At 44.5% G+C, this 137,186-nt stretch overlaps 4 protein-coding genes across 4 annotated transcripts; 3 read left to right on the top strand and 1 right to left on the bottom strand.

Moving 5' to 3' along the window:
* Positions 1–16,150: 16,150 nt before the first annotated feature.
* Positions 16,151–16,426, top strand: SERTM2 (serine rich and transmembrane domain containing 2). The gene has a single exon (XM_062502817.1). The coding sequence runs from the start codon at positions 16,151–16,153 to the stop codon at positions 16,424–16,426; it is 276 nt and encodes a 91-aa protein (XP_062358801.1).
* Positions 16,427–33,875: 17,449 nt separating this feature from the next.
* LOC134050012 (UDP-N-acetylglucosamine transferase subunit ALG13 homolog) lies at positions 33,876–36,302 on the top strand. The gene is made up of 4 exons (XM_062502810.1): positions 33,876–34,008; positions 34,422–34,593; positions 34,781–34,919; positions 36,171–36,302. Exons 1-4 carry the CDS (start codon positions 33,928–33,930, stop codon positions 36,280–36,282), a joined length of 504 nt encoding a protein of 167 aa, XP_062358794.1. The 5' UTR covers positions 33,876–33,927; the 3' UTR covers positions 36,283–36,302.
* Positions 36,303–37,980: 1,678 nt separating this feature from the next.
* On the top strand, positions 37,981–58,268 carry LOC134050011 (putative bifunctional UDP-N-acetylglucosamine transferase and deubiquitinase ALG13). Its single transcript, XM_062502809.1, has 22 exons — positions 37,981–38,121; positions 38,441–38,524; positions 39,270–39,320; positions 39,797–39,843; positions 40,734–40,806; positions 42,093–42,174; positions 42,517–42,697; positions 43,390–43,465; positions 44,177–44,285; positions 45,478–45,542; positions 46,425–46,525; positions 47,124–47,251; positions 47,955–48,189; positions 48,634–48,802; positions 50,755–50,884; positions 51,129–51,164; positions 51,300–51,355; positions 52,367–52,538; positions 53,705–53,827; positions 56,846–56,886; positions 57,717–57,900; positions 58,003–58,268. The coding sequence occupies exons 1-22, from the start codon at positions 37,981–37,983 to the stop codon at positions 58,266–58,268; spliced, it is 2,550 nt and encodes an 849-aa protein (XP_062358793.1).
* A 12,934-nt stretch (positions 58,269–71,202) lies between these two features.
* On the bottom strand, positions 71,203–133,294 carry TRPC5 (transient receptor potential cation channel subfamily C member 5). Its single transcript, XM_062502630.1, has 10 exons — positions 132,917–133,294; positions 117,194–117,715; positions 103,082–103,418; positions 99,793–99,932; positions 95,533–95,855; positions 90,653–90,848; positions 74,539–74,745; positions 74,344–74,385; positions 72,583–72,672; positions 71,203–71,937 (listed from the first exon to the last, which is right to left on the bottom strand). The coding sequence occupies exons 1-10, from the start codon at positions 133,292–133,294 to the stop codon at positions 71,203–71,205; spliced, it is 2,970 nt and encodes a 989-aa protein (XP_062358614.1).
* Positions 133,295–137,186: the final 3,892 nt, after the last annotated feature.

Here is a 137,186-nt window from a genome sequence, read left to right as displayed (position 1 = left end):
CAGGGGATATGAATGATCTGTCTGCTGAGGGATGAGATTACAGCATCATCCAGCTAATTAATGGACAGGAGGTCCCATCCATTGAACTACTGCCTGAGCTGGTGCTTTTAATGAGACTCGGAGCTGCTGTGCTGCAGGGCTGCTTTCCAACCCAGGACAGAGATTAGCAGTAGTTTTATGCTAATTTATGTTGGCTGGAAAGCTGGTGATTTTAGGAGACATTTAGATTTCAGGGAGGAATTACTTATTAATATTCATCTCATCTCCTATAAATACATTTCTAATCCACTGCAGGATTTAGAAGGCTGTGGATGGCAGCTGTGTCACTGCACACATTGGATTTGTTGCAGAGCAGGGGTCGTGTTGGGTCAGGGGGTGTTGGAGCATGGCTGTGACAGGGTGGGCACAGCTCACAGCTGTGGGAGGTGGTAGGTGGCATTTCTGTGTTTCTGTCACAGTGGCAGGAGCTGGACAAGTCCCAGGATGAGCACACACAGTCTCTTGGGCTTTTCCTAATTCTGGCTTCTCAAAGTAACTTCAAGTTACAGAGGAGGAAGAGCTCAGCTTTATCTTATGATTCTTCAGGGGCCCTCTGGGCTTCTCCTTTGCATAATAGCTGTTCTCTGTCTTGCATTTCCCAAACATATTTGTACATCCCTTTGCCCCAAGGGAATGAAGAGCTCGAACCCAAATTACACTTGCTAATATGAAGCAATCACTCATCACATTTTCAACTTTGTTACTCCCCAACTAAACTCCTCTCTCCAGCCACAATCCAGCTGGATATGGACATCCCAGAAAGTGGCACCATTTTCTAGACTCTCTCCACACATATCTCCATGCACTGACCTTTCTCTATGCTTCCATTTGCTTTCTCATCAATAAGAACTGGCTCCAGGATAACTTTTTCTGCTGACACCAGCCCATATTGGCTTCAGCCACAGCAGGAGAAAAGTATTCATTGGTTTGACTACCTTATTGTAAAATCTCAGGTGCAGCAAAGTCTCCAGAGGGTACAATGGGATCCATAAGCAAAATCACAACATACAAGACCTAAAGCCCTAAATCCACATTTCTAGAGCACTGAAACGAAGAACACAATGTGAGTGGAGCACTACCATTCCAAACAACCACCAGGAAGCTGCTCAGAAACTGGGAGAGGTTGCATCACACCAGCTGGCAAAAGAGCTTTTGGTTCCTTTGTGTTCGCCACATCAGCTGGAAAAACAAACAAACAAAAAAAAAAAATAAAAAACACAAATCATGGAGTGGATAAAACCAAGAATAACCATCCCTAAAGTGACAGTCATCACCAGCTGCAAGGAGGAGAGGTGCCACTACACCTTTGATAGAAAGCAGCCTGGTCCGTGCCTCAGCCAGGGAGCCCTGGAGGGGATTCAGAGATGCTGAACAAAGGTGATGAAGTAGCCGTGAGCGCATCCCTCAGGAGGGAAGCAGGCAGCAACTCCTCCTGGTGTAAGCATTCCCTGAAGTGAGGAGCATTGGATTTGTGTCTGGAATAAGGAGCCCCTGGCAGAAGCAGCAAGTGGCAGCCATCTGGAGTGTGAGGTGGCCCCGTGCCAGCGTGGCTCGGGTGCCAGGGAGGGCTCGGAGCAGGGGTGACTTCGAGCAGGGAGCACATGCACAGCACGGAGAGAAGGGAGGGCAAGGGAAGGAAAAAACTGAGGGAGAACTGCTTTTAAAGAGTTGATGTTTCACTAAGAGCAAGCACAGTTAGAAACTGTAAGAAATATTGATGATTTCCAGTCTGTTTTGTTTGCATGAAGACAGGGAAAGGAGAGTTAACCCAAGAGGGGGGAAAAAGAGGAAGAAAAAAAGCCACAGAGGAAAGTTCTTAACTTCACTGCACTGAATCAGGAAATCCCCCAGCAGTGAAAATACCAGATGTGAATAACAAAATGACAGCAGGGACATCACAACACACAGTTCTCTGCCATGCTTGCAGAAACAAAGATTATCTCCCTTGCTAAGGGAGTCCAGGATTAGTAAAGCTCAGCGCAGACTTCCATAGGACTGCTGGCAGCTTTGGAAGAAGTCAAACACTCTTCCCTTGCTTTATTCTGATATTACAGCACAAAAAGCACTCAAGTGATACCAGGCCTTTTACACAGTCCAAAGCATTTTGTTTTTCCTTTTCAGGTTAAAAATCCAGTACAGTGGTGGTATTCAACCAAAGGTTGGACTCCATGATTGTGAACATCTTTTCCAACTTCAGTGATTCTTAAACAAAGGCCAGGTCTGACCATTCAGAGTACTTTAAACAAAGGCATGACTTCCATGTTATTTTCCTAGTGCTTGCTGATACTTGTAAGGTGTGGTAGAGAATTTGTAACACTTCAAAAGTATGTAAACTTTGTAGTACCCTGCTGTACAAGGTGTTTATTTCTCTCTTCAGCCATTGTGGGCTCCTGAAGTCTAAGCCCATTTTGTTGCAAGGGGTTACAGACAAAATCTGTATAGAGAAGGCAGGAAAGCTGGCTTTCCCTTCTGTTGGTGTGAGGATTTCAATCAGCCTGTGGTACTCTCCTCTTCAAAAGGCAAGGCTTCTGATGGACGCTTCCCTCCTTGCTCCTTCCTGATTCCCTCAGGCTCCCTAAAGAAAATTGTTCCTCTGTTGAAGCCACACGTGAGGGTCACGCCTGCAGAGAGAGCTAATGCAGCACTGCTCTGCTGCAGAGCTGGGGTCCCTGGCTCTGGAAGCACGGGACAACAAAGCCTTCCCTGTCAATGATAGGCAAGCTGAGTTTTTAGGTCAAACACGACAGAGAGTTTTTGGCTTTTCCCCCAAATTAAAATGAGCTCGTTTGGGCTGATTCTAGGGGGAAATGTATCACCAGATGATCAGGAGGCCAGCAGCTAACACTGATTTAGCCAGCCACAAACTAGAAGCTAGATCAGATCAGGGTTCATCTGGTTTTGTTGGTCGGGGACAAAGCCTGACATCTGCTCCTGAAGCTGCTGTAAAACCTGAGCAGTACGGCTGGGGCATCAGCTCATCCTTGGGCTGTTTGCCAGCCCCTGGTGGGTGCTGGTTGCCTGTGCTGTAAAGTTTTGGCAGTGCTGATGCTGCAGCAGGATGCTTTTCTGTCAGCTACAGCTTTTGGGGTGTTGATTTTCAGTTGTTCCTTCCTTCTGGCGTGCCAGTGAACCTGCACTGTGCAGTCCCTATCCCAGCCTATTCCCTGCTTGGCTCTTGTTCTCCACCCCTCTCTCACTGCCATCCTCAGCCACTTCTGCCACTGCTTGCATCTCCTGGGTTTTAACTTGTTGTCCATTACTTATCAGACATATTAATTACAGAGAGGATTGCTTTTATCTCTGCAGTCCCAGAGAGGTTTGGGGATTTGTGGTTGGAGAATGCAGTTTGATACCACCTGTCCTGGGGGAAGGATGTAGAGCCAATGACCATTACAGCCCTCTGATTTCTAATGGCAAAAATGTTCCAGCTTCATCCACAGACAGCAATTACAGAAAGGAAAAAGTGTCTGCTGGCACTTACACAACAGATCTTCCAGGCCAAACCTGGATGCTGCTCTTCTTCAAAAAGGTATTTGTAAAAAAGTCTTTGTTCTCCAGACCAAACCTGGATGCTGCTCTTCTTCCCCAAATAGGCATTTATCAAAACTTCATCCAGTTCTCTCAGAAACACACACTAAGGAAAAGGAAGTGTAGCTGAGAGATGGGAGAAAAAGAGTGACAAATCAGAAATTAATTTCTCCCTCTCCTTTACATCAAGGTCACCAGGACCTCTCCAGTGAGAAGCACCTTTTTGATTTCCCTGAGCTGGGAAGAGTCATGCTTTGCTGGTATCAGCCATCTAATTAGGAAAGGGGTTGTGTGAGTGAGCAGGAAGCTCAGGAGCAGATCTTTTGTGAGCAGAGATAATTTTGTTTGTGCAAAGAGAAATGCGGAGCTTAGGCTGAATTATCAAATGAATTATACCAACAGATCATTTGCCTTTGCAGTGATTTAATTATCAAAGATTTTGCAAATGAAGAGAGGGGGGAAACCAGATGAGGGACAGAGCATTTCCTGAGGGAAATGTCAGCTTGCCAGCTGCATCCCTCACCTGGCTACATCAGGCCAAGGTTATTAAAGGAAGGTGACATGGTGCAATCATTTGTGATGGAATTCTTCTGTACATCTGCACTCCTTTCAGCTGTAGCTCCTTCCAGCAGACAAGCGTGTTCCCTGTGCAAGGCACTCACCCCCTTTCTCAGATGAATTATCCCAAGCACCTCAGACACATCACCATTTCTTGTCAGGCTCATAAGACAAATCTTACCTCAGCTGGTAATGAACCCGATGTGCTGTGACAGCCACAAGCAGGGCAACAAAGAGAATCCTCACTTGTCAGCAGATCTGAGCAAGACCTCAATCTCCCACCACCAGAAAGAGCAGGATGTGTCTCTGAAAGTGACAGCCATGATTTCCTCACACAGGAACGTGTGACTGCAGAGCCTGATGTGCCAGGTTCTATTAACACAGGATTCCTTTGAAAAGAGCTATTCTTTTGTGGACCTTGTCTTACCATCGTGTTTGATATTGAGCTTCCCTGGGACAAAGAGCAGGAAAGAATTCCAGATTGTCTTATTTTCTTTTGAAAAGTGTTCTCTCGCCAACAGGAAATATTTGATGGGAGAAGGTAGCTTCTGTACCACAGGTCATGCACTGCAAAGTGTCTGTGTATTTTACACAACGTGAAGGTACCTTGTGGAATTATAGGCACTGAAAATGAAATGTCTCAAAATGTGAAAGGGCAAGAGGCGTTTTTTGAGTAGAAAAAGGAGTGGTACAAATCTTCCTTCTTGAAAGGAGATCAGCTGGTTCAGGAAGATTCAAATTCCCTTCAGAGGACTTACATTTAAATCAGCAGAGTTGATTACACTGCAGGGTGTTGTAAAGTTGTTCTTCTTTGACTGGACTTTACTAATCTCCAGTGGAATTTAAGCTGCAGTCTCACAGTTATCTGTATGATTAATTCAGCTGTTTGCATTAAACCAGGCAGGGCACTGCTGCAGTCTGGTGGGGTCCATACATAGAAATTTCTACAGAGTGGTGTGAAAATCTCACAGCTGATGGTTCTGAGTCTACTCCAAGCTCATGGCCGTGGAGATTTCCTCATTCTAAAGCAGTGGCCCTCAGAGGTCTATTCTCTTACATTCTCATCCCATTTTAATGCATATAGTTATTGCCAGGATAATCTTTGCAGGACTGACCTCTGCTTAGAGCCCCAGAACATCACACACAGGCTTCTCTTACAGCTTAAGACACCAGCAGTTCAGCACCTTATTCCTGCACTTGCTATTCTTTCTTTTTTATTATTTTGAGCCTGTCATCAGAGCAAAGCTGAAGCAGAAATAGGTGTTGATAGTAAATTGTATGTAGAAGCAGATAATGTGCCTTGTCCTCCCTGTAGCACAGGACTGAAATCCTCGGAAATGGGAACAGGGATTTTGCTGGCATGAATGGGTAAGACAGAAAGCTCCTCTTCCTTCCAGAAGTGGAAATAGAGTATTTGAAAACTTTGCAGAGAACAGCACTAGCACTGAATAGACACTGAACAAACCTCCTATTTCCTAAAGCCATTGCCAGAGAAGGGTTGAATGCCTTTACAACTCCAGTGGGAGTCACGTATGGAGAGAGGACCTGGCCCAGGATGTTTAAATGTCCCTCAGTCTGGGTACAGGGAACTGCTGTTCAAGTACCAGCAGGGACAAAGCACATCTCCAGCAGCAGCCTGGCATCTACCCTGTCTCTTCCCAGTGTCCTCCCTGCACCAGGGACAGCTCAGCTGGCCACTGCTGCCCTGCAGGGAGGACAAGAAAATGCTCTGTCCTCTAAAGAGCATCACCTGATTCCAGCACAAGGTCCGTGTGGTGGAATGGTCAGAGTTTGGAGCTGATGCCCAGCTGCTGGAGAAATATGGGGTTTTAGAAACTGGGACTTGCTGCAGAGTCAGTCTGGAGCATGGATAAAACCTGCTTCCAGTGAGGACTCAGTGAGAGCAAGGCACAGTAAAAGGACCAAGTGGCCATGCAGAACCATGTGGTGAATCTTTCTGGGTAGAGACCTTTGTCTAAATTGAAAACATGTCTTCATCTATGAAAAGTGAGGCAATAAAGCAACAGTTGTTGCTAACAGGCTAAAAATAAAAAGAGTGATCAGTCTTCTGTTCAAAAGGAAGGGTTGTTCAATAAGCTTTTTGTACAATGTTTTCACAGAACAGTTTCTTCCCAGACAACTTGATCCTGGAGACAGAAGGGAAATGTGTTTTGTGGCACATAGGCTGGAAGGGGGACAAAAAATGGCTATTAATAACAGGGCGCATCAGTTAAGCAGGATCACGCAGGGATGTTTTTTTCCTTTTCTTCACCAAAAATGAACAATAATTAAATGGAACTGCCCAGTGAGCTTGTTCTGCTACTGACCCAGAGGCTGGGGAAGAGAGAACTTGTGACTGCTATTAGACAAACAAAGGCATCAAATGGAAACATCCCCTGGCTTTACTATAAATGTATAGGAATTGCTGCCACAGCTCAGACTGAGAGGCTGGCTGGGCTGACATCCTGTCTCCACTCTCACATGAAAACAGTGCAAGGAAAAAATTGCTGTATAAAGATGCCCCATGTGAGACAAAATGGGAACTCAGACCCTGTGCAGTTGTTATTCACATCTTCATCCTGCCTGCTCTCCTCTTCAGCACCCCCCAAGCACCAACTTGGGGCTGTCCAGGAATCAGAAAGGATTTCAGAATTGATTTACATGACTTAACTCACTGCCATTCCCTCAGTGCAGTAGAATAAAGTGGGATAACATTGTACAGGGCAACACATGGGCTCTGTGGCAGTAAATGGCAGATATTGAGGGACAAATGCTTTGGGGTAGAAGCCAGAGCAGTGTTTATGGAGCCATGGCAGGAGAGAGATCCCTGATGTTGAGAAGAGATTAAATAGAAACACCTGACTAGCTTTTGTATCACCTGTAAGATTATTTTTTAAGCTTAAACTACAATAACTCTTTTAGTACAACTGGCAGCAGCTCAGGATTCTTGTACAGAGGAGATGCATCCAAACAGAGGAATTCCTCAAAACTGCAGTGGAAATGGGTGGCAGAGCAGAGATGGCAGCGTTTGCATCCATCACTGTTTTTCACTCTTCTGCTGTGAAGATTTCAACCATATTTCCTCCAGACAGGTTTAGAAAGAGTTCATCCAGTCCTGCATGGAAATGCTGATATCTGAAATGTTAAAGTATGTGGGTGGGCAGAGCTCTCTCAGCTGCATATTCTGTAAATGAGAACTGAGAAAAGAGATTTCCTTCCCTAAGACTGGAATTAAAACAAACAAAACAGGGAAACAAAAATCGGTGTAATGGGGTCATCACGAAATTGTTTTCCTTTCAGTATAAACAGTCATGATTATTATTTAATGATGGTAATTGAAGAACTGGTGGTCCACCCCCCCCCAGTATAGGCAGAAGCCCATCTGTTAACTGTGAATCATGCAAATAACGTGGCATCAGAGGCTCCAGAGAAGGGTTTAACTGTTTTGCAGCTCACATTCTCCGTGTTCTACCCACCCTGCATTCAGCTCCATGACCTGGCTGGGAGGATTTGGTCACAGTTCAGGAATCATCCACTCATATTTTAAAGATTTGCCTCGTGGGTCCCTTGGCAGTAGTGAGTTGGTCAATACCTGAGTCTACAAGCACTGGGCTCAGACCAAAAGGCCATCCTGCTTAACAGGGAACTCCACAGGGACTTAGGGTTGGATCTAACCCTAACTTAGAGATGAGTCTGCTCAGGAATTACTGATCAACATTGTGGTCACAAGTGCTGCCTGGTAAGCTCAGGTGGTGCCTTTGTTTTAACATGTGTGAGCTTATCTGAGACCTTTCTCACATCAGCTGTGCTGTAAAAAGCACCTTTCAGGGAATCCTACCTGAGCATTAACCCTACAAGATGCTCCTGCAGGCAGAAATCTGGGAGAAGCCCACGGGAGCCCCAGGGCTCTTGGCACACAGCTCTGGGTGGGCTAGGAGGGGTTTTGTGGTGACAACCTGTCCAGTGTCTCAAGAGTGACCATGGACTGATGCCAAGAACACTGAGGGAAATGCTGCCCAGAGCCAGAGCACAGTGCTGGCAGGGGGCAAGTGAGCTGGGAGTACAAAATACATCTCCAGGCTCCATCCGGAATGCCCAGAGGAAAGCAGATCGTTCAAAACACGCAAAATTCACACATTTACACACCTCAGGTGTTGGCTTGATACTGAGGCCCGTGCCAAGTATCCCCTAGGGCATTTGCCATTCAGATGGGAAGAAGAAAATTGCATGAGTGACTCAACAAATGCTGCATTGTCCTCATGGATTATGTGTCCATCATGCAGGACCACAATCTCATTTCCTGGAGACCAGCCTAAGTCTACAGCAACGCCCAGGTGTTGTGTTTTCTGTGCAGCCATCAGTCCTGACACCGTGCCCTGCTGAGCTCTGGGACAAGCTGGGCTGGGAGGCTGAAAAACCAGAGCCCATGTCAGAGACTGAAGGACAGTGGCTCACTGTTGTCTCTCAGGTTGTATCTTAGCAACTGGCCAGCCCAAAACCAAAGGATCAGCACATCTCAAAGTTTCTCCAGACCTGCAGGAAGCTCCTGGAACTTGTGCTGAACTCCCTTAAAAATAGGCATGGCTGCAAGAGCTATCCTACTTCAGGAGAAATGGTAATATTCACAGAATTCACAGAATGACCAGGTTGGAAGAGACCTTCAAGATCATCGAGTCCAACCCCTGTCCTGACTAGACCATGGCACTGAGTGCCACATCCAGTCTACGGGCTGGAGAACACAAGATCTGTTTAAAGTTCAATCCCTGCTTAATTTTTCAATTAATTTTTGCCAAGACACATATGATCCATGTGGGAGTTTGATGGAGGGTGGCTGACACGAACTTGTGGTTTGGATCCTGGTGGAATCTGCTTCCCAAACAGCCCCTGCTCCAAAGGGTGTTCACAGGAGCCTGTTCACTGCCAGCTGCCCTACCTGAGCCAGCCCTCACTGACTCTTCTCAAGCACTGCCCTTCTGTAAGTGCTGATGCCATTTCTGGAGAGAGGCAATGCCTTCCCCACAAGCTCACTCACAAAAATGAAGCTCAGGGCTGTTCCAGACAGAATCCTGTGCAGAACAATGTAGTCCTTTACTGACAACTGTAAATCAAATTAGAAATGTTCCTAAAAATTAGCAGCAGCATCAGACAACACTGAATTTCTTCAGTCATCTGTGGGAGACTAAGTTTCCATAAATAAACTGAAGCATTGCCACGATGAAGTTCCAAACAAAGCCAAATTGTCAAAACAGCCCCAGAGCCTTTCAGAGCAACAAAAGTCTTTCAGTCCAAACTCATGAGCATTTTCAGACACAGCGTGCTGGACAAAAGGAGGTTGTGTGGGAATGCACAGAGGGAGAAGTGCTGGGTGCACAGGGGACACATGACCACTGCATTTGCGTAGCACTTTGGGGGGGAGGGACCAATAACTTTTTCCTTTTTCATGAAAAAGAAATGAGACACAGAGAAGTCAGTGCATTTGGTTGGTGCCTAAGAAAGGCACAAGCCTGAGGAATCTGTCTTTGCTTTCAAGGTTGCCACCCCTTGGACTGTGGTGTTTGTCCCTCAAAGCTGGTGGCAGCTGGACCCATTTCACACAAGCCTGAATATTTGTCATATTTTAAATTCCATCCATTACAGACCCCTGATTCAAAATCTACCAAAATGTGTCTTTTTTTTAAAGTGTTCCACAAGCCTGTTTGTAGTACAGATCAAAACATATTAAACAGATTTACAACAGATCCCAGTCTGCCAAGACAAACATCTTCCCCTTGCTTCAGCACCTCTCCATTCATTGCAGCTGCACTGCAAGGAATTTTTAAAGACCCAAAATATGCTTTTACTGTGTTCATAGGATTCATGAGTGAGGGTAGCACAAGAATCCCTGTAGAAACACACAGATTACACTCACTAACAATCATTCAGAGATCTTGTTTGCTTCTTAAATCCAAATTTTATTCTAAGATGGGTGGGGATCATTATGAGAAAGATGTGTAAAATGGCCTGATTAAAAGCTTGAGACACAGACCAAATAGTGCAAAAGAAAGACTCCAACCAGCTCCCTGGGGTTTTGCCCCCAAATTCCCAAAGGCTATTTAAAAACACACATTCACTGGGGTTATATCTCTGAGTACCTCCAAGGGAATTTGTACACCTTCATTTTATGTAACACAAATTTCTTACTGATTGTCCCCAAAATTTACATATTTCTCAACAATTTGGGAATTCAGCAATCATTCAGTCAAGCATTCATCAGCCTCAGCTGGTATAAATTGTGGCAGTATTTAAAATTCATCTGTCATTATTATACCCTGCTACAAAGCAAACAAGAAATCCAAGTGCATCCACCCAGCAAGCAGCAGCTTGGTCCTACAAAAGGGAGAGATAATTTACTGCAAAATCAACAAAGGGGAAAGAAGCTGAGCAGAGAAGTTGGATGGCACGGACAGGGAGGGATCTTTTCCTTTCAGCACTGCTCATTAGCATTATCTAGCAAACAAAGATGCAAGGTTTCAACATATCTGTCTCTTCTGGGTCTCATAAATTCAACCAGCAACATAATTCCTGCTTAAACAGAGCTCTCACTTGTTTCTTCTTAAATAAAGGATGTGTACCAAGGGTCTGGAGGTGCTGTCAGGTGGTTTGTTGGTAAAGCAGGAATTGTAGCAATTCCAGGGGAAAAATACATAGTCTTCCTTCTGCTTCATCACTGTACTTTCATACCTATGTGCCTAGCAGGGAATGGTGGCATAGACTGCAGTATTGGGGACAGCACTTGATTTTGTAACATAAGAAATATGAAATAAAATCAGCAGTCAAAGCCACTTTTTATATTTTGGTTTACAGAGAGTTCATCCCTGCACAGAAGCATGGAGGAATTGGGGTTTCTTTTAAGGGACTATGTTTTATTTATCTGAAGAGTGCTGCATTGTAATAATACAGTGTGCTTGTGAACTCCAGAGACCGAAGAGCCTTTAGAGAGATGGATTTATAATGCATCCCAGGAGGATGAAAGAGCTGTGCAGCTCTGGCTTTCATTACCCTTTGGGCCCTCTGCTCAGGCTGTGGCCATGGGGAACCAGAGAGGGAAAGCTATTCTAGGAACCGGTTTGGAGACTAAATATCTCTATTTTGTCACACAGAAAGCTGCAGAGAGAGAGAATTAACTTATCTTTCCCAAACCCCTGTGTGGGACCTGCTTTTCAGAGGGGAAGCTTCCAGTGCCCCAAACACAGGCCATGAAAGACAATCTGGAAACTTCCAGAAGCCCAGAGGTCACAGTGGGGCTGTGGGTCAGGTTCATCCCACAAAGGTTCCTCCAGCCCTTGCTGGGGCACAGGGGCACAGGCAGATGAAATCCAGCTGCACACAGCTGCACAAGCTCAGTGCTCAGAGCTGCAAGCTGCAGCTCCTCCACCTCGTGTGCTGGTCACCTCCTCTGCTGGTGGCACCTCGGGGACAGCCGCAATGCATCCCAAAGTGACATCAGTCACAGAACATCCCCACTCTGTCAGCCTGGGAGGGTGAAGAAATGCAGGTCAAAAGGTGTGGCAGTCAGAGGGATCCACTGGTTTGGGTTCTCGCCCAAACCTGGCTCCTTCTGCCTCATTTCTGTGGCATATTTGTAAATTTGTGCTTCACACATTCCTAAATTGGCGAAAATTATTTTTGCCCACAACACTGCGGACTTGGGGTTATCTTATTCTTGCAGTTTTAAATGACTCGGGGGAGGCAGGAGCTATAAACTCAACACAGCCCTTCCCAAACCACCAAACACCAGGCACAGGGACAAAAATTCACCAGAAGCTCCACCACCAAAGAGCAATGCTTGGGGACTGTCTTGAGGGGCTCAGCTGAAAGGTGACATTGTCCGTGCCCCAGAGAGGAACCCACCTGGGAGTTACCCTCCCCAGGAGGCAAAACAACACCTTTGCACCCATCTTTGCAGAAAATGAGATAAACTGCTTAGCTGCCCTCCAGGCTCATCTCAGTCCTCAACCAGCAGGCAGCACAGCCTTGCAAGCACGAAAGAGTTAAGCCGAGCCTCGCACAAAGTTTGCAGTGAGCTGAGCTCAGAGCCTGCCTCCCTTCCCTCCGAGCTCGGCTCATCCCCTGCTGTCGCCTCGCTGCCGAGGGAGGCTCTGCCTGCCTCCATCCAAGGGAGCAGCTCAGCCACAGAAGGCTCCTGCCCCCTTGCCAATGGAGCGGGCGGTGATGCTGCTCCGGTGACATCCCAGCACCGGCACGAGGAGCCATCCCTGCCAGGCAGATCGAGAGCACAGGAGGAAAAGCGCACTTGGCTCAAAGGGCTCTGTCCTGACTCCGGCGGTAAGAGACAATCGTTCCTGCGCAGGTCCCAGCACCTGGAGGAGATGCTCCAGGGAATTCACCAGCAAGCTCGTGGTTTGAAGCAGGGGCTGGTGCCCCATCCCAACACTGCTGCCTGCTCTGAAAGGTAACTGTGCTTTATTCTCTCCTCTCCCTGTGCACCGCATCAGCCAGCACTCTCACACGTTCAGCATGAGAACGAAACATCCTCTCTGCCCCCAGAAGAGGAGACACCATCACCCCCCGCCCCTCTTCTTCCCCTCACACCCTCCCTGGATCTGAGGCAGAAAATGCCAGCCATGGATGGAATTGGTAATTTTGACGTTTTCTTTGTGCTGATATTTTTCTGTAAACGTGACCTAGACAGAACACTCCTGGTGCTGTGTGCTCAGCCTCAAACCATCCTGTACTTGCCAGCCAGTTGGGTGCACTTGAAGAAGCTACACAAGTCATTGTAATATTTTGTCCCACTTACCTGAGTGTTTAAGAACCAGAGTGGGAGGAGAAGCACAGGGGAATTCAGGAAAGTTGCCTGCGCTTTCAGAGATGCTGTGCTGGCAAGTGGTGCTCGCACTGAACATGGGAGTAGAAGGAAGCAGGTGGGCAAGACAAAAACATTTACTGCAGCTGCAGGATCTGTTTGTACATCAGTTTGTACTGCTGCCTGTGTGCACTGGTTGGGAGAAAATCTTTCCTTCTGCTCCCCTGTGACCTCCAAATGTGCAGAGTAGAGCAATGCAGGCTTCAGAAACACCCCCCAGACCTATAGCTCCCCACACCCTGATAGCTGCAGTGGGAGGCTGGTAATGTCAGTGCCCATGAAGTTTTGGATGATGAATTTTCTGGCTCAGTGACACACTCTGGAAAAAAAATCCTTCTCCTGTTGTATGTGAAGGCTTCTATTTTCATTACAGAATTTTATTAAATGAAATGTGTTGGGTTTGGGTTTGTTTTTTTTTTTAATCCCCGATTAAAAAAAGACACAAACTGATAAACAAACCCCAAGCGTCTGCTTGGAATCAATCTGCACCCACTGAGCACCAGTGATCACTCAGAATTGGAGCATTGTTGAGCCAGAGAATGACTAAATCTTGGAATGTTCCTGTGTCCATGAGGCTCCTCATGGTAACCATGCCTCCTGTAATCCCAGTCATACACAGTTATACTCTGACCTGCTTTACACACAGAATTATTTTGCACCACCTATTTTCACATCATGTTGGTCTCTACAGTCATTCAGCTTCTATTCCTTAAAGGGGAGTGTACAAAATTTAAATCTACTGGTATCCAAAGGTGTGCTCAATGGGGTAATTGGTAGATTGAAAAACAAAAATCTTTGGGGTTGCCTGGAGCTATTGAATTATTTCTGGCTCATTTCTGGAGAAGATGCAGTTAATGTTGCAGCTTTCAATAGTCTTAATAGTCCATTGCTCCTGACAAATCTATAGTTGAGCCTAACGAAACCCCAAACAGTGCCAGCTCCCCACTGCTAATACTTCTTACTATTAATCTGCTCCCTCTATCAATAAATGCCCAGCTGAGCTTTACTAATTCAACATATTGCTTCGTAGTTAATTATTGAACTTCAGACTAACATCCTTAGCATTCTGCAGTCTAATTTTATGAAGGATATAAATCCATTAGGCTCTGCTCGTTAAGGAGAGAAACCAGCTCTGCCTTTTTCTCTCAGTACCAGAGCAGACGGGACGGGCAAAGATACTGCTCTGCACTTCAACTCACACAAGTGTCAGATCCCAGACTGGTTGCACTTCATTATCAGCAGAGAAATCATATTGTAAGAACAGAATTTAATACAGTTACCCTCACACCCTCCATTTCCCACCTGCTGTGTAACATGAGAATATTCTTCACGGGGGAAGAATTTCCATTTATAGATTCCAAGTGTGAAAATCACAGTTATTGCTCTGTAATTGAGAGCAAAAGAGCTTGGCTGCCCTGTCCATACCTCTGCATCAGCACCAAAACCCTCTGCCAGAATAAATCGTTCCAGAGGGGCTGGGTCAGCCCCTGGAAAAACACTGAGCTTGCCCCCAGCCTCCTACACAGAGCACAGCTCAGAGTCCTCTGCCCACACAGGGACTGCAGAATTCAAATCCCCAGGTCACTTTTTCAATCAGCAATTTGGGCCAATTTATTACTGAGCAGGACCTGTTCCAGTATTCCCTGCACTGGATAGCTGTTATCTCAAATGCTTTGGTACTGAAGAAGGAGCTGAGAGGCAAAATGTATCGAGGCCCCCATGTCCCTTCTCCAAAAAATTCAGCAAATCAGATGTTTCCTCATCGCATGAGCCAAAGCAGCTTGTAGTGAAAGTTTGAGTCCCTTAAAAGTCAGAATGTTTTGCAGCAATATGTTATTTAGGTGACATGTCACGTGTCAGACCTTTTATCATACTGACCTAATGTTTCATTTATTCTGATTATCACCTGATTATCTATTATTCTGATATATCATGGTAATATAGCATATTACCATGTTAATATTACTCTGCATCTCGTGTAGGTTTGTAGACAGTGGACATTATAAATCATTGCATCAATTTGTTCAGTGCTTTCATTTTTGTTTTAGCTAAAACCAAAATCCTGGTCCATTTACAGTGAAATTGCAGCATTTTTATTTTCTGTTTCCAGCTGGAACTGCTAAAATGTTAAGATTCCCCCAATTTCTAGTAAGTTCTGCTGCCAGGAGGTGAGGGAAGTGTCACACCCTGCAGCAGATTTGCTCCAGGGGGACAGGTAGGGCTCTGGACAGCTGCCAGGTGCATCCAGCCTCAGAAAAAGAGGGTGCTGATACACAATAAATGAGTGACATGGTGAAAAACACTGATTGGATTCACATCTCCCCTTCCTCTCTGACATCTGATTCCACAGCCTGTGGGGCCCTCTTGTACCTTTAAGTAATGTATTATCAGAGAGGACATTAACAATTAGGTTTGCACGGTGTTTTTCTAAAGTTAAATACTCAGGGCTTCTCCTCATCTCAAGGTGTCTCACAGGAGCATGACAGGGGTTTTCTCATCTATTTGCTCTAAAGATACCCCATCCAGGCTAGGCTGTTTTGGTACCTGGTGTCATTTCTCTCTCTCTCTCACTTTTTTCCCTTTAGAAAACTGACTTTATGACCGTTCCTAATGAAAAGTTCAGAGCTCCATACTCCTTAAGCCCTGAATTAGGAGAGAAGAGATCCCCCAGACATTTGGCAAAGCAGAAAGCAACCTTCCCCAGCTCACCCAAGGATAAACCACCTGCTGTGGGAGAGAGAAGCTGGCAGAAAGCTGATTGCTCAGTCTGTCTGGAAAAAACACCACTCACAAAGACCAAACCTTCGCAAACCTTCGCAGCTCAGCTTGAGAGAACGACCAAAGCTTTACCCAAAGGAGGTGACCTACCAAAAGGAAGCCCCAAGTATTTTTAGGATGAAATAAAAGCCAGAAGGAAGTGCAAAGCACAAGTGTGATGCTCGTTGTCATTATGACAGCAACGTGCAAAGTGGTTTGCAAAGGCTCGTCCCTCGCTCAACTGTGTGAGCAGCAGCCTTGACACCGAGAGGATGGAGCATCTCACGCTGAAGCCATCACGCCATCTGTGCTAAGTTTCCTCTCCTGACCTCCTCTGTGAGTCTGGTGAGACAGGAGATCTGAAGGTAAATAGGGAAAATGGACCACAGCTGACAGAGAGCAATGACTGAGATTTATTTCAAGTTCCGCGGAAACCTGACTGGCCGCGTCCACCTTCCAACTCTGGCTACTGAAGTAGACACAGCAGCAGACAAATATTCCAGCCTCTATGTGTACGTGGGACTGTTCCTAACCCTCCTGGCCCTCCTCCTGATCCTGCTTTTCTCCATGCTGCTGCGCCTGAAGCACGCTGTGTCCCCCATCACCTCCCCAGAGAGCACCGAGAACGCGCAGCAGTTCACAGACGTGGAAATGCACAGCAGGATCCCCACCACTTAGGGATCCCACAGCAAAGAGTGCTTGGGAAAGGTGTTTTGTTCAGCAAAAGGTGGTGGAAAGAAGCTCTGGCTGCCTGTTGAGCCCCACAGCCCTCAGCAGCATCTGGAGAGTGTCACAGGCTGTTGGCACCGCAGGCAGCACGTGCGCAGCAGCCTCCATAAAATCGACATTGCAGAAACCTGCTGCTGTCAGGGAAGGCTCACAGCCCTCTGAAAACCTTGCAGAAAATGGGAAAAGCCACGTTAATGACAGCCAAAAACCCAGAGGAACACAGCGGAGTGTGTCCTGGAGTTTTGCTGACCTCTCTGTCTGAATCAACAGAGTTTAAGTGGTGAAAGTGGGAAGAACCCACACGGGGCCCACACAGAAATTGTCAGCAGCTCGAAAATTCTCAGGCATTTCTTCCATTCAAGAAGGAAAACATTAAGTTGTTCTCTTTTTTTCACTTGAACAGCAATTAAACAATGGTGTTTCACAAATACAGAAATGTTTCATCACCTTCTTGAACTGCATCTTCCTTGCATTAGAACCCATTTAGTGAATAGTTGCACACCAGACATCAAAAAGAGACAGAGCTTTAAAGAGGAAAGAGAATAAAGCCAAAATTTAAGCAACGTTTAAAATAAAAAGAAGCAACAGGAAATGAGATTAAAAAAACCTTAAAAGACACTCTACCTCTTCCTTAGTCCTCCTTACATTAACTGAGCTGAACACAAACCTTTTATGCCTTTTAGGCTCCCCATTTTCACTCAGTAATTAAAATGCAATGTAAGTTTTGAGAGCCCAATTGACATTGCTCTCCCAACAGACTCAAGTTCATAATAACATGTTCTCTCATATCCATATTGGGTTTTCTTCCTTCAAAGACAGATGAGTTCTTCCAAAGTTTTTTGCATTTGTTTTCCTCCAAAGAAAGCTGAGGAAATGCCTGGGCCTGGCACTGTAATAAGGAATGGGAACAGCTTTGGACACAGATTAATAAGGAAGATGCAGATGGAAAATAAACTCACTGAGCACTGAAAGATACGACTGGATTCAAATATCCTGATGGAATCTCATGGGGGAAAGAAATGTTGATTTGAATTTATGGAACAACAATCTGGCCCAGTCCTGTGAGTGATGTACAGAGGTGGGCTTTGCTTCTGTGGATGGAAAAGATGGAACCAAATATGGCAAATCATTCCTGAGAGAGCCACTGCCTCTCACAGAAAAACCTTCAGTGAATTGTTTCAGCCTCATCTCTAAAGGGCAGGTATTTTACAGCTTATCCATTTTATTACAGTCTAGTTCAGCAATAAAATCCCCTGGATGTTTTCCACATGTACATACACTCTTCTTTGCCAATTCTCCTCTCTCCAAGGGCTTGGAAAATGTAAAGTCCTCACAGAAACCCAGTGCAAAATTAGAGAAGACACTGTCAGATGAACCTGTGATAGCAGCATGAATTTTTTCTTCAAATGCTCTGTGTACAGCAGGTTTTTTGCTTACCTGTAAAGGCCTGGGCAAGCTGTTTGGACTGGGAATATCTGGGCTTTTACAAATGGTGGGCAGGGGGGATGCAGAATGACAATAACACCCCCACTGGATACACTGGATCCATGGGCAGGACTAGTGCTACTTCTCACTGATGTATTGAGTACAAAACCATTTAAAAATTGCTTCCTTATACTGAATAATTCCTTTTTACTTCATTAACCCCGACATCTGTGAATCACAGAATCCCAGAATGGTTTGGGTTAGAAAGGATGTTAAAGATCATCTTGTTCTACCCCCTTCCATGGGCAAGGACTCCTTCCACTATCCCAGGTTGCTCCAAGCCCCTTCCGACCTGGCTTGGGACAGTGAATCAGAACAGTGATTGTGTGAGGGAATACAGCAAAAAAAAACCACTCTCAGCAGTGTCTCTTCATGCCATGCTTGGCTGTGTTTCCCTGGAAAAATGGCAGGATGCAGGTTATCCTCTGTGGGGACAACACCAGGTGGCTTCACACCGCCTCTGAAGATTGACTCCTGGACTCTCAGTACTGCACAACAGCCAAAATTTTGTGTGATGATCAGGATATTAATCCAACTAAGACAGATGGCTACTGAGTTAGTCAATGACATTTTAAATTAACAAAAATCTACATGGCTCAAATTGGTTTGGTATGTGTCATTCATTGAGCCATCATGAGGCAGCCTAGCCCAGGCTCAACATCTGACTTACCCTGGAAAATTTCTCCATTCAAAAGCTACGACTTGCCTAGACCAGAAATGTTCTAACACACTAAATCAGCAACTAAACCATGTTAGCTTCCCAGCACAACTATCTGCAGAAAAGCCTTGTACCCAAGAGTCTGCAGGACAGACTCAGCTTTTATTGACAGACTTTTATTGACATAAAATATCAGACCTACTGATGGAAAATGACAGTATCAAATTCTGAGTGCTCTGACCTCAGCCAAAATGGCCCCTGAGGTACAGGTCAGGACCAAGTTTCTTTCCATCACACTAAGGAATGTTAGTTCAGAAGAATCTCACAACACTTCAAAACTTATTCAGCAACTATCCTTTAAATAAATGAGTAATCTCTTTATATATCAGATGGTATCTTTAGGCAGACTGAATATTTTTATATAGTACTCTTATGGAAGGCAGCCCTATCTTCTCACACAAAAATGACAAGTTTTCCTTTCTAAAGCTCCATTTCACATCAAGTCTGTGTCCCACTTGACACATCTACCCTCCAGTGGCACTCAGGGTGCCCCATTTGTCTGTGCAACACCAGTATATTTTAAAACCTTTCCCCTTGAGAAATAAAAGAATGTCTTTCCCCTCTTTTCATTATCATTTGCAGTGTCCCAGACCTGAGGGATTTGTCTGGGAAAAGATGCTGGGATGTGTTTGGTGAGTGGCCTCCAGTGGAGTTTGGTATTCTTTGGCTTTAAGAAGTAGTTACTGGAACTTTTGCACAGTTTTGCTGCATCCTGGAGCACAGCAGGTCTCACAGCCAAACCCTTCCCCTCCTGCAGGCTGTTCCCTTCCCACTTGTCCATCTGCTATAGAAAATGGGGGTTTTTACAAAAATAAAGAGGCACAGTGCTACCAATGGTGAGTCACTGACTGCTCTGTACATTCCCACCCATGGATCTGAAGGATCAGCTCACAAAAAGGCTCAGGTGGTGCCACTGTTCCAAACCAACTGCTGGCCACAGGGAGTGTCCTGGCAAAAAAAAAAAAAAAAATACCTCTACCAGTCTGTGCGAGTGTTACTTGAAGCAGCACAGTTTACCCCATCCTTACTCCCTTCAGACACTGGAAACAAATTGAGTATGGAGTAAATTCCTCACCTCCTCCATGCCCTGCCTGCAGGGGAAGGCAGCCTCCTGTTCTGAAGGAGCAGAAAATGCCCGAGCATCACCACCCCTGGTGGGGTTGTGAGGCCAGAGAGAGCCTCTTCTCACCAAAAAAACCACCAATGCTCCCAAATCTCCCAGGACTCTTAGTCTGGGAACTGTCAGGAGTATGCTGGGACTCCCCAAACCATAGAGGATTAGTCCTTGAGTAATCTCATCCACGTGATTTCCATCCACAAGCATGAACTTTCTGTAGTAACATCGAGCAAAAAGGGTTGATATGTAGAATATGTTCCTTCTCCATGTCAGAATAAACATAAATATTTTCAAATCCTCTCAGAGCTGCAGAGAAAACTTGATTTTGCAAACAGCATAAGTCAGCAGAGGATCAACCCTGATCCTTGATTCTTCCCATAGGATCTTTTTTGATTTTACTTGACAAATAAAAAAAAAATGTCCCAAACCCAAAAATTATGCGAAGTCATCTATCTATTTAACTGACAGCATTAATGAAAACTTAGATGTGTGGCTTGTCCTCACTAGGAACTTATATATCCTTCCATATCCTTAACCTGCAGACACTGCTGAGGTGACTGCTCGTGAGGGAAGTGCAGACAGCTCCAGCTTTAGGGCAGGCTGGAGAGCAGGAGACATGCAGACAATTCCTCTGCTGGCAGGTAATGCCACAAGTCACCTGCTGTGCTACAGCTTAGGCAGCAAGTGAGGTGAAATTGTGGAATGGTTGTACCTCTTTTCAAAGAAGATACATCTTTGTGTTGTGTCTACACTTCAGCTTAATCCAGGTATGGATAGGAAGTCTGTTCACAGTTTATTCATGTGTCCTGCAAAAAATGGGCAGTTGCACAATGACATTCATGACTAAAAGTTCAGATGCAGATATATCTGGAAAGGGGAAACCCCGAACAGTATTGTGTTGGTACATGAGCTACAGACTCAAATGTTGACATTTTGGTAGAAAAATAAAGCTAGAGATGGCGAAGTCTGCTGGATCTTTGAAGTGGGCTCAAAAAAAGACTACAAAGAAAAAATATTTGTGGACTGGGGAAGGTATTTTCAGTTTTGGTTCAGACACAGATTTCACATTTGTTCACAAAAAGGAGCTGCATGTTATGCATTCCATCTGCCAAAAAACTTTACCCCACACAGCCCTCTCAGATCTTCACCTTCCTCAGGCTTTTTCAGAAGGTTGTGAAGTTCTAGCAAGAGTAAGAGCAGTTTTCAATTCCTGGTGTTCCTTCTGTGGGCACAGATATCAAAATAAAGCCTAAAAAACCCACACTGATAATTTGGTTTCTTGCACACTTGCTCTCCAGAATGTGATATATGAACATTTCCTCCACAGTCCTTTAAGTATCAAGAATAAAGTATCATCTAAGATGGCTGATGTTAAGAGTAAAAAAAAATAAACTGGATTTGAGTTTTGATGGATTGGATTTTGCAAAGGTACTTGGAATTTCTTCAGATGAAGGCAAAAATAATTTGTGCAGCTGTATTCAAAGCTAAGTTGTGAAAGCAGATCTGGCTGCAGGAGAAAAAGGTCTGTGCAATTCGTATGTAATTAATAAATAACCCACTCTTTATACTCCCACCTGCATTTCATGGCTATGTAAACTTGTCAAACAAATGATGAATAATTCAAAAGACCTTCTCCTCCCTTCTTTCTCCTCTAGATTTATTAACCCATTTTCAAAGTATAATTTGATCAAGCTAATAGCCACAGACTTCCTAAGCTGACTGTCTCTGCATTAATTCTCTCTTCGTGGCCTTAGTCCTATTCTCACAGTACCATTTAATAAAAATCAATTACAAGACAACAAAAGGCACCTGAAAGCCAAATGAGAGCTCAGCAACATTCTTTGATGCTTGAAATCTGTTCTTCTCTGCAAGCAAGAAATTTATCTTTCTTAAGCTGGGCTGTTCTCCTGAAGAGAGTTCCTCTTCCAGTCCTCAAACACTGGCACCACAATAGCTACCGGATCAAGTTTATTTATGTAATTTTATGGGAAAAAAAATAAACAAAAACACCAACACATCCCTACCAACAATGCTGAAGGATCAAGTAGGACCTGTCTGGGATATTTCTGTGTGCCTCCCATGTGTGACCAAACAGGCAAAGAAGTTTTTCCTTACAATGCAGGGGAGATCTGGAAGCAAACTAGCCCTGGGCTGCCATTTGAACTATGTGGGCAAGCAAGTGCTGCACTGGGAAACTCTTTACAGGACAACACAGAGCCATGAGCTGGATTTGTGTGTACCACAGGCTTTGGCATCCTCCAGCTTCCCATTCTTCAAAATTCTTCCGAATTGTGTCTTTGGGTGTTTTCAGTTGACTCCTCATCCCTTAGCAATCCTAATTCAAACTAATTCATGCTCCCAGAAGTTAACATGCAGCACTTTTTGTAATGTTGCTCCATAATCTTTAGGTGATAGGGACCTGTCCAAGTTGCTGTGGCATGACCAACACATAATGCCCCAGGAAGCTCAAATCTGGGCTGGGGTGAGGTTGCTGCAGTAGACTCAGTGGCAAATCTTACGGCTCGTCACTGCAGAACCAAAATGGGTTTGCTGTTCACAAATTTTTCATTTCACATTTCAGATTTTTGGAGCTTTCACACCTTGGGAAAGCTCCAGACAGCTCTTTCAGCATTGACTCTGTCAGGATGGGAACACCACACACAAAGTTTGCACTTCATGTTGGCACCTAGAGGGGAAGAAATGTGACTTCTCCTTTTCCTCCTTCTCCTTCTCCTTCTCCTTCTCCTTCTCCTTCTCCTTCTCCTTCTCCTTCTCCTTCTCCTTCTCCTTCTCCTTCTCCTTCTCCTTCTCCTTCTCCTTCTCCTTCTCCTTCTCCTTCTCCTTCTCCTTCTCCTTCTCCATCTTCTGGGTCCAACAAAACAGAGGAAAGCAGGAAGCACCCTGAATGTACCTGGTTTGGAGTAATGCTGTGCCCAATTTCCAAGCTGTTTATTGTTTCAGAGCATGACCAATACTGAAGGGATGAGTAACAGACAACCACAGCACAGCAGTATTCTCCATATGCACTTCTGCAAGCTTCTCAGGAAGAAACCCCTGGGATCAGAGTGCTGAGGCTGCTTTTCCTTTGTTTGACTTTTGCTGGTAACTATCCATCAATTTACTACAGATACATCATTGTTCTGCTGACCTGCTTCCCTCCACTCACACTGCTCAGATGAATAATAATTTGCTGCAAAGCAGTTTGGAAAATAAATGCTGACAGACTGAGTGTATATCTAACCTAGGTGAGATTTTGTTCTATTTCTATTTTTTCAATGAATTTTGCTGGCTTTGAATTCTTAAAACATCCCCAAAAGGAAACTCCTTTTGTGGAAATTCAGTGCTTTTAAGGCCCATGGTGGACAACAGCAATTACAAAGAGATTAGGAACAGTTTATCACACTTTGAGGCAGTGGAATGTCTTGAAGGCCTTTCTCTAGAAAGCTGCTTTCCATATCCATGAGCAAGTCACAGTTCAGACATAAAGCTTGTAGACAACACCTTTACATTTGGTGTCACTTCTGCCACTTAAAAGCTCAGATAAGCCTTTCCATCTTATGAATACTGATTGGTTCAGCATTGTCGCCTTTTTTTTCTTTTTATCCTCCCGAGGAAACTTGAGAACTCAAGAATTATTCACACCTCCAGAGCAGGGGACAGAGTGAGATACTTGCCATGAAAATTTTAGGTCAGTGTCCAGTTTAGGCAGGCACACAAGTGCCCATGACACAGAGAATATTAATCCATACAAGAGGTGTGCAAGGCCAAGGAAGGTCTGCTGTGGATGGATGCAGCTTTCTCCTACTGTTACACTGTTTTCCTCACCATCCAGCTGAACCCAAACCCAGCAGGCACACAGTAAATCACAGCAATGAATCACAGCAAAGTGCCAGTGATGTTCACAGAAAGTAAAAACACACGTTAGGACACATCAGACAAAACCACCAGTCATTTCTCACTTCAGAGCAATGTGACCTCCCTCACAGCAGGCAGAAACCAAAACCAAAAAGCCAAACCAAATGCAGGAGTCCAAGCTGTACTGCCAGCCTAGGACTTGGGAGTGCAGACAGACCATGAATCTGCTTCTTTCTCAGTACGACCTGCTTTGAAAATCTTTTTTGGACAAGCAAAAGACCCTTCCAGCGAGGCCAGGTACAGCAAACACAGCTTGGCTGTGCCCTGTTTGTCTCAGCACACTCCTTGTCTGCTCCTTCCATTTACCTTGGCACATCACTGTGACAACCACTCACAGAAGAGCACAGGAAACTGATAGCAAGGAATTATCTAGATAAAATCTTTGAATGCAATTTAAAGGTAAAATAAGGAGAAAACAACCAGCTCCCCCCGGACTGCTACTATGTGGTTTGAGTTGAGTGTTACTGAAGCAGGAAGATCTGAGAGTTGCAAGGTGTTGTCTAACAGAGATTTTGTCTTTCTGAGTGTATAAATTCTCTCAATGGTTTCTTTGAAGGAAAGACAAACATGACAAAGATCTCTACAGCCAGGAAGCCTTGAGAGCTGTTGTCACTCCCTCAAGTGATTAGATCCAGTTGTATCAGGTTTTCACTTCCCAAGGTATCATCTTGCAGCAGTAATCATCATTTGGTTTGGGTTTTTTTAGCAGACCAATCTGTAAATAAATGCAGTCTTGCTCTGGGGAAGGCTGCTTATTCTTTCTTGTAAGTGAAAGATCTTTCATTCAGTGTTCTGAAGTATGAAAATATATTGCATTCTATTAAAGGAAAATAAGGGTTTGGATTCAATTTCACCAGACAACTGGGGAAGGCAATTTCAATATTAAACATTGCCTCTTTATTTAATACTGCTGGTTTTAAACGCGTAAGAGAACATCAGGCAAAATAAAATACATGCATGTGGAGTTTTCATCCCTGAGTGACCACAGCCTAATCCTTGAATCTTTGTCATTCTCATTCTCCCTAATGCCAAAGAAGTCTTGCAGCTCTCCTCTCTGCTGACTTTTTTGTCACTCAGCAGTCTTTTGAACAATCCTCAGCAGAACTTCGCAGCTCAGTGTAAGTAGCTCAGATCTGCAGAAATCCAATCAAATCAAAGCTGGAACTCAGGTGGAAGAATAGGGCTGTGAGTGAGGAAATCAGAGTTTCTTCCCTTCTTGACCACAAACAAACCATTCTGGAATGTAACATGCCTGGTGACAGAGCTACTGGTCTCATTGTCTCAGAATTTCTTAATGGTGCAGAACGTGTTTTCAGCCTTTTCCTTGCCAAGTTTCTCTGATCCAACAATATTCCTTGATTTTATGTCAATAAATCCATCAGCAATCAATTGACAGGCATTTCATAGATTTCACAGATTAGTCATTTTATTTAGTACAAGCCTAGATAAAGTATAAGAGGAGTTTATACAAACTATTATACATTCCTTCTTTGTCTCCCAGGCTAGTCCTTCATGTTTTTCTGGGCTTTTTGTTTAGTTTCTAATTTTTTTTTCTTCTGTGCCTGGCACAGGCTCCCTTTAGCCATTGCAAAATTCATTATAATTGGAGTTCTTTAAGCTTTTTAGCATTTCTAAGGGGAATTAGTTCTTTATAGAAGAAGGGTTTCTCCATTCTGGGATTCATACCATAATTAGACAAAATGATGGACTAAGTCCCAGTGGAAAAAATGCACTGTAATTGGTGTTCACTTTTGTTACATAAACCCATGGAGATCATGCTGGTTCCTCCTATTGCAGCCACTTCTGAAACACAGAGTTCAATTTAAAACTGATGTATCATTATTATCTAGAACCCACAAATATCTTCAAGACTTTCATCTGAGTCTGACGTGAACCTTCTTCCTCTGAGCAAAATAAAACTTAAGGTCAGTTTATTTATTTAAGAGTTTGAGAGTTTAAGGCTTCTACATTACCTAATCTCTGAAACCACAGATTACAACCAGCCATACTTTGCCCTGTGTTTGTTCAGGCATCCTTGAAGTCAGAACAGAAACACCTGGAATGGCACAAATGATATTTGCATGTCAAAGTAAGGCACACAAAAGAATCTCTTCCAGCCTGCACAGCACCTGGGATGAGAAAACAGCTGATGACAACCACAGAACAAAGGTACCAACCCCCAAGAACAGATCTTATTGAGTGCAAACAAGATGTGGCCAGATTTTGTGGAAGAGAAAAAAAAAAATTAAATGTGATTATTGCCTCTAACAAACCCTTAATGAGGATGGTTGTTACTAAGAATTAACCAAATAGATATAATTAGTTTTTAGGTGAAAAATACCAGTCTCACAAATTTTTGCTGTTACCTTGCTGATTTCAGAAAACACAGGATGTTCCCAATTAAGCCAAGTCACGTCAACCTCAAATGTATTTTTACAGAGGAACAAACCAGTGCTGTGTACATGCAGCTCCTCCAGCTAATTAGCACCTTGGGGTAGGTGGTTCATAAACAGAAAACAGTTAAGGGAGCACTATATTCCAGCAGTACCTTGTGTAACACCAATCTCAGAATTAATGAGAATTTTACCTGAATCCTCACTATATTCCAGCAGTACCTTGTGTAACACCAATCTCAGAATTAATGAGAATTTTACCTGAATCCTCACCAAGTCAGTGCCTCACAAAATTAATAATAAAATCCCAGGTTCAGAGAAACCAAAGGGAATGATTCTGCCTATGACAGAAATCTACGGCCCTGGATGGACATGGGACACTCCTTCAGAAGACATTTCCTTTTGATCTTAGGCATGAGTCACTTCTATAATATCAAGCTTATTACCTTTGGAAAAATTAATTTATTTTCCTAGTTATGCTGGAAGTATCAACATATGAGTGTGGATGCTGCCAGGCAATTCCATCCCTTCAATAAGGGACAGGAAAGGAACATCATTTGCTTCATGGCAAAGGCATTGAGTCAAGTTCAGCACTGCCTGACAGCAACCTGATGCTGTTCTACACCATGGTGGTCCAGCAGCCAGCAATGGTCCTCAGTCCAATTTCTGATGGCCAGCTGCCCACACCCACTGAAACCTCAGAGCCATTACCAAAAGGATTAAACCTGGATCTGTGCTGTGAAGTGGGGAGATTTTTTCAGCTTTAATAGTTCCACCTTCCTAGCAAGGCACAGAAAGCTGACCTGTCTGTACATCTGCCGTGCTTCACCCCATTTTTGGACAGATTTAGGGCTGCAGTCTATCCTCAGCCCAATCTGTGATACCCTTACAAATAAAAAAATCAAAACCAAGGTCCTTCATTTGGACAGATTTAACCATGAATCATCATTTTAAGATGGCACAGTGACAAGAACAGTGTTTTGTAACAGGAAACATTGGTACACAAAAACTCACTCAATGAACACAAACATTCAGCAGCTGAACAGCTTTGGTTTGAGAAAGGAAAGGGAAAGGGAAAGGGAAATGGGAAAGGGAAAGGGAAAGGGAAAGGGAAAGGGAAAGGGAAAGGGAAAGGGAAAGGGAAAGGGAAAGGCAGGATTACTGTGGATGAAAGAACAGGTGGCCATGCACAAGTGTGCAAAAGGGTGAAGCAAACAGGACTAATCTGAGCTCAGAAGCTTTCTCTAGAGGCAAGATAATGAAAAATATTCTTGTTTTGACATTAGTGCCTGCAGTAATATTGGCTCTCCCAAATGTAACACCTAACTCTTGATTCAGATCTAAGCCAATTCAGTCATACTGGGATGAATCTGGTCCAATATTTCCCAGCAAGTTGTAGAATGATGATTTATTTTAAACAGCTTAATGTTATCCTAGAATTATGACACAAGAAATCCTGGAAGAAGATTCATCAGTATATGCTGATATCTAAATAAGAGGATTTATTTGTAAAGTACACATGCACACACACTCAAAAAACAGGTGTAAATATGACTTTAGATCTCTCTTACATGTCTCTCTGCATATATCCTTAAAACATTTAAAAATAAGAGCCACGATTTTCCATCTTTGTGACACTTGCTGCATACCATTAACCTCCTGGTTTGCCTCTGCATAAAACATTCCTAGCATTTCTGGTGACTGATAAAAAGAAGGCCATAAACAGGAAATGCATGCCAAGATGTTTCTGCTATTGATTCTTCTCAGAATACACTGTATATCATGCACACAAAATAGCTCTGGTGGCCCAGAGCTGTCAAAGAATCTCCAAACTGAGCTCAGTGGTTTTGTTGAGTATCTTGTAGCTGCTGTGATCCCTAATGTCTAATGGAAACTGGACTGCTTGTAAATAATAAGCTATCATCTTGTTAGCACAAAGAGCAGAGAGAACTGAATCATGACTGTCACTGCTTTTAGCACCTCTAGTGCTGTTGCAAAGCAGCAGGGGATGATGCAGAGGGCACAGCTCATCTGAACAAGACTGGCTGCACACAGGCAGGTTCAGTCCATGAAACATCACTGCATTTCAGACCTTGAGCTGGTCTGTGTTGGCTGTGGCTGTTGATCGGCTGGGAAGTGAACCTCAAATGCTTTCACTGTTTCACTTTGGTTCTGAGAGGCAGCTTGGTAATTAAAAACAGGCATTGTAAATGGGAAGATGTTAATGTTGTGCAGGAAAGATGGAGCAAAACAGAGCCTGCAGGCTGGGTGCCCTCACTGCAGCCAAGGCAAGCTGCCCTCTCCTGGTATAAACACCACTGCTCACATCTGCCCAATACCCCTTTGCTCGTCTGGCAGAATTAGAGCAGCTTTTCATTAATTGCAGAGCATATTCAGCAAGTCTACATATTTCCAAAATCCATTTACTTCATCAGTGGGCTGACTGAGGAGTCCCTGAATACTTCTGGAGAACAATTCCCAGAGTTCATAAACTGCTGCTGTCTCGAGCCAGCTTTTGGAGAACTGCAGGCAAATGGACAGAAGTGAAATTTAGTCTGAGTTTACACCGGGTTCACCTCCTTACCTATTTTTATGCTGCATGGCAAACAGAGATATTTGTATGTACTTGCATAATTGGGACTGTCTGGGGAAAGGAATTTAGTTTACGTGGAACTCCTTCCTAAAGATCTAAAACTGTTGGTTTACTTGACCATAATATTCTAATTTCCTTCAAAAATGCACATCAAAAAGAATAATTGAAACATGAATTCCATCTCAGTGCTTGTAAAAATGCATGCAAGGCACCTCAGGATTTGATTATATTTGCACCAGCACAAGCTGCCCTCAGAGAACAAAGCTCAATTGATTTCAGGGAGACTGATTTGCCTGGATAAAAACGAATTTTTAATAGATTTGGTTGTCAGAGGGATTATGCAGGAACACGAAGCGGCAGGGTGCTGGCATGGTGGACTGCTGTGGAGGTGTTTGCTGGTGGCCAGCAGGCAGGAACGGTGGCGAGTGTTTTCCACAGGCAGCAAGGAGCAGTACCAGGCTGTGACAAGTGGAGCATCTCGGGGGAGCTGAGGGGACCAGTTGCCAGGAGACATCACCACACAGCCAGGATAATGCTCCTTGCAGCAGACCTCAGACTCCCTCCTACCTCTGCACGCTGGCCTGCTTCGCCAGCGCTCTCCAAATTACCTCCTTTAATCTCCCAGTAACCCAAACACTACTGAAAATTAGCCAGCTTTGAGGCATTTTGTTTGATACAAAGCCCATTTTCTGGTTCTTTAAGGCGAGCATTTCATTTATGACAAAATTAGCAGAGGCCTCGAGCATCAGTAAGGATCCAGCTCCAGGGCTGGTACAAATCAGCCGAGCCACAGTCCCTGTAACAAGGACAGGAACACAGCATGTGCTGTATCCCAGCGTAAAGATGCCCTCCTGTTTCATGTGAGAGCAAAAAAGTACTTTATTTTCATAAATGAGTAAACTCTGGGCTTCCAGAAGCTCAGGTCACAATGAATCATTACATTGTTTAAAGACAAAGCAAAACGGGAGTAACAAAGAGATACATAGTTGTAGATCCTTAACAAACATTGTTTGCGTCCTCAGGGCCTTAAGAGTTCACTGAGTGGTTTTGTCTCCTCTTCAGAAATGTAAGGCCTTAAAAACTATGATTCCACAATTCCACAACCAGGGGCTTCAAGACACACCATCAAATGTGGCAAAATTCAGAGAAATCCAGGAGACTTGTCAGATGGTGGACACCCATTCTGGCTAAGACACAGCCTCCTCTTCCACTCCACACGTGAGATATTTAGTCAGAAGAGTTCCTCCGTGGGCTTTGGTGTCTGTCTTCTGCCAGTCAGCTCTGAGGAGGTGATCCAACATCTCCCTGTCAGTCTGAGCCTTTGTGTATCCACCTGTCAATCCAGCTGCTAAATACCAAACTCACAAAGAGACAATCCAAAGGACGTAGAAATGGGATGGAATATTTCAAAGTATACTATTGACATATGCCTGACAAATTCTACTCTTATTTTCCCAGGCCAAGCATCTCCAAATCACGGTAATATGAAGGAATTATTCCCCAAAAGATCCTCTATCTGATTTTCAAAGCTCCCCACAGTAACAAAAATATCAACCCTCATAGTTACAGCACTACATCTCAATGAGAGTAAAAGGAAGCAAACATTTTTTCAGTTCAAATTTATATAAAGCCAATCGGAAAGAGAAGTAGGACTATCTCTTTTTTTTGCACATCTATAAACATAGAAAAAGTACTGAAATATAACAAATTTAGTGTGGCGAAGTCTAATTGCTCTCCTGTGCCTCATGCCATCCACTGCAGCATTATATGACAAGCCACATGGAGAATCAATCTGTGCACAAAATACAAGGGTAAGGAAAAGTCAGTAGCTATCCAGTCACTGGCTTTTTTTCCTTCAAAGAAAATCAGAGTTTGTAGACTCATACAGGTTTCCTGCCTTCCTGTTGGTGTATTTTTTAATGATTCATTATTTGACACACTGTGGTCCATGCATTTCAGGGGTCATCAGAGTTTTATATCCACAGTTGTGGGTCAACCTTTAGACTTCAAAAGCAAACTAAAGGCAGGATGTAGTTTTCAGAAACAAAGATGTGAGCTGACTAGATTATTTTCATGCACTTTCTTACTCTTGAATAGTATAATTATAGAGCTTTCTGGGCAAATTGTGGCAAGCTGAACTGAATACAAAGTGACAATGCTCAAAACTGAGCCATCCAGAAACATTTCAAATACCAGCTAAGGAGAAGAGGGGAGGGATATGTCATTCCTCTCCCCCCCCCCCCAAAAAAAAAAAAAAAAGAAAAAAAAAAGAAAAAAAGGAAAAAGAGAAATAAACAACAGCTTGCACTCATGACATCTTCACTTTCTTGCCCAGATGTTGTCATAGGAAGAAAATATCAGAATATAAATTATGTCCTATAAAGCACAGATGGGAGCAAGCTCTCACAAGAACCTGTCTTCCATTTCAGCTCTTTCCTAGCTGCTCCCAGAGGTCCAGGACCACATTATGTCAGATTGAGCCCCTATTTCTGGACTGTCCCTAATAATACCACACATACAGATTGGAGAGAGACAATTGGCACTGCAAAGAGAGACTGCCCAGCCCAGGCAGGGCTAGGTTCACACGAGGTTTGCCCCAAAAGCTGCCTGAGCCACAAGGCTCAGAGAACATGCCTGCAGTTTATGACAACAAAGGGGTGAACAGAGGTGCAATCCCCCAGTGTTTAAAACAGACTAAATCCAAGGTACCACAGCTCTGCCACCTCCCTTGTGCTGGTAGTGCTGCTTGTGCAGCTCAGTGAGCTGATCTGACTGCAGACAAGTCACTGTCAGGTCAGTCCTGTGACAGGGATCACTGTGTGGTTTATCTGTAGAAACACAGGGCAGAGGCAGCAATGAAACAAGGCACAACACCAAGCCTGGATTACATGACCTCCACCTGCCTTAAAACTGCACAGGATCAGCTCCAAGTACCTCATTTTGAGAGTGATCTGTAGTTCTCACAGACCACAGCATAAGCACTCATGGGCAAAATTCTACTTATGTCCTACGCAAATTCTAATTAAAACAGCAGGTACAAATTAGTGTGAAATTGAATGCCTTAATGGATGGTTTTCCCTTTTCTCTTCCGTTTAAAATCACCCTAACAAGCCTGATTCAATGTGCAAGTGGGATGTATCCTCCAGTGAAAACTCCAACACAGATTTAAGTCACTGCAATTTTACATGTGAATATTTTTTCTTCTAACCCCTATACAGCATGAAGATGGAAGTGCAAGCTGAAGAGGACACTGACTTACAGTGACACAGGGGGAAAATAAACAATTAAAACCCCTAACATTTAACTATCCTGTCCTTTAGCAGGTGCTGAACCTCACCTCCAACACTTGAAAAATTAACATTTCCCTTTCATCCGAAGTCTACCTTCTTGTCCAACAGCTGTCAGGGCCCTGACTGCACTAATAGGTCCTAATTGCCCAGAGCAGTCTCAGCTAGCTGGGGCTTCCACTCACACTCTTGGACAGGGACTTTATTTAACCGTGGCATTTAAATAGAATCATAAAATAGTTTGGGTTGGCAGGGACCTAAAGTTCATCTGGTTTTAACTCTCTGCCATGGTCAGGGACACCTTCCACTATCCCAGGTTGCTCCAAATCCCATCCAACCTGGTCTTGGACACCTCCAGGGATGAGGCAGCCACAGCTGCTCTGGGCATCCTATGCCAGGGCCTCACCACCCTCAGAGGGAAGAATTCCTTCCTGATCTCCAGTCTAAATCTGCCCTTTTTCAGTTTAAAGCCTTTCCCCTTTCCTGTCACTCCAGACCCTGGTCCAAAGTCCCTCTCCAGCTCTCCTGAAGACCTTCAAGCACTGGAGGGGATTTTAAGGTCTCTCTGGAGTCTTCTCCAGGATGAATGCCCTGGGCTCTCCCAGCCTGTCTTCCCAGGAGATGTGTTCCAGCCCCTGATCCTCTTTGTGGCCTCTCCTCTGGATCCACCTAGCCCTGTCCTTCTCATACCGGAGTGACAGAGGTGACTTGTGGGTGTCTTTGCTGCTAATTCTATTCCTGAACTGTTGTTTGGGTTTCCTGCACTGACACTGTGTCCATGTCTTTGCTGGATGGTCACTGGACCTGTTACTGACAGACCATTGCTGGTGAGGTCTTTACCTGGCCCATGCTGTGGCCACCCTCAGCTCCCAGATTCCTTTTCCTAAGAGACAACAGCAAGAGCTGGATGAGGCTGGGCAGAGCCACTAAGTCCCTGTGCACTCAGGACACCAATATTGTTTTGTTCCACTGTATTTTTCCTCCAGACAGTGCTTGCCGTCAGCACTACTTGCTTTAATCAAAAATTAAATACATTTCAGCGTGGCTCATTATGCTAAATGAAAACAACAGGGGTCTATTGAGCATTGTGAACAAGGCATTAACATGGCAATCAGAGGTATCCACAAGGCGGCTGCATCTTTCTTCCAGCACTCTGTATACACAAATGTGTATATAGCTGTGACCTCATCTGTTGAATTTAATTCGGGAATAAATAGATTTAGATGCCTAACTTCGGTTTACCTTTGTAGCACTGTGTTACACTTACTATTAAGGAACAAAACTGCCAGATCGGTTTGGGCAACTGTTCAGGGGTCATTCTTACTCATGAATGAACAACACTGTGTTAAGATACTTAATATTCGTAATTTTGGGATAGAAGTTTTAGCGTTCCTCTCCCAACAAGCGCTGTGGGAGGCTTGGGCCGATGTCAAGTGTGTAGAGGGAAGGCGGCCCTGGCCCGGCTCTGGCAATGGCACTTCTGAACACATCCAGACAGGCTGGCCGTGAATTATGTGGCTCCCCAGAGCTGAAATAACACGTGGACGCCAAAACTTTCTGAATCCCTCTTCCAAGTTTATTTCTTTTTTACTTCTCTTCCTTGAAAGTCCGAAAAATCTGAAACAGCGTTGGCTATCCGCTCTGAACGCTGCCGGACAGCGCGCTCATTAGAGCGGCCAGGTGCGGCAGCGTGCGAGCAAACCCCCGGGGCAGCGGCACCTCCTTCGCTGAAACGGGCGGGGAAAAGAAGGGGACAGGCAGCGACGGGGACAGGTGGGCCGGGCCCGTGAGGGAAGGAGGCGTTCCCGCCCTCCCTGTCCCTCCCCTCAGCCCGGCCGCCATTTCGGGAGCGCTGAGCTAGCGCGCGGCGCCCCCTGGCGGCCCCGCGGCCGGGCCGTGCTGTGCCGGGCCGGGCCGGGCCGGGCCGGGCCGTGTGGCGGCCATGAAATCCGTGTTCGTGACCGTGGGCACCACCAGCTTCGACGAGCTGATCGCCACCGCCCGCTCACCGCCCGCGCTGCAGGTCAGCCGGCAGAGACACCGGCACGGCCGGCGGCTCCGGGCCGGGCCTGCCCTCCCGGGGCTGACGCCTGCGCGCCGAAGCTGCCCCGGCCTCCCTGTGGCGGTGGTGCCGGCTGTGTGAGGGGCCCGGAGCGGCTCGGGGGCTCCCGCGGGGAGAAGCGTGGAGTGTTGGTGGAGGAAGGGGAGGGACGGTCTGTGTGAGATAGGGAGGGGGCAGCGGTTCCCGGGCAGGGGTAGTCGGGAGCTGGGCACAGCCCTCACACACCTTCTCTGCGCCCGCCTCATCCTCTTCCTTCTCCCACTCGTCATCATCCCTCTCTTCTCCACCCCCACCCGGCATCTCCCCATCATCCCCCCTCCCCACCCCCGTTATCTCCCTGTTATCGCCTCCATTCGTCCCTCCTGTGCCCGCAGGCGCTGCAGAGCCGCGGGTACCAGAAGCTGGTGCTGCAGGTGGGCCGGGGCTCGCTGCCCCAGCCGCAGCCCAGCAGCAGCAGCAGCTCGGCCGTGGCCGTGGAAGTGTTCCGCTTCAAGGACTCGCTGGCTGAGGACCTGCAGGGCGCAGACCTGGTCATCAGCCACGCAGGTACAGCCCCGGCTGCTCCCTGGGGCTCAGGGAGGTCGGTGGGATGAAGGCTTGCCGGCTCAGGGGCGGGCTGGCTGGGAATGCTGAGATCCACAGCTAGAGTTGGGTTGTTCAAGAGGCTCCCCTGTTTTCAGCAACAAATAGGGAGGTATTTAATCTCTCACCATGTTTTCTGTTCCCCTCTTAGGTGCTGGTAGCTGCCTGGAGACTCTAGAGAAAGGAAAACCCCTAATAGTGGTAATAAATGACAAGCTGATGGACAACCATCAGCTTGAGCTGGCCAGACAGCTCCACAGAGATGGCTATGTCCTCTACTGTAACTGCAGGTATGGAGCTGCTGTGGCTGGTCCCACTGGACAAGAACATTCAGTCCATGTGGTTGCAGAACTGAGAATGTAACAAGGAAATGCACATCCTTCTCTGTAATCTCCATCTGGATATTACATTTCCAGAGAGAATAGACTAACACTAGGTATTATAATTTACCACACTTACCAAGCCTTTTGACTATGGCCTCTTCTAATTATTTTTTTTTTCCATCTGAATGTACATGTATTTAGATTAAAAGAAGAAAAACACTTGGATTCAGGGGGATTCATAAACCAGATATTATCTGGTTAGTAACTTTAAGTACCCCTTTCTCAAGTACTTACCCAGGCTGCCCTCTTAACAAACTTCCTGAATCCACCCATACCCTGTGACAAGGAGTTTCACAGATCTGCTGCCTGTCACTTCAGGAGAAAAACCCAAACCAAACAAATAAACAAAAAACACACGAAAAAAAACCCACCCTGCAAGCAAACAACACATGAAAAAATCCCACCATCACCAAAACCCCTGGCTCCTTTTTTTTTTAGAGTTCATCCTAATGATTGTTGGGTTTATTCTCCTGGTTTTGTCTGTATTTTACTATTTTCTCTTTACTTGTGATTGATTCCACTCTAAAAATAACAGATTACTTTTAAACTGAAGGCGGAGAAAATGTAACTCCCATTACTTAGTCTGCATCTTGTTCCTTCACCCTGCAAGCAGAATTTAATGTTTCAGAAGAGCTTTCTGAACAGATCAGGCCTGGCATTCATTTACATTGAGCAAGTTTCTTAAACTCATTATCTTGGTGCTTCTGTCAGCTTTGGAATTTTTATTTTTTTTATGTTGGGCAGTGCCAAGCATTACATTTGCAGCCTGATAATAGCAAGTAACAGACTGATGTAGCTGTTCTTTCTGTCTCTGTGATCAGGGGAGAATTCTGCCATGTGTTCAGATAGGATGGATTTCCTCCTATGGTTTATAGAGAAGAGCCTCAGATCCTGTTCAGTCTCCCAGCATTGCAACCACAGAAGATTAAAAAGTTTAAAAGTTGTCTCTGAAAGCTGATGGAGTGTGTTCTGAGCAGTGCTGCCTACGAGCTAGTGCTGGCTGGGGCCTGCAGCTCTGTGCATTCTCTTCCTTTCCATACATATCCTTATTTCATATTTCCATGCTAAAGAATTATGTATGGATGAATAGAAAGAAAATAGTGTAAAAAATTCCTATGGGATGGATCCAGTTTTAATTTTTGCTTTTTGTTTTTACAGCACTCTTGTGGAGACACTGCAGTCAATGGACTTGCCAGCTTTGAAACCTTTTCCTCCTGGACAGCCAGAAAAGTTTGCTTCATTCTTGGATAAAGTTTTTGGGTTGCAATAAATAAAACAGAGAAATAAAAAAGTTGGAATAAAATGTCTCATCTCCTACTCTTAAGATCTGCCAACTAGGCCTAACACTCAAAGAAAATATCATTTAATATTAATTGATATTAAATGGCTTCCAATTTAATGCCAAACTCATTCAGCTTCATGCTTTAAAAAGTACAATGCCAATAAGGAGGGAGTATGAGCTGTCTGGTTGCATGGACTGACACATTTATATCACAAAAGCTGCACTGGGATGGTAATTCCAGTGATGAGGACAAGCTAAGCTATGTGTTTACAGGCATGGCACATGCATAGTGGCCTCTTGACCATTTCTGCCAAGTACAGGTGGAAATAAATTATCTTTGTTGATGTCTTCAGCTCTTGTTTCATGTGTTTACAAAAGCAATGAAAAGACAGCTTTAAAGTGAGAGGTTTAAACCTCACATGGAAAAAGGCATATGGTAAATCCCGGTGAAAAAAGTCACCACGAGCTGCAAACCTGCTGCCAAACTGCTGCTCTGGGTTTGGGTGATTCACCACAAAGTCAAACAGGACAGGAATGGGCTTGGCAATACTGTGGCTCCTTTTCCATGGTGTTAGCCCATCATAACCCACCAGTTTAGACTTCTGCACACAGTTTCCTATTTAGATTATATGGAAGGAACAAATCCTCCCCTGTGAGGATGGGGAGGCCCTGGCACAGGGTGCCCAGAGTAGCTGTGGCTGCCCCTGGATCCCTGGAAGTGTCCAAGGCCAGGCTGGACAGGGCTTGGAGCAACCTGGGATAGTGGAATTTGTCCCTGCCCGTGGCAGGGAGGGTAAAACCTGATGAACTTTAGGGTCCCTGCAAACCCAAGCCATTCTGGGATTTTTTACTTCCCATTTAAAGTACTGAAATTGAAAACTATTGAAAACCCAAGGGGACTTAAACTTTATAATATTCATGCATGTTCTTGGGCTTCTAATGCTCTAGAACTTTAGAAGTGCATAACGGATGCTAATTGCCCTCCCTAGAAGGACATTATTCGTTTGGGGAGGGGAAGGGGTTGCTTTTGTTGTTTAAAACGAGAAAATGAAACTCGTGTATTGGCCGATCTGAGGTCTAAGTACAATTTTCACGAGGAAATTAAATGCACACAGAGGCATTCAAATCAAGCACAAAGGGCTACAGGTGGAATAAATCAGATCGCACAGTTGTGCAAGGGTCAGTTTTGCCAATCCGCCAAAGTTTGCCCCAAATACTTGATTAGGAGCAACTAAGATTTTTCACTCCCTTAACGATTTCTATGGAGTCATTTCATGTCCACTGCTAACAACCCGCCTCCAGCACGGGAGTGCGGAGGGAATTTTGGAAAACCACTGGAGCGATGTTCCCGCAGCTTCTCTGCAGTCCAGCGATGAATTTGAAGGGGCGATCTTAGCCAGGGCAAGCGAGGGAGGAGCCGCTTCCCGCACCTTGGGATACGCACCCACACCGAGGACACCCGAAAAATTGGCCTAAAATGGTCCCGGCTGGGATCCGAGGGGTGGGGGCCGGGCCGGGCCGAGCCGAGCCGAGCCACCCCACCCCACCCCACCCCACCCCACAGGTGGGCGCGGTGCCTCATTAGCGGGGCCTCATTAGCGGGGCTTCATTAGCGGCGGCCGCGCGCGCAGCCCCTCGCGCCTTGCCCGCGTCTCCGCGCCCGCCTCAGCCGCCCCGGCCGGGAAGATGCACAAAGGTTCCAAGAAATACTTCGGCCAGAAGTCCTTCAGCGAAGTGGCTATGGACGATTACCTGGGCAGCCTGGGGCTGTACCGAAAGATGACGGCCAAGGACGCCTCCTGCCTCTTCCGAGCTGTCTCGGAGCAGGTGCGTAGCCGGCCGGGCCGGGGGCAGCCGGGGCGCCTCAGGCCCGGAGTGGGCCGGAGGTGTTCGGGGAGACCCGGCCCGGTGCCCAGAGCGGGGTGGCGGCGGCGGGGATGGGTGTGGGGTGTGTGCGTGTGTGTGTATTTGTATGTATGTGGAGTGTGTGTGGAATGGGGTGACTGGCTTTGGGAGCCTCCCCTCATCCTGAGGTGCACCCTCACCCTCTGTACCGCCTCCTGTTGTGGTGGCGTTAATCTGGAGAATTTATGCCTAATAATTTAAACTCTTGACGTTTTCTCTTTTATTACCGTTATTCTCCCAGCTGTTTTTATCTCAAATTTATCACACGGACGTCAGGAAAGCTTGCGTCTTGTTTATGAGGCAGCACCAGTCAAGGTTTGAATCTGTAAGTACCATGTGTCCCTGTACAAACTGGGTACGTGCAGTTGGGAAGTGCTGTGGGGTAGGGGTCGGTGGTTTAGCACTAAGCACTGAGAACACGATGCTTTGTCGTGCTTGAAATACAGGAGAAATGACAGGGTGCCTGCTTCCTTATGTTGAGTTGCAGTTGCACGAGTTTTATTTGACTTTGGTTCTGAAGTTCCTGGAAACAAACAAGTTGCTGAAACCTAAGTTGTGAGTAGGGTGAGTTATTTGTGTAGTGTGTTCTTCGTGGAGCGCTCATTGCAGAATTCAGTAGGTGGGAAGTGTGTAGGATTTTGGAGCAAGAAATTAATAGCAAAAGATGGTGGGAAATTCTGGAGTAGTTATTTCAAGTCATGGAGTTTTGAGGTGTGGTTTTTGGTTGGTTTTGTCTGTGGCAGTTTGTGTGAGTGCAGGTGTGTGTGCAGTGTGGGTTTGTAGGGTATTGATGTGGATTTGGAGTTTTTGTTTGTTTTCATTGTAATGGCATTTGAGTGTTTAATCTAATCTAGGAGGGACTTGAATATTATTTGGACTCATGTCCTTAATTATTTTTAGAATCTCTTGGTATTCTCATATTGATATCCCAAATCATTCCTATGTTCTAAGTGCCTTTCCACCTCCAAGTCAACAGCTGGTAGCTGTTAAGTGGTGATTAGGTTTAATTATAATTTTGCTTTCCAGCTGCCTAAGTGTTCATATTTGTTTTCTCTTTGTTTTGTTAAAAGTATGTGGAAGGCTCGTTTGAGAAATACCTAGAACGACTGGGAGATCCAAAGGTAAGCCTGATCTAAGACTTACTAAGAGATTTAAATTTGAAGAGACCAGGAAGGAAGGTGTTTAAGTAGCCATTTAAAATGTGGTACTTCGAGTTTGTGGGGTTTTGTTAGATAGACCCAAACCTTGGGGAATCAATTGCACAAGTAATACTAATGCACTGAATAAATTGTATATGTACAAACAATACCAGTTTTAGTGAGGAATTTGCATGGGTGCAAAGGAACAATCTCTGCAGGCTGGGCAGCAAAAGCTTATTCATAACTGTAATTCTGTAAGAAGAAAACAAAATCTGTGAAGTGTACCTTAAATGAAATGTGTGTTAGGCTTTACAATCTCCTGCTTCTTCCTTTACTGTCTGAACTTCAATTTCTTTAGTCTTTAACCAGTCACCTTGGTGAAAGCAGCAGTTTCTGAAACAAATGGGGGTTTAAAAGAATTAAAGTGTTATCTCACGTAATCTCATAATCTTGCATAGGAAAGTGCTGGCCAGCTGGAAATAAGTGCTTTATCAATGATGCACAAGTAAGTGCCTCTTTCTTAAGGTTTTCTTTGTTTTGCACTTGGCGTGGGGGTTCTGGCCCCAGAACTTTGTGTGTTTGCCACCAAGAACTGAGTGTGTGAAACATGAAAAATGCTTCCCTAAAAAAAAACTGATTTAACTGACATGTAAATGGTGCCATCACACCCCTTGTTCTAATGGGGGATTAAGGGCACGATCCATTTCCAGAGATGCTTGTTTTTTATATTTTTGCTGATATTAAACTTGAATGCCAGGTGGTTGCTTCTAGTGGCTGAAGCATGGAAAATGGGGAATACCAAGGAGCTGTGTGCAGTGGAAACACTGTGGTAGTTACTAGTGTGACTAAAACTAGTATAGATGTTCTTGAAAGCTCCAGAGTGAGGAGTATCTGCCCTACCTGGTGTATAAACACTGCTGTTTATTTCAGAGGTGACACAGAACTGTGCAGGTGCTGCTGTCTGTAGAAAGCAGTCTGGCTCTCTAGTGATAGAAAATAGAAGCCACCTTTTGCAGGCTCATTTTGTGGCAGTATTAAAGGAACAACTGCAGTTTGGCAAGAATTACTAACTCCCTGCACTGAGGTTCTACCCCTTTTGCAGGGCGCCTAAATCACTTAGACTGAATTGTCTCAAGCATCCTTCTGTAAGCAAAAGTACTTGACTTAATCTGTGAGTAAATACCATGGTCTTTCACAGATAATTTCTGTTTTCCCCTCAAGATAGGCTTGCTTATCTAGCTATTGCTTTAAGGTAGCATTCATTTATCAGGGAAAGTGCTTTGCTTGATTTTATTGTAAACCAGCAGCTCTAAACTGCTCCCTGGAAACTTCTTCATAACCTGATTCTACTGAAAGTGTGCTCTTGAAAGTTTTGTTTTCCCTCTGCTTGCCTAGGCGAGACTTCATTGTGTACAGGTACCCTGGGAAGCCACCCACACGTGCTACAGACAATGGCTTTGGAGACAAGGTCAGTAGAAGTGAGAGCAGTTTCCTTCTGTCCCCCTGCCCATCTGCTTTCTTACTTTTCCTGGAGCTAGATGAGTTGTGCAGTTTTTATTCCTTGAAGAGGGGAAGTTACTGGGAAGGGATGACTGTAACAAAGTGATTTTGGTGATCCCAGTTGAGAATGGGAGCTATTGGAACAGCTTATCTACATTAGAACGAGTGCGGGGGGGGGCAAAAGGAAGGAGCAGAAAGGACAAATCCTCTGTATTAACTCGCACGTGACCCCTCAGATGCATTCTGGAGCTGTGTAGATGTGGGTGCACAATTATGTGGCTACTTCAGGCCTCATGCCAGTGAAGCTGCTGTGGTGTGGATTTCAGTGTGGGCTGTCAGATTTGCCAAGGTGGCCAGTCTGCTCTGAACCTGTGCTGCTGCAGCTGTCACTGGTCTGTTGATGAGCATTGCTGCCTTCATTTGTGTGTGCTTTTCTTCATCTGTGCAGTTTCCTGTGTAGCTTAATTTAATTTCAAAATGAGCTGAGTTTAAAAATCAAGCAGCATGGTCTAAATGTGTGTTTGCCCTCTAAGCCTTTCCCACCAGAGCTCTCATTAAGTGTTGCAAGCTGTTTATCATTACACTGTGTGTTCAGGCAGCAGCTCCTTCTGGTGTTGCTCCTCCTCTCCACAAGAGGAGAGCTTATGTTGGCAGAATTCACAGGGCACACAGAATTAAGAGTCCTGGCAACTCTTGCTTCCTCTGGGAGCTGGTTTTCTGGGAAGCATCCTTGCTGACAGCTGCCTCAGGGCTTCTGCCTGTTGTAGTTGGCTGTGGTTGTGAGCCAAGAAGTTTGGTGGGATACGTTTATGTGGTGTGTCAATGCATGTGTTGCTGAAAGCATCTCTTCTGCTTCTTAAAAGCAAAGTTTTAAGGACTACAGAAGTAAATGCTCTTCTAGCCTTTCAGGCAGAGAAGGATGGAATGTGCCTTTGACACCTGGGACTGTGTCTTGGGCTGTGCTGCATTCAACGGGTTGTACTTATTTAACCTCCTGAGAAAATGGTAGTCTTGGAAACAAAGTCCTATTTCATGTTCAATACAGCAGGATGTACAGGTTTTTTTTTTCTTGGTATGATATCAAGTTACCTAGAGGCTTTACCTAGATTTCAGTTTTGAGCTTTTTTGTGATTATGTAGAGAATATTTACTGTTTTCTTGTTGAGTTGATGTCATCTGTAGAATGAAAGTGTATCAGAATTTGGGGTTATGCTGTTCCAGCCTTAAAACCTTCTATTTATTTTTTTTCCCCCAGATTTTACTGTGTTGTTCCGGTAACGGCCATTATGATTCTCTGTATACAAAACAATTTCAGGAAAATGCTGCCATTTGCCAGGGTAAACTTGAAATCATTTTTCTATGGAAGAGAATTGTTTTCATAGTTTTTGGAGGCAGGGTTTGTTTTGATTTTTAGAGATGGGGAGAAGAGAGATGGAAGCTCACTTATGGTATATTTTTATGCATAGACTCGTTTTCTTACCTGTTAAGTGGGTGTTGGACCAAATGACTTCCAGATGTCCCTTATTCCCAGCTGAGTTACTTTATGATCCTGTCCTTAACTGCATTTGATGTCACTACTGCCTTGTAACAGTAGATAATATCTGAAGATCTGCCTGCCTTGAAAACTGCAGGAGTTCTTCTGGATCTCATATTATTGAGCTTTGTGTTGGTTTGTTCAGCTGTATTATATGAGATCCTCTACAAAGATGTGTTTGGCATGGATGAGGAAGAATTAAGGTCTGCAGTTGAGGTGTTTCGAAGTGGATCCAAGAAGAACAGAAACAGTGCTCCTGTAGGAAGTGAGGATGCAAACTTTGGTTGTCTCCATGAGAAAGTGCCCAGAAATCCATCAGAAAAGAGGTAGTGTTCTGGGAAGGGGATCTGGTAAGAAGGAAGCAAAAAACCAAACTTATTAACATTGCAGAGGACAAATTTTACAAGTTTCTATGAATTTCTATGGAGTAGTAACTTCCTATGTTATGAACAAACAGAAAGCTCAAGTATATAATGGAACAGTGTGCTTTTTTTGGAGCTGGGAAGTGCCACATAATTGAATATCCTCTGCTTCAGGCTGTGTTATAGTTGTGTGTTAACTCTAAAGTGACAGCTTGTTTGTAAGTAAAATTGTTCCTTATTCATTAGAGCTTTTTTTATTAGTTTTTTTTTATTTTAAGAGACTTGCTGCCTTAGCTGCAAAAGGCTTGAGAGCAGCCTGTGAATGCTTGCAGACAGTGTTGGTTTGATGGTACCTGGCACAGTGTCCTGTTATTCTTGACAGTGCAAGAATTTAATCAGTGGGATCACCTGCATCCTTTCCTAATGCAAGCAATAGCTCTCATTAGGGGTAGGTTTTGGAACAAGCAAAGGTCAAGTTCTTAAAGCTTGGAAAAAGCTTGTCCTGCACTTCATTACACCTTGCTGGTGCTTAAAGCAAAATGTGCCACTTGATGGCACCATGGTGCTTTTTCAGGTTGTATGAACAGTTGGTGATATTAATCCTGGCTAGAAATAGTGTGTTGTAGCTTTTGTAATACTTATTTTCAATTTTTTAGGCTGGATGACTGGGAAGGCAAGGATGCTGACAATCCACAGGAAACCAGGTTCAAACAAGGCACTGAAGAACAAAAGGTTTTGCAATCTGGGGAGAAATCCTTATAATATGCTTTTGGGTTTCTTTTCTGTTGTATGATGTTACCCTTGTTAGGGCTATATCCTCTTTACCACTTTCTAGAAACATGGTTTTGACAAGTGCGTGGCTTATTTCTTGCATCTACTTGTCTTTGTTTTTGCCCTAGAGTTTCTCTTAAATTGGAAATGCTCATTTCCTTTCTGTATTTCTCTAGTTCTTCTTTAGCCGACTTTTATTTCGCAAAAAGAATGGAGCTTAGCAGATGTTTCCTGATTTGCTGTTTGTCTTTTCCCAGAATGTAGTTTAAACTAGTTCAACTTTGTCTTGACTGTAGTATAAATTGCTTCAGAGTACTTCTAGAAACTCTACAGAAGTAGAGTTTTCAGCTACAATAACTGAAGTTCTCACCAGCTTTTGAAGCAATTGGTCTGGTTGGCTTCCTTTGATTCTTTTTGAGTACAGAACATGCCAAATGTTACTCTTGAGCCTGTTCTGCTTTCCAGAGTCAGTTTGCTCAGCACCTGAGTGCCTAGGTCTGTTTCATACTCTTTGAGTTGTAGGGGTTTTTTTTAGGGAAATACAGTGGAAGTGAAAGTTTTGGAAAATAGTATCTGTACTTTTTTAAATGGTGCCCAGATGCTGGCAGGATAGAGGCTGTGCTGAAGACATAAAATGCACTTGTTAATGCTCCATTCCAATTCTACTTTTAGCCTCCTGAAAATCCTCCAAAGATGCCTGTTCCTTATAAAGTGCTGAAGGCACTGGACTCTACTATCTATCGAAATGTGGAGTTTGATGTTTGGCTGGACAGCAGAAAAGGTATCTTTGGAAAGGGGAAAGCAAAAAAAAAACTCCTCCTGTAGTAGGCTTAGCATTAAATTTTATGAATCTGAGTCCTGTCACCTGTTTCTTCACAAGTGAAATGTGAAGGACACAGATGAACCCAGCAGATAGCCGTAGGCAGGACATGTTCTTGGTTTCCTGTCTGGCATTCAAAGTACAAAATGCCAGCTTCTGATACTGTATAATGGTACAAGGTAGCTAAAAATCTGTTCTCTGCTACTTATTGACTGTACACAGGACATAGGAGGCTTCAAAGCAGAGCATGGAACTCTGTTGCCATTCTGTTGTATTGGAAAGCATTCAAATGTGAGAGATTTGTTACAGCATGTGTGCAAAGACTTCTTTTTAGAGCACAATTTTGGCCTCAGAATTGTGTAATAATGAAGATCTCAAATTTAGCATTGAGATCTGTCAGCTGAGTTTTTTTCCTGCCTCTCAGCCCTCCTGGGCCTGAACATTCTGTAGAGATTTCATGTTCCTCCTGGCTTGGGAAAGGTTGGCTACTTTTTGGCATTCACTGTGGCTGGTCTGTAAAGCAAGAAGTTGCCAAGAAAGATAAGTTTTTAAGTGATACTTGATGTCTGACCCAAAGTGCTTTGCATGCTGAAGAACTCCAGCATTTCACCACGGTGTAATCAGTAATGAGGATCATTAAAATTCTTGGAACAGAGTGTGGTAACCAATTATCTGTGTAGAATACTGACATGCAGAGAAGCCAGGCGAGGAACAGAGGTAAAAAAAGCTGAAATTTAACAGCAAGGAGACTTTAGGCAATGTTAGCTTTTCCTGGATGACATTTCTTGTTTGCCAAGTGCCACTGGGACTCTGGCAAGATAAGAGATGTCCAGGATTCTTAATTCCTGTATTTGTATGAAATGCAGGATTAGCTCTGTGCCACCAGAGTAGGAGTGCTGCTTGCTGCATTATCTGACTGTTACTGTCTCATGTGTCTTAGCCTGGTTATGGTCTATGGTAAGAACATCTAGAGTTTCTCCACTGCTACTGTGGGGAATGTTCAGGTATGCAAAGGAAGTATTTAACTCAATCGGCCCATAAATTGTAGTTGGATGCTGTCATGAAGTACTTGTAGGATATGTGAAGAAAGAACAGTAGCTTAAAAGCTTTTTTTCTCCCCCTTTTATGTATTTATTTATTCATTTATTTTTAGAGCTTCAGAAAACTGACTACATGGTGTTTGCTGGGAGACAGTACTATTTAGGAGACAAGTGTCAGGTTAGTACTCAAAGGAGACCCAGTTATGATAAACTGTTAGAACTCCTTTAAATGGACTAGGATAAACCATAAAATAATTTGATTTCATAGGGGATTTTCCACACTTTTTCCTGTCTTTTCCCTGTAGATGTTCTTGTAAATGTAATTTCTTTCTAAAATCTGCCTTTATACTTGGTAGTGTGATGATAGGCAGTTGAGGGATTCAGTGCAAACCACTCATCTACATGCTCTGAGTGTGGAAGTTCCAGGCAGAGCTCAAAATGCACAGGGGGTGCTTTTGATGTAGTTGTCTTTAGATTTTTCACTTGAGTTAAACATCAATTCTGGATAGTCTTAACTTTCTCAACAGTGAAATAGCAAAATATTTTTATAAAATAGAAAGGGAAGAGCTAAAAAGGGAGGAGTAGAATAATCTAGACGGGAGATGCTGAAAGGAAGGTCAGTTTTCTTTGTATTCTGATATCCTATGTAGTGAGGGTGTATTTTTTTACCACCCTTCAAGGTAATGCTAATGGTTCACTCAGTGACTTGTTTCTTCCTGAACAGAGCTTTCCTTTTCCTGCTTTATCTTCTGTTCTCCTTAAGTTCTTGGGCAGCAGTCTTCCTTGGTACTTACCTGCTGGGCACAGGATAAAAATAAGTTAGGGAGCAGGTACCTTACCACTTTCTCACAAGACTGATTTTATTTCTTTTTGTCCTTCCTGAATTTAGTACAGTGCACTTTATTTTGGTTGCAGTTTTGAAGAAGTTTTTGAGACTCCTGGGCCAACTGAGTAACGTGGGGACTGGCTAGGAGCAGCCTTTGCTATTAGTGGTTTGTGGGCAGTATTCTGATGTAGTTTGGGTTCTTTTTTTTTAGAGCTTCCCTTGTTGTCTCTCCAGGTGTGTCTGGAACCAGGAGAGAAGTATTACAATGCTCATATCCAGGAAGTTGGACACGATAGCAACACGCTGACTGTATTTGTTGAGGAGCTGGCAGAAAAGTAAGCAGTCTGGTGATGACTTCAAGTTTAAACTCTTTCTGGTTGAGGGTTTTGTTTTTCCTCTTGGAATTCTAATGAGCAAAATCATTATTGTAATGCCTTTTGTGAGATCCTGCTGCTCTTCCTTCACTGGAATGTAAAAATGATCCTTGCAGTTTGGATTTAATTCACAGAGAGCAAATTGCCCTCTGCCGTTTGGTTTCTCTGGAGTTTTTATGCTGTACCCAAGCAACGAAATAATTGGCACTTCTGGTGAATCTAATCACTTTCTCCCCTTGCTGTTCAATCATTCATTCTCCTCCAAAGCTGGGATTGACAGCATCCTGCAAATACTGTGTTCCCCCATGCTTTTGGGTGTACCTCTGGAGCCACACAAATGCAGGCAGGGGAGAGAGACTTGACCCAGAAAGTAAATAGTGTTTAAACTAAAGCCTAGCTTGCCTTTGCTAATTAAACTACCAGTAATGTGTACTTGATCCAGAGAAACAAATTATTTATTTTCACAAACTATTTTCCTCTATCTTGGTGTTGCTTCAGCTTATATTGTTGTGCAGAGTGTATCCCTAGGGCACTGCTAATGTGGGTGTCCTTCCTGCAGGCACACGGTTCCTTTGGCAAACTTAAAGCCAGTGACACAAGTGGCTCCTGTCCTTGATTGGAGCATGGCTCACAACAGAAGAGGAGGAGCTTATCAGAAAGTAACAGGTGGACACTTCTCAGGAATAGGTTTGTACAAGGCTTTCAGAAGCTCTCCTTCCCTGGAGAAGTAGGGGAGCTGCTCATGACAGTAGTAACTGTTGTGGTCGTTGGATACTGGAAGGGACTTAATTGATCCGGTGATATAAAACTTGGCCACTGCAGGGGTTTGATGGAAGGTTATCTTTCAGACAGTGATGAATTTGCCTTTGCAGAAGAGCAAATCCATTGAAATACACAGTAAATTTGGTATTGCTCAAAATTGCCCAGAACAAATTTTCCACTTGAGAACCATCTAATAGACTTGTCAGTAAAACAGAGAGCTCCTCTGATCTGGCATTAGCAGAGGTGCCTGGTCCATGGATGGACCAGGGCTTCCCCAGCCACTTAAATATGGGTTCAGTTTAATTTAGATGAGGAGTTGAGTTTTTTTTTACTTTAATAAATAAATGCAGCCTGCATAGAGAGATTTCTAACACTGGGTACTGGTTGGATCAGCTGAAGCTGGGAGGGTACTCCTGTGTCAGGTGATTGTATCCTCATCATAGAGAATTCCTGCTTGATCCTTCCAAAGAAAGGTCTGTAGCTTCCATATTTACAATGCACTTTTCCTGGACTAGGCCACTGACTTTCTTTTCTATGGCTTCAAATATTAATTCTTCTCTTTATCATTTGAGACCATAGCTCATATTTAAGGTGTAAATCTCTTTCCTGTCCTCAATGGTAACTGCAGAAATGGACATGAAAACACGGAAGAGGATGCTCAAGAAAGTCCGTGGGAAGGAAGTGTTCATGGCTGTGGATTACAGCAGGTGCCAGCCAGTGCTGCCACCCAGGCTGCAGCAGAGTGCTCCCTCAGGGCGCTTCCCTCCCATCCACTGCTCCCAGGGAGGGGCAGGCATGGCACCCTACAAACCCTATCACCAGCAGAATGCTCCCAGACACCACCGGGACTCTGGGATGCCAAGGTAGGAAGCTTTGAAAACACGAGCTGCCCGTATGTTTTCTGTTCACTGTCGATGCAGACTGGTTAGGAGAGAGTTTGTGCTGTTTAGTTAAAACTACAGCTGAGGGGCACTTCCTGGTGATTGCAGCTTTTCCCCTTTAAACTCTGGGGATCTGCCTGATTTATAGACAGGCACGATATGCTTGGCCCTCAAATAGTATTCTACCCCAACCCAGAGAGGAGAGGCTGTCAGAGCTATGACAACTTCTCCTGTGGGTCCTGGTGAGTGACAACAAACCTCTTCCACCAAAAACTGCTCTACCAGGTACAGGGGAGGAAGGTGGGGCGTGAATTGCCTGTTTGTGGAAGAGCAGGTTTCTTGTGGCTCTGCAGAAAGAACCGAGTTGAAGTCAAGCAGGTGAAATGCAGGTGGTGGTGACTGTCCCCTCCTCTCTCGTTGCCCAAGCTCGTACAGCCGCCGCCCGCTGCAGTGTGGGAGCAGGGAGTGCCAGTACGGCTTCGTGGCAGGGGCTGCAGAGGAGCCCCAGGGGCCAGAAGGAGCTGTAACTTTCTGTGAGATTGAAGGAGATGATGACGCTGCTTTCCCCGCTCTGCCTGTGAGTTATGAACAAAGGGTAAGCTGAAGCCTCTCCAAGAGGAGAAGGGGGAAACTAAATGCACAGTGATTCCTTATCTAAATATACAGCAGCTTTTTGTTTTGTTTTGTTTTCTTGGAATGAGGTTTAGCAGTGACTGCATTTTTGACAATGGAAGACTGAAATTCTAATTCCTGTAAAACCTGCTTGAAACCTCAGTTTTTCTAGATACTCCCTTTCTTTGTATCATCACTAGCAACACTTGTTTGCTTTTAAGTGTATTTTCATAAACATAATAATTTCTATTTTCTATTGCAGTTTGAAAACAGAATCTTTTTCTCCTGTGCATGTCTGTCTAGCTCTAAATATTGTGGGAGAAAGCTTTTCACTTGTTTGCCACACTAATAAATTATCATTTGGGTAGCAAGATTCAGAAACTGGATAATGATAGCCTGAATATTTTTCCTTTGAATTTGTAGTTGTGATGTTTTGGATTAACGTGTTGTTCCTGACACAGTTTCTTCTCCTACAGAAACAGGAAAAAAATTACAAACCTAGAATTTTCTTAAAGCAATCTTTTTGCTGAATTGTAGATAAAGAGGCAAAGTGCATTCTTAAAGTTTAAAATGCTTTTTTTTCATCTTTATTTGTAATCTCCTTGTAATCTAAAGCTAGTCCAAAGATGGATGTGCTAAAAAAAAAGCCCTCAATTTATACATAGATATATGAATAGGAAAATGGATTTAAAAACCAAAGAAAAACAACCTGGTGTTTGAAGTTTTTGCTATGTGGAAGCAGTGAACTTAACGAATGTTAGACTTGTATTTAAATGAGGGAGAGAGAATATGCTTAGGGCTGTTTCAGCACCAGTCATTTTTTTCTTTGCTCTGATGTACTAGATCTGTAATCTTTGCTGTGATTTTTCTTCTGAGAGTGCCAAGGAATAAGGACACGTTATCCTGCAATTTCTTTTTTCCACCTTGAAATCAATACAGCTCAGTGGCCTTTTCTCCCCCTTTGCTAGACTTGCCTGCAGCTCCTAATGAATAGGTTTTCATGTTCATTCAGTGACTTTATTGTCTATGCCAAAGCTTTTTCTGTCTCTTCCATGTCTTGCTTAGTAAAGGAATGTGACATTTCCTGGGGAAAGATGCATCTCACAGAGGACTCTGCCATGCTGCTAGAGTCCTGGTGGGAGAATCTTCTGACTTGCCACCTCTGCTTCAACCTTGGAAATCTTTCAAGACTCTCTGAGCACTTTATTGATCTCGTAGTCACCAGTGTCTTCTGAGGAGAGTTTTGAGTGTCACCTTAGCCATCACAAAAGAGTGAATCAACTTCTTTTACTGGAGCATCTCAATCCTTATTCCTCCTTCAGAGAACTGGTCCTGTAAATTGGGGTGCAGCTAAAGATTTCACTGTGCTGATTTCAGAGCAGCAGCAAAGGGCATGTAAAGAATTGCAGGAGTGCTGTGGGCAACCTTAGGGGTGTGCTGCTGTCTGAAATAGTCAGGGCTGTGTGTGTGGGTCAGCCTAGTGCAGACAGTGCTGTGTATGCTTTTTGATTCCACTAGTTGTGACTGAGGATGATCTATCTCCATGATATCTGTGTTTGGATGAAGTGATCTGCTGCTGGTGTGGGGGGATGCTCTAGAATAAGGAATGCACTAATGCATGCTGGGGGTAGCAGCCTTGTCTGGGGTCTGCTCTCTGCTTTGCAGCTTTGTTAGAGCTTGGGATAAACCTGAGTTCTGGGAAGGGAGCAACTCCACTGCATGCCATAGGATAATGGTAAAGCTTCTAAATTGCCTTGAAGAGTGCAAGGCAGAACAGAAGGAAAAGGGAAGAAATGTTTGTTGCATTGGAATGGATATACAGATGATGCTTCTAGTAAGCTTTGGTTGCAGCAAGCTGGGTGTGCCAGCCTGTTTCTGTGTGTCTGCCTATAGAGCATGGAAACGTTCTAATTTTTTTCTAACTATTCTTTTCAGAGCCACAGTAGCCCTGTTCCCATTGTCCATGGTCCAGGGACGTTTTGGGTAGCAAGGAGAAGTCCAAATTCTGTTCCATCTAACAAGCAGACCCTGAGTGCCTTAGAGGAAGAAGAAGCAAGTGAAAATGGTGAGTTCTTAAAGTATTGATGGGGGAAGAAAAGAAAAATTGAGCTTGTTAGTGTGGTTTTATTGTCAGAAGTAGGTTCCTTAGGTCTCCTACAGGACATAAAGTGAGATGGTCCTGAAAGCAGTTTATTAATGGATTCACTGAAATGTAATTGCAGCAACTCCAGCTTAAAGCTTCTTTGCTCCCCCCTTGGTGTTTTTTTTCCCTCTCTGACTCAAAACTTCTTATTCTCTTTCCCTTGTAGGAAATTATCATGAGGGATATGCCTATGCACCTCCAGGTAAGTAAAAGTTATTAGTACTTACTGATGGAATAGTTGGTGAATGTAATACAGCCAGTTATGAGCTTTTTAAAAGTTTCTGGAGGATTAGATTTAATGCAGCTCCTTCCAGGTAATTTTTCCTGTGTCCTCCAGATCCCAACTGTGGAACTGCAACAGTGTTTAGTTCAGCAGAACCTACAGCAAACTTGGTAAGTACTCACAGACTTTTCAGTTTTGAGGTCTTTGAGGTATATGGAATTCATGGAAACTGTCCTTGGATGCATAATAGGCCAGAGACTTAACAAAATAAGTGAAATCAGCATTCTTTAATATATTCACCATTCTTGTCCTCCCTGAATGGTGAGGTTTTTGAGTCTGCAAGTGCAGTCTGAATTGCACTGGATACATTGATTTCCTAGCTTTTCCTCTGCCAAGAGTATTTGAGTGCTGTTTACTTTTTTTTTTCTCTGCTCCAGACAGCACTTGCTTTTATCAGGCCCCCTTCAGGTTATATTCCAGTTGATCTTAATCCTTCTCTGTGGGACTGGAGAAATCTCATCTGTGACAGAATTTACCTTGGAGTTTTTAATTTTTTTATTTGAAACCAAATCTTTCACCTGCTGTTCCACAGTGAGTGGGAAAGCAGTCCTGAACATGCCAGGATAAAACTGTTTGAGCTACAAAAGACACTCTGGGGGTATAGTCCATATATTTAAAAATAAAAAGAGGGGTGTGGTGTGTGTGCCTTGTGGCTTTTTTTTGCCACTGAAATGGACCATTATTTGTTTTGGAATCCCTTCAGGAAGAAGGGTCGGTTTCGATGTCACCTCAAGATGAAGTGGCTTCCTACAGCTATCCCCAGAAGGTAGTGTCTGGTACTCTGAGGTGTGTCTCACACTTCATTGTGGTAGCCCCACAGTGAGGTGACCACTCTGCTTGGACTGTGGCAGTTTGTGGGGACCCCTCACAGCCTCTGGCAGCAGAGAATGCAATTCCCTGCAGATACAACAAAACAGAAGATGCCTTGCAGGTGTCTGCAGCACTAAACTGGTGTTTTCAAGCCAATTTTTAGAGAGTTTGGACAGTTAGTGCCTTTACAGCTAGGATTTATAAGATGCGTTTGTCTGAAGTGGGAATTTTTGAAGCGTGTGATATTTTCATAGTCTTTGTCACAGCCAGATGCAGAGGCAGACTGTTGAATACTCTTGACTCTTTTCCAGGTGTTGGTGAACTCTGCAACAGTTGCCACCTCCACAGATGTTTACACTGCTCCAGCTACAGGTTTCTCTTCAAATTCTGCTGCCTCCACTCCAGCCAGTGTCATAACAGCAGCTCCCCCACAAACAGCAGTTCAGCCTGTCATAGTATCTCCCTTTTCTGTGGGGAGGCCAGGTAGAGTGTACAGACTGCAGCTGTGGACTTGGGTTTCCAAGTTTTCAGTTGCATTTTCCTCTCCCTTCCTTACCCATCCAAAACAAGTGTTAAAAGGCTTTTAAATAAGTGTTATTTGCTTTGATTTAGAATTATGTAGTTGTAACTTGGCTGCTGATTTCTCATTTTGAAGGGGCTGTTGCCCCTGAAGTTTTATGGGAATTGGAGGTCTCTGCTTTGGGTTCCCCCCTTGCCACCTTTAAGCATTAAATGCCAAGTGTTTGCTAGAAAACTCTTCAGAAGGCAGAAGTTCAGAGTAGCTCCTCTCACCTCCCCTTTTCTACAGTGCATTCTCCTCCTGAGTTGTGGTAGCAAGCCTCCAGAACAGTCACTTCCAGGAGAGGCACTGAGTCACTGGCTGGGGTGTTTCAGGGTCCAGTTCATTTTTGTGACCCTTAGTTTCTTCTGCACAAGGAGATCAGGTTTGTGGGTAGTCATAGGGTGCAGTCTCCATCTGTTCTGATTTGCTTTTGGAAAATGGCAATTATGAAAAAATTCTGGTTTTCCTTCTTGTGAAGAGCACTTCTCCTGTCTTCTGTAACTTCTCCTTTAGCATCTAAAAAATCTCTTCCTTCAGTTCTGTCTCACTTTACTCTTTTTTTTCTACTCTGTGTAAGAGTTTAGTCAGCAAGGTTCTTAAAGCTGTCTGCTCACTGGTGCCAACCTGCTGCTGTGTTAGAGGTGTGGGCCACCTAAATGAATATTTAACACTTGTGTCTCTGGAAGATTTGTTTAATATGTCTCAGAGCTTCCCTAGTTTTTTGTGGGCTTACTGTGACACTCTTAAAGATTGGAAGTTATTAGTCTGTTATTATCTTGTGTAACTGTCTGGCCTGCCTTCTAATATGAAGAAATGATTGAAAAATAATTTTTTCCTTTAACTGGGATACACAGCTTGCAGATAAAGTGCAATTAGGGATTGAGAGATTGAAACCTTCCGATCTAGTTTTAAAACTTCATCTGGACACCTTTCAAGGAGATTGTGAAGAGAATTTTGTTAAGTCTGTCTTTTAGGGGCACTGAGGTGTCAGAGTACATATTGAATTGTGTAACTTAACACCTTACTTGTTTGACATACCATGGCAAAGTTGACTTTTTGGGTGACATTTGTTTCCTTCCAATTGTAGCAGTTTCTTCAGTGCCATTCCCAATTTATTCAGCTCCTTTTCCCCCAGTGAGTGAGGTGGGAGAAGCCAGTGCTGTTCTTCCAGCTTACTCTTGTGATCCCAGTGGCAGTGATTTGCCTCGAGGTAATGATGATGTTTTTGTATTTTTACTCCTGCTGTTCTCCAGCACACTTCTGACTTGTGTTCTCCTTGGAAGCTTAACAGAACACCAAGTGAGAAAACATAGTGAGAGGAAATGGCTCTCTGCAGCTTGCAGGGAGTGAGAAATAATATTATAGATCCTTATGCTAAAACATTTTTATTCTCAGTTGGGAAAAGAAAGTTTGTATCTGACTCAAATGCGTGATTATTGCAGCTCTAGACAGCACCTTAAATAAATGAAAGCCCATGAAGAGGATGCTTAGCAGAGTAATCACTTTTCTGGTAACTGATTAAAATAAGAATTGTGTATTTGTAAGTTGTGCTGTTGCATGGTTCAGGGGGTATTTTGGTTGTTTTCCTTTATGGCTCCAAGCTGTAATTCCATGGTGTTATAGACCAGGGCTGAAGTGTGGGGTCAGTTCCTTGGGTGTGTAGCTTTGTCACACCCACTGCCATCAACTGGGGCAGTGTCTAAGGTCCCCATCAGCTGTTCAGCAGTGAGAGTGCAGAGACCAAGCCTGCTGCTTTCATAGTGCTGCTTCAGTGCTCTGCAGTTACTCTGCTGGCTCATCTGTGCCCTCAAATCCAAGATTTGTTCATCTTGGCTGTTCTGGTTCCCCTTCCCTGCTGTGGTGCCGTCACTCTGATCCCATGCACACATCGGAGTTCCTGTTTTCCAGCTGTAGTTGAACGCCCTTAACTGAGGCTTTCCCCACTTGGGAGAATGGGGTGTTAAGTGTGCTAACAAGAATTTGGAGTGGATGTGGATTAATAACCTCTCCAGACCATGCCTGGAGCTCTTCAGCTGAGTCAGTCCACACCACAGTGGCCATGTCCTCCTTGGCACAGACTGTAGGAATTGTGCAGATTGCTAGTTAATAGTACTGCATGTAGCATTTATGTTACACTGCTGGAGTATAATCTATGTTGCCTTTAAGTTAAGAAACCCAGCAGGTTTGGAGTAGGGCAGGGTGAAGTACACGGGTGTGCTTCATCTGGAGTTGTGTGCTTTGCTGAAGACTAGGCCTGGTATGGATGGGGAGCAGGACTTGTCAACAGACTGAAGTCCTGGACCTGGGAAGAAAACCTGCTGTGGGCTCTAACATTACTTGTATCTGCATTTTTTCCAGTTTTCATAGCATCTTGTATCTTGTTTTAATGACATTTAGGATTTATCAAGTGTTTATTAACACAGTAACCCCAGGCATCCTGCCCTTGCATGGTGCCTTGTATTGAAGGAGCTGTGTGTTGATGTTACTGTGTTCCAGAAACACTGTTCAGTACTGGCCAGAGCTTTCCAACAGCACAGTAAAAACTCTTATCAGGAGAGAAGATTTCTATCAGGAGTCAATATGGTCTTTATATTTTCATATCAGGATTGGCAACATTTTGGCTTAGCTGTTCCTTCATACAAGGTTGTCATGTTTTACTGAAGATGGACTTGATTTCCAGACATCTAAAAGTTGGAATATAAACAAAAACTGGTCTTCTACTGTACTGGCTTCTAGTCCATCACTTCACAGATGTCAGTATCTCCAGTCTCCTAGCAGTTCCTTTGTACTCTTATTTCTGCTATGGAAGCAGCTGTTTCATTCAGCTCTTATGCTTGCTTTGCATAGATTTGCATAAACAGTTGAAGAGCAAAATTGGGTTTTTAAAAAAAACCACCAGCTTTTTCCAGATGTAGATGGAATTTCAGCTATATACTGAAAAGTTTGTGTTTGTGTATGCCTTTGGAGTATTTTTACTATTTTACTGATTGTAGTCAGTGTTACAACCAGACCACCAACACTTCCAGAACTAAGGATCTGTGTGCATTTCCTAAAACAGCTGCATGGATTATTGCCCTGATAGATGGGCTGAACAGTAGAAGAATTGAAAATTGGCAGCAGTGACAGAAGAACAAAACCTTGTGCATTTTAAAATTGTGGTTTGCTTTGCTGATGCTTTTGCCTTCCTGCAGCAAAACACAACATCAAGTGCCACAGAGAGCTGGGCTGGGGAAGTGTGGGAGATGGGTGGACAGGGAAGCACTCTGGAGCCTGGTTTAGGGCCAGGGTGGCTGTTTGTGGAGATGGAATATGGTAACTTTGGAGGTGTTGCTGAGTTGAACCCCTTAGTGGCTCCTTTTGACTTGTCTCCCTCCTTTCCCTTGGCTTTAGCACAGCTGGGAGCTCTGAGTCTGTGCTGTGGAATAGGTCACTTGCTCTTCCTGAGCCTTCAAAGCAAATCTGTATTGAAATCTAAGAATTCAATTTTTCTCATGCACAGTTCCAGAGCTGCATCATGGGATTAAACACGTGCCTTTTTCTTTTTTTTTTTTTACTTTCAGTGGATCGATTTAAAGTATTTATAGCTGCTTCACATTTTTTGGACAGTTGGAAATGTGTTTCCAAGTCCAAAACCCTGTTGCTTTTGGAGAGAGATTTCAAAGTTCCTTCACACACCTGGGACTATTTCTCAGAATATCATTTACTTGGCTGGGGACAAATTATTCAGTAGAGGGAAAACAGAAGTAAAAGACTTGGCAAGAAAGCTGGCAACTGAGTACCCTTGTGAGGAAGGAATATATTCTTTATTCCTGCTTCCACTGAGCTTAATGTAACAATTGGGGGACCCCAAAATTTGGTGAGAAGGTCTTGGGGGTTGCTCTGTGTTAGGTCCTAGTTGCTTAGACAGTGGATGCTTGTAAAAAACCCGAGTTATCACTTGAGTAAGCAAGATGAATAAATCAAAATTAATGTAATTTAATTAAATAATTGTTTGTGCAATGGCAGAGCATTTTCTAACCATGTAACTGGATTCAGTTGAAAAGATAAAATTAATTAAACATTTATGTTCAAGATACGTTCTTTAGCCTTGAAATTTTAAAGAAAAGGTAATGCAGGAATACTGCTATTCATTAAGAATAACTTCAAATAAAACGTTCTTTAATATAAATTACTTTTGCTTCTTGGTTTATATTCCTCTGCTCCTTAATGTCCTGTCCTTTAATTTCAGATACAAAGGTCTTGCGGTATTATTTTAATATGGGATTGCAGGTAAGTGCTTTCAAAATGACTATAGCAAATTGCCTGTAAAAAGCTGCTGGGTTTCCTGACAAATGTACTCATGGATTCAAAGCTTTCAAGTGTCCTAAATGTGCATTCTGTGCACTGGACTATTAATATGGATGAACTTTCTTGGTGGAGATTAAAGCCTGCCTCAAAGTGCAGGTTTTCCCTTAAAACGTGAAGTATACTATAGTAATTGTTTTACTGTGGGTTGTGGTGGTGGTGTTCTGGTTTTACTTTTGGTTTTCTGCTAGGTTTTTTTTTTTTTTGGGGGGGGGGGGGGGGTTGATGGACCCATTCTTAAGAGATGTTGTGTACTTGGATAAGACATCAAAGACCACTTAGAGATGTGTGGATGGAGTCTGCTGGGATTTGTGCAGCTCAGTTCAGACTGGTTTGCACCATTTCTCTGAGTTCTGGAAATTTGCTCTGCTGAAGCATTCTCTGGAGCAGTAGTTACATGCAGTGTCAGTGCTGCTGCTCAGGGAAGTAAAAAGAGCAACGTGAGCTCCTTCAGCTGAAGAAATGGGAAAGTATCTCTGAATATGACAGAGTTTAGTAAGTGGGAATCCTCTTCCTCTGTGAAGACTTTTGACACAACAGCAGTGTGGCTCTTGCTGCAGGTATTGCAGTATCTTTCCTGGTAGGCTGTGGTGGTTTGATGGGGATTGTTTTGTTTGTTTTTTTGTCTTAAAGGGCTAAGGAGGAAAAAAAATTCACTTTTTCCTAACTTCTGTATCTTAAAGTAGCCATGATTTGGAGGAGGGCTGGAGAGTATGTGGCTGTATGCATGACCATGTTTTCCCTTTTCCTGCAAGTATTGCCATCAGAGCTGTTGGCCTTCCGTGATGTACGTGCAGCCAGTGCTGCCTCCATCTCCAGTGGAAGTTTACCCAGCCTATGCTGAGCCAGCTCCTGTCCTGGATCAGTCAGTGCCTCAGCTCTTCCCTGACTCTGGGCAAGCTGAAGTACCCCAGGTTCCCTTGGAGGCATCAGCAAATGGTTTGTATTTGAGTAATGCTGTGTTCATGCTTGTGAAAGCCTACACAGAAAGACCGTGTGGCTGAAGTGTGTGAATGTGCTTCTTGTTCTGTTTTTTTTAAGGTAACTTCCAAAGCACAGAGCCTCCACGCCTGTCCTATGGGCCAGTGTATTACCCAGTGGTGTCAGACCCCTTCAGCCAGCAGCCTCTGCCTGGCTTTGACTCTGTGGTTCCTGCTTACCACTACATTGGGACCTGGCATCCTGTAAATCCTCCCCATGGAAGCTCCCCACCAGTGGCTAAGGCTGGGGGCTCAGGAGCACCACCCCAGGTCAGCTACGTGGCCTCCCCCAACCCTGCACCTCCTGATGCACCTCAGGGAATGTAAATCTGGCAGCCGGAAGCTCCTGCTTGGTTCTTGTTTCTCGTTTACCAGCTCTTGTTAATATTGTTTTGTAAATGTCATCTCTTAAAGAGTTAAGTCAGTTGGTCAAACTGTGTTCAAATGTCATGTTTCTCTTTAGGTTTGTGCTACTGATAGATGACAAGGTGTTGCTTAAGTTGATTAGGAAAGCACAGGAGAAAAGTAGTGCAAGGAGCAGCTTGGATATGAGTAGAGGATGTGAGAAACCATGCTGTGGCTAAAGGCATGGTGTGTCTGAGGGCTTGCACTGAACACTTAAAACACCTGGTTCTTGCTGAGGCATTGAATCAGGCTTCCATCACAACTCAGGTAAACACTGGGCACAGGGTCACTAGAGGGGATAATAATGTTTAAAGTAAGTTGACTTTCTCAGATTTCACAAAACAGAGCTGCTTTGCTTCTAGTGGTTACATATTTGTCATAGCTGTATTTCTTCTGACTTCATAGTGTATAGGTTTCATGGCTGTGAAAAGTGTAAGAATGTTTTGATCTGTTGTATATTGTTGTATATTTGTTTTGTGAAAGTTGCACGTACGGTGGTGGCCGTGGTGGTTAATTTGCACTGACAGCACAAAATAAAAGCATTAAACACATGAAAATGAGTGGTCATTTATCACTGGTAGGTAATGTTCCTGACAATTAGCTATCCCACAGCCTGGACTGAAGAAATGCACTTGTATGGCACAAGGCTGTTCCAGTCTTCTGTGAGAAAGCAGCACAAGCTTTCAGCATAGAAATTGAGGTAGAATAATTCCTGGTAATTGCACCTTTTCCCCTCTAAATTCAGGCGCAACATGCTTGGCCCTCAAACACAGTTCTTTACAAAATTGAAATCAGCTCTATTGGCCCATTCAACTGTTTGGTGATTCTTTTTTTAAAATAGTTTTTCTTTTGTCTATAACTAGGTAGTGGTGAAAAGGGGATTAAGTGCAGAACTGGGAGGGGAGAAAATTGTATTTCCTTTGGTATCCCTTTTAAGTAACCTTGGAAACAAAACCATAGTAGGAAAAAGTGACTGGTTAGATTTTTGTCTTAATTTCATGCAGCACTGTTGGTGTTGATAATGTAACTCTGTAGGGGGAGGGCTGCAAGCTCAGTTTTTAGTTTATCTGCTGCAATTTCTAACTGCTGTATGTTTAATTTGGCAATTTAATAATGGCTTTTCAAGATGGAGCAGCCAGGTAAAAAGTCAAAGCAAGATAAAAATGACCCCTGAATAGCTATTTTGGCTTTGAGCTGCTATGCTGTTTTTAAAACAAAACGTTTACACAATTTTTATGAAATAATGGGTGGCCTTTGTTTCTGTCCCTGGAGGAGCACTTGACTTGCACAGATTCTTTTTCGAGAAAATACTATGAGTTTTTTTTGTCAAGAAAAAAATAGTATTCACTAGCCTAACCTCTTCAAGGAACTAGTAAAGCCTGTGATTTATTTTAAGGACCTTAAAGTGGCACTTACCTAAGTAGAGTCTCCGTGCTGGGGTCATGAAGTGTGTTTCCACATGTCTCAGGTGCCATCTGTCATATCCCAAGCAGTTTCTGTCAAGCACTGAAGGGAATGGAATATCTTCCCCTTTCAGCTTGAGCTATGAATTCTGCCTCCTTTCTTCCTCTGTCCCTGAAACAGCTTTGCTTTTGTTCTACACACATGGTTATCATATCACAATGTTTTGTCTTCTGATACTAGTCTGTCCCTGGAAGTCAACTCTTTATTGGAAAAACTGATAATTCTAGTGAAGTCCTGTTGTTTTTTTTGTTTTGCATACCCATCCAGGATCTGGATTATTCACCACTAAGCCATGGCTCTTTTGGCCTTACTGGCCACTTTGATATACATGAAAATTACTTTAATTGATGTAACAACATGTTATAGGTGGCCAGTGTACTTATTTATGGATTTGATACCCAGAAGTGCCTCTGACTTTGTTTTACGTAACTTTTTGCCAGGACTTTTAAGCCTGGCAGCTTTTTGAGCTAGCAGGTAGGGGCTGTGGACAGCAAGTAGTTGTGTCCTGGAGCTGTTGAATGCTCTCCATGGATAGCAAGTGCCACCTATTTATTAAGAGCAAAAGAGCTCAGAATGGTACAGAAATTTAAGTGAATGCTGGAGTCTTTATTTCCATGGTTTCCCGCAGTTGTGTTGCAGTACAGCAGCTCTGCAGCACTTTCCTGAAACAGCTGCCAAAAAAGCCACAGCTCTGCCTGAACCACAGCTGACCTGCTTTGTGCTTCAGCCCTTGGCTCAGCTGGAGATGCCAGCTCTGCCTGCAGCCTCCCTGTACTACCAGTATTCCTGGGTTTGTGGCTAATCAGCATTTTCAGGAGCTGTGGGGTAATCCACATCAAAATTACTGAGTTCTGGGGCTTGGGCTGAGAGGTTTGAGTTTGGGATTTTTTTTAGTTGGTGTTTATGCATGTTCCAAGATGTGGGTTCAGGGTCTTTGTTTTGGTGGGTAATTCTGTGGCAGCCTGGTGCTTTTCTAGATCCCTTTGGTACATGTTATAGTGTGATTATTTTTGTTTGATTATTGCTGTTACAATTTAACAGACCCATGCTCCGGGTTTTTTATGCCCAGCAGAATTGCTGTGAATGGAGATATGGGGATGTAGTTTGAATCCATAACTGTATTTTGTTTTTAGTTAGAAGAATGAAAAAAATCCATGAGTATTGATTTGTATTTGGATTTTTTTTCTGCAGGTCGATGTTTTAAAGTTTTTCTTGATTGGACTTCTTGAATCATGTTGCCTAATAGTAAATTTTTAAAGCAAAGATTTGATCCTGGAATGTGGGGATTTCTTTTTGTTTTGTTTAGGTTCTTTTGTTGGGGTTTATTGGTTTTTTTTTTTTTTTGGTGTGGTTTTGTTTTGTTTCTTTGTGGATGGCTTTTTAGCCTTGAAAAGGGAGGACAGAAGAGTTCAGCCATGTTTTTGCTAGTTATGCTTGCCACTTCCTTTCCTTCACCGTTTTTATATATGAAAGGCAGTCGTTTAAATTAAATTTATACCTGAAGGCTGTGGAGGCTCTGTGGGCTTTGAGCACCATGGAGTGCTCCCTGTCCATGGGAGCCCCAGAGCCAAGCCTCTCCTTCCTGACAGAGGACATGGCTCCAGCTGTGCCAGGAGAGGCTCAGGCTGCACATCAGGGACAGTTTCTTCATGGAAAATGTTAAACGTTGCAATGAGCTGCTCAGGGGGTGTAGAGTCACCATCCCTGGAGGTGTCTGAGGAACACCTGGATGTGGTGCTGGGTGACAAAGTGGGGATCACTCCCAGGTTGGACCCGTTCTTTTCGGTCCTGAATAATTCTGTGCTTCTTTTGAACCTGCAGGATGAACAAAGCAGTGACCAAGCCTAGGTTTTGTGCTTTGGGATGTGGCTTCTCGTGTGATGGAGTGCTTCAATCTGAAGTGCTGCTGACCTTGCTGCCTGCCCAGGAGGAGGCTCCAGCCTGCGTTTGCTGTGTGCTGCCAGACTCTAGAGTGGCTCTGTCACCTCAGCACCCTCACTGCGCTGCCAGCCCAAGCTTGGTGTTTGTCACCCCCAGGGCTGCCCAGCCCCTGCCCCACTGCTGATGGCATCTCTGGTGGAATGCCCAGTCCATTCGTTACTGAAGAGAATTATAAATCCTGTAGAGAGAGCCTGTGCTGGCTGTGCCTGCAGCATTGGGCCACTGGGCTGTCCCCTGCTAATGCTCCTGTGCTGTTTTCCTTTAACCAAACCAGTTCCTACAGAAAGTTTTTCTAGCTCTGTTGGCTTTTTTTATTATTCTTTTTAATTTCACTGTTACGTTCCATTTCCCCCAGCAGTGCTGCTGGGATACCTTTTTGTGTTATAAAGTTAGAACATCAAAGGCTGCATTACATATAGAAGATACTCAACATATAAATCCAGACCCAGAGTTCCAAGCAACTGCTTTTCTCATAAGGGGGGGAAGATAAAACCATTGAACCAGGACTTTATAGCATTGAAATAAGATCAGAGATTAAATTTTGCAGGACAGGCCTGTACCTAGAAGCTCCTGGTCACTGCTGCTTACCAGATTTCACAGTCAGCTGGGCTGCAGCAGGTAGGAAACAGCTCAGCCACAGGCTCAGAGCCCATTCCAGGCACTGACTGCAGGCCAGCTCTCCCTCAAGTGGGGTGATCTGCAGCCCCAGAACAGGTGCCTGAGGTCTGACAGGGAGTTTTTATCTCTTAGGCTCTGTTTATGGCAATACTTTGATTCCAGATGCTAAATCCTGCCTTCCCTGGAGCAGCTGAGCATTTTGCCACAAGCTTTGGGGTGCTTGTGACCCAAGATAAGGATCAGTCTGTGCTCATAGCTGTGACTGTTGGCTGAGGGAAAATGGACTCTTAAGAGAAACTGGAATATCCCCTAATGATAAAATTGATGGACCATCCAATTCCCTCCAGCCTTTATGTATTTTTTTCTATTCCCTACCCTCCCTATTTTCATTTTCCAATCAGTTGTAGACATGTGTTTTCTAACTCTGTTTAAACCAGTACTTTTTTTAATATGTCATAGCTGAAAGCAAAAAATGTTTATTTTTAAGTTTGTGGTGATTATGTGAATGTGTGACTTGTGTAACTTTTCAGGAAATGCAAGCAAGAGGAGATCAAATTTACTGCAAAGCTTCTCCACAGAATGGCTCAGGTTAGGAGGGATCTGGTGCCACCTCCCTGCTCAGGCAGGGTCATCCCTGGCACAGGGTTGTGTCCAGGTGCTTCTGGAATATTTCCAGTGAGGGACACTCTACACCCTCTCCAGGCAATCTGCTCCAGTGCCGAGTCACTCCCTGGCTTTGCAGGGACAGGGAGGGGTGGAAATCCCTGCCAGGTGAAGTTCAGCCCCCGTTTCTGGAATAAGGAGCACAACTGGAATTTCACGGTGCCTTAACTTCGAACTTTCACCTTTCTGATGTGAGTGGGAATGTGCACATCCGACTGCAAGAACTCCTTATCTATTAAAAAAAACCCAAAAAAGTGGCGCCTTTTGTTTTTACGTGAATATTTAAATTTCTGCAACTGTGGATCCCTGTGGTCCTGGGTTTTACAAAGCTTTTGCTGTGGTCAGTGTTAATTTGTCCACGCTGCCTCCCTTGTGCAGCAATCTTCTACATCCCAAGGAAAGAGATATTGCCCTGGTTTAACTTGTGGAAACTCTTGTTTTACTGGAAGCTTGACCAAATGCCTCTGGTCAGAGCTGGAAAACCTTTTGAAATGTAACTCCAGGACTTTAATGGGAATTGCTGGAGGACAGCTTTCCATAAGCAAATTAAGTTACAAGTTGTTGCTTAATGACTCCCTTACACTATTAGCTATATTGCAAATTGTGTGGCCAATGCCATTGTGCTGCTCTGAGGATATCTTTGGGGAGTAAATCCAAATGAAATTACACTTACTTAAGACTTCTCTGTGCAGGAGTAATTGTATTCACGTGGTAAATTTTATTTGCCAGCTCTTCTAGAGGGTTGCTGTTTTCTGTTATAGCCAAGATATAATTAATATTTTGGGGTTTTGGTTTTCTTTACCCAGCCAGGTGTTGTTCAGCTCCTGCTCAAATTTAGGTGACCAACTTCACTGGAGGCAAGCAGGACTGTGAGATTTTTTTTTTTTAAATTAAAATACCAATCAAGTTGCCATAGAATCAGAGCCCTTAAAGTGCTCCTCTGACCACTGACAGCCCTTGAAGTCTGTGCTGAACTGTTTTCTTTAAAAACTCTAAAAATGTCAGGTCTGTTGCTGTTCATAAATGTTTATTATCAATAGGCAGCTGGAAATGTTACATCTGAAAAGGTAGAAACACCTTGATTTTTCAATAGGCTTACATTTTTGGGAAAAAAAAGTAAATGCTTTCTTTCAGTTTACAGTTAAGCTAAAAATACACATAAAATAAATAATTTTATTTGTTATGTACATTGTTTCATTTTGTACAGGTTATATGAGGGTCTGACATGGAGTCTGCACTACGGATGGAAGAGTTGCAAGTAGAAAAGTACATAAAACTAAGCATCTGTTTTTGCTTTTTGCTCTTGCCCTTTTCTCCCCCTTTTCTCCAGGGGTGGCTATTACCACTCAACTGGCAGATTCTGAGGTTCCAATTCTATCTTTGCATACACAAAATTCTTACAACATGTAAAAGCTCTTTTGCCTGGAAAAGGCCTTTGAGTTTTTGAGCAAAACTAAAATAAAGAAGGGGGTGGGAGGGTGGAAGAAAGCCTCACTTTTTTATTCCATGAAATAAAATGGTATTTGAAAATATGCTCGGGTGTGAAAGCTGTTTCTGTGGTTGCTTTTTTTTTTTTTTTTTATTAATGAAGTTTTAATTTCACAATAAAACTTGATTGTTAGAAAAACTGTTTTCAGAGTCAGCCCAGGTCTAGAAAATAGAATACTTAAGCATGTGCTACTGTCTTTTGCTTCTCAAAATCCTTAGCCCTGTAGCCCCCAGACCTGCCTTATAAACACCTTCAGTAGTTTTTAAATAACTGTACAATAGCCAGAAAAATAGCTAAGACCCAAAAGTGCCCCCTTGCTGAAAAACAGCTATTTATAGTCAAAAGGCCTCTTGCTCTGTCAGCTAAAGGTATCACAGTGTTCTGTCAGCTCCTGCACGGGGCACATGTGAGCCCTGGGCACAGCATCTCTGCTGCCTCAGGAGCTGCTGCTGATGTGGGAATGCTTTCAAGGGGAGGGGAAAAGAAAAAATTAAAGAATCCCCCCCCAAACTTGGCTATGCTGAGCAGGGATGGGGACAGCCTGTGCTGCTGTCTGTAGTGGGTGGGTATTGATGGACAAGGGTCTGTCAGGCAAATGGCTGGGCTGGAACTCCAGAGGGCTCTTCCAACCCACTCCAGGATTCTGTGTGGAAGGAACGAACTAAATCTGAAACTGTGGGTGGTGTGAGCTCTGTTGCTGATCTGGCTTGGGGTTTTGTTTTGCTTTGCACACCTTAAAAAAAAAAACAGAGCATGTCAAAGAGCTTCCCTGAAGCACAAAATGCTATCAAAGGTTTGGAAGATAAGGATGAAATTGTTTTGCTTTCTAAGTGTACTTTTTTTTAGATGAAACAGGTTTTCTTTTGGGAACAATGGTTCTTGGTCACGAATTGCCTCGGGAGCCGTTGTTGGTCTGGGTGGAGGCAGTTACATGAATAGTATGTGAGAAGGGCCTGAAATGAGGAAAGAAGTGTGAAAATTAAATTTAATCAAATTATAAATGTTTAGGAAATGAGCTGATGTGACTAGCCCAGAGTATCCTCTATCTCCTCCAAAAAATCCAGTAAGGGAGTGACTTCATAGCTGTTCCAAGTCACACATTTGCTGAAGACTGCAGACTTTGTTGGGGGACAGTTTCTTTTTTAGATGCTTCTCCAGAGCATGGATTTATTATCCACCGCAGTCTCACTGATTCCAATTAATTTCACCATGGTATTAATTAGAGTGCCTGATGCTTCCAGCACACCTGGGAAGGTGTGACCAGCCCTGGCCCCTCCCTCAGCTGGTGTTGTGCTGCCAGAGTCCCTCTTGTGAGGAGGAGATCCCTGCAGTGCACCCACCACAAAAAAACACCTCCAGGAGGTCTCAGCTAAAAAACAACTTTCATTAACTCTAGGCAGCCCTGGTGGTTGGGACACTTTTGGTTATTTTTTGCCATTCTGTGTGTGGAATTGCAGCAGAGGTGGGAGGGAGTGCCCGTTCCTTTGGGAATCATCCTCTGAGGCTGCACAGAGCTTTCTCTGTCTGTGGGACAGGACTGGACACTCAGCCAGGAGTTCACCCACCACTGAACCTCGTCCTGGTTAACTGAAATACGCTTTTCTTTGGGGTTTCGGTCCTTTGAAAAGCAAAGTGGCAACACCAAAGCAAAGCTGGGAAGGGAAGCAGGACAAACACGCAATGGAGTGAGAGCAGTGAGTGCTTGGGTGGTTTCCAGCTGCTGGAAAACCCAGAGGTGATGCAGATCCTTGCCTGCACTGCTGCCAACTGTCCAGATGTCCCTGTCTGTAACATCCAGGTCCCCAGTGCAGGGAGTTCAGAGTGCCCTTACCCTGCCAGTCCCCTCTTAGAGCTCCTCTTGCTCAAACCAGACCTTCATCCAAAGCAAACACTAGAGAATATTGTACAGAGAAATCTGGATGAGGAGCCCCCTCCCAGGGATGCAGGGCACGGTCTCCAGCTGTCCAGGCTCCTCCAGCGGCCACAGTGGTGGCCCCACTCTGCTTCCTGAGCTGCATCTCCCTCTCCTGGGGCAGAACAGGCAGCATGGCCACCCTGCTCCAGTCACAGCCTCCCTCTGCCCTCCTGTGACACCCAGCTGAGTTGTCCTTGCCAGTGATGGGGTGAAAAGTGATTATTGCAGAGGTGACGATGTGAAATTTTCCTATAGCCCTACCTCAGTATACTGGTGTGCACCAGTGCTGAGCTGCCTGTGGAGCCCCCACCATGCTCAGAATCCTGTTGTACCAACCAGTTTTAACCTCTTTAAAAGGTAAGGGTTAATATTCATACATTAATATGTTTATTTAAATACTCTTAATATTTACAGTGGCTGTTTCTGCTAAAATTCATGTTAACATGGGCTGTCAGGAAAGGGATGGAACATAAATACAGGAAGGTGACATTTTGGGTGAGGCATAAATCACAAAAGCAAAGGTGTCAGAATTTAGGCTTCCAGGGTATGCTGCTCCTGCTCTCTGTCTACTGCAGAAGTCCCCTAAATTCCCTTAATGGGGAAACCATGCGAGTTTCCTACATGGAAAATTATCATAACAGACATACAGTTAAATCCTAACCTGAATTAGTTGTAAGAAAATAAAAGTACATACTACTGCTACCAATGTTAACTACGTACTGTATATAGCGCCTTTAAATTTGAAAGTGCTCATAAATAATGAACTAACCCCCCCTGCGAGGTAGGTAAGTATTATTATCCCTATTTTACAGATGGGGAAACTGAGGCATTCGAGAGGCTGAGTGACTTGCCCAAGGTCACAGGGGAGGCAGAGGCAGAGCAGGGAGTGGAGCTGAGCTCCCTCCTGGCTCTGACACTGCCCATGCTTCCTCTGAGGGGACACACGTACAAACACAGGAATATTTACATATTTACCAGCAAGTGAGCCATGTACAAATGCAGTTATCTAAATAACCTGCACAGATAATTCAGTTAATTTCTTGTTTCTGAAGCAATTTAGGTAATCTCTGACCTGAGTACAAACACCTCCCAGCTCTATTAAACTCTTAACCCTGGGTGTAATTTGTTAACTTTTTAACTGGTGATGACGCCCCATCCCTGGAAGTGTTCAGGGACAGGGCTTGGAGTGACCTGGCCTAGTGGAAGGTGTCCTTGCCCATGGCAGGGGGGTTGAAACGTGAACTTTAAGGTCTCTTCCAACCCAAAACATTCCATAATTCCATGACCATTTGCAGGTGTGCCGCTTTAAAAAGCCAGGTGAAAATGACACTTGGATGGGAGGTGAGAAAAAATGCAACTTCAAGAGCAAGAAACCTAAGAAAGGGGAAATGGTTGAGATCTCTGTTATTCCTAACTCCAAACTCTGTGCATATATACAAGGATCCTTCTTGAAGCCCACAGAACAAAGGCCAGGTGTGAGCCAGCTTAGCCAAGGAAAAGTTTAACTCTTCACAGGAGAAACTCAAGTGTTCCATCAGCTCCTACCCTGGCCCTTGCAGAGACAGCACAGGGGTCTTTCACTGATTTCTCTGAAGGAAAGAACACGTTTTCTTTTTTGAGCAATTGAAAGCAGAAAAGTACTGGTGAAGTCCCAAATACTGTGCTGCAAGTGAATTAAGCAAAACCTGGGGTTTTGGGGTTTTTTATCTAATGTGTTTTTCAGAGGCTACTTCAGTTTCAGTCCCCTGAAGCTCCTGGTTTAGCATAATAATAATTCACCAGCTGCTCCAAAGTCTATTGCTATCAACAGGGATGCATAGATGCAATCAAAGAGAATTTTGCCTTTTGGGGAACCAATTTGAGTTTTACAAACTCCTGGACACATGTATTAATCCCAGCCAAATCAAATATTTGTGTTGAATTCTAAAGTCAGCTCGTAGCTGGAAGCAAGGAAGGCTCTCAGTCATGAAACAAAGCCCAGGGGAGCCCCAGCCATGAAACCACGTGAAGCATCTCCCCCTTTAGCACAGCACTGGGGATGTGCTAAATTTGCAGATCTGGATGTGGCAGCTCCCAGCCCTGCCCTTTTGGGATGCAGCAGGAGAACGTGACTCACACAGGCTGCAGGGAAGGGATTTTTTGCATTTTTGGGGGCAGCACTGCAGAGTTAATTCCAGTTTCTTTGTGTTGTTTGTACCTGGTGAAGCGTTGGAGTGACACCATGTGAGCGTCACCAGCAGCTGTGTGCTTGTTCTCACTGAACACTTCAAAGCCTCTCTGCTGTCCAAGGATATAAACCAAATTTCTGGCCCAGTTTCAAGCCCAGTTGATGTAATCTGTATAACTGTACTTGAATTGTTTTCATTCTTCCTCTTTACCCAGGAAATGCCACAAAGATTTGCTAGCCCCACTGTCAAGCAGACTTCCCAGGCTGCAGTGTGGGTCAGGTGAGGCATCAAAGGATTCCAGTGCTCCCTCCTGCAGCAGCTCCTGCCAATGTTTATCCTTGCAGAAATGTGCTTGGTTTGCTTTCTTGACCTGTGGGGCTTTTATTGTGAGCATTGCCTCGGTGGGCTCTGACTGTGGCTCTCCCCTGCTGATGGATTTGCTCCTCCAGCCAGGGGTGCCTGATTTCCCCATGGAATGATCAGCAAGCTGCTCCCCACCCTCGGGTTTTGCAAGTCTCCTTGTGTACCACCAATGTCAGTTTGCTCAGCCTTCCATGTGGGAAGAGGAAATGCAGTTTTCAAAGACAACTCTAACCCTGCAATTAGCGTGAAAGCCTGAAATCTGTTGATACGAAAATGCCTTTCACTCTGCCTTAACTAACACATTTTAAATATTTGGGGTTTTGCACTGCCTGCTGGTAACAAGACTGCTGTCATTATAAGCAAGGAATACAGAAGTGCTTTTGAGTCTCTGCTCCTTGCTGCTGATTTATCTCAACACCTGGAGCCACAGAGGTCTGCACTGAACACTTCCACAAGTTCAGGGCGTTGCCATCTCAGCTCTGCCCCAGAAGCTGCTGCAGCACTCACATTTCTCTCTGCTCTCCGTTTTCTGGGTGAAGGTGCCCCAAGGAAAAACCCCACAAGAGGAGTTTTCCCTCCCAAGAGGAGGAAGCCAGGTTTAAAACTCGGGCAGAGTATCCAGCTGCAGGTGTTCCAGCATCTCTCATCCCTCTGCTCCTGACCCTCCGTGCTGCCAGCAGAGCTGCTCATGCCCCTGGCTGCTGAAATCTGGCCAGCTCCAGTGGCAGGTGTAGATTTTCCAGCATCCCCTTTCTCCAGAGGCAATTCCCAGCCCAGTTCCCAGGTGAGGTGATTGGTGGCAACCACCCCAGGAAAACACGGGAGCTCACAAAACCCCTCCTGGGAGCAGAGCCCTGCAGGGATGAAGCCATTCCTGAACTCCTGGGCAGGACCTGCTCCCTCCAAGGATGCAGCTGACCCAGAACAGCTCTGAGGTGGTGCTGAGTGCCAATCATCTGTGTTTCTTAGCATCACTGCAGAAGAAAGTTCAAGTACCCCACTGCTAAAATTAAAATGAACCCCCCCTAAAAATCCCTGTTAAGAATTCAACCACCTTGCCCTTGACAGAGTTATCTTTTTCCCCCCTCTGATGCTCCTTGGGACAGTGCTAAGCCCTGTCCAGACACTCCCACAGCAGAGGAAACAAAAGATAATAAAAGATCCCACCCACCTCCTGCCACACTCCTTTTTGCTGTACCTCAGAGAAGGACCTGCAGAGCTGTTCCAGCAGCTGGGTGCTCTTGCTTAGGCTGCTTTTCAGAGCTGCAGCTCAGGGGCCCAGGGAAGATGCTCTCCCTCGGGAGATGGATTTCCCCCTGAAGCCTGATACCCATCAGAGAGGCAGCAAAAAGTGAATGCAGCACTGGAAGTAAAATTAGGGGCTGCAAAATAAGGGCAAGGCTTAGAGCTGGGTTTTGGTTCAGCCTATTAGAAACTACTCTAAGGTTTGTATTTCAAGCAGCCAGGGTTGTTTTGGGTTGTTTTCTTTTCGTTTCATCTACACAGGAGTTGGAGGCAAGGCCAGGTGCTGGCTCCCACTGTCAGCCTAATTGGAAGGTCCTTCTGCTCCCCAAAAGGGAAATTAGGTAAATAAGCAAGTATGTTAGCAACAAAAACATCTTCCAGGTGGATGATCAAAGGGGTCTCATATTCAGTAATAATTAACAATATTAATATAGTGGCCTGAAAAAACAAGCACAACCAAAAGAATCAGAAGTCATATTGCTTAAAGGAAACAAAAAAAAAACCACAAAAACACCTCAGTTAGAGGTCAGAACCCTTTTAAAAATATTTTCAGTGTGATTCTCAGCCTCCTGCTCAACAGCTGTTTGTGTTGATGAGGAAAACTGAGCAGGATGCAGAGCCAATGGTGTTGGACAGCAGCACTGAAACCCAGCTGGGGTGGGATGATGATGGGAGCACTGGAGAAATCCTTTCCTCAGCCACCTGCATGCCTGAAGTCTGTGGGGTTTGGAGACTAAGACTGCATCCAAAGGGATTCCTGTGGTTTATGGCAGCCTTATAAATGGTGAAACCATTAGTTTAGAATTAGTGAGTGTAAAAAAAGTAAATTAAAAAAGGTGCAGATGGCTATAAAATAGGCTGTAACATAGGGAGGTTTACACCTTTTTTTCCACCTGTGGACAGAAAGGAAACAGTGATGCTGAACCAGATGAGAGCAAACAATTACCAATACTTGGCTGAGTTTTCCAGTGAGAGTTAAGAGAGCTTTGCTCAGAGCCGAGTGGTAACATGATCCTCCTGCCCCTCTTTCCACTGGTTTATAAACAAGTCACAGGCCTCTCCCCATGAATCAAACACATCCTCTGACGAGTCTATAAGTTTGGAGTTAGAGGAACAAATACTGGAAGCACAGTGAAGGGAGCTGGTACAAACCACAGGGCACTCCTTGCTCTGTCCTGTAAGTCTTGTGTTCCCACTGTAGGCCACCTCATTGAGGTTAATTTCACTTTTGGAACAATTCTCTTCTCTCTCTCTGTCCATGGGAGAATATTTAATGTCTTTCCACATGTAGTGTGGCTGGATGATCCCGTCTGAGATGGTGTACATGGGTTCTGAGCTGGGCTCGGGGACGTGGCCGTTCATCTTGGAGAAGAGCAGCCCCAGTCTCTTGAAGGACTCCTTCTTGGAGCTGGAGAGTCTCTGAACTCTGTTCCCATTCCGGACAAAGGAGCGCTTGCTGATCCCGTTGCTTTTTGGCTTCTCTTCCACCATGTTGATCCCAGACATGGTTTTAATCAGAGCAGACACGTTGAAGTCCTTTTTTTTGTTGGCTACGTTGAAAGACACGCTCTTGGCTCTGGATTTTTCTCCAGCACCGTCCTCATTTGTTTCATCCTTCTGGGACACCTCTGTGCTGCTGGTGGAGTAACTTCTCCTCTGGGGCTTCCTGTTGCCCAAGAGGTCAAGAACTTCGTAGCGAAAACTCGAGATGTCCTGTTTTAATTCCTGGGGCAAGAGGAGACAGGAGTTACTCCCAGCAGCCTTATCTGACATGAAGGAATGACCACATTCAGTTGTGCCAGTGGCTGATACCAAATCACACAAGGACATCACATCCATGGCCAGTGTCACACAAAAATGATGTGCTGGTGGTGCTGAGAACTGGGGACATCACAAGGCATGGACTGGCCCTGTTGATCAACCCCCTCTGCCCACCCCCTGCACACCCCAAAAAGTCAGACAAAAAGAGTTACAGAAGATGGAAAACTGATGAAATATGGCAGCAATCCTGCCTTGCTGATAGGCCCAACCTTAAATCTGTTGGTGAGTGTTCTTAATATCCATCAACCCCAACCCATTCTTTGGCTCTGCCTGCATTAGGATTGGGAATGTGATGTTGACTCAAATCACATATTTCATTCCTACTCTTTTCCAATGCTTTTGTCTGCATAGCACATTGTATATTAAAATATGGGAAGTGGTCATATAGGACGACAGTAATAACTCGCTCTGCCCACAGAACCCCATCAGATATATTCCCAGCTCCAGTCACAATCCTATTTCCACACTTCACAAATCAAGCTAGTGCAAACCTTGCAAGTGGCTGTTTGACTTAATAAAACAAATTATTATTGAGGAATAATAAATTACCTTGAAGTTTTCTTCAGTTAAACCTTCGTTGGTTTTGGAAGTTCTTATCATAGCAGCAACGTATCTTTTCACAAGATTTCTTATCACTTCCTGGAATAGGAAATAATCCAAGTGATTCAATTGCCAGCTCAGCCCAAACTCTGTTCTCGCTGTGGCCCCTGAGCTCTTGCCAACAGCAGCTGTCCTGACTCTGCTGGCTAGAAAACACTCACCACTAGAAACAAAATGCTTCCTTTTAAGCAGAGCAAACCTTGGGAAGGGGTGATACAGCTTCCATCTTATAGATGTTCAGTTTTTAACTAAAGGCAAAGAAGTTATTTTGTACTCGGGTTTGTAGATGTACAAGTCATGGAGAAAAAACCATTCTTGGAGTGCTCTCTTCAAGCAGTTCTTAGATGTGCTCTTTAATCTCAGCTGCTGAAAGGTTTTACAATTACTAATCTCTTGTGTGCACACTGCATATCCTGATGGGCTAAATTGGGCATTTGAAGGTGGTTTATCAAGTATTTGAAGCCAGGGAGGCTATCTTAGCAATAAATAATGTGAAGAACAGCAGAAACCCCATGGGTCAATGGACATTCACCTCAAGCAACATCTGCAGCTGCCTGGGTGTTCCCTAAGGGCAGGAACTCCTTTAAGGGTGGCTGCACCATCCATGGGCAGCACTGGAGAGGCCAAATCACACTCCCAGTGACTTCTTCAGGGACTCTCACTCCTCTGTGTTACCTGTCTGCTACACTCCATGGTTTTGGTTGGCTGAGCTCCATTTTGCTCTGCTCATGTCCCTCCCTGATGGCTTCACAGAAGCAAACTGGTGCCTCGAGCTTGCACATTTATCTGTGCCAGCCAAAACACACCCAGGCTGTTTGTGCCTGTTGTTTGCAGGGAAGAGGCTGCTCCAAACCTGCCCTGCATTTCCCCCCTTCATAATCAAGTCTGAGCAGCACCAAGTTGAAGACGGTGTCTGCACTGAGGCTTTGCTGGGAGGTTTTTAAGAGATCCCAATGTCGTAGCTGTAAGCTGTGCTGTGAAGTCAGAAAGCACCATATGTCACTTGTCAAAGGTGACTAATTATGTTAACCACCAACTTCTGATAAAAGTGCTCTTCAGAAAGCAGGAGATGTCTTAAGTAAGACAAATTACTAATGGCTTTTGGCAGTGGAGCCTAACGTACCACCTGACATTCTGGAGAATTTTTTTCCTTCCAGCATAATACATCCCAATGAATTCAAGGGCTGAAGCTGGCGTTTTTAATGAAGTTTCATCCTTTTGTAGGACGAGTTTAATGAGTACTTGATGATAGGCAGGCTGAGAATAAACAAACCAGCAAGATTTGACAAAGGAATCATTCCTCCTTCCTGAGCTGTCCCAAACAAAAGAATATCCCAACCACAGTCTCAGTTAGAGGTGCTTCACAAAAAAAGAGCAAGAGAGGAGCAATTCAGGAGTGTAAAAATGCACAAATACTTTTAAACGGGATGTCCTGACAGCCTGATGGCAATGGGGATATGACCTTGACTGCAGCAGCCACACTGATATCTGCAAGTTTTCCACTGTTCCAGAGGGGCTGAAAGGCAAGGACAGATTTACTGAACTATCCACCTCCACTGAGGAAATGCTTTAATCCATGATAACCAAAATCCTCTTAGAGGACCTACATTTATCAAACTATATTCTGGAAGCAAGCAAGAATTGAAGTACTGGAAAATGAGGAGAAGAAAGAAACAGCAAGTAAAAAACTTCATGTGGTCAAGATTTTACCTGGTAATGTTGATTCTGGATCAGGTTGTCAGCATGTCGTTCCTGGAAAGAGAAAGGCACAGGGGTGTCACCTGTCTGGTCCTGTCTTTAGAACTCCTGCTGGCTCTGAGCAAGTTATGATCCAGCAACCCTCTGCTGATCCCTCACAACCCTGAATATTCCCCAACACCCTCCAGAAACAAGTGAGCTCCTTACTGTGAATGTTTTGAGGTTTTCGTGCCTCTTCTGTTCATTGTCAGAGTCGTCACCTGGGCACAGCTGGTTGTGGATCCACTTGCAGAGGTACCAGACCGACTTGGGGCTGGGGACAATGTTAAAAGGAGGGGGCAGAGTGGCACCTTCATCAAAGTAACTCATCCAGAGCTTCGTCCGTGCAAACTTCCACTCGATATCCGCATGGTCCTGGGAGAGAAGGGCAGAGACCATCAGCAGCTGCAGGCAGGTGATCCCAGAGCCAGGCTGAGGAGGGGAGGTGTGAGCAATGAGGGATTTCTCTAGCTGCAGGCAGAGCAGTGTCACTCCTTACATCTCCCTTGCTGAGGGTGGGCGTAAAAAAATTGGCGTGAAATGCAGCTGGAGTGAGATAAATACCCAGCACTGAGAAATGAGAGGAGAGCAATACCCAGCAAGGAGAATTCCATGTGCTAGAGGCCAGCTTTGTCCTTAAGAACTTGGGCTTATTAGTTCACCAATGCAAGAAGCAAGAAAACACATTTCTTATTTTGCTTTTTGCTAGCACTTTTATTACCACAAACCACTGTTCCTCATGTCCAAATCCAATGAATTCTCATATTCTTCCCTGGGAAAAAGGTCTTCCGTAGTGGTTTTTGATTTGTTTTTTATAGCCTCCATTAATTCTGCTCTTATAAGGAAATGACACATTTTATGTGTGCCGTATTTTACATCTTGCCTCTGCATTATCCTTACAGAAGCCAGGAGATATTTTACTCTCAGGTTGGTGGGGTTTTTTGCATTTATATTATCACCATGATGGCTTGCTGTGCCCTATTGTTTTTCATCCCAACAAAGTGGAGGTGGGAAGTTAACACCATCATTTTACAGCTGCACAGATAGACACAGGGTCCACACATTCCAGGAAAGGAATGCTGGGTTATGGCAGAGACTGACCTTACAGACTTCAGAACAGCTGGGTTTGGGGAGCACTCTCTGCAATTTAGTCAATTTTTAATGATGATGCAGCCAACCCAGTAACACAGTGCATATTCCCTCCAACATCAGGGCAGAGGCAGCTCCCTGCAGCCAGAGATGCTGCAGAGACCCAGAACAGATCTCGTGCTGCTTTGTGCTAGTTTTAAAGTTGAAAAAAATGCCACTGTTCATACGTTCTGCAGGAATTCTGACATCAGACAGAAAAGGGAGGGAAATAATTTGTGCTGAACACAGCTTACAGCAGTGCACTGAGCTGAAATGGTGCACGTTGTGTTGTCACCACTGCAGAGGACAGGGCTGGGCTGACGGTTGTGACATTTCAGCCGCTCGGCATTTGCATGAACAGCGTCTGACACGAGATTAAACCAAAGCCACGATGATTCAGGCTAAGGAACAGCACGAGGAGGGAAGAGAAGGGCAATGCAGGACTTTAATTTTCCAAGGAGATTTCAGCGAGGTTGGAACAAGCAGTTTATTGAGCGAGGGGTGCTGGGCTGCAGCTCTTGCAGGCAGGCACTGAAGTGTAGAACAGGGAGTTTAATAAAATATGGCTGAACATCATGCCCAAAAAATTACTACACTGGCTCTCTGGCCATGCTCCAGCGCCCTGACACGGGTAAAATATGCTCACATTTTGACAGTGAAGTGCAGCTGAACTCCATTTTGGTAATGTATTCAAATTATGTGCAGCCCTGGATTTAGAACGACTGCCTCAGTGGCCCAGGAGCACATTAATCTCTCAGATGGTCTGAACCAGCCCAGAACATCACAGTCCCCGGCCAGTTTACCACTCTGGGGGCTCTTTGCAAGGCATGGGGAGACTCAGAGGTGCAGCCTGTCGTGCCCCTTTTTCCTCACACACCAGCAGACCCCATAAACAGGCAAACTGCAGCATTGCTGTGAAGTATCACGAGTTGGTGCTGCTGGAAATCAAGTCCTGGGTGGTAAAAAAAAACAAAAAAAACCAGCTTTGTAGCAGTAGAAGCAACTGCCACTATTAAAAAAGAACAACTCCTGCTCATTTTTAGTTCATTTTTCTCTACCTGCCAGCTCACAGGACAACTCCTGCATGTCAGCTGCTCCCAGCGAGAGGCAGAGCTGCCTCAGCCCTTCCAGAAGCAGGGCTAGCTGCTCCCTGCCCACACCTGAAAGCTCCCTCATGCCCATCTTCCCACCTGAGCCTTTCCGGGCCTGGGCAGCTTGAGTTGAAACAAGAGGAAGGATGGGCACTGCAGGCCAGGTGAGCCCAGAGGGACCACGGAGAGAGGAGAGCACATCCCTCCCCAGAGAAGCATTTTCTGTGCTTCACTTGGATACAGAATCATTTATCATGGAAAACCCCTCTAGGATCATCGATTCCTACCATTCCCCAGGGCTACCATTAACCCCTGTTCCCAATCCCACATTCACACCCCTTTTAAAACCCTCCAGGGATGGCAATTGCCCTGGGCAGCCTGTGCTGTGCCAGTGCTGGACAGTTCTTCAGGAAAAGTAAATTTTCCTGACATCCAAGCTAAACCTCCCCTGCTCACTGCCAGGAAAAGCCCAGTGGCAGCTGCATGCTGCTGGATTGAGCATCTACAGCATTGTGAAAGGGAAGGAAGAGGTGCATGAGCCCAGGGCTGAATTACACAGCCCTGCTGGGGTCGAGCAGGAGCTCCAAACACCTGGCAGCACTACCTGGGGCAGCTGGGAGCTCTGGCATGGCAGGAACCCAAGCAGATGTGTGTTTTAAGTTCCTTGTCAATGCAAAGCTTGGAGTAGGTGTGAATGTGCTCCCTTCCAACTCAGCATATTCTGGGATATTCTGTGATAAATCCACCCCTCCCCTCTACAAAAGTCCATTAAAGGCCCAGTGTCAGTGTGGGATCAGGAGTGATGATTTGGCAGCAGTTTCCTCCAGCACATCACAAAAGGGCACGTCCTGGGAAGATGCAGTTTGGCAGTGGATGTTGGATGCTGTTTGAAGAGGAAGGTAAGGCAAATCTCTACCTTGGGGATTGCAAATTTGTTTCTGGGAAAGGAATGCAAAGGCTTAAAAAGCTTTTCTGTACAAAGCTGTGTGTTTTTTGGGGTTTTTTTTCACCTTTTGTTCTTTCATTTTAAAACAGTTGGGTGGGACACTTCATCCCTGGAAGTGTCCCAGGCCAGGCTGGGCAGGGCTTGGAGCAACCTGGTCTCATGGAAGGTGTCCCTGCCCATGGCAGAAGGTTGGCAAAGGTGATCTCAACCCAAACCATTCTGGATTCTGTGCCTACCTGGGCTTTCCTAGGAGCTGAGTGCTGTGAAGTTTAGCAAGACTTTTCCCTGAGGAAGTTTTGAGGCTGGTGTGAACAAATCCCTGCTGGTCTGGGAGTGTCTGTGGGTGAGGCTGGGGGATGCTGGCTTCGCCCCACCTGTATTTCTACTTCTGCTGTCTCAGTCAACAGGTGCACTGCAAACTCTCTTAAAAGACAGACTGGACCCTCTGTACAAAGCACAAAGTTCCTTTTCTTCCCTTCTCTGCTCTGTTGCTGCAAATTCCCCAGGGTTTACAAACTCAGCCTGTCTCAGTTATTCACCTTTATGTTTAGTGAACGTGAGCAAATCAGATGAGAGCTCCTGGCAGCAGTTTTGTGTTGGAAATATATAGCAAAGAGACACTTCGGTTTTACTGACAATGTCTTTGTGTGCCAGGAAACCACCATTTTCTTGGTCAGAGCTCTCCTTAGTGCTGTAATGCAATAAAATCCTCACCCAAAGCTACAGCTCCCTGAACTCTCCTCCCTGTGCTGAGCACCAAATAAACCACTTCAGCATCTGTTCTGCACCCAGTTCAAACCTGGAGCACCTGGAACTTACAGCCAGGACATCACTGGCTGGGAATGTGGCCCCACCAGGCGTGCTCCAGGTTTGGGGTGTTTCCCCAGTGACTGCTGGCCCCTGGGCAAGAGACACATTTTTGGGAGCTGCCTGAGTCTGAGCAGTTAGTACAGGATGCTCCCAGACCCGTGCTGTCTCATGCAGTGCTCTTAGATGACAGCTCTTTGGTAACATTTATAATAAGCTAAAACCCCACATTCACTCGCTTTGCCAGCATGACCTTGATGCTTCAGGAATTTTAATCTAAGTTGGGATTTCAATGTCCTCTCTTTGAGAGCTTCTGTCTCTCTCTCTCTTGTTCTTGTCACCATTTTCTTTCAAGCACTGTTCAGTGTTTCAGCTATCAAATACTCCACACTTAAGAGGGCCGAGCCCTCAAGCTCAAAGAATACATGAACTCAAAGAAACCAGCACTCCGCTTTGCTGTGAGGGAAAAAAACCTGTCTCACTTCCTATCACAATGAGAATGTGTCATCCTGGCCACATAATCCTCTTGCAAATCTCTGCCATTTGAAGTGAGAATTAATCTCCCACAAAGATTTCCCTGTGGGATGGCTGAAGCCATTTCACTGTAGCAGTTGCAAATATTTTCTAGTTCGGTCAAAGTGATGTATTCACAGATGTGCCAGATTTTAAATGATTACCTGCTACACTAATTATCCAGGATATTCCAGGCGTTAATCTCTGTCCTTATCTCTGTGTAGGAAATGTGTTGTTTACAGTTTGTGAGATGTTTTCTATAAAGATTTCCATCACCCTCTCCTGTTGGGTTGGATCACACTTTGCCAACGACAGCAGTGAGTCCTGACCCAGCCAGCACAGACCCAGCAGGAGAAGATGCTGGCAGCTTTTTGCATGAGGTGGTTACCACTGCCACAGCCTCCAGGTTCCTTAACCTCTCCATGAGCTCAGTATTCCAGCTCCCTCGTGGCTGGGAAGCTGGTGGAGGGAATCACTGTGAATTTCTCTTAGCACACAGGAGCTGAAGCTCATCCCATGAAAAGCCTGTGGGATCGGAGTCCCATCTCCTGGCTCTTAAGTTCTTAATAGCCCTGGAAGCCCTGGGGAGCTTTGGTTGGCTCAGGGCTGAGGTGGATTCTGGCCGTGGATTTGGATTTGTGGATCTGGTAGGATCTGTGGATTTGGTAGGTGTCCTGCACTCAGCTGGGGCACTCAGAGGTCTGCTCTGGATCAGGCTGGTGCAGAGCCGTGCTTCAAACCCTCAGCTCTCAGGGGCAGGGGCAGGTATTAGCACAAAGTCCTTTATTGTGAGGATGGGCAGGCACTGGCACAGGGTGCCCAGACAAGCTGTGGCTGCTCCTGGATCCCTGGAAGTGTCCCAGGACAGGCTGGACGGGATTTGGAGCACCCTGAGATAGGGGAAAGGTGTCCCTGCCCATGGCAGGGGGTGGAATAAGATGATCTAGAAGGTCCCTACCAACCCAAACCATTCTGTGATTGTACAAAACCTAATGCTGGGGTGATGGTGATGCTCAGCAGCCAGGCATGCTGAGATCCTCAAACTTTTCCACTCTCAAAAAAATCCCAGAATAATCAGTTGCTCCAGCTTCTCTGTACCATGCAGAGGTGCCCAAGGACTCCTGCCCCTTCCTCTGGGAAGCTCCTGGGATGCAAATCCCCCCCACACCCACTTGGAAAAGAATAACCTATAAAGATCTCCAGCATCACTCTGGCTGGCATGAAAAGGGCTGTGTGTGCCTTTCTTGTGCTTTATTACACAACAGGCACTGGGCTAAGCTGGAAATCAGGCTGCTGCCTGTCAGATGCAGATATAGATGGCTGTGACAATGCCCTGGGGACCAGGCTGTCTGGCTGGGGCTCAGTGTCTCTGAAGGAGGGATGGGAAGCTTTCCAGTTGTGCCAGGAATGCTGGCAGGAGCTGGAGGGATTTCTGCAGCAGGAGCAGCTCTCCCACCCCAGGAAGAGCCACCAGCAGCCCCACAGGATTGGGATGTGCCCAAGCTGTACTGTTCTCTAGGAAGGAAGTAGGAGATGTAACATTTACCTTGCAGGCTACTGAGTAAGGGAGGCAGGCTGCCTGAGAGGCACAGGCACTTCAAAGGTGCCTTTTTTTGCTGTGCAATTAGCACTGCTGCAAAGCCTGGGAGAAGTCATTAGACTCTATTTAATGTATTTCTCTGTCCACGTGCCTCTTTATTGCTCTGTGCTAAACCCAGAGCAAGAAACAGCACAGAAAATGTATCAGGGCTGGCTTTCAAGCAGGCTAGCACAAGAAAGATGCCCTTGTGTGTCCTGGACAGAAAACACTGCAAAAAGAGGGTCAGGAGAAACTTAATCTTTACAGAACTCCACACAGGCAACTCTCATGCTGTTTCAGAGCTGTTAATTTTGTAATATGTGTCACGCAAACTGGAAATAACATCAGCAGAGCTCGGGGGTTTGGTGACAAGCTCAGAGAAGCAAGCAGCAAAAATCCAAGGCTATTTGACATAAATGGTACTTAACATTTTTCAAAGAAAAAGATGTCATAGAAAGAAAAAAGTCTGTGAGAAAATCAGGAAGCTACAAAGTCAATTAATGCATAGGTAATTCAGCTGCAGTTGGCAACAAATGATTCTGCTTTCAAAGCTGGGGATGACATGCTGAAGGGTAAAAACTTAATAGGATCAATCTCAAAAATAATACAAGAAAAATTACTAAAGGGGGACAATCTAGCATTAGGAAAAGCAATTAGAACACTTAAGGGATGAGACAGCCAGAGAAGAGATGAAAAGTACTGACGGGCATAAGGCAAAGTCCTGGGCAGCAGCTGCAGTGGCTGTGAGGAGGAGCTGTGGCAGTGCCCTGGGACAGAGGAAAAAAAGGGAAAACACACCTGGAGCACCTCCTGCAGCAGCAGGCAGGGCAGGTGGGTGGGAAGGGAGAGCAGCTCCCCGGGATGCAGCTCCAAGAGGGACACAGGGGCATTTTGGCTCCAGCACAGGGAAGGAGCATGGGCATAGGCAGGGTCCTGAGGAATTACTCAAAAATTACTCAAGAAAACAGGTTTCCTGGTTTTCACTGGGAAACCAGGAAAATGAATTCTTGGACCAGGACGCAGGTAAGTGACTTCAGGCAAGACCCACCCTTGTCTGGCAAAAGGCAGCAAGGCTTTTAGGTGAGGAAAGCAAACAAAGCACAGGGGAGAAAAAAAAACTCAAATCAGAAGTTTTATATAGCAGATAAGCCATCATAGGGACTGTGAGTCTTAAAAACCTGAAAGCTGGGGGAAGATCCCTCATGGCAGAGCCCATCAAAGAACACACTGTGATGGAGGAAGTCAGGAAAAATTTCCTGAATTTTGCAGTGTCCAAGGTCTCCCACTTGGGAATGGCCAGTGCAATATCAACAAGACACACAGCACAGGACCTGCATTTTGTTCTAAGCTGGATACAGGACTCCATCTCTGGAGCACAGCCAAAGAGGCTCAGGAATTATGGAAATGGGGTTGGTTGCAATGGAAAAGAAAACCACAAGTGGCTTCTGAATATGCCAGGTCAGGCAGAGAGCAGGGACCTTCCCTCCTGGGTGACAGCCCAGCAGATCTGTCACAGGAGCTGTGGCACTGGCCACCCCTGCCCAGAACTTTGGCTGCTTCTCCCAGCCACGGGGAATCAGTTTGTTTGTACTTAGAAAATGCATGCTTTAGCATCTCTGCTATTTATAACTTCCATGTGCAGAAGATATTCATAATTAAATTTTTTATTATGGCCTGCAATGCGCTGCATTCCACAATGTATTTGGGTTATGTATACATATATGGATATATATCAAATACTTTTCATCTCCCACCAGCATCTTGGATGGAAATAACGATAGCTAATGAGAAGGCCAGGGAATATTATATTGGATAAAACAGAGAACTGGGGATTGTGCTGGTTTTAGTGCAGTTAAATTATGGGAACTGACACCTTTTTGTTTCTGCAGTCATATTGCAGTTAAGTTCAGTTTTTATTTTAATAGTCTAATAAATCGGAGCAGTGGGAAGGTCATGCAGAGAAACAGCTCTCTAAAAGCCTCAGCAGGAAGAAACAATGAGGAAGATATCACCAAGGCTTTGTTCTTCCTGCCATCCATTCTCTCTCCTCCATCACTGCCTGATAAAGCCTCTTTTCATGCTGAAGGTCAGAGAGATAAGGGGCATCTGTGCCGATAATGTTAACTACCTCCAGCCAGGTCAAAATCAAGTAACTCACACATGCCCTGGAGAACTGGAGGGCTGAGCAGGCATGGCTGACCCAAAGTGTTGGAGTGCTGGTAACTCTGTTAGTGTTAAGGCAAAAAATAATCAAACTTAGCCTCATTTCTACTTGTCCTATTTCCAGAATATTGTCTTTGATTTTTTTTTCTGCATAGCCAGTCAAGCTGGGATTTGATCTTCAAAACCAACCCAAGCCATTCTAAGAGCCCACAAAGTTAGCATTGCTAAAGGTTTAATATCTGAATTACACTTGGAATACTGCTGGGCTCAAGAGAGTGCCTGCTCCTCTCTGAGCAACCACTCCTAACACTTAGGAATCAAACTCAGTTCTCTCTCCTGGCTTTAGGGTGCTCAATCTGTCAGTCCAGGCCACCTACTGCAGGTGGATGGGAACCTTGGATTCTCTGCCAGAATGATTCTCTGGCATAAACTTGCCTGAAAGGAAAGAGCACTGCAGAATTCATCACTTTCCACTCCATGTGCAAAGCACTTGGTTTGACCTTGCCTCCTCCAGCTGAGATGCTGCAGGTGTGTTTTCAAAGGGGAAGGAAAAACCATGACCAAACCATCCACCACGTGTGCCTGAAGCCATGGGGAGAGCACAAAAACCAGCCTGTGAGTCACGGTGTCCTGCTGAGGACTGGAGCAGAACACTCTGAAACTGGGCTGCAGCAGCCTGTGGGGCTTGCAGGGGGTTCTGGAGGTGCCAGGCTTCACCTCCCCAAATCTCCTCAGAATTCCCTTAGCTCCTCAGAATCAGTCAGCTGGGAGCAAGGCTGCTGTTCCTCACTCCCTGCTCCTCGAAGGAACACGACTCTGTGCATGTATCCAGGCACCAAAATGCTTCAGTGCTCTGCTCTTTTATGACTGACCATAAATTGCCTTTCCTCAGCAGAGGAGTGGAGCTGGATTACGTGTTTTACTGAGCCTGTAAAGGTCACAGCACCAGAGGGAGCAGCAGGTGCCCAACACCTCTGGAAGGCAGCCTGCTTGCACAGCCACTTACATGCAGTGCCTGAGCTTAGCTGCCAAAAAATTGAGTAATTGCTCAAAAATTTAAAAAATCCTATGTGCTGACCATTTAAATACATCCTTGAGCCGAAGGAAAGGGACAGATTATAAATGTAGGACATTGCTCAAGTCTGTAAGTGAACCTTGAGCTCTGCAGATAGCACTAAATCAGGAGAGAAGTCCCTGTTTTCTCCCCCAAAAAACAGGGGGTGTAGCTGAGAGGCTACAGGGAACAGGAGCAGCAAACAGTAACAGACAAGGAGCTAAAGCATCCAGGTTATTAATCATATCCCCATTTAATTAGGAGTGCTTGTGTGCATCCTTTTTCACCTATGTGATCACCATCAACTTATTTGCAAGATTGCATCATGTTGAAAAGGAAATCTGTGAAGCACTGGTGTTTAAAAAGTTGTATTTCAGAGAATTCTTAGTAATATAGCTGTTTCCATTGTTCAGCACCAGGGGAATGTTATTCCCAGATAAATCCCTTTTAGTATTTCACTTCTTTTTCCTCAGTAATATTCTTGCTTTATCTTTCACTTTTCCTCTTTTCTCCTGCTTTTCTAACATGAGTCCCCTTGATGCAGAGGCACAAGATAATGCTAATTGAGCTTGTCAGGCCTAAATAAAAGATGGGATAATGCAGGGGGCTGCAACCTATGTGGTTCCATCTGGACACTTCAACTTCTATCACACAGCAAGAGCAAACCTTGCTGTGCTGCTCACACGTAATGGGCAGAGAGTTATTGACCTGTCAGGCAGGCCACTGGGGTGTTAACTACACCGAAAAACCCCAGAGCCCAGCCCTGAAAATTCCAGAAATAAGTGCCAGCAAACTCCCTGGAATATCTTATATCAGCCAGGGCTCATCTACAGACTGCAAGCTCTTTTTTTTTTTTTTTTTTTTTTTTACTTAATCTGCCCTGAATAAGGCCCAAAATGGTTTGGCCATGGTGGTTCCCAGAGACACATAGACACCTGTGGTTTCAAAGATGAAAAGCAGCAGAAAGGCTGAACCTCCTGATTGTGCTGACAGTACTCCCAGGAGTGGCAGGATTGGATCCTAGGAAGGAGAATGAGCTTTGTCTGGTCTAAGAACAGAAGATGCAGCAAGTGAAGCTGGAGCACATCGAGTGCCTCTATTTAGAGGCTCTGCAAACACCAGATGAATATTAACAATGTGATTCGAGTCCATGGGTTACATGTAATTAGGCCAAAGCCAGCAAAAAGACAAACAGTTCTACACCTTCAAATTAATCCTTTAGCTTGCTAACAAAAAGCAATTAAACTGCCTGCCAGTCTGGAGCGAGGCTCAAGGGCTAATTTCATACCCAGGCCTCTGGCTGTACGGGAGCATCCCAACACTGCTGCAACATATTTCCCTTCACTTTCCAATAAAAATCTGCTGGGAGTCCCCCCACATCCAGTCACAAGGTCCAGAGAGGGCACTGAACCTTGGGAGTGAATCCCACTGCTCCAGAGGTGGGTTACAGCTCCTCAGGAGGGAACAGGGAGTGGGGATGGATTGCACTCCATGGGGAAATGGAACAAAAGTCATGGAATCATGGAATGGGTTGGGTTGCATTGGGTTGGGTTGCATTGGGTTGGGTTGGGTTGCGTTGGGTTGGGCTGCGTTGGGTTGGGTTGCATTGGGTTAGGTTGGGTTGGGTTGCGTTGTGTTGCGTTGGGTTGGGTTGCATTGGGTTAGGTTGGGTTGGGTTGGGTTGGGTTGCGTTGGGTTGGGTTTGGCTGGGTTGGGTTGGGTTGCGTTGGGTTTGGCTGGGTTGGGTTGGGTTGGGCTGGGTTTGGCTGGGTTGGGTTGGGTTGGTTGGGTTGGGAGGGACTTTCCACTATCCCAGGTTGCTCCAAGCTCCACCCAACCTGGCCCTGGACACTTCCAGGGATCCAGGGACAGGCACAGCTGCTCTGGGCACCCTGTGCTCCCCACCCTCCCAGGGAAGGATTTCTTCCTCATGTCTGACCTAAATCCACCCTCTTTTAGCTCAAGCCATTCCCACTTGTCCTATCTGCCTGTAAGGCACTAAGTGCAGGAGGATTTCCCATTTCAATTAACTACTGCTGATGCCATGGATGAGTTTTAGAACTGCAGTAATTGAGATCTGAGTAATTACAGTTGTGCTACAGAATAAAGGAAAAGTGTGAGTGTGTCACCTGGGCAGTGACCAGCAGATGTGTGTCTTGGTCAGCAGGAGGCTCTTAGGACCACAAAACTGAGGGACAGAGAGGGGGTATTTCACTCAGCTGGCAAATTAAGGAAAAGTCGTTCTGTCCTCTTTCCAGAACCTACTTGTTTCGCTGTACCATAAAAAGCTTCAAGAAATATTAATCCCAGCTTGTATTGGCAGCACAACAAGAGCATAATTTCATTTCCTGCTGTATTACAGAGTTCAAAACCACCGACGGCTTAATTTCTAAGAAATTCAAATTAATGGTACTGAAATGGGCCTGGTGAGATGAACATTTCCTGATGCTTTACAAGAGCTTAGTTCTGAGTCCAGATTTAGGAGCTGGCCTTATCTCTATAGGGGAACACCCACCACCCCAAAATCTGCCACATGCAGGGACTGGGCAGCTGTTGTATTTCAAAGCAAGTTTATTGATTCAGAAAATTCCTCCTTAGCAAAACCACCAGGTAATAACTGTGCAGGTCATGCAAGCAGAGGAACATTTTCTGACAGTCCTAAGGGTCACAAATCACAGCGGGGAAGAGAATTTCTGCTGGTGTTGTGAATTAAACTGGGTAGCAATTACTGCCATGGTGCTGAGGGAGTTCAACTGGTGCAGAAAAGTGGAGGAATCCCTGTGCTTTGCAGATGAAAAAAATTTTGAAACTGCCACCTGGGGGAAATCCAAATTTATCTTGGAAACAATGTAATAGGGAGCTGAAAAATCTTTATGTTTCTCTGTGCCTTAATTTTTCAGCTCTCTAGTCTGCAAAAATTGAGAAAATTCCACATCTAATATCCCTATACTTATAGTCAAATTTTATTTTTTTAGCTGCACATGCCATTTCTGTTTAGTGTACAGCTTTTGTTTTGCTATGCAAAATATTTATTTTCTTCATTCTTGTCCTTAACTACTTGTGGTAATCCACTCCATTTTAACTTTCATCATCTAAAACTGTGCCCTGAGTTTGGTGCCCTGTGCCCTGATTCCTCCATCATAAACACTGTCAGCTAAATTCCAAATTAGACATACACTACTCTCAGAGACACACTTAGATATATATATATATAGATATATATATATGTTATTTTTTAAATTTTTTTAAAAACTGAATTCTTTTGCAGGAGCAGCTGTCTGAGATGAGCTAGCTCGAAATAACAGACATACCAAGCAACAGGAGGATACAAAATGCAATATACAGAACAATTCTGTAACTTTTATACTCGCTGCTGGAGTCATTATTCCAACATCACACGCGGACACTGCATTACACACTTGAGGCTGCAACACCTTCACACCTGGGAGTCAGAGAGAATTTTTCTCAGGCTCACTTTGGTGTCAGTAATCCCTGAGGTATTAATCATCTTGGTACTTCTGTCCTAGAACATCTGAAAGCTGTGAGGGCTCACATCTCTCTTGAATGTGCTGGTGGTGGGTCGTGCTGCAGAGCTGCTGTGCTCCATTTATCACCCTGGCTCACCTGCAGCTCTGACCACCAGCTCACAGCCCGTGGTGTTCATCCTGCACAGCTCTTGGTTGCTGTTCTTCCACTGATATTGCTCCTGCTGCTGCAGAGTCAGAACTGTTGGTGCAGTTCCAGTGACTAATTCTTGCCTGACTCCCCAGAATATCACAGGTGTGGCCACAAGGAACAGGCATTCAGAAAATATACATTAATTCCCTGCAAGCTGTACCTGCACCCAAGGGCACCCCTAGGACCAAAATGCACCTGCACCCAGGGGAACACCAACTATCCCACTTATTTTGAAAAAATTAGCAACTGGCAGGAGGATTGTATGACTTCAGGTGCAGTGAGTGGTTCTGATGAGAAACAGCCCATCACATAAAATGTCCTCATCACCCACTCAGTTACTTTCTGCCACTTACAAATGATGGAGCCACCTGGCTACTCTCGCATCATTCCCTTGTCCTTCCCCTTGTGATTGTGACAAATTCCTCTTTCCATCCTTGGGTGATGGTATTTCTGCCACGTCTGGGAAGGTATTGAGATGAGGGAGCTGGCAGTGCATAATATCCCATTGCATCCTGTTCTGCTTTTATATAAAATTGTGTTCTTCCCATATTGAAACAGCGCAGAAGGTATGGAAATCTGGGGGATTGCATTTGAATTTTGTTTGCTTTCTTGGTGAAAGATGGTGTCTGCCATAACCAAACTATGGTGTGGCAAAATAGAAAAATGGGCTGTCTGAAAATAATCGATATTGAAACTGCTTCAGGGCACTCCTGGAAGTATGTATTTATTGAAGTTTGAAATAGCTGAAGAAAAAAACAACAAAGTTATGGCAGAAAAGTTCTTCCTTCTTAGAGACAAGAACCACTTGAAGCAGAGGTTTAACTCTTAGCTTGCCTTGCTCTGCCTTCCACAGACAAGGTGTTTTCGTGCTGTGTGCCTGCAGTGCCTAATTAAGCACCAAGCCCTAATCCCTAGACTGGGCAGACACAAAGGAGGGCCAAGGCAGAGCAGTTCAGATTCTCCTTTCTCAAACCTCACAGCACAAACTCAGTGCGAGCACGGGAGAAAAGCTGACCTGAAGAGTAACTGCTACGAATGCAATAAGTGCATTTGTCCCTGCAGGTGAGGAGGGGAGAAAGCCTGTTTGCACTGCAGCAGTGCCTGGGGCTCATTAACAAACAGGATTAATGAAGATGTCCTCAGAAAAAGACCCCCAGCCCACCCCAAGGATTCCTTTCCCCTCCCTCCCCCTGGAACGCTGTCATTCCATGTGTATCCAATATCATATAAATACCAGAAAGAAGAAATGCCCAGTCTAGCACCCAGCCTGATTCAGCAGGGGGTGAACCTGATTACTGGAGGTTAATTAACGACCCACATTTGTAAAGCTCAACATTTATTAACGACTTGTTTTCCTCGGAGGAGAGATTAATTGATGTTCACCCTTAGAAGACACATGAAGGAAATTTGTCCCCGAGAGAAGGCATGCAGGAATGAAGCTTCCAAGGAGACATTGGATTGGAAGTGACTGCCAGGAAATGTCACTGCTCTCGGTCCAGCTGCAGTGACACAGTTTAAGTGACAAGGAAATCTCCTGTAGCATTTCCAGTGCCATTTTCCTGAGCAGAGGCTCACGCTGCTGGCTGGGTTATCTGGAGGGTTCAGTGCTCTACCCCCGGGTGTGTCAAGGGCAGGTTTTCTGATGGGGCCAGTCCAGCTCCCAGCTGCTCCAGACACAAAACCATTAACACAACAGCCCTCTCTGGACCCTTCACTTCAGTTAATTGTTATGATGGGTCCCTCTAATTCATGTGGGATTGTGTGTAATGTGTCATTGCATCACTGGAATTATTCAGGGGAAAGAATGATGAGTGGTTAGTGGCCCAGTGAATAGCAAATACTGCTATTCTTATCCCAGTCTTAGGCTTGGGCTTTGTCTTAGTGACAAGGCTATTCGATGACAATAAAGGAAAGGGAATTGGAGAAAATGGGCAAGGAGAGAATCTTTGTTTTCTGTCCCTCATCCCAGTCTCCCTGGAATGTGAGAAGTAGCAGTGAACAAAGAGAAAGCACTCGAAGCATTGAAATAGACTGATAAAGCAGCGATGCCTTTGTGATAAACTGCTTTTCTGCTCATCTGGAAGGTCAGTGGTCCAGCTTTTCTCATACTTTTTACCATGATAAAGATCAGATGTCCAAAACAATCAGCAATTTGATGAGTCTGTGTTCAGTTTGACCAAGTGAATTTAGGAGCCACTTATATTAGCAGATAATCGACCACAGTTGTGGAACCTGTTCAAGAAAACAACTCAATACTCCCCTCTGCTTTAGCCAGGAAAGGAGCTCACCCACACGTTTCCTCAGAGCCTTGTCCAGGAATCTGGAAATGGAAATAGCAGGAGAACTGCTGCTGGTTCTGTTTTTGCTCTGGATTATCTTCTAGAATAAACCAAGAGTCACCCAAAGCAGAGGAGGAAGCCTCTACCCTATACCAAGTGACCAGCCAAGGACACAAACAACTCCCCCCACGCCTGTTTTGTTCCCAGATGATGCAGCAGCTCATCACCTCCCTGTCTCCAAACCTATCATGTTAGTGGTCAGAGCTGGAGAGTAAATGCCCACTGGTTTATCTGAAGTACTGTGCACACAAGATTTTGCTTCCTTCCTTACTGTTCCTGACCTTAAGAGCCTTAAAATGCAGAGCCACGCTGCTTTAGCTTTCAGTCTGTTGACAAATTTAATCATCAAGGTACAGATTGGCTTTTGGGTACACAGAATGAGATTACAGAGGAGAAACCGGTTTTGAACATTCAAATGAAAGTTCAGTTTGATAAGGGCTCTACAGCCCTGAGCTGCCTCAGCTCAGATCCACCCTGTACTGGGGTTACTCAGGAATCTCAGATTATGGTTTTACAGCCAGGAGATTCTGGTATTACAGATGGACATGATCTAATTTCAAGTGGGAAGACTGTGGAAAAAGAAATTGCAGGGCTGGGCTCCTGACACACACAGTTTCACATGAGAAAACAGAAATAGGATTAAAAAAATATACCACAACACCCACCCCCCCAAGTTAAAACCAAACATCAGGAAGCAGTGGGAAGGTTTCCCTTTTTACACCCAAGGTGGTCAGCAAGGTTATTCCACAGGAGGAGACAGGGACAGATCACAGCCTGTGAGCCTTTTCCAGCTAACCAGCATTTACAAACAGAGCAAAACCTCCCCCACAGGCATGATTCAGGCTGGGCAGCAGAAATCCCAACTACCCGCTGGCAGAAACTGGGCACAGCAATCTCCAGCATCCCAGAAGGGACCCACTTGCTGCAAGTCAGACAAACGAGGCACACGGGGAGAAACAACAGCAAAAAGAGGAGGTAACTCACAGCAATGAGCTGGTAGGAGTTGTTCATCATGGCTATGAGCATGTTCAGCAGCACAACGAGGGAGATGACGTTGTAGGTCCCAAACATCGTGGCCCCAACAAATTCCGTGAACTCGTGTCTGGCTTTCACGTTGGTGACGTAGAGATTCAGCAGCCCAAACACAGACCAGAAGAGTGACTGGAGGGTCTCGAAAAGACTGCAAAGAAAGACAGGTTTTTAGTTGATGCTGGGAGGTGGAAAATTATCTTCATGTAGGGAACACAGAGATATGGGGAGACAGCACAGAGCAGCCACTCAGCACAGCCATTTATCCCTCCCTGGGGACAGCCTGTGCTTAGCCACAGTGACCCGCCAGCCAATGCAAGTGAGAGCTGTCCCATCAACAGCATTTGCTGTCTGTCCAAGAGCCCAGTCCACATCCTTGGGAGATGCAATGAGCATAACTGCCCCGAGGAACCCAAGGTTCCCTTTCCCACTCTGCACACATGCAAAGAACAGCCACAATATATTCCACTTAATTAAAATTGCCATGCCGCGATGCTGCTGCTATCTATAAACTCTCCTGCTTAATCAGTGCCTGCATCATTAACATGTCTGCAGGATAAATGCTCAGGGAGCCCATCCCCAAGTACAGCGTGACTGCAGCAGTTAAACAGTGCCCAAGAAGGCACCGTGAGGTGGGAGATGGCAGAAATCACAACCACTTGCACTTTTTGCTCTAATACAGGCTGAGAGTTTGCAATTGCTTCAGCTGCTGCGGCCCTGTTTGCAATGCACCCGCCCAGAACTCTGCTGTGTTTGCAATGCACCTGCCCAAAACACTGCTCTGTTTGGAATACACCTGCCCAAAATTCTGCTTTGTCTGGAATACACCTGCCCAAAACACTGCTTTGTTTGGAATACACCTGCCCAAAACTCTGCTTTGTTTGGAATACACCTGCCCAAAACACTGCTCTGTTTGGAATACACCTGCCCAAAATTCTGCTTTGTTTGGAATACACCTGCCCAAAACTCTGCTTTGTTTGGAATACACCTGCCCAAAACTCTGGTGGCTCTGAGTAGCTGGTGCAGCAGCTCCCACCCACCACGGGCAGAGTCCCTGGAAGAACCCTGCAACCAACTGCTCAGTAATGACTCAGATGGAAGAGAGTCATCACATTAATTCAGCTCAGGAGTTTCTCTTCTTTTGAAGGCTTCTTTCCATAGATGAACTGGACCTGACCCCACTGAGCTGATGAGATCATCCCAGGTCTCTCTTTGCTTCAGCCGCAGACAAGTGACCTTTCACAGTCACGTCAGATGCGTAATCAGCAATCTAAATAATTGCTCTATTTGGGCATCTTTGTTTTGGCTTTCCAAAAGATGGCATTTATATCATCCAAAAATGACATTTATATGCTTGTTTAAAAGTTTCCATTTTGGCCTGAGGTCAGCAGATGTTTTCAAATGCAGCTACTAGACAAATCAATATGAATAATTCAGATGCTTTATTTGACATACCAGAAATCTGTTCTCCCATCATCTCCAGGCATTTATTCACATGTATCTCCATGCCTTATATGAGGATTCAGTTTATATTTTGTGGATGTATCTTATGTTTTTCACTGGCCAAAATCATAAAGCAAAAAAACTTTCTCCCAAAGCTCAGGCAGTTAGACATTAAATAACCGAGGTAGTAAAATGAGGATTAACCAAAGATTGCCAAGCATTTCTTTACTAGAATTGATGGAGTGCTAGCTATCCTTTAAAATATTTATAATATTTTTACTATTAACAGTAGCAATACTGCTTGGGCCGTAGGCACAACAGAGACAGAGGTTCTCATCATTAAACTGAAGTTCTAGAAGTGATCAGTGCTCTGTTCTGGATGCACAATATTACCCAGGTGTGTCATTTGGGCCCAGACTAAAGCCAGCACGTTCACATGTGGGCATGTAGTGCCCTTGACAAAGACACCAAGTGGTTCCTGCAGCTCTGCACAGCAGTGAGGCTCAGGTGCTGTGTCCTCAGTGTTTAGTGACAGGACAGGTCCTCAGCCTCTTTGCACAGCCCATGTTTCAGGGGGGACTCACGCTACTTTGGAGAAGCAGCTATAAAGAAATAGAATTTTGGAAATTGTGGTTGAGAGGCTCTCATGTCCTGCTGAGTGTATTTTGAATCCCAATCAAACAAAAGAATTCTCAAAGCTCCAGCACTCTCCATGGTGGCTTAGAGAGAGCAAGTGCCCCTCTACCTCAGGAACCTGCATCCAGGGGGAATGGCAATGTGACCCTCCAGAGAGAAGGACACGGCAGGCAGGGACGTGTGACTTCCTCCACCCCTTCCTCCTCTTCCTCACTCTCATCTCCCTCCTTCAGTTGCCAGCATCACAGCTATAAACATATTTTCCAATCATCTACCTAAGCAGCAGGCACTCTGCCTTCTGAGGGATGGCAAGGCCAAAGCAGAAAACCTTAAATTATTCATTACTTCCCCTCATTGCTGTCACAAAGGAATATTACTTTTCCATGATCTGTGTGTGCAATGCAGAAAATTTCCTCACCATGAAAATGTTAAACACACCCTTTGAGAGTAATAGGAACTAATGTGCCAGTAAATAGGTGTCACACTTGACACAAGCTGCACACGCACGAGGGGCGTCCTCTCTGCTCCCCTTGCAGAATTAGAACTCATTGTGTGAGCCCAGCAATGCTGGTGGGAATCAAAGCGCACTGATCCAAAGCTTTGCAGATTTATTCCTTCATCAGGAATGAACCATGAGCAAAGTCAGGGTATCCAGCTCAGGCTGGAGTGGCTCCAGTTTGCTTCCCCCTCCAATACAATTTTTGGATCTGCAGCTGCTCCTTCCCAGCCGCTGCCCCATGCTGTGCATCTGCTCCCCAGCCAAATGTCAGCTTGTGCTGGGGGTGTTAATAACGACCATTTAAACTTTTAAGAACACGTTAAATAAATTTCTTACGCGAGCCTCAAACAAAAAGTACCTGCAGAGTGTTCTGTCCCCTGCCAGGAGACCTCACTCCTAATGGATCCCCTCCAACTGTGATTTTGTTTTACACAAACCTCTGCCACAAAGGCTGAGCCCCCTCAATTTCCTTTCTGTGCTACATTCCCTTGGCAGGGGGTTTAAATGGATGTTAAGGTGGCAGAAATTGTGATTTGTATTTAAGTTGATCTACAGACTTTGTGCTAAGTGCTTCTTGTATAATATTTAGCTCCCAAGACATTACAACTTCTTACAGACTTCAGGATGGTTGGTTTGTTGCTTTGTTCTTTTTTTTTTTTTTTTCCTGCTGGCCCAATGCTCTTTTTCTTCAGTCAAATCCTGCTGTTGTTTTTTACCTGACACAATGAAATCTGTCAAAAAACATGTTTGCAGTGATGGCAGGTCCAAACCAGAATGCAGAACTGAACACATCCATTCACCATAGCTCCAGAGAAAGGCAGGATTTGGTACTGGATTTTGTAGCCTTGTCCCTTCCTGAGGCAGAATTTACCCCTTAACACACACTGTGCTTGCCAAACTTTCCTCCCTCTGCTTGCTGCATCAACATGGACACAGATCAAGAAACAGTGTTTGCTGTTTAATTCCTTTGCAAGGGCAGCACGACACATTTCTGGGGCATGTGAGGCAACTGAGACATTAAGAAGCCTGAAATCTCTAATTCTGTTTCTCATAGCACAGTGCAGGTCCATCCACTTCCCCCAGACAGAGATGGGTTTCAGGAGAAAATTAATCAAGCCTGTGGTGTTCCTGCTCTGCAGTGGGAAATGGCACGTGTCTGGTCCACCAGGCCATGCTGCTCTTGAAGGATGGGCTGTGTCCCATGAAAATTCCAAATCTCTTTTAGGAGAGAGCCCACAGGACAACGCTGGAACCTCTCCTCTCCCAACCAAGCCACGTGGTCTCAGCCATCATCTGTTTTTGATAATGGTGCAAAAACGTCCCAAATCCTTTCTTAACCCCGAGCCTTCAGCTGACAGAGGGTGGAGAATTATTGGGCATCATGACAAGTTTTATTTAATTTAGCATGAAGTGGTGGACAACAGTTTTGTTTTGCTTGTTTGCAGGGTGTGGGCCTTTTTCTAGACCGTGCTTTATTTATTTCTCCTGCCATTGTGAGTTAAGTACTGTGCAAGCAGCAAGAACAATCGGGTGGGGGCTGATTATTATAATTATTTCCACTATTAGTAATTAAAACAAATACATCAGCAAGACAATTCATGTCATTTTTCAGCATGTGCTCTCTCTTTCAGCTCTGCCAGCTGTCCTCACAGCAATTTCCATGCCAGCATCTCAGTAAAGTAACAGCATTCCCAGCAAAAAAAAATGTTCTGCTGGGATTTTAGTCTGCAAGGAAATCAGGAAAACCCTGCAACATCATGTATCCATAAAAATGCTGTAGGTGAGATTGTTGTTGTTGCTGTGTCACATTATTTATTAATACTCCTATTCTATTCTATTCTATTCTATTCTATTCTATTCTATTCTATTCTATTCTATTCTATTCTATTCTATTCTATTCTATTCTATCCAGGCTGCCCTTCTTTCTTCAGTAATTAGGCAAAACAATTAATGTGGCAAAAGTACGCTTCCTTTCTCGAATATACAGAAATTGTGACATTAAAATATGATTTAAGTTGCAGGATCATGTAGGGATCCTTGTTCTAGAACTAAAAGGTCTCCCACTGCCAGACCGAAGTAAGAGTTTGTGACAGCAGAGCTCAGCAGAATCTCTGCCCCCACTGAGCTCCCACCTTAACCACCTCACCTGGTGTATTTGCAAGTGCATAAATAAAGGCTCTGTCAGTGCAGTGACAGAGCGGGGGACACAGGGGACAGGGGAAGCAGCCTCAGAAGCAGAAAGGAGAGGGTGTCTTACGTGGAGAAGGCATTGTTCTGTTTCTCACATCGGATCCCCTTGCAGTTGTTGGGTTCCTCCGAGGCACTGGTCTCATAATAAAAATAAAGCTGGTTCAGTCCATTGGCAAAAGCCAGAAGCACCAGGCAGTAGATAAAAAGGAATTTGAGGATGTCTAGCAGCATGCGTCCCAGAGAAATCTGCAGGGGTCCCAGGTGTGAGTTGGCTGTAAACAGGGATATGAGGCGCAGGGAGCTCAGGATGTTGGATATTGCAAAAAGGGCTTCAGCAATGAGAGTCGGGTGCCACATCTCCCACTCCTCCCTCGGGCGAGACCCGTTGTACTGCAAGAAACAAAGAGCGCGGTTATGAAAGTGAGTTGGTTCTAATGACTCTGAGGGGACTCCAGGTCACAGCCGCTGATTCCAACCCTTCACAGGTAAATCCTAACCAGGTACTGTGACACAAAAAGGGCTTTTAACCCCTTACACCTCAGCTGCTGTCACAGCTGGGATTCAGGACTGAAGCTGACTTGATCAGAGCAGAGATGAAGGTTTAATGATGCTTTTTTATGAATTCTGCCTCCTACATTATGATCCCCTGATGGTGAGAGATTTGGGACCAAGTTTTCTTTAAAGGTTTTGGGCATGAGGCTGTTCTTAGCCTAAACTAAAAAATTAGGATTTTTTAAAATTTGTTTTGAGCTCACAGTCTGTGGGTTCCTTACGTCCATGAGTTCATACACAACCTCCTTCTCTTTCAACATTTAAAAGGGTTCAGATTTTAGCAAGTTCCAGATGTAAATTTCAAATTACTTTTGTTCTTTTTCCTCCTAAATATGCCTGCACATTATAAACACCGCACATTCCAGGAACAATGGAAGGGACAGAGAAGGAAGGGAAGAAGAAAAGCAGAGAACTATTGGATGCTTCCCTTCTCATGTAATCTCAAAAAAAAAAAAAAAGAAAAAAAAGAAAAGAGCCAGCAGCCCAGAACCAAAAGGCTTTCTTCGTATTAATTTTCCTATTAGCTAATTTGTCATGGCAATTTTAGGAGAGTTGCTAAAGCAGAGGTCTTAATTACAGCTGAAACACTGGGTACAGTTGAGTGCATCAATTACAACATTAACTGGGTTTGTAATGTAACTGTAAAAGCAGAAGCATTTTCTGAGCAAAGTGCAGCCAGATGGGAGCAGGTAACACAAAAGAGCTGGTTCTGTAAAATGCTCTGGGTCTGTAAAATGTAACTGCTCTGGCTTAACGACAGTGGCACAGAGAATGGAGTCAAAGACATTTAACATCAAGGAATAATTGTCCTTTTAACTTTCATCTCCACTCATTTAGCATGCATAAAAAGGCAAAACTGCACACAGAATAACACAGCTAACACTGTTTAGGACTCCTAAAATAATTCTGGTATACCTTTGAAAAGGAAATGGTACCAATATCACACTGTCAGACGAGACTGCAGAGCCTTTCTATTTAAATCTGAAGGCCCAATACACAAGCTCCCAATGTTTTCAAGGGCTCAGCAAAAAGCAGGTTGATATTTCAAACTATCCCTCTGCATGAAGGAGATGAGACATGATACAAAGGCATTTCAGCATGACCTCGGATTGCTTCTGACATTTCCAAACCGTTCTTTATTACATGAACATCATGGCCTGAGCCTGTTAGCTTGATTTGAAGATGGATCTTAAAATGCCTACAGACAGGCAGAGAGGTTGACTTTTGGTGGATTTCCAGCAGTGGGGATGGGTGGGTGGGATTGGGAAGCCTGGGCAGCAGATTTGCACAGTTATTCCCAATTCTCTTCTGCAGGAGCCCAGGCCTCCCTGCTAAGGTTTAACACAGATTGCACATAAAGGTATGGGAAAAGGTCTTCTGGTGTCCACACCTCTTTTTACAGCAATATTTAGGTCATTAAGGTCATATTTTGGTCCTTTATGAACTGATGGTGTCTCCTTGCTTGAGAGCTCCTCTCCAGAGCAGCCTGGCATGACAGGTAAGAGAGAAACAGCAGAGGTATCTAATGAAGCTGGGTGTCTGGGAAGGCTGGAGTAGTTTGGTTTGGTGCCTCTTCAAATGATGAAACACAGCAGAGATGTACACAGAATAGTACAAATAAATTACACCATGATGTCACATTTGCCCTTCCTCATTACAGGATAATTCAATGCAGCAAACGAAAACTGATAAAGAAAGTATTTCTACCCTGTAATTAGCCTGAAGATTCCATTGGTGTCAGACAATATTAGAGCCAGGTCTAGGAACCAGTTAAATCGAGGGGGAAAAAAAAGTCTTCATGTAAAAGCAAGGATGGAAAACGTTTAGTGTCAGTATGCAGTTTATTTTTTTTCTGATATTTGGCAGAAAGTTAAATGTCCGTGTAATCCTTTGAAGTTCTAAGAAGTGTTAGAATATGGTATATTGGCATATATCCCAGCCTCTTCCAGCTCAGGGCTGTTCTATAAATAACAAATCATGTTGCAAAATGTTTTGAAGCCATTATCAACCTTACAAACCCTCACATTTCAGAGTGCCCTGACTGACACAGGGCAGAGGGAACTTCTGTGACCACATGTTTAGAACTGCTCCCACAGAAGACCTCATGCACCTCTCAGAATTGTCTGACACTGGCCCTCACCAGGAGCTGACCTGAGATCAGCCAGGTTTAACCCAAGAGGGTTTGATCTGGGCTCAGGCTGATCTATTCCTGCACATTTTTTTTTTGTGGTTTTGTGGTTAGCCTGCACATTTCTGTGTGTCTTGCAGGGAACACAAACAGAGCTGCACCTCCTTTGTAGCTGTGCTTTGGCTGTGAGTTTAAATCCCAGAGTGTGACTGCACAAACCTGTGGATGCACAGCTCCTCTGGCAATTTGTGTGTGAGAAAGAACCAGACTGTTAACATTTTAAGATGTGTCTGTGCATTTTACCATCTCCAGCTTTTTTTTTTTTTTTTTTTTTGTATTCCTTGTACTTTAAAGACCAACCTTTCAAGTCTGTAATTTCCTCCCTGCTTCTGAATATTGGGAGAATAAAAGACATAATCTGTTCCTGCTTTGATGCTGCTACAGAGCTGCCTCTTCAGGGAGCAGCAACCAGCTTAAAAGCTTTTCCCTTTGAAAATCTGACTCACCAGGACTGCAGCCTTCAGGATTTAACAAAGACCCCATATCAGGACTGTTTGCATTTTGGAGTCAATGGGATTGGTGAAATTTTCTCCTTTTTCCCCCTCTGCCTGCTGGGCAGGACTAAACAGGGTTGCTCTGGGGAAGTGCTTGTCCTGGTTATTGGGAGCTGGGCTGCCAGAAGTAGAGACCTTGCAGAACTGGGAAGAGCAGGAGTGGCCAAGGAGCAGATCCCAGGGACTTGATTTACACCTGAGTAATTCCACTGACTGCAGTGAAGCTGCTGCTGATTCATACCAAGGGAAGAAGTAGGCCAAGCACCAAGCTCCAGCTGAAGCCAAAGAGAGCTGTTGCATAAGGAATTTTACAGGATGCCTTTTGTGTCTTGTCTTTGAAAAAGGGAGACAGAAGGAAAGTGCTTCAGGCCATCCCCTGGCTTCAAACCCTGTGCATATGCTAATCGGGAGCATCAGAAGTTTATAAATGTGAAAGGTGCTTTTGAGGATGAGCTCTGATGTGCAGCTCTCACCACAAATGGAACATGACAGGGAAGAACCTACAGGGTGTTAAAGCCCCAGCTTGCTCCTTTGTCATTTCCCTGCCCACGGGTTACATACTGAAGAGTAAATTGACCCCTTTATATCAGATCATCAGATAAAAGCCTCCTAATAACAGTCTTGCTCTCCTCAGTACACCTGTCACAAAATTCTGATTACTGATCTCCAGATCTGTAGGACTACAGATTATAAAGCTTGGCTCTAGAAGTTTCCAGGTAACCCTTATTCTTGTTTTCCCTTCACCATTTCATTTAAAAGCCATGTTTTCCCTATGCATTGTTGAAGGAGGTCTAGTGCCAGCACAGAAAACAAAGTGCTTTGGCATCTGAGTAGCTATGAAAGGCACAGGAAAGTGGAGAAATTTCTCCCCAGTGCCCAAACAATCTATTTAACTTTTAATCAAAGAGTCGGAATGAGCAGGATGTTCATTCTCCAAACAAAATAATAAGCTTTCCAGGTGAATTTTCAAAATTGGACTGCTTGAAAAGCTGCTATTTTCTTTGCTCTGTGATTTTTCATTTGAACAGTTTGTACCCTGTATAATACAGCTCTCACCAGCACATTACCAATTCCCTCTCCCAAGTTACTGTACCTTGACATAGGCAACAATTTTAAGGGAGATAGTTGCAAGATAGAGGGAGTTCATTGCAAAATCCATCAGATTCCACCAGTCATGTACGTACTCATTGAATCCACCATCCCACATCTCCTTGATTTCTCCCCAGATGAAACCTGTGGAAAGAAAGGGAGTTCATTGCCACGACAAGGCATTTATTTGCCATTAAAGCTCTGTGTATATATGTATGATGTAATACCAGACAATTGGAAATTAACAGCTAGGAAAAAAATGCCTCATCCCTCCTGCCTTCTACAAGTACAGTGCTGCTGATTATGAGACATTTTACAAGTCTGTGAGGAATGCAGTCTGGAGAGAGCTGAAAAAAAGACCTTGGTTTCCTACCCAGGGCTCCAGATATGCACACAAGGAGACTGCCTCAAACACATGTTATTTATAACCAGTACGAGTGAACTGGCTCAGCTGATATTTGCTCTACGTGAATAAACTCTTCAAGCAGCTGTATTTGGTATGGTTTCTAACACACTGTCTGCTCTCACAGACACTCTGAGCAATTCACTGCTCTGCTGGACAGCACTGATTTTCCCTGACTTTCTCTAGCAGCACCAGACCAGCTCAGCACATGCCAGCACAGCTCCTCCCTGACCTGGAACTACCACACCAAAGAAGGAAGAAGCGGATCCATTCCCTGTGCTCAGCCACTGTATTTATGCATCTTGCTGTACAAAAAGCCCACAGGGATTATTTGTGAGGGAAGGTAAGACTCAGCATGAAGCAGGGCACTGCAGCCTGGCAGTGACTCACCTGGTGTCAGATATGGCTGTGGGGTTGGTGAGGTGTTTGTTCCCAAGGATACAGCCAGAGCCCATCATGTCAACTCTGAAATGCCTTCTGGTGATCATTTTTGGCACTTGCTAATGCTCACTATACCTCCTTGCAGCTGAAAGGGTGAAGGGCAGCTTCTGAAATTCATCACCAGACTGCTAAACCCACCTGACACAGTTCTGATTGTAAGTAACTTCTGTGTCCTTTCTTGTAGAACTGACTGAGTATTTTTGGAAGCCAAAGTCCCATTAAAAAGCAAACGGCAGCTCCTTCATCCCCTAGATGCATCTGAAAATGTCTTTAGAGCCCCAGATATTTTGAATTACCCACTTGACATTATCCTCAAATGAAAACCAGAAATGTGTGAAGAGGAAACAAAACAAAACAAAACAAAATGCACCTCCAGGTGCATTACCAATATAATTCCCCAAACTGCTGCCCCTGCCTAACCACAGGATGTTGCAGTGGTCGCTGATGTGCTGTTTTCAACTCAACTTTGAGGACCTGGAGGTTCAATCTGAAGAGCAGACAAAGTTGCAATGAACTGCTGAACACCCCCAAGTATCAATCTGAGCTGCTCAGCTGCCAGCCAGCAGGTCAATGGCCACACAAACATAATGTCAGGGCCAGCCAGGTAATCTTATTACAGCTGCCTCCACGTCTTTGCATGCACGCAAACCCATAAAATAAAATAAATCAATGGAGAGGAACCTGTTGAAGAACTCATGCACTGTATTTACAGTGAGTTATCGTTGCTGGTTACTATAGCTACAGCAATGCTGTGTGTGCCTGCTCTCCTTCTATAGTGGAAAATATTTCGTAAGTAATAACCTTTAATCTGGTGAAACTGCTCTAATTTCTCTATTTAATAAACAGTCATACAATATCTCTCTATTTATCTGAAACAAAGGAACTCAAGAACAGACAGCTGTAAGAGATGCTTTTGAAAGGCTTTTTAAAATGGAATATCTTTCTTTCATCTGCAAATCAATTTTACTGAAATGCCTACCATTTCCCTCAATTTTAACCATGAATTTAAAGATAAAGTGAAGGTATCACCTAATCTCAGAAAAGACATTTAACCTCCTGAGTTTACTCTGAAGTTTCTACCAACACCTGCATTTCAGTGCATAAATCAGCTTCATCAGATAATGAGGCTGGTGATGGAGCTGTGCAAGGAGCACAGTGCCCTGGATCACCATCCAAAGTGATTTGTGAACATGTTTCCAACTCTTACTTCCCTTCCTAGTTTCCTATCAGCAGGTTTGGGTTTGGCACAGGAACAGCTGGGTTTGTTCAGCACAGGGCCAGCCACAGAAACAAGGAGCAGTGTCCTGGTGTCACCAGGACAGGGGAGTCAGCAGGTGTGGGAAAGCAGGTGAGCCAGAGAGGTGCAGAAACCACTGCCCAAGAGCAAAGTGCCTGGTGACATTCCCAGCTCCCAGGGGTGCCACATGCTGGTGGCACAGCGAGGGACATGGGAGCTGAACCAGAGGAGGGGTTAGGATCCTGATGGAGCTCACAGGTTTCCAGTGCTGCTGTGCTGGAGCTCAGTTTGGAAGGGTAAATGGCCCTCTCTCATTAAAAGTACATACATCTGGCTTCTCCGTTCTTCTCCCACCTCCTCCCATCTCACTGCCTCACCTGAACATCCTGCCCTCAGCACAACAGCTCCTCCTCTCCCCAGCTCGGGCTGCCCAAGCCAGACGTGGAATACGAGCCTCACGTTTAACTTCCAGGCAACCAACACCCTCCTTGTCCTGCTGATATCAGAGCACTCGCTGCTGATGTGATCAGTGATTATCAGCAGAGAGTGAGGCTTATCTTCCCCCTCCTGCATCTCTGTAGCTTACCTGGGAGGAATGAGCCAGGCTGGTTTTGCTGCCTCCAGGGGCAGGTCAGGGAGCAGGGAGAGCAGAGCCAGGCTCCGGGCACTGCCTGTCCCTGTGCCAGCCAGCAGGACCGAGCCAGCAGCAGCAGTGGCACCCTGGGTGAGCCTGGGGCTCATTCCCCACCTGCTCCTCTCACCCAGCGTGGGGGAAGCAGGGAGGGAGCCACGTCTGCCATGGGCTGCTCGGGTCACGTCTAAAGGCACATCAGATGGCACAGAACAGCACAGCAGCCCTGGGCCAACAGGATCTGTTGTTCCAGAAGGAGCCCAGCTGTTCTGTGCAGTTTCTGGAGCTGGATGCCAAATCTCTTCACATGCTGGGCTCGGGGATGAGTCCCCACACAGTTGCCATGGGTGTGAATCAGGCCCTGTAGCTCAGTGCTCCTGGGTGCAGGATTTATGGGACTTACCTAAACCCAGGGCAGGATTGGGTGTGGGACTTACCTAGAACCCAGGGCAGGATCATGTCTGGGATTTACCTAAAACCCAGGGCAGAATCATGTCTGGGATTTACCTAGAGCCTAGGGCAGGATTATGTGTGAGCAAGATTTACCTAGAGCCCAGGATAGGAGCACGTGTGGGATTTACCTAGAACCCAGGGCAGGATCATCCACTCCACGATGGTGGGAGGTGGCCCCTGCATGTGCAGGTCAGTCCTGACGATGTGCTGTGACGCCAGCAGGAGCATGAACAGGAAGGTCAGGTAAGAGCCAGTGTGGCAGATAAACTTGATAAATGGCTTTTTAATGAACAGTCCCAGCCTGCTCTTGGGTGCAATCAGGTACGCCACGGATAGCACAGGGAAAAGCAGTCCAATGGTGACACAGGTCAAGAGTTTCACTGCCCAGTGTTTCCTCCTCCATCCTGGGAAGCCGTCGTACCAAAGCGTTGCCAGTAGCTGCTGACAGTTTGGCTGAGCAACAAACTGGGGAAGAAAAAAGAAATAAAGATTATTCCTGACTGGTACTCCACGTGCACTCCCCCTCACTTATGTGTTAGAGCCCACACAGACCCTCAGATTGCTTTTGGGGCCAGCTATGGGCTGGAAAAGAATATTTTGGAGATAAAGGGGGGAAAGGAGGGAAGTTTCACTCTTCTTTTGGTATGTAGGATTTAAGATTCCTTGTCGTGGAAGAAATGTTTTAGAAATGTTTTTCTACTTGCAGCATCCTTATGCGGATCAGCGACTCACCACACACGCAGCCTCGTGCAAAAGCAGCCCCAGAATTACTACGAGCTGCTTCTCTCCCCATGTGTTGGAGCACATTCCTTTTCAGAATGTTTCAGGTTTCGACCGCCTGGAACAAGTCACTGTCAGCATCTTAAAAAAAGTGACTAAAAGATGAGGCAGGAGGGAAAAGGTGCAAAACTCTGAGAGTGTGTGTGAGAGGGAGAACGTGCTGCCATGTGTGCGTGTGGGCTGGGCTGGCATGAGACAGCAAACAGCAGCATGAGGTGTGGCCAGGTGACATCTGGTGGGAGGCAGGACAGCACATTTGGAACCCTGCCTGGCTGTTCAGCTGTAGAGCACAAGCAGAGGCCAGAAGGAGTCGTTGATAACAGCGGTGGAAGCCACATTTGACAGCTCACTTTCACTGTGTAAAAAATAGCACTGTGGTGGTGATTTGGTGCATCTCAGCCAGGCCACACCACACATGCTCAGGGTGCAGCTCCTTCAGGCTGCTCCCGTACCAAACAGCCCTTGGGATTTCAAACCAAGCCATTTCTGCTCAGTGCCAGAAGACTTCACGTTCCTGATTATATCTGCACAGCCCCATGGCTTTCAAGGCTTTCCGGACTCAAAACTGACTAGAGATGTCTGCAAGACCAAGACAACTCTGTTTTTCATCACAAATCTTTAGCCCACATCCAAATCTTTTAAATATTCATTCACCACAAAAACATGCCCAGTACTGGGAGGACTTTTAAGCACCATTCTCAGAGTGCTCTACACAAGCAAAGCACTGTCAGTGCCATGTTCAAAATTACTAAACCTAGGTCCAACAAAAGGACAAATTAGTTGCTCATTCTGATGAAGTCATTCACTTCTAGAAGTATTTTTAGATTTTGGTAATATATTTTATATGTCTTAACAGGCTGTTTATATCAGAATCAGACTATTTTTGGACTGGGTCGTTCAAATGTATGGAATGACCCAAACTAGAACTGAAAATAAGCTCTCCAAGGGAACTATGTGGTATTTATGAAGATGGATTTTGATGTGTTATTACAACAATAAGCTTCTGATGATTTCTGCATTGGCACAAAACTGATGACACTGCTCCAGAGTGAAATAATATCAGAAGAATGTGTGATTTGGAGGCAACCAACACATGCAGGCAGCTGAAAATGGACAGCAGCTCATGGGGTGATGGTCTCCAGAAAAAGCCAAGACCTGTCACTTGTAATGATGAGAAAACATTATTGTAAAATTCCATATATGGGGACAGTGATGGTAAAATCTCAGAATCCCAGAACGGTTTGGGTTGGGAGGGACCTGAAAGCTCATCCAGTTTTAACTGCCCTGCCATGGGCAGGGACACTTCCCACTGTCCCAGGCTGCTCCAAGCCCTGTCCGGCCTGGCCTTGGACACTTCCAGGGATCCAGGGGCAGCCACAGCTGCTGTGAGCAGGTAAGAGAAACAATTCTACAGAAACTGGAAAACTCCCAAGCATCAATTGGTGTTTGGCTGTGTTTTAACTCTGATTTCAGAAGGGTCAGCTCTGTTCTCTCAAGATCCACATCAGGAGCCGTTACTGGATATGTCTGCAGTGACTCACAGGGCAAGAGATGCTGCTGCTTCTCTGAGATGAGGCACAACTTTTTCCTTTTTTTTATTTTTTTAAATTTTTTTTGGAGAGAGAAAATGTTATAAACACATTTTCTCTTTATCACATATGATAGAAAGCTCTGAGGGGAGAATAAAACTGTTTTTCCCCTGAGTCAAAGTCAAAGTCATTTGAGAAATCAAATGACTATATGTTCCTCTGGTTGCTGTGCAACTTGCAAGCATCTTAAAAGTGCCTCTTCTCTGCCTAATAGCTCATTTCTAAAATCTGCTTTCTCAGTTGTATCTGATGTTAGTTCTTCAAATGGAGACAAATTCACACATCATGAAAGAGCAGCTTTAAAGAGCAGATTGGCAAAAGGGAATGGAAATGGAAAAAGCCATTAAATTTTCCAATCAAGTTGGTCCCAACCTCAATGAAAATTGCCCAAGGGAAATTTAAGCACACCACACAAAGAGACTCCCTAATGTCATAAACCACCAAATGTTGTGTTTATTAAAGGTAAGGCCAAGCACTTACCAAAGCAGACTTTTACTAACTTGTATTAGTCCAACTTATTAATCACAGATTTAAAATCAGTAAGTACTGATGCTTTTATCTCCAGTAGGGCAGTTGGCTGAAAAACAAAATTTCCAGTGTGCAGAAACACTGGAATTCTGGATTGTAATGAAGAAGCAAACCAAGCCACTGGTGTGCTGCCTAAAGAATTTATTGTTTTTTGGTGAGTTTGCTTCTAGGTGCTGTAAACTAAACTAAACTAAACCAAACCCCCAAATTCATTGACCAGACTATACCATTGAATGCTCAACTTATTTAAGATTGTCTAGGAGTCATAGTGCTAAATAAATGCACACAAAATACAAAAAAATATATTCTTTTAGGTGTGAAGTACCATGAAATTCTGGTAATGCTGTAGAACTTTTGTTATCCTCCATAATGTCAAATTTTTCCATAAAGATAAGAGAATTTCTACTTTGCAAATAGCAGAGCAGAGAACTGGAAAAGCAACTTGACATCTTCAACACTACTTACACCAAATCTTTTCCTGAGTGAAGGTTAATTTTCCACGTAAGTAACCCCAAATGTGTTTTTTCACATTTTTGCAAAGCCTTTCATGTGCCACAGACTGAAATAGTGCCCGTGTACATCACAACCTTTTATCATTTCACATGAATGTACCATGTGTGACAGGAGTTGGCATCAGTGAAAGTTTCTGCACAACAAAGAGCAGGAAAAAACCTGCATTTTGTCCCAGTTTTATGGATGGTCCAGAGTCAGAGGCAGATGCACTGCACCAGGAGCTCTGCTAAGAACATATGACCATCAAACACTATTTCTCCAACACTTGTCAAGCATTTTATCCAAGGATTGCTGCATTACAGGAGCCTCCAGTCTGTACCACAAACAGGAGCACAAGACATCACCCCACAGACAGGATGGAGAATGCTCTGACAGCTGCAGCAGTGAAAAGGAATGTCACCAAGAGGTGGCATTTATGCTCAGTTCAGTGAATGCAGGAACTGAACATCTGATGTTGCGTAGGGTTTGGCTGGGGTAGAGTTAATTTTCCTCACAGCAGCTGGGTTTGGTTTTGTGCAGAAAACAGGGCTGATAGCACAAAAATGTCTGTTATCACTGAGCAGGGATTACACACAGCCAGGGCTTTTCCTGCTCCTCACCCTCACCACTGAGGAGGAACAAGGATTTTGGGGAGCACAGCCAGGACAGCTGATCCCAGCTGACCCCAGGGATATCCCAGACCGTGTGGATCACCCTCAGCACATAAAGCTGGGGGAGAAGAGGAGGGAAGGAGGAAATGGGGCATGTTTGTCTTCCCAAAGCACTGTGACACCTGAGGGAGCCCTGGGCATGGCTGAGCTCCTGCCTGCCCATGGGAAGCAGTGAATGAATCCCTTGTTTTGCTTCGCTTGCCCACATGGCTTTTGCTGCACCTGTTCAAACTGTCTTTATCTCAACCCACAGGTTTTCTCACTTTTCTCTTCCAGCTCTCTCCCTCATCCCACGGGCAGGAGTGGGCGGGTGGCTCCTGGGGCTGAGCTGATGGCTGGGGTTAAATCACCACAGAAGCCTGTGGTTGTACAGAACATTGTCCAGGGTGGTCCCCACCTGCAGAAGCATTTCTGGAGGAGCTAATCCCAAAAAACATCTCCTTGTCTATTACCTGTTGAGCAGAACCTGTCCCTAGCTGAAGACACAGTTCACAGGGAGACAAGATGCAACTCAAGAGTCCCTGCTTGTGAGCACAACACCCCTGTGATAGCTCTGAGCAAGGTGCTCAGTCTTCCCCTTTAGAAATTGGGGATAAATATCTTTGCCTTTCCAAGAAATGAGATCAGCAACTCCAGTCATAGCTGGGAAGCACTCTAGAGATTACTGCAGTACAAAGTCTTTTACGTTCTCTTTTTCTTCTCTCAGCCTTGCCAGGGTCTTTGTGTAACATTTGGCTTGCAGGTGGATTGTGCTATTAGAGAATTTCATTTTCAATGTTCATCATGCTCATTGCCACCTAATCCTATACCAAGGGGGATATTTTTAAGGGGAAAAAAGCAGCTGCTCTATGGACTGTCTTTTCCCTTAATAACTAATCTTTACTGATATTTTTAAGTCACCTAAATTCCATTTCTCGGGAATTAAATGCTTTCTGCATGCTGTCAAACACAGAAATTATGTTCCACCCCCCTCCCCTCATCTATGGGGAAATCCCTGATCTCTCGCAGTCATAAGTAATTTAGGATCAGACACAGATGGGTTGAGATGTGAATGCCTCAGGGAGCAACTGAAATAGCTCCCTGATAGACATCACAGGGGCTGAGCACAGCATCCCTCTGCCTTTATTCTGATTATCGTGACTGCTGCCAACAGCCTCTTGTTTGGAGTTTGTTGCAGTTCTTGTCTGTGCTCTTGCTGTGGATGGTGAGGGCGAACGCTCTTCATAGATGAATAACCACTAATTTGGAACTGCAGAGCTCTGTCTTAATAAGCAGGATCGAGTTCCTGTATCAGTCAGCTCCAGCAACTCCCAGGGAGGTCACCAGTGAGAGCCAAACACGGCATGGGAGCCATGAAATTACCTTTAGCTCCCACCTGACACCCCCTTCAGTAGGTCAGACCTCACCAACATCACTGCAGCCCAGAGCATCTCAAACCTGCAAGGCTGCTGGGTAATTCTGTATGGTGCTGCCCTCTGCAATTAAAGCTAATTAGGCTTTGGAAAGGCAGATTTTTCTCAGGAACAGAGCTAGATTTTGCAGCCTGTGTGCCGTGTCTGATGCAGCAGCACATCTCAGAGAGGTCTGTGAAGAATGCACATCTCCTGTGAATCCCTGTCTCCCGTGAAAAGGAGAAATGCCGCTGCCATTCTCCACTCAAGCAGCACCACACGATTCCAGGGCCACACCAACCCCTCTGCCTCCGTTTTCACCAAGAACAGGATCTTCTGAGGAAGAATGGAAATGTGGTGGTTGCATCAGGCTGGTTGCTCATAAGGGAAGTTCCAGCATAGTCAAAGAGCCTAATTTCTAAATTAGCCCAAGACAGGAGAGAGAAACTCTGTGTGGCCTAATTTGATGCCTGCAGCAGGGAGCCAGTGAGTCCTGTGAGACCACATAATCTGGAGAAGAAACGCCAGCATCCTCAAGTTTGCAGTGTTGCAAACAGTGAGATGAATAAGAAAACCCTCTTTTGTAGCACATTTCTTTTTAAAGTTCAACCTTGTTAATGACTGCAAAGTTATTTACATTCTGCTGCCGAAGTGTGAGCTGCAGAGGGTAAACACCTAATGGCTGTTCATCCTGTTAATTAAGTACTTTCTGCAAGAGGAAAAAAAAAATAAGGAGAAATGAGACAAAGTAGTTGGAGGAGGGGGGGGCCTGTGTAATGATGGGGGGGAAGGAACTACACAACTCAACATTCCTCATCAGACACTTCCAAGACATAATAATTTTTTTGCAGGAAGAATATCCTATCAAAAACAGGGTATCAAATATTCAAAAAAAAAAAAAAAAAGAATCAAAAATAGCTGCGAGTAGCAGCAGATGAAAATCCAAATGGCAGCATTCCTGCCATGAAGGAGAGCACACGGCTGAGCTGAACCAGCCCTTCAGGAAAGCCAGGTGCTACCCAAACTGCTCAAACCCTCAGCTGGAGAATAAAACAAACTCCAGATCCTCCACAGATGAACATATGGCCTCAAATTAGGCAGGAGTTCAGTTTAATCCGTTCTTAAAATATTTTAAATTATGATGACACATGAATCTTAACTAAAGGTCTCCTATTCATAACAGATCTCTCTGGTGGTAGCAGACATGAACTCAGCTTAAGTGGCAGCAATTGGGAATTCAGCAGTGAGGTGAATGCTGACAAAAAGAAAGAGTGAATAACCTCTAAAATCCTGCCACTGTTCCATCAAAATTCATGGGTTTAACACCTTCAAGTTGGATTGACTTAAATATTTAAATTAAAAGGTCCCACATATCCTAGGACAAAGACAAATGCTTGCAAATCCTGGATACCTACCCACGGAAGAAGCAATTATAAAGTCTTTAAGCTTGAAATTAAATCCATCTCTACCCAGAGTGCTTAAATTTGTGTTTAGCTGTGGGTTTGTATTTATGGCCTGTGTCAGCAGGATTTAGGTGCATTAAATTCTGCACAGAATCAAGGCAAGGTGCTGAACAGTGCTCCTGGAGCAGACACCCCAGCAGAACAGGTTCCCCTGGGCCAGACCCTGAGCAAGAGCCCAACAGGACCACAACTTTTCAGTATTTATTCAAGCAGACAGCAGACTACAGTTGGTAAATAAATTCCTGAGGGAAGTATCAAACAGCAAACATCTCAGGATACAGTTCTCTCACAAAGATGCAGGAGGTCTGGGCTGGGTTTTCCAAAGGCAGAGTGCTGGAGTGCTGAATATGAGCAATACACCCCACAGAGAGTTAATTCCCAACACATTCCTGGGTCCCAAGAGCTGGACAGGGGATATCGGACACAGAAGCACTGGAAAAACACTAAAAACTGTTTAGAGACAAATCTATCAGCATTTCCTGAGTGCTTTTTCAGGCAGCACTTCAGGAGTTACAGATTTTGGAAGTTAATACTGGGAGCTCTCAGGGGCTTTAGCAGAACTGGGGAAGGGATTGACTTTTAAGTAAAAGGCTGGGCTCATTCTCTCTAGTGGATTACTAACATTTACATTAAATAAGTGATAAGTAAAGCAAACATGAAAATTTTAAAAGCCATTTATGGGTATTTTTAAATATATATCCACTTTACCCGATTAGTGTTAATAAAAAGTCCCCAAATTAGTTTTCCTTTGCTTCCTTTCTGACCTGAGACACATTTATGCTGAAACTGTAATTTTGGATTTATTTACCTTTCTACCTTACCTTCTTCTGAATGAGTAAATTTACTCCAATATCCACAAAAGAGCAGACTAGCACACTACAAATACTTCTCACCTCCTTGGGAATCTCCAAAGGCTATCCCTGCTCCTGGGTTGTATCACCCTGGCAGAACATAGCTTTGCTGAGGGAAGTTGACTCAGCCAGCTGGGGTTTGGAGAGAATTAGAACAAAAACTGCAGTCACTGCTTTTAAATGTCAGTCTGCACAAGAGCTCAGTTCGGAGGGTGCCATGACAAACCCATCTCTTCATCTCACTTCTCCTGGAGCCACCTGTGAGGTGGTGACTGTTCTCAGTCAACTCATGGAGATGGTGATGCACCTGATCTACACATGAGGCTAGAGGACTGTGCAACCTCAGTTCTTTCCTGAATGGAGCTTCACAACTTGCTTCTCTAAGCCACAGGAGTGCAGCTGAAATTCCCAGAAGTCAAGTAAATAACAGTGATCACTTCTACACCCAAACGAGAGAATCCATGCCCACAGTTTTCCTCCAGAGTTTATTATTTCAGAGTGTCATTCAAACTATGAAATAACATGATTTACTCTTCTCCACTGACATAAAGCTGACTCTAAATACACTTCAGCCCTTCAGATGTGGGAACACTGAACACTTGGCTGTAACAACACACAAGGCATCACTTCTCCTCTCCAGTTCCTGTTGTCTGTAGAAAGCCCATCGATCATATCCTGTACTTAGGCTTTGGTTTCCCAAGCCTCCTCTTCGGCTGGCTGATAGGATACATGAAGTTAAGAGAACTGTCAAACTCACTAAATCACTCTTGAACGCTGTTAAAACAGTGGCACCCTGTTTAGCTTTCAACATGTTTCCCATCTTTGTCCAGGAGATCATTAAGGAAGAGGCACAAGACACCAAAAATGACTTAAAGAATGATCCTGGCATTTTCTGCCCACTGCACATCACTGTAACTCAATGCAAGTCCTTGTCCTTGACCTACATAACAGTCTTAGGGTGCTTTTTTCATATTGGTGCATGACAAGATTAGTCAGAGATGATTTTGCTGTCAAAAGACAACGTTCTGCATTTCTGTTCCGTGACAGCTGCAATATGTGCCTAACCTTCATCAAGTGAGAACATTTTGGCATTACGTGAACGATGTACCAAATAATGCTGTTCCCTCAAATAAACATTCCAGTCCACTTTGTCAAACCACTGAGCCATCAGCCCTCTGAATATTATTTCTTCTTCCAAGTTCGGAGAGGAGTTAAGATTTAAGTGCCACTTGTCCTACTTTTTATAACACGATGATGCAGCTGTACAGGTTGAATTTCTGTGACAATTTCCCAAACTGAACAAAGAGATCTGGCAACTGCACAAGCCCGTAGAGGAGGGGCTCTGAGTCATGCACCACCGGTGATCAGCAGGGATGGCTCTTTTAAGGGTGCAAATATAGACAAATCTCCCCACCTGACACACCAAATTCTGCCTCTGAGGCTGCTGATAACAGCTCAGCGCCACGTGCGCAGAAGATTTTCTAAGGTGGTCAAGTGCTGCTGGGATGGAGTTTGAGAGAAAACAGCTTCATTTAGCACAGGCCACTGCTCACACAGCAGATGGGAACATTGCTGCAGACAGCAATGAACAAATGAAAGGATGGCTGTTGGGAAAGGAAAGGTCACATTTGGACACTCAGTGCTTTTGAAATCCCTAAATTTACGTTCAGGTTTGTGGCACATGACAGACCATGCCATCCTCACCACGGAGCACTCTAAGAAATACCGGTGCTCCAGATCACTAGAAACCAAGAAAAACTTCCACAAGGAGCATCTCTGCTTCCCTCACCTAGTCCTAATAAAGATCTTTTCATGACCTGATTTCCTTCTAGAAATCTGGAAGTAAAAGCCTCTTTATAACTCTTCTGAGCTGTGCAGGTTCAAGCAAGACCTTGCATTGTGCCTTTAAAGAGCACAATACAAATATTCAGCCCTGTATCATTATTCCTCCAGGCAGGATGGCAAGAAAACAGACAAACCCACAGGAGAATAACTGAGCTTTGCCTGTGAGCAAAGAAAAATCTGTGGCCATCCATCAAGACACCTGAATGGCTTTCAAAACGGGTAAACAAGGTGCAGGCGAAGAGCTTTGATTTTCACAGACCTTGCACTTCATTTTTCATGCATCTCTGATATTTTTATAAGCTCTTTTTATACCCTAAGTGAAGTGCCCTCAGAAATTTCCCAGGTTTATGCATGTTCCCTGGAGAGGGATGCTGTGCTTCTGACTGCAGCCACACAGTTGACATGAGTCAAGACACAGCGGAAAAATATGCGGCATGGCAGGAATGATTATTCATTTGCTTCAGAACTGCATCTCAGGAGGTGCTTGTCTATGTAAATGTCTTGGAAAAAAAATAAAAAAAGGACTGAAGCTGTTGAAGCTTCATCCTGAAGAGCAAAACAGCAAAGAGCATGGTGTTTAAACTAGAAAGCAAACAATTCTGCTTCTGTCCTTTCCTGCCATTTGATTAGAGCACAGTAAGGAAGAGAGATGGAGGTTAAGGGTTCTGATAAGGAACTTCTCTCTGCACTCCTCAGATCTAATTCTGTGGAAGCGCTAAGCAATAGAGCCATAACTAAAATAACATTTTGGGGTTTTTTCTGAGTGCCTTGCATTGTGTAGATTTCTCACACATAAACTAAACCTGCCCAGCTATTTGCCAGCACCAGGAAAGCACGTTTAAACCTCCACTACTGTGATGTTTCACTTCATTTTGGAGATGTGAATGACCTGTGATGGAGAGCAGGAAAGCAGCAATAAGCTGAATGTGTACTGCTGTTCTTGAGGCTCAGCAGAATGTTAAATACGAGCAGAAATCTGCCCTTTTAGACCTGACTTACTGCTACACTATGGTTGTTTTACATTATTGGCAACATAAAAAAAATCTTAAAGGACATCAAAATTCTCTTTGCATGCTGCCTCTGCTCTGATTCCCTAACCCAGCCACTTGCCCTTTATACACAACTGTGCTTCACGAGACTGGCAAGATCCTAAGAGATGACTTTTCCCTATCTTTTCTTAGAAATGCAAACAAATTAACAAATGCAGAGCTAATTTGGTGCCAGGAGAGCACAGTGAAGACTGATCTTCAACAGCTGAGCTGCGCTTTTTCCTCTTAGGCCCTCAGCACCCTTTCTCCTTCCAAAAGTAGTCATGAATAAAAGAACTAATAATATGAAGACATGTCACCCACTACAGAGGGTTTATGAAAAGGTCTCTTAGACCTTAATTACTGTGATCCTTGGAAAATAATTTCGTCAACAGTGGACTAAGAGAACGGTTGTGTCCATGCTGGGTCCAACTCATCGTATTCCACCATGTTTAGTGCTGTCCTCGTTTCTTCCTCAGATTTTGTGACTGCCATGCAATGAGGTATCACAACTATTAAGTCCTTCCCATCTTCTAGGAAAATGATCACAGTAAGCTGAAACTGAGGACACGACCATTCTACCCTTCACATGAGAAGAGAGAGGCAGCTTGAGAACATTGCACAGCATGTTTTTACTATTTACTGCCATAAAATATACTACAAAGCTACCTTGGGGCACATTTTAATCTTTCCTGTGTAGTCGATTTTTTTGTCCCCCTTCTGTGTAAACAGTAATTTACCTTCTAGGATTTATGGGCTTATTAAAAACAAACAAGAAAAGCAACAAATGTATTCTTCATTGCTTTGGCCCTCCTCCAAAGAAGAATGGTCTTCTTCCTCATGAGCAACACGTTTCTCAGTTTATAAAACATTTAGCATGGGTCATGTTTGGGAGTAATCAAAACTTGTACCTCCCAAGGGTTTTTTTTGGGGGGAAAAATCCAACACCAAAACATAATGTGAAATTTTTCTAGCCTTTATAAAGACAAACCCCATAATCTCTTCACCATCTCCCCTTAACAGCTTCTCTGAAAAGAATCTTGAAGTTGACCTTATTTGCCTGATTAAGCTGAAAGGCAATAATTTCATATTTTGAGAGAAATTTTCAGGTTTATTCCGCTCAAAAAGAAAAAAGATGCAGGAAATTTGTCTGAAATCAATATGAAATTACACATTCTTTGTGCTGAATATAAAGGAGTAACAACTGCAGTAACAATTGACACCCCAGAAAATAACCAAAGTCCACGCTGAATTCTTCTCTTAGGCTACCAGAGATTTGACTTTTTTATCTTTGTCAATGTTAAGGTGTAAAAAGCTTCTCCATCCAATCCAATCCCATTTAACGTTAAGACATAAAAAGCTTCAGCAGAACAAGATGATCTACTTTTAAAAGTCTGCAGTTTTTCTCTGCAAAACTGTCTTTGATGAAAACCAAACTCGCTTCTATTTTCCTTTCTGTCCCCATAAAAATCCCCTCAGTCTGATACTCTTCACTCAGGATTAAAAAACATTTCTCAGTGTCTCCCTGGCAAAGGTTCCTACTTGGTTTTTTTTTCAGAAGCTGGCAAGGATGTTTGTATCTTGCTTGATGTTTTGTGTTGTGCTAATTACCATGATAAGATAGCCTAATTATTATGAAAGGAAAACCCCAGCCACCCTGCAGAATGCTTCAGGTATTTTGTGAATAACCAGGTGGGAGGATAGGGTTCAGGAACTGCTTTCCCAGCCTCATTCATTCTGCCCCTGCCCACCAGTATTCCACCTGAAAACAGTACTGACTTTAGCTGGCAACACAAAGCATATTTGCTATCATTTTTAGGCTGGAACTGTCATGAATATGTCACAAAACATGGAATTTGTCCATATGCTTGGAATTCAGTCAAATACGCCTAAAAAAAATATATAAAAACTGTCAAGAAAGCAGGCAACCAATAAAAAATTTAAAATAAAAAAGCTTCGGGACTGTTCAGCACCACATTTTAAACACAGTGATCTGCTTCAGATTTGCAGTTTCTGAGTGTGAACACGAGATTAGAGCATCCACAGACACCAGTGACACAGGGGGACCAGCAGTGACCTGCACACAGCAGTGCTGGGGTAACCTGGAGCTTGTGGCTGCAGAGTCTGGGCCTGCCAGGACAGTGGAAAAATAGAATTAGAATCTCTGCTCCTTCTTAGATTCGATGAACATTGACCTGATTACCTGGGTTGACCCTCTCCAGAGTCACTCTTCTCTACTTGCCCATGTCCCTAAAGCACTTGTGGTGTTACCCAACCCTGCCACAGAACAAAAAACACAACCTGACATGACACCAGTGAGCTGACATTCTCTTCCAGCAGCCCAGCGAGAACAGAAAGTTGCCAAGTGCTGGATCCCAGGAATTTTGAGGCTTTGGCTCCAGCTTATTGCATGGAGGGGCTGGCACCAGTGGGGCACAACAGCCCAAAGGGATGAAAGGAAATGTGCATCTTTCACCTCTTGGCTGTTTGTACCTCGGATGACACGTGCAGCCCTTCAGGGAGCTGAAATGGGTCACACCACGCTGGGTCAGTGCTGGATGTGGGGAAGACAGTGAAAAGGGGAATGTGACAGGATCTTCTGCCACTCAGGTGACCCTCCAGACACAGAAGAATGTAATGCACATTGAAATTCAGTTCCTCAACCAAGCCACTAAATTCCTCCTTCAGATAACCTGGAACATCGCCGGCCAACAGCAATAGATCATCTCCTAAATTCTGCCTGGATTTGGAAAGAGAAAGGAAATCCAGAGCCAACTAATGAAACTGTTGTCAGCATTCTCCTGGGCTTCGTGGCCTTTATTGAATCAACTCACAAATCTGTGGATTTGCAGGGCTTCTGAAAGGCTCTGTGCCCTTTACCTGAAGTATGGCTTCCCTCTCTGGAACTAAGGGCAGGAGATTGAATTTCTGGGAATTGCTTCTCAGTTCCTAAAACAGAGATGGGTTGAGGACCGAGGATCAAGAGGCGTCACAGGTGTGAAGAAATATCTGCACCACATGAGTGTTTCTATAAGACTAGCAACTTGGAGACCTGGGACTCTGGGAGTGCTCCCAACCTTTCCTGCTCTCTTTAGCTGCTGTCACATCTCTGGCCTTTCCAAATTAGTGCTGAATGGGTGCTTGGAAGTGCTTGGTGGCTGCAGAAAGTGAATTGTGTGCTCTATTATTTCCTGCACTCCACGAGGGAGCCAGTCTTCAGGAGCCAGGCAACCCCTTCCAGCTTTGGGTTCCTGTACAGAAGCAGCCACTGGGAAAAGCTTTCCAAGAAAGCAGACCCGGAAATGTCTGAAGGCTGTTCTTTGCAGGGGCATGGGTTACAATGAGATGGGATTCAAGTAGCTTTGAGACAGAAATTACTGGTGCTGTACAAGGCACAGCACACTGCAGCAAGTCCCAGTCCTGTTGTCCCCTCAATTGTCATCAGATTCACAGTGTCACTGAGGTCCCTGAGCCTCTTGGCTTGTGACTAATCCATGCGGCACATCCAAAAGTCCCACCTGAGAGCCAGCACTGAATAAACCCACAGCAACTGGAGAAATTAATTGTTTTACCCAATACTTTCCCATTTAGGAGACTCTTACCTCTTTCTGGTGATACTTTATTGCTACCTTCAGCTTTGCCAAATCGTGACACTTTTGGGGATCCAGCTCTTCGCTTTGATCATCCCTGTGGTTGAGAATGATCTCCAGCTCCCGGGAACTCCGTGCTTGATCCAAAAGGTCCTTAGCAAAACGCTTGCACTGCTGTGAGAGCTCCTCATATTCAGCCTTGAACTCATTTTCCACCTTGCTCAGCTCCTTCAGCTCCCAGCCCAGCCGGAAGGCGGTCAGGATGGGATCCTCGCTCGATAAGGCAATCAATGAAGGACTGGCTAAGGCTTTGTAGATGTTCAGCCTCGACCTGGAATGCCTCAGGCTGTCCACCTCGGAGCTGGAGACACATTCCACACAGTTGCACCTGATCTGGTGCGGGCGTGGGATCGTCACCCGCCTTTGGACGAGCAGTTTGATGATCTCGTAGTTGTTGGTGTGAGCGGCCAGCATGATCGGGGTGATGTCCGGAGTGAACTCCGAAAACTGGGTGTCCATCATCAACGTTGGAACCTGCATGGAGGGATAAACCACAGGGGGGGAAAGTCATATCTTGTGTGGAGAAGCAGAATTCAGAAGTCCCTCCTTTGTAATGGGTTAGTTGCACCACTTAATTAGGGGCTTGTCTTTATTTTCTTCTGCCTTTACTCAGAGTTAGGATTAAAAAACCTGAAGGAGACAAATTTTCTTGTGTTCGGACTTGGCTGTTTATTAAATCTTATCTAAAGTACAGAGAGTTCTGCAACACTTTTACCTACCAGCTAAAAGTGAGCAAAAGGGAGATGTGCCTAGCTAGTTACAGGGTCTCTTAAAGCTAAACAGTCCAATAAAGAGCTAACACTTATATTATTTATACTTTTGACCTAATAACCAAACACCTGTGACACACAGTGCAGCACTAACTGTCCAACCAGAAACTACTACCTGAAAGCATGAAGAAGGAGGGAGAGAGAAAGAGACAACGCCCAAGAACTTCCATCTTGTCCCAGACCTATTACTATATTCTAAAAGCTCCAAATTCCAAACCCTTCACCATGTGAAATCACACACTTCTATTTTAACTACACACCCCTGACTTTAACTCCATCACTCAAATTTGGAAGCCTTCCCCAAGGCCTAAAGTCAAAAGCAGTGTTCTCCAGGGGGCCAGTGTCAGAAAGCACAGAAAGCTCAAAACTCCCAGGCTCCAGGGTTCCAACACTCCTTCATACTTTTGGAGTGATGTCATAACAAAACAGGGGTTTTATGACACCCTCTGTGCTTTAAATGCTGTTGTAGGCAGGCTCATCCACACACTGCTATTCCGGCAAAACCAATTTCCCCTAAATCCTGAAAATCTGCCTCCTGACCACTCCGTTCCCAGTCTGGTGTAAAAGTCAGTACCATCCCCATCCAAATGCTTTATGTATGAATCTGGTCTAAAATGGGTATTGGCTCATACATCAGATGGGGGAAAAAAGAAGAAGTAAAAAATGGAAGAAAAAAGGTTCAGGTTTTTTTACACAAAAAGGAAGAAAAGTCCAGGAAAGAGTCAACACTGAATAGATTTCCATAAGTACCATTATTTGCACTATATATCTGCATCAGCAGGCCAAAAACCTGCTTGTGTCAGGTCCTGCACACACCAAACCCTGGTCTGCAGTTGATCAAAACTCCTCTTCACTTTTGCCTACTGTTTTTATTTGAAAATATTTTTCAGTGTAAGGATACATTACATAACTGCCCTCAGAATAGACTTGTGGGTTTTTTAAAAAACAGATTTGAAAAAAATTAAATGTAAAATTAATGAGCCATAGTCCACTACAAATAAGCCACTCCAGGGTGTGCATTATCCAGCTACTGCTGCACTTCTCAAAAGATGAGCTTAATGCACACCCTGTTGTGTCTTATTACTATATGCAGAGTGTAAAATTAGATGGGAATGCTGTTCCATCGCAAGCACCCAGTGTGTTTCCATTTGCAGGCAGGCAGCTCTCTTTGTTGTGTTAATCACTACTCAAATGCTCTGTTCTGCCCCTGCCCACCACTCCTGCCCTGGCACATCCCACTGCTCCAGGGGGCACGGCTGGGCTGGGGGAACAGTGGGTCTGCTTCCCTTTGCAAATATCAAAAACGTCTTGGAGAAACTGCTGCCCTGGAGTCCTAATGGCAGGAAACATTCCTCAGTCTGCCTAAACCCAAAAGTAAAGCAGTGATGGAGGAGCACAGGGTAAGAAATCCTTCTGTAGGATACACCTAAGGCTGGTGATGAGACCTCCAGCCTCGGAATCTCAGTTTCCTGGGAGTCCAGAGCACTAAAGAGCCAAAGCTGATCAATAAATCCTTACACGTAACAGTGTGACAGGGAGTGTCCATGGCACACAGCACGCTCCCAAAGGTGCTCACCATGCCGAGGTGCAGGGTCAGTCACTGGAGCACGGCTCACTGGGTGCCTGCAGGCATTTTGGGGGATAAATCTGCTCCCCTGGATGTGGCACATGAGGAGTTAAATCCCTGGCAACCTGCAGACACGCAGGTGTGGAGAGGCTTTGCCAAGCAGCATGGTCCCCAAAGAGGGGGGAAGGAGAGAAAACAGTCCTGAGGATTTGCTGTGGGTCATGGAGGGGCTTGGTGGCTCTGAGCAGGGTTGGATAAATGTGTTTTAAGATATCCAGTAACAAATGGCTGAAAGCAGCACTCTGTGTAAGGTCTTGCACTCTCCTCCTTCCCTTTGCTTACCTCGTTTAGGTAGTTTGTTAAATGTCAAGAGAGAAGCGTGGGTTTTTCTTTTTTGTCTTTCTTAGAAGCTTTTTTATTTTTTTAAGACCTGATGCTTGAGTATAACTGCATTCCTCTTTCTTCCTGCCCTTTTTCAATCAGTGACTGGCTACTGTGTTCAGAGCCTGTGCCTCAAAGGAAGAACGCTTTTCCTCCTCTATCACTTCTATTACTGTCAAGTTTAATCTTGTTTTTCTATATGGTAGTTATTCTACCCAGGGCTGCAAAAAGGATTTTCAGCTTTACACAGATGAGGAATTCATGTTGCTTGGAATATGAAATGGGTACTTGACGAGAAGGTAGTGATGCTACAGGTGGGGACAGTGCTAAAACCTGTCTGCTCCAGAGGCTTTCTAAATATGGATCTGGTGCACTCAAAATGGCTTTCCCAAGGTTTGGGATCGAATGAAGTGATCTCTGATCTTTATTCTGGCTCGTATCACAAGCCCTCAGCCCCAGAACAGAGCTCTGGAGCCATGAGGACTCCAGCAGTGCTGGGGAAGGTGTGTTTTCCTGGGCAGCTCACTCACAGTACTTGCAGTTAAGGGATAAAGAGGGAAATGGTGGTGCAGAGACACGGAGCCTCCCGAGGAGCAGATCAGTTCAAGGCCTCCAGTCTCAAGAGCTGCAGTTATTTCTGAGCAGCAAAGCAAAACCAGCACAACCCAGCACAGGGACAGTGTGACCAGGGGCTGCTGCAGCCTCTTTTCTGTGTCTGCCTCACCCAGAGGCCACAAATTGGCCCAAAATTGCCTGTCTTGTGAAAAATAATTTTGTTGTCCTTTCACATGGTGTTTTTTGATAACCTGCATCCTAAACTGTCTGTTTTAAAGCCTTTGGACAAGGGCTGTGCTCCCTCACTGGAGGGGCAGCAGAGATTACAAGAGCACTGATGTTCCTCCTGTGATGCTCTGCCCAGCTGAGCTCATGTTTAGATCAGCTTCTCCTGTGTCTTGGGTTAACTTGCAGTGATGGAAGCAGAAGAGGGATAATTTACTACACCCCAAGGGCTCTGCTGAGCTCTTCCAAGGTTACTTTCATTAAGTGACCTGAAAAACAAAATTCTTTTCCATTAACCTCATCACCTGACTCCAGCTGTTAACCTGAGTCCTTCAGAACCTTACTGCCACTACCTACAGGAGCAAACACCTCTTCTGCATTTCATCTTGGTTCTTTTCATTTGAGAAATTAATTCTACCATTAACAACAAGTGACTGAATGCTTGTTATCATCTACCTAGATTTAAGCCTCATAAGGTGGCCTGCTTACCCCTGTACCACTGCTGCTCTGAGAGATGCTGCAGCGAGTGAAAAATCCCCTTTATTTGAAAAGGAGGGTGAAGAAACAAGCTTAATTCATTAAAGGAGAAGGATTAGCTCACATAAAAGTGCTGTTCAGTACAGCTAAGCTCTCCTCTGAATGGAAAAATAAATTTTCCAGCAAAATAGTGCACTGCTGGAAAAGAGCTCTGCATAGAAAGAGAGCAGGAATCTCTGCTGTTAGTCATGAGTACAGTGTAAGAGGAATTAAACTACAAAAGGGGAAAAAAAAAGAAAAAAACTGACACTGAAGATCTGGTGGCTTTGCTTAAGGTCTTTTAGGAGTTTTAATTTGAATTTAATCTAGTTTGGTATCTGTTCCAGGAGCAGCTCCTCTGCTTTAGTGTTGTGTAAAAGCAACCCAGTTCAAGTGCTCCAAGACTGCTCAGCAATGTGGACCACACTGCAATAAATGAGAAAACTAAGGAGACTCAGCTCAAAAACATTCACCTCAGCCAAACTAACAGACAAACGAAAATGCTCCTTTTGCCTTTTACGGATAATAATATTTTGTCTGTAAATAACTCATAATGCTTTAACCTGTAACATTTGGAATTGCCCTGTTTTCAAACCATCTGCATTTCATGAACCATCATCACCCCTAGATCCATGCAACAAATAGTAAGTATAACCATGACTAACTGTAAATACATTAATCTGCATTATTTTCAGCTTGTGTAACTTTTTGACTCAGCTGTGTGTTACAGAAGATTTTCTGATTGCCAACACAAACTTGTGCAAGCCTCACTGGAAAGCTACAAATATAATACAGCCTTCTTGTAAGCTCCCTTTAGGCACTGGAAGCAACCTTATGTGGAACCCTAGGAAAATGGTACATGGCTGTGCAAATTTTAGCATTTATTTTAGGTGATACAGTGGTGTGGGCTTCACTAACTCAGCATCTTAACCAGAGATGCCTTGGGAGATGTCTGGTATCAGAGGGATACCAGTATTTATATTAATAGGGAGTTTGGTTTTTTTTCTCTCAAGAGCAATTCATCGACTGAAATGATGTAATTTGGAAATATAATGGGCAACACAAACTGCTATCTAAAAAATTAATGTAGTTTAAGGGCTTTTGTACTGGTTATTCATGATCTTTGTAACTTTGGCATAAGGCACACGTTGTAGATGTATTTATGGGCAAACTCTGCTGTTACTGAAGTGTTCCACTGATTCCAATACATCTGTCCCAGAATATCCAGCTGAAGAAAAGGCTCCCTCTGGTCTAAAATCTTCTCGGTGACTTACAAATATGCCTGTAAAGCCAAATAAAATCTCTGCTCCTCAGACTGATACTGCAAAACCGTGAAAATTAGTACCCTTTAGTGCCTTGTAGCAAGCCAAATGCTGATACAAGATTACCAGATGGTACACATTAACACTAAAATAGGTACATTTGAATTTTTTTAAAAAGCGTGCTATAGAATCATAGAATTGCCAATAACTGTTAATTCATGTAATGCATTGCTAGTGAAAGAATGAGAAAAAGTACATCTGTGATATCTGTATAACCAAATATCCTTCTCTATAACCAGTAAACAAAAGTAAAACACGGATAGACCTGCTCTAGATTCTTCCAGTTTTAATTTGGCTTCATATCCATGTGTTTAAAAATGGAGGTAAACCCAAGGGATTCTTTCTCAGACCTGAACTGAAACCAAGTGCACTTGACAGCAGCAGAACTGCATCATACCTTGTGCTCAGGCTGGTGTTTAGGAAATGCAGCACAGCCAGAGAGATTGTCAAAAGATGTCATTATTTGTGGCTGATGCTACATAATAACTTCTGCTGGGGATTAAAAAAAAAAAAAAAAAAAGAGGGATTCAGAGAAGAGCTGTAGGGAGGAAAGGAGTTTGCAAATATGCATTTTAATGGCCAGTGGCAAGTTCCTGCAGTCAGAGCTCTGTGTGTGTCTCTGTGCCTCCCTCCTGAGCCCTCTCCTTTCCCTGCCAGTGGAGGAGATGAGATGAGGCACTTGATGATGACATGAAGAAAGAGTGCAGTCACTGTGGCTGGTTCTGCGAGTCACAGAGGGATGCTTCCAAAGACTTACCTCGTGTTTGAACCTCTGGGACTGAGCTGGAGTGCAGCCTGAGCTCACTTTGCCCTGAATTCCCGTGCCTTGATGCACTTCAGAGCCACTGAATCCAGCAGGGAGATGGATGGGCTGGAGAGTGCCTACCCCTATCCAGAGTGGTGCTGTGCCACGAGGAGCTGCAGCCTCTCCTGCCTGTGCCTTCTCCTCTGTGCAGGAAAGTTTTACAAGCCTGCTGTAGTCCTGATTTATCATATATTATGTGATGTTATCTCCAGGGAACCTTGGCTCCATCACACACCTGCACAGCCTGGGGCTCACTGAATGGGGACACTTCTCCAGGTAGAACGAACACAGCACAGAAGTTCAGGACTGACACAAATCCAGACGATGATGAAGTTGTTGAAGTGGCCCAAGTCCACCAAAAATGCAATATTATGGATCTTCCCAAAATGCAAAGATTCCCTGGCTGCTTGCTGGAGCTTTTCCCTGAGACTGTGACACCAGCACAGGTTTAAGTCCAGAAATACTGACATGGGAATGAACTGAATTATCTCCTCAAGACTGGATAGGCAGACTAGTTGGCATATTCCTGGTGGCTGGGGTTTCATCACCTCATGTGGAAACACAAAATACTGTTTTCACCTTTCTTCATCACCATTTCAAGAGTTACTTTGCGATAGGAGCAGCTGTTCTGAGTAAAAGTTATTAGGGTTCATTCCTTATTTCTAATGCTGTTTTTAAGCCTTGAAACAAATTTTATTAAAGAGCTTGCTTAATCCAGTCCTATAAATTTCTTAACTACTCCAAGGACTTTGGAATGTTGCTTCATCTGAGGTATTTTTTCATTTTATGGATAAGCTTTCCCCTGACCCCAAACACAACTGAAACAAAGACAGCCCACGGTTATCTAGAAATTTTCAGGCTCTGTCTTCAAGGTAATTTTATTTTATTATGACTACTATTTTTCTAATATTTTTCAGGCTTTATTCTGGGAGGGAGAGCTGTCCAGGTTTATGATTCATTTTTCTTGGTCTCTGTATTATCTATTCTTAGTGGTAATAAGGACAAGGTGTGCTAATATAGGTTAATAATCATGCTATCTACAGCCTTTTATATAATCTTTGTACATAAAACATCCCTTCTTCCTGTAATTCATCACCTTGTGCGGAAGAGAGATGTTTCATTAAGTTTAGGTGAGGTAATATGTTGCTAACAGGGCTTGAAGAGGGAGGGCTTTTTCCTTGGGTTGTGTTCATATTCAATCACATTCCTTCAGAAAAAAAAAATATTATATCAGATTGGATTCTGAGACAGTGTCAGGGAGAAGAGTTACTGCATCTGGCGCTATCCCAGCACTGCCTGATGGTGCACAAAACACATCCTGATGCTCAAGCAGGTTCATTATTCCCCATTTTGACTACTAAGCTGTGCTTTTGGCACTGTTGTTTTACCAACCAAGAAGAGGCTGTGCCTTCTGAAAAGACCCCAGAGTTTGCAACAGCAAAGAAATGACAACCTAGACAGGCGACAGGGGCTTGCATGAGGGGGAAAAAAATAATCTGTGTGGTTGTGATCTTCCTTTATTCCCAAAAAATTAATCTGTGTGGTTGTGATCTTCCTTTATTCCCACTCAGGCAGTGACCTCCTCTGACATTCCCAATGCTAGGAAGTTGAAAGCCTCTAGGCAATGCTGTGCCCCTGCTGCTGCAAGCCTGGCCCTGCCTCATCATCTCCTGCCTGAAGAGGACTTGGAGCACACCAGCCCTCTCTCACTGCCATGAACCAAGTACCAACAATTCTCATGGCCCTGAGCCTCTCAAGCAGTTTTCCAGCATCCTCCCAAGGCAATGACAGAGCAAAGACCTTGGATCACAGCATTTCCTCACTGCAGCAATTCAGAGACAAGAAATACTGCTGCCCTTCTGATATTCCACCACCACTATATGCCACCAAAGTGCTGCCCCACCTGGCAGTATTTTGCCATGGGATAGCAAAATACTGCACATACCGGGATAAACAAGCCATAAATGTGACTTTGCCAACCCAGCACAGCTCTACTGAGCAGCCAGGTAAGGAGGGACTCCTGCTAACTGCCCTGCAGTTCTTCACAGATCTTTACAGATCCCAGAGCTTTGTTTTGGAGGAGCCTGTAATTTGTTACATTCACTTTTCCCACAGAGAGTAGCTTCCCTTAGAAAAAATGTGTTATAACTATTGCACCAGAAGATTCTCCCATAAATCTGTATCAGGGCGTATGAACAGCCATGTCAAACTTCTGGGTTTGGGGCTTCAGACAAGCTAGAGGCAAACACATGTTGGGTGATGCCAGGGGATGCTGTAATTGGGGCTCAGGAGCACAGGGAGGTGGGTACAGTAGGCACTCATGGATGCTGGGTAGATAATATGCTTTTTTGAAACTAAACTCCTCGATCAACAGATCTACAGAGAGCCCAGAAGTTTACTCGTGTGGCAGCACAAACAGGATTTTTTCGCCTACAACAGTTCATCCACCCAGCTGAATCCTGAGAACCCATCACATCTGACTGAAAATTCCCTGTACAGTGTGCCCAGAGCAGGCAAGTGCTAAGAACACTCTTACAGATCACTAAAGACAATTCTCTTGGAAAATTCCTGACTTCTCACCTGCCTACATGTTCAATTACAAGCATGGCATGTTTGTGCAGGCTGTGATGCAGTTCTTGATTTGACCCCCACCAGCATTCAGGAAATAATAACAGACTTTATGTTGACCCAGTGCCTTATTACCACTGTCAGAAATCTGGTATCTGTCACTGCCTTAATCTTGATGCTACTTACTGAGTCCAGGAGATGTTTCACTCATGTTCTTTTTCACCTAGATTTAAGATTCTTTGGGGACTTAGGCAATGGGGAGGGAGGAAAGAATTTCACAGTTAAATGTAATCATTAGCTGAAGTGATCTTTGATTTCTCTGTTGTTTAGTTTAATTAGATGGAATTCATTTTGAAGGCAGCCGCCAGTGTCAAAGGCATGTTAACTATAACTGTGAATTATTACTGCATCAATAAAAATAATGAAAAGCTTGGGTGCTAATGGAGCCATTAGGCTTTGAAGCTGCTTCTCTGTTTTCAGACATGATCCTTCTTCCTTATTGTGCCTTTCAAATATTTCCACACTGAGAACTTGTGGCCATATTTTTCTTAACTGGTTCTATTCTTCAGAACCTCCACTTGCTCAGGAGTGTTTCTAACCAGGTTCAGCTTTCCTTTTCACTTTGGACCCCTCCTATGAACATGGAAATGACTGGTTTGAGTCACACCCATCAGCCTGGTCCCCTCTGTGTTACACTGCTCCACAGCCACAACTCAGAATTGCCACCATCAGTTCCTTGATACAGATGCCTGCTCCTAAACCTCTCCTCTTTCCAATTGCCTGCATAATCTAGATTTTATATTGTGAGATTTTTCGACAGCTGAACTGTTTCTTCTGATTTAAACAGTCCCATCAGTGGCAGCACAGGGCTGGCAATGAGCTTGTACCAGCAAGTCTAAAATCAAGGGCTGTCAGTGGTAAGGGTTAAACTTAACACTGATTTCTGCACACTGGACAGAAACCCTATATGAATAGGGAAATTAAGCTAAATCACACTGTCTCAAGAAAGTGACTGGATTTGGGCAAGAATCAAATGGTTTAATACAACATTTCAGTTTCACAAAAGGCTGTCTCTGTGCTGTTGATCTGTGGGATCTGAACAAAGATTAAGGTGGATTTTTACTCATCAGCTCACCAAAGAGAGGATTTTTGAGGTCAAATTATAGGACCACTAACGCTATCCGGTGCAGCAATCTTCTACCAATCTAATGATTAGCAACTAAGAACTGAAAACTTGCCTTTTATTCTCTACAGTTTCCTCTTCGCAACCATAATCTTCCAGAGGCTGTACCTGCAAACTCCTCTTTTTGGAATACATATGGATCACACAGATTCAGAAGGCCATCAGAACAAACCAAATCACAGCCATGAATCCCAAAATCCCTTTCTCTTTTTTTTTTTTTTTTTTTTATTCTCATTATTGAGGAATTGCATTTGTAGTCCCATCTGTGAACCAGCTTAATTTGGAGCCATCTGCCAGGAGAGAGAATTGCAAAGTTTGCCAGATACCAGAGAGATGCTCGTACCCTCCTTATGTAAACAGCTGATGTCAGCTCTGATTGTTGTGAAGAAAACAGCCACCAGTGGAGGTGCTTATGAACGTGGAGTAATTCAGATGACTGATTACAGCTCCTTAAAGAAGGAAGGAGGGCTCAGCAGGCAGCACAGACCGTGTCTGGTGTGCTGCAAGCACAGCCCTGGCAGGAGGGCAGAGGAGCAGGAGAGATCTGAGAGCTGAGATCTGAGAGCTGTGATGCACCTTCAGGGGGGTGCTGCCACCACTCCAGCACAATTCACCCAAGCAGCTCGAAAAAAAAATGGGCCCCTGAACACCTCATCTGGAAAATCTGTACTGATTTCAACAGGTTTCAAAGTGTCAGGAAATGCAGCTATTACAGGTAAATGGAGGGTGAATCAAATACAGGGGGAAATGGGAGTTTTCGGACATGAATTTCCTGCTCTTTTCTGGTGAAGGTTAGGTGCAGTATCCAGCTCGGCTGAAAACATAACCCACTGTATTGATTGCTGTATAGTAAAAAAAGAGCATCTGATAGCATCTGATACCTGCAAAACTCAAAGATCAAATAGGTTGAGAGACAGAAGATTTTACAGAGAAGGAGAATTCATTCAACAAGCTTCATAAATACATTTCCTTGCTCGTACAGTAGTTCTGAATTAATAAAAAACCCAATAATTTAAAGCTCCCTGTTAATTTCAACCCCATAGGACCCCTGTTTTTGCTGTGTGCCCACTGCCTTGTTTTGTCACTGCATGTACTGAACCTGTCCCATGCACAGACAAAAACTTTGCATTTCAAGATTTCCACCCCCAAAGAGAAAAGCCTAGGCCAAAGTCAATACTGCATCTGCAGGTGTTAATTTTTGCTATTTCGAACCTACTCCTACACTTTCTGATGGTTTTCCAGTGGTTTGTTGTCTTATTTCAATGACATGGCACTCATCACTTAGGATGGATTGCCACGTACACCCCCGTTACTCCTCTGCCACTGTGCAGTACAACACCAGCCTCTGCACTGCCCACAAAATCAAACAGTAACTATCACAGCACGAGATTAAGCTCACTTCTATTTCCTGGAAAATGCTGACTATAAACCTCTGCAGGGAAAGGGACACTTGCACATCCTCCAGGTTCCACGAATACCAGTTTGTTTTGTTGTTCCTCTTAATATTCATGGATAAGTTGCTTGATTTCCAAACACCTGGCATGAGTTTGGGGAAAAAAACAAGCTATGCTATGGTTTAAGTGACCAGCAGTGTGACTTTACAAAGAGAGCTATGGTTTATAAAAACCATCGAGGAGTAATTGGAGTAAATTATGTAACACTTGGAAATTACAAGTTAACCTGAAAAATCACAAAATTAGGAAAGCTCTTTGGTTACTGAAGAGCAGCATGGGTCGTCCAAGCCTGGGCTTTGCTCTCTGCTGGGAGTGAAGCACATCAGAACATCTCTATGCTCTCACCATGGTTGCACCATGATGACTTTCTCACTGACCCCGAAATCTCCCATAGCCAACAGCATCTTTCAAAACATCCGTAAGTTTATTAGCACTATCCTGCCTGTAAGGATAGCTGCCTATCCTCCCCAGCTTCACCAGCAGCCTCGCAGCTCAGTACCCAAAACCACAGCTCTAAGTTGTCTGGACTGGGCAGCACGGATTTAAGGAGAAATGCTAAGATCTTAAAATAGCCCACAAACCTCACCTGGAGATTGTTCTAAGTGCATATTGTATTGTTGGCTTTTTGCAAATATTAAAATGAATGCTACATGCATAATGTTGGAAAACTTTATGAACTGTATGAAGCTGTATGAACATAGCTTCTTTTAGTTCTGCTATTAACAAAACTTAGAAATAGTAGTGTGATAAATATATTTTTCTTGGACTGCAACATGGTGACAATAAAAAGCTTCTGTTCATGGAACTAACTCAGAGAACGGTAAAAAGATAACCAGGAAATTCTTCACATTCTTGGATTATCCTATGTCGATGAAGATAACCAGAACTCCAGGGAAGGAATTTATTGATCAGGGATGGCACAACAAAAAAAGTTGATTTACAGGTTTGGGGGGATGATTTTGAATAATGTATAAAGGTCTATGAATATTCAACAGGTTGATGCATTTAAAGAAGTGTTTTCTGAGTTAGGGTGTGCTCTTGGCTGGAGGCCAAGCAGCTGGCCTTATATTCTTTCACTTTATTATTTGTCTCTTACTGTCTTTTATTGAACCTTTTAAAATTTACCGGGAAAGTGAACCTCGTTTTTCACGGAGATAAACCTAAAAAGAACCACATCTACTCGAGCACATCCCTGCTGATCTCTCCTGTGCTGTGCAGCAGCCTCTGGAACGAGGTGGTTCCTGCTCCCAGCTCTCCAGATGTAAAAATTAGTGCAATTTGTTTCGGTGCCAGCCCCGGCTGCAGTGCAGGTTGTTATAGTGACTGTCACCTACCCCTGCCATTGTCAACAGCAGTCTAGCAAGGGTTTGCAGAAAAATGACTCATAAAAATTCGCTTAATAACAGGATCTGAGCCTCTGTGCCGCCCGAGCCCTTCACCTGCTTCCCTCTCACATCATCAGTGAGAACCCGCTTCTCTTACACGGGGGGCACAGCAAAGGTCACTGCTTGTGCTTGAAAGGTTTTGAACTTCTGCTCCCTGAAAAGGTCATGGTACAGGTGGAAAAGCCGAGCTCTTCCCCTCGGGCAGCTCTCAGAGCCGGGTCTGGAGCTCTGCTCTCAGTGGTGAGTGAACCTTGGCAGGTCCAGCCTGGGTTTCTGCCTTGTTCTGGGTGTCTCTCCTAAGAAGATCCAGCATCTGTAACTCCACAAGAGGCTGGGATGAGGCAGCCTGGAAGAGCTGTCAGGATTGTGGCACGGTGATAAGGCTGAAGATACACACCCGTGAAATGGATTATGCTGGATGATGCTGCTCAGCTGCTTTTGAGATGCAAAGACAACAATTAACCGAGCTGACGTGAGCAGACACAAATAGGAACAGCTCTCCATGCCCGGCAGCCAGAGACACCAGGCTTGGGCAGAGAGGCAAAAAAATACCTGCTCAGAGGCAGGCAGCAGGAAAATAGAACCAACAGGATCTCCCAGAGCCCAGGTTCAGGTGCATGAACATTTAATACGGAGCAGTCAGAGGATGCTGCTCCTGCACCTCTGCCCAGAGTGCAGCAGAGACAAACAGGCTGCCACACACGAGCCAAGAAGCTGTCCCCACACAGGCTTCTGTAGGCAAACTGAACCCTCTGTACATTTAATTAATAGATTATACTAAACCTAATATATAAGAAGTGCAGCGATACCACCTCATAAAATTTCACAGCCAGAAACTTTCTTATGAGGTGTGAATTTTTTGTTACTACTGGAACAAAAAGCAGGGTTTCTACATGTTTTAGAACATCTAAGTAGCTGATGAGGACAAAGCTGTGCTAATCTGCTTTATCAGGTGCTTTTTGTGAAAGCAATTAGGCGTGGGGTTCCCAAAGGACCTTCTGAGAAAGGGTCCAGCAAGGACAATTAATGAATGTATATTGATACTGCTGTGGAAATAGCATCAGGAGCTTGTGTTCAGAAACCCCTCCTGTAACAGCTTTGTGATTTGACAAAATAACCAATTTTGGCCCAGCTCATCCTATCACTACACATGAAATAAATGTTCCTCACCATCCCTGCATGGCAGACATTGAAACAGCTGAAAGGGAAGTCCAGTCCTGCAGCCCTCTACCAGCAAACACCTCCTGCAGTCTCCAGAAGAAACTGAACTCCAGCCAGGAAAGTTCATCTGAGTTTGTTCATAGAACCCTGCACCAAGCCAGTGCTAGTTTAAAACACACTGACAAAATCTGGTCTTGCAACAAACCTTGTAAATAAAGCTGAAACTGGCACTGCATCTTTTTTCCCCCACACATGCTCTCCTCCAACTTGCAAACCCTGCAGCACACACAACTCTAGCTACAGGAGGAGAGCTGGCACAGAGATAAGGAAAAATGGAACAGGCCTACTTTGAAATGGATCACTGAACTAGAGACACTGGCGCTGAATTTCATCTGTATGTATCAACCTCATTTCACAGACCTCTGTCTCTGTCCAGTTAAGCCAGCGGAGCTTTGGATTTGTGTGGATAAAAGTTTTGGTATTCAGGGGATGTTGCAGAAATCCACATGAATCCCATCACTTGCTTTCCATGACATTTCAGGAGAAACTTGTCATTAGCCTGCTATAATAAGTGGCAATTCCTCATGCTACTGAAAAAAAAAGCTTTTCTATTCTGCTTTCTGTCCTGTTCAGCTGCAGGATGCTCACAATTCTAGAAGGAAAAAATGGCTCATTCTTAATGGATCATCTGTATTTTGCTACTTACATTTTGTCAGACTAAAACTCAGTACTAACATTTCCATTTTAAGGTCAGATAGAGGAGTTTCGATATCGCTCTAATTTTTAAAATCACATTGCCACAGCATGCACAATGCTGCCATTTCTAAATAATAAGCTGAGCACTCTTGAATTCTGTCAGGGTTGATCCTTATTGTTTGCTTTGGCTACATAAAATTACTATTGAAAAACTATGTGCTAAGGGGCCTATGCATTGAAAACATTTTCTTCTATGACTGACTGGTATTAATTTTTCACACACAGGGGGATGTGTTCCCTTCAAAAGGAGGCTCAATATATAAGGATTAGCCAAGTTTTGGATGTTCCTTTCTAAGCAGTGAAGATGCAAAAATTATCAGTGGTCAGCAAGAGATATAAATTATTCTAGTTGTTGGCAGTAGTGCTTACAAATGAGAAGAAGAAAACCAGAAAAAAATCAGTTGGGGTAGTGCAGTGGGTGCCACTTGAAGTGACAGGATTCAGACTTGGTGGTTTTTCCATAAAGATCCTTATGTAACTTAGGGATGGCTTTGCAGCTAAGGATCCTTCCTGCAAGTCAGTGCTGTGAGTTATGTCCTGCCTCAGCATTTCTGCCCTGGAGCTCTCTGGAGAGGGAGACCAAGATGATCTGTCTGCACTACGGTGAAGGACTGAAACCCAGCAGACTGTTTGCTTGCTTGCAGCTGTAAATAAGCTTGTGTGCTTTCAGGATTTACTTATGAAAAGCAATTCCACTTAATATCAGCACAACAGCGTGGCAATAGTTCATATTTACAGATTGTAATATAATTTCAGAGAGCCACAAATTCTTTTAGAAACTGCTCGTCTATAAATCAACCTATAAATCAGTGTGTCCACAAACACTGTGGGGCTGGAAAGAACAGTGAGTGAAAGAGCAAAAAAACCGAGTGTTTAAGTCAGGCAGAACACGTTTGCTCGGGTTGGAGAATTACCACCCAAACAGGACTGCTCTGAGCATTTAAAGCATCAAGAGCTTTGCTCTGAGCAGCAGCACGTTCCTAAGGCAGGACAACAGCTCAGAACTAAAGAGGAACACTCAACCAACCTGCTTTTCACCACTGGGCTTCCTGTAGTTGAGCAGCAGCTCCACAGCTCCCACCACCTCCTTCCGTATGGCGTAGAGCAGAGCATCCCCCACGTAGACGCTGTGGCTCAGCAGCAGCTCCATGATCTCCAGGTTCTCATTCTCTATGGCTATTAGCAGGGCACTGCGACCCAGAGGATCCATGCAGTTAATGTTGATGTTGTAGTAGATCTCTGCCTCCTGCAAGGCATGTTTCACGCTGGCATAGTCTCCCTTCTCCACAGCACTGAGGTAGGCTTTCTCTTCCGACGAGAGCTCTGCCTCCGCTCGCACGATCTGCAGTGGGATCCGGTCTCGGTACGGGGAGAAGTTGACTTTTTTGTAGTATAGCTGGGCCATGGTTCATAGTGACCAGGCAAGCTGTGAGAGAGGAGAACCACGCATCAGTGACAGCACAGCCTCACAGGGGACAAAATTCCAAAGGGTCACCACGGCAAAAGATCCCCTTCCCTTTTTAAGATGCTGTTTTCTTAACACACCCCCCTGAGCAACCCCACCTCAAAGGGCTACCTGCAAGCATAAAGGTGGCACCACTACTCACAAGGACAGAAACTCAGTATAATTTTTTATCTTGTTTAAACACTACGCCATTGATGTCTCTTGTCTGGTCAGAAGCATGATCTTGATGTTTATGGGTAATATATCACATGCAAATCGGTGGATATCTCATATTTGCTTTATTTCCCACTCAAAGTTCTTTTTATTTCCTCCTTTTCCACAGCTAAGCCAGCATCTCGGAACTGTCAGTGATGGGAGATGCTGATTTACACCTTCCTCTTTACAGTAATAGATTAATTTTGAACATTTTTGCTGCTGCTTCTCTGCTTCCGTCTCCTAAAACAGTCTTTTATTTTTCCTTAGTGTTTACTCTTTGACTAGGTCATGGTTTTATTTTTAAATCTTGCATGTTTTTAAACATTTTTTCTCACTCTCCTCATTTATAAACAGGACCTAAAGACAAGCTGATATAGAAAGCTCCCACCCTTGCTCTCCAAAGGCAGCGATGTTGTTTGGTGGTCAAGGAAAATGAGAAGTAAATCCTGCCCTGGAACAAGTGCAGCAAACTGAATCAATTGAGGGTCCCTCCCATGCCTCAAAGATCCCAGCAGCTGACTGGACTCATAGGAAACATGGACTGGGTATTCACAGGCAAGGAAAAAAGGAACCAGGCTTGTCCACCTCTGCTTGGCATTGACAAACAACACCAGGAGCCACCAGCAGTTGTAACTGGGTGACTTATTCCATCTCCTTGCCCAAAGCTCAGCAGCTCCCTGCAGCAAATTAGCTGCAGTTTTGGTCCACTGTAGTGCCCTACCCTGGGGAAAAAGGAGGTGCTGATAAAAGATGAGGAGGAGGCTGTGGTGGCTGCAGAGCAGACCTGGGGTTCTGCAGGTGCCACCCCCTGCATGCTCACAGAGCCCGGCTCCATTTCTGCCTTTCCAGAGTGGGTGGATCTGAGCTCCAGCCCAGCTGACACTGCAGAACAGTGGGTGGCTGTAGCAGACAGCAAAGCTGCATCTGTGAACTTCCTGGGGAGCCAGGGATCTGTACCAGCCCGTTTGGCACCTCGGGGAACGTGCTCGCTCAGGATCCCGCTCTCCTCCAAGTGCAAGAGAAGTTTGTGTTTGGTACATACCCAGAGATGCTGCCACACTGCTCACATGTGCCTCTCAGCACAGGCAGAACCACAGAATCCAGTGATTCAACATCAAGACACACACACAGGCACTGGAGGCAAAAAGACCCATAATCTGAATAGAAACCATAAATATATTGGCTTATTTTCTACAGCAACATTATGCTACTAAAGCTTCTGGAGCTAAGGAAGAATCTCAGTGACTCAGAAGCTTCAATTTTCAGTAAACTGCACGTAGAACCAACAACACTGATTTTCAAAAGCACCAAGAATCACAGGTCATTTTCAAATTTTGTTTTTGAAAACGACATTCCTCTGGGATCCAACTAATTCCCACTGAAACACTGACAGGAGACAGAAGGATGTTGCACAGGTCTGGTAACAACTAAGGACCAAAGAGGTCTTTGGGAAAGTAAGGATAAGCCCAAATGGGAAGGGAAATGTCCTCGTGTGGCAGTCTGGCTGATGGGAGCAGGGAGCACCAACCGGTGGGACTGGTGCCAGAGGACAGCAGTCATCCTCTAAAGGTCTCCTGGGGGAATCTGTTGGCTCAAAAAAACATGAGGGATTCTGGCAACAAGTGCAGCTGCTAAAGTGGAATTGGATATTTTTCACTGCTCTTTAGTTTAATTGGACGTTTTGTAGATGGTGAGTAACATTTGCAATGAGTTATAACAAATGTCACCTTATATAACATCGTGCCAGCGTTGGATCCCTTTCCTTCCCAACAGTTTAGTAGAAAGAAAAGAAAGCTTCAAGTATCTTAAGTCTTCAGTGAGATCTCATCTCCTAGTACAACCCCAGTCCAAATAAAGCTAATAATGTTAATACCTCATGCATATAGGAAGCTGCAGTAAAACCAAACAGGAAAGACTCACAAAATTAATGATCTTCCTGAATTCCTCTCATGCCAACACCTGCATAGCCTTACAAACACATGCTGCTGACTGGGTTTGGCAATAATACCGGGCAGAACTAAAAGAAAATAATAAAAATGTCTGCCTGGAGTTCATGGAAGATTCCAGCAGAGCCTTTATCTGTTGAGATGCCCCTCAGCCAGAGGTCCAGCACGATTTCCAGACAGACCCTCCAAAACTGATGTCTTTGTCAGTCAAAATTCTTTTTAAAAGCATCAGTCAAACCTGTGGATGGAATGAATGAACACAAGATCCCTGCTCTAGCTGTCACCTCTCAGCACCACTGGTGTCCCAGGGGCAGCATCTCTTGGTGAAGCAGACAATTTTGGTAGGCCCTAAACACTTGTGTTTCCCAGACTGGTCCTGTCTCCTGCTTAACAGTTAAAAATTGCAAACATATTGATGAAATCCAGGGGAAGGAAATGCACAGGTGCTGCCTAGAGAGAAGCAGCAGTGACATTCCTGGAAGGTAGCAGAAATAGAAACACAGTCACATTAAAATTTTGGAATCGGTGCAGAGAGCCTGAAAACACATGTTTTCTGTATGAATTCTCCTAACAGAGAGGCATTTTCTGCTACTTGGGTTACTATCTGGGGCAAAGAAAATTCTTCCCAGCCCATGCCTGACTGCAGATGCCTCAGACAATATCCAGACTGGCTGATGCAGTGGTGATACCTGCACCACAAACAGGTGGAGAGAAACAAGAGAACCATAACAAGAGAAATACAACAAACTACTCAAGATACAGGCAGGAGGATTTAGCACTCAATTTTGACTCTTATCACCTCTCTCTCTCTCTGAATTATTAATCCCAACCTCCAAGCCTTTTCAGCCTGACGCCACTTCTGTGGTGCCTGCCACAAGAAATCAGAGTTTTAGCCCCTGAAAAGCAGCCATACCTGGCAGGAACAGCTAGTCTGGTTTGGGGGAGGAAAGTTTCTGGCCTTTTGCCACTAAAAATTCCACGAGTTGTTGCTACAAGGAGTTTTTAGGGTCTGTTAGGAGTTGAGCCATCCCTCACGTCCCACATCACACACTCCCACACGCCCCTGTGTCAGGGGAGTCAGAGTGACCTGGAGGAAATGGGACGAGCAGAACTGAAGGGGAGGCAGCCAGAGCCAGTTTACAGCCATGTATCACTAGGCCCATTATAAAACAAGACCTTCCTGGATTTTATTTGCTTTGATCATCACCATGAAGCTGATTCAGTGGTGGAAAAGCACTGATGCTCCAGGTGGCTGAGCTCCCTCTGTAACAGAGACAGCAGAGACTCTGGGGGGATTGAATTTAGCTGCCAGCTGACATGAGCATCTGACAGCCTGAGGAACTGATCAAACATGGATCTTGGACATGAGACCAACAGCAAAGAGTTACCTTTCCCACTTGCCGGGACTCTGTATCACACCTGAGAGCAGCCAACCAAGCTGCCCCAGCTGCCAGAGCAGAGCTGGCTGTTCCCTCACACCAAGAGAACTCAGCAAAACTCCATGGGTGGCTTTAAATGCCACTACACCTTCTCTCTCAGACCTGAGAAGGGTTTATGTGCTGGAAAAGCCACCTGCATTTTCCAGTTGTATCAGCCCCATCAGAGAACTGAGCCCTTGCAGCACACCTTGCTTCACTGCTTCCCCCCATCCTTCCTGCCAAGGCTGTTTCTTCTTTTTACTGTTTCAGGGA

Source organism: Cinclus cinclus, chromosome 15 (assembly GCF_963662255.1).
Source record: "Cinclus cinclus chromosome 15, bCinCin1.1, whole genome shotgun sequence".
Taxonomy (NCBI): Eukaryota; Metazoa; Chordata; class Aves; order Passeriformes; family Cinclidae; genus Cinclus; species Cinclus cinclus.
Note: the sequence above shows the minus strand (reverse complement) of the source record. Positions and strands in the feature narration are given on the sequence as shown.

Excerpts from the sequence above, each read along its gene's own strand:
- TRPC5 (XM_062502630.1), bottom strand. The coding sequence starts at position 133,294 with ATGGCCCAGCTATACTACAAAAAAGTCAACTTCTCCCCGTACCGAGAC. Across the intron at positions 117,716-132,916 it reads AGCCCAGTGGTGAAAAGCAG|GTTCCAACGTTGATGATGGA; the intron begins GTTGGTTGAGTG and ends CCCTCCATGCAG. Across the intron at positions 74,386-74,538 it reads AAAACCTCAAAACATTCACA|GAACGACATGCTGACAACCT; the intron begins GTAAGGAGCTCA and ends TTCTCTTTCCAG.
- LOC134050012 (XM_062502810.1), top strand. The coding sequence starts at position 33,928 with ATGAAATCCGTGTTCGTGACCGTGGGCACCACCAGCTTCGACGAGCTG. Across the intron at positions 34,009-34,421 it reads GCTCACCGCCCGCGCTGCAG|GCGCTGCAGAGCCGCGGGTA; the intron begins GTCAGCCGGCAG and ends CTGTGCCCGCAG. Across the intron at positions 34,920-36,170 it reads GTCCTCTACTGTAACTGCAG|CACTCTTGTGGAGACACTGC; the intron begins GTATGGAGCTGC and ends TTGTTTTTACAG.
- LOC134050011 (XM_062502809.1), top strand. The coding sequence starts at position 37,981 with ATGCACAAAGGTTCCAAGAAATACTTCGGCCAGAAGTCCTTCAGCGAA. Across the intron at positions 38,122-38,440 it reads TCCGAGCTGTCTCGGAGCAG|CTGTTTTTATCTCAAATTTA; the intron begins GTGCGTAGCCGG and ends TTATTCTCCCAG. Across the intron at positions 48,803-50,754 it reads CTGTGAGTTATGAACAAAGG|AGCCACAGTAGCCCTGTTCC; the intron begins GTAAGCTGAAGC and ends TATTCTTTTCAG.
- SERTM2 (XM_062502817.1), top strand. The coding sequence starts at position 16,151 with ATGACTGAGATTTATTTCAAGTTCCGCGGAAACCTGACTGGCCGCGTC.